Source organism: Neovison vison, chromosome X (assembly GCF_020171115.1).
Source record: "Neovison vison isolate M4711 chromosome X, ASM_NN_V1, whole genome shotgun sequence".
Taxonomy (NCBI): Eukaryota; Metazoa; Chordata; class Mammalia; order Carnivora; family Mustelidae; genus Neogale; species Neogale vison.
This window is the reverse complement of record NC_058105.1, coordinates 29,309,212-29,452,774: the sequence shown is the minus strand read 5'-3', so window position 1 is coordinate 29,452,774 and position 143,563 is coordinate 29,309,212. Positions and strand designations below refer to the sequence as shown.

The 143,563-nt window shown below is 46.1% G+C and overlaps 3 protein-coding genes and 1 long non-coding RNA gene across 4 annotated transcripts in view; 3 read left to right on the top strand and 1 right to left on the bottom strand.

The window, feature by feature from the left end:
- The window catches only part of LOC122897201, a 15,091-nt gene extending 2,044 nt beyond the window's left edge, over window positions 1–13,047 (top strand). Inside the window, exon 3 of the long non-coding RNA XR_006382491.1 lies at window positions 5,596–13,047. This is a non-coding gene — a long non-coding RNA (uncharacterized LOC122897201). The remainder of the gene's footprint in view (window positions 1–5,595) is intronic.
- A 44,478-nt stretch (window positions 13,048–57,525) lies between these two features.
- On the top strand, window positions 57,526–65,359 carry ZBTB33 (zinc finger and BTB domain containing 33). The gene is made up of 2 exons (XM_044235002.1): window positions 57,526–57,683; window positions 60,371–65,359. Exon 2 carries the CDS (start codon window positions 60,373–60,375, stop codon window positions 62,389–62,391), a length of 2,019 nt encoding a protein of 672 aa, XP_044090937.1. The 5' UTR covers window positions 57,526–57,683; window positions 60,371–60,372; the 3' UTR covers window positions 62,392–65,359.
- Window positions 65,360–66,635: 1,276 nt separating this feature from the next.
- Window positions 66,636–117,515, bottom strand: TMEM255A (transmembrane protein 255A). The gene is made up of 10 exons (XM_044235497.1): window positions 117,287–117,515; window positions 110,524–110,666; window positions 100,294–100,356; window positions 98,190–98,279; window positions 93,093–93,161; window positions 91,872–91,943; window positions 91,387–91,475; window positions 83,066–83,228; window positions 76,700–76,843; window positions 66,636–69,051 (listed from the first exon to the last, which is right to left on the bottom strand). Exons 1-10 carry the CDS (start codon window positions 117,342–117,344, stop codon window positions 68,893–68,895), a joined length of 1,050 nt encoding a protein of 349 aa, XP_044091432.1. The 5' UTR covers window positions 117,345–117,515; the 3' UTR covers window positions 66,636–68,892.
- A 22,856-nt stretch (window positions 117,516–140,371) lies between these two features.
- Window positions 140,372–141,040, top strand: LOC122896882 (latexin-like). Its single transcript, XM_044234970.1, has one exon. It carries the CDS (start codon window positions 140,372–140,374, stop codon window positions 141,038–141,040), a length of 669 nt encoding a protein of 222 aa, XP_044090905.1.
- Window positions 141,041–143,563: the final 2,523 nt, after the last annotated feature.

Sequence of the window (143,563 nt, the reverse complement as noted above, 5' to 3'; positions counted from 1 at the left end):
ACAGCAAGACCCCCTGGAACCCCTGGCAAGGGTAAGTGACCTGGCTCCTGGCCCAAAACCTTGGCATGATCTTTCAGGCATATACAAGAGATTTGGTGGGTGTCCTGGAAAGATGCTGGTTTCTGCACATGCCACTTGGTGTGCAGCCCTGTGCAGTGCATTCGCTGAGGGAGCTGCAGGCACGGACCACTGGTCAGCCACGAGCCCAGGTGCCTCTGTTCGGGGGCTTTTTATCAAGGGCCTATGGCAGAGGCCTTCCTCGGCCCCTCTGTCAAGGCCTCCTCATGTGGGGCCGTGGAGCACTTCCAGATGCATTTCCTCCACTCAGTACTCAGGACTTTTCCAGTCCTAGCCTTTTCTCTTCCCCTCCTCCTGCATGTGGGTCCCTAAAATGGCGGGGGCCTCCTTTCAGGGCTTCCTCCACAGGGAGACCATTCCTCGAGGCTGCGCTAAGCCACTCAACCCTTGCTGGAGCCGTTCCGGGGGAGAAAATGGGACAGTGGGGTCACTCTGCACCTTCTCTGGTTGACCCCCAGGTTATACTCTCAAAGGAAGTGACTCAAGCCTTGACTGTTAGTTCTCTCTTGACTTCCTGTTTCAATCGACTGCTCTGAAACCCGGCGACTCCGCTCTCTCTGGCTCAACTCAGCTCTTGACTAAGAGGTGCAGTAAGCAGGGTGGTTGGTGTTGAGGAGCTTGAAGCCTGAAAACCTCATGGGGCACTTCACCAGGGGGTGCCGGCGGAGTCAGCTGCGGGAGGCGGAGGCTCTCACAGGCCACTTGGCCAAGGGGTGTCAGGAAGTGGCAGTGGGAGCCAGGGGGCGTTCGTGGAGGATGGCAGCAAAGTGTCTGTCCGTCCTTCCTTCCACCCTCCCTCCCTCCCTCCCCCTTTCTTTCTTTTAGATTTATTTATTAGAGAGCAGGAGCGGGAGGGGCAGAGGGACAGGGAGAGAGAATCTCCAGCAGATTCTGTGCTGAGCACGGAGCCCGACACGAGGTTCGATCTTAAACCCTGAGATCATGACCTGAGCCGAAATCGAGTCAGCCCCCCAGGTGCCCCGCAAATGGTTTATATACGCTTCTTGGTTCCAAGGTAGACCATTGGTCCTTCTCTTTAGCTCCCAACACCCTGGCTGAAATCATTGGGTGGGTCACATTCGAAATCCAACAGCGAGGGCCCGTAAGAAGCCGGGGAAGCAGTCCCCTCACTATTGTTTCTGGTTCTCTGAGGACGGGACAGGGAGTCGTCAGAGAGCATGGAAACTGAGTTGCACCTAATGACTGTTCTTAGATCTCAGCCCGTCCCTGGTGCCCATGGACAGCCTGCTGGACAGTGTGTTATTGAGACTCGTGCTTCTAATTTTTAAAAAAATGTAGAGCTCTTTGAGATCGCTATGTCCAGTGGTCTGAGGAGACCTTAGTAACTTGACTAGTTTGCGTCTGTGATGCAAGAGGGGATCTTGTTCAACTTCATGAGGGAAAGTGGCTCCGAGTGAGGTGCGTCACCGTGGACCCCCTCCTCCAGAGCCTTGACGGTAGCCACCTTGCTTGAGGAGGAGGAGGAAGGGAGAGAGTGGAGGGTGGGGTTACAGAGATCCTCTTCTCAGCTCTGGGCTCTGACAGATTTGGCCACACAGGATGAGGCAGTCAAGAAACCTGGGTGGAGCGCCCTTACAGAGCTACGCAGGCCCCCCCACCCGGCCTGGTGGTCTTTGGGGTCTACAGTGAGGGCGCGGGAGCTGTATTGGATGAGATTTTTTACCAGGTGAAGATTTTTAGGTTTGTTCATGCCGGTCCTGCTGGTTAATGAACCCAATTAAACGTCCACCCAGTTAAGCTTCAGAATGAAGTTAAGTCAGTCAGTCAGCAACACAATCTGGACTTCACTGGGAAATTTCTGGTTGCTGAGAAAGTGGCTACTGCAGAAATAGCAAATGGTGACCAGGAGCCCTCCAGTGGACTCTCTGGGCAAGAGCTTTTCCAGAGACGGCTCTGGGCCCAGTCACTCAGCAACAGGCCCTCAAAGGAGGAGATGGGTGTACTCCCCACTAAGGCACTCTGGGCCAGTACCAGCTCACGGGGGACTTGATACAGGGGCCTGCTAGGGTTTGCATGGCAATGGCCCTCTGCCTGTCCTGCTGAACTGGGAGATGCCTCCGAGAGCCCCCAATGTCTTAGTGTCCTAGCTCAGGACAGAATTAGTGGCCCACTGTTGGGCCCTGTTGGATACTGAACACATGCTCCATGGTTGTGAGGTAATCTTAAGACCATAAATCCCCATCGTGTCCTGGATCCCAGCAGATGTCTCAAATCACCTGGTGGAAGTGATTCAAGAGTCTTCCATACTAAAATATAAATGGTACCTGCAGGGATGTACAAAACTCGGGCCCAAGGAGGTCTCTTCACTCCAAGAAAAGATCTCAGGAGTGTCCCTCTGGCTCCCTGGCGTATTTCCCAAGGAGGCACTGTCTCCACCAGACCAGTGAGGTCCCCGAGGTAAAGGCTTCCTGGACTGCAAATGGGGCTGTTCACTTGCCTGCTTCTCCTGGTTAATAACAAGCAGGAACGGTGTGCGCTGCCATCCACACAGAGACAGACCTTTCCCTTCCTGAGTGTGGCAAGGGATGCTCGGTCTAATGGGCAGAGCTGCATGCAGGATGGTTGGCTGGCTGGCCTGGCCATGTCCATAAAAGGAGGCTCGCTGTATTTTCGCGACCGGTACACTGTGGCGAGTGGCCTCGACATTTTTGGGGGCCTCTGGCAAGACTCAGATTGGCATGTAGAGCAAGCCTCCCTGTGGGGACTAGCCCCTGGGATAGAAATGAGTTCTGCTCCTAATAAGCTTCTTGTTACCTGTGTGGGTGCTCACCAGAAAGGCCCCAATGCTGACAAGGGGGGTACATCACAAACAGGCAGACTGTGCTCGTCAACCACACAGGGAGACTGAAGTGTCCTTTTATTTTATTTTTATTTTTATTTTTGAAAGAGTTTATTTATGACAGAAAGAGACAGCAAGAGAGGGAACACAAGCATGGGGAGCTGGAGAGGGAGAAGCAGGATCCTTGCCAAGCAGAGAGCCTGATGTGGGGCTCGATCCCAGAGTTCTGAAATCATGACCAGAGCCAAAGGCAGAGGCTTAATGACTGAGCAACCCAGGTGCCCCTGAAGTGTCCCTTTACCCCAGAGCAAGCAGATCCGCTTCTAGGATCCACAGGAAGATGGCCATTGGGAATTCAGTGTAGGGAAGGAAAAATTCTTTCTCTACCCTTCAAGGTCTTCTACCTCGATTAAATTAAATTTACAAGAGACAGATTAATAAGAAAAAAAAAAACAAACACTGTCATTATGTGGACACAGAGGCCCAGTAATGAAATTGAGATCTCAGGAAATGACCAAAGTAGGCAATTTTTATACTTTTTAGACCAAGAGACGTTAAGCTTATGAAGAATTGACAGGATAAAGAAAACAGGTGTTTGGGGGCATGACTAGGGGATTCTAAGCAGAATTTAGGCTGAGGTAGTAGATTAGGGGGAAAAAATACCACAAGGTTTGTTTCTACGGTTTTCTCAGCTTTAAAGTCTCTGTCTCTGGTCGTAAAGATTTTTTTTCACTTCTTAGTACAAAGAGGGCATTTTTCACAGGGGAGATCAGTTTCCCTCTTTCTTGGGGGACAGGACAGTCTGAGTGTCCTTATATGAGCTACAACTTCTCTTTTAAAAAATCAGTATGCCAGCGTGGCACATTTTGGGGTGCCTGCCCTTGGCCCCACATCGGAAGCCATCCTAGATGGGTCCCACGTGCCTGGGCTGCGGCTGGTGTCTGAAGAAAACACGGGGCAAAGCTCCTTGGTGTGGGTCCTGCCAGTGATTGCTTGGATGGGACACAGAAGCACATGCAGCAAAGCGGAAGTAGGCAAGGGAGGTGACCTCAGCCCAACAGTCTTCCGCACCACGACGGGAACCCTCAACAGAATGAAAAGGAGAAAATATTGGCAGCCCATGTGTCTGCTAAGAGGCTCATCTCTAAAATACACAAGGCACTTCTGTCATTTAAGAGGGGAAAAGCAAGTAACGGGTTAAAGAATGGGCAAAGGACCTGGGTGGACGCTTTTCCAGAGAAGTCGTGTGCACAGCACCGCTCCTGAGCGGGAAAACGCAAATCAGAAGCACAATGAGATCTCCCCTTCCGGGGGGAGCCACATCGCCACCCCAAAATGTGTCTCTCTGGCACCAGGATTAATTTAGGCTGGTTCTTTTTAAGAAACAGAAGACTCAGGAAGTTTTTCTTTTTACCTCTTTTTGCCTTTTCCACACTGCCTGGGAGAATTTAGATAGAGGCCCTCTTCCCGGAGCCGAGCTACCATCCCAGACAGTGACAGTGTAACGTGACAGTCGCTGTGGTAGACAGGGAGGAACCAAGCCAAGCCTCTGTTAAAATGCCTCCCTGCGTCTTGTTGTTTCTTTGTGGCCCAGCAAATATCTGTTTACCAGATATTTATTCTTTTTCATCTTCCTGTGAATGGCTTTCCTTCCCTTTGAAGCCTCAGACCCCTCCCCGCTTCTCCTCAGTTCAGGAGGATGTACCTAACTTCATTTTTGCCTGTCTTTGGAATGTCTTAGGTCTATGGGGATTCTCTGCAGGTATATAGTTAAATTTGTTTCTCTCCTATTATTCTGCCTTGTGTCATTTTGATCATTCAGCCAACCCGCCAAAAGTACCAAGAGGGGTAGGGAGAAACTGTCCCTTCTCTGACAACCTTGCACTTGTTGAGATGGCTACTGTCAAAAAGACAGGAGATAACAGGCGCTGGCCAGGAGATGGGGACGAGGGAAGCCTCGTGCACTGTTGGTGGGAATGTAAATTGGTGCAGCCACAATAGAAAAACAGCATGGAGGTTCCTCAGAACCTTAAAAATTGGATCACTCTATGATCTGACAATCCCACTTCTGGGTATGTTCATGGCAGCATTATTCAAATTATTCACAGTAGCCAAAACTTGGGAACAACCTGAGGGTCTGTAGATGGATGAAGAGATAAAGATATATATATAAAGTGTGGGAGAGATATATAATGTGAGATATATATATATATATATATATATATAAAATCTCTGCTGTCATTTGTGACAACATGGATAAAACCAGAGGGCATTTTGTTAAGTGAAACAAGCCAGACAGAGAAAGTAAATACTGTATGATCTCATGCATATGAGATGCATATGTGGAATCTAAAAAAAAAATTAAATTAAACTCATAGAAACAGAGAGTTGGACGGTGGTTGCTAAGGGCTGGGCCTAGGAGAAATCAGATGTTTGTCAAAAGATGAAAAAATTCTAGGGAGCTAATGTTTGGTGTGGTGACCGCGGTTGTTAATGCTGTATTGTGTACTTGACATTTGTTAACCGAGTCTATCTTTTTCTCTTTTTGTCAAGCTTTAGGTATTTATTGATGATTTCGTGCATTTAGGGGGAAGTCTTTCCTGGATAAGTGGAAAATTGTGCAGGTGGCTTCTGGAAGCCCTGCATTTTAGGCAGGTTTATAGTGAAACATTTCATTTAGAAGTCTGGACCTTCTTCTTCTTTTTTTTTTTCTTTAGAAGTCTGGAATTTCTGTTTGCTGTCATCTGTGTTTACTGAGTAGACCTTGTGTTGATTCTGGGACCCAGTGTGTCCGAGGGTTGTGGACTGAACGAATACCAGGCGCCAGCCATACAGTGCTGCTCCCGTACCTCTGACCCCACGACAAAGGAAGAGAGGCCCTGAGCTTGGCAGCTTCTTGGAACGTCTCAGAAGATCTGGAGTCTAGAAGGAGAGAACAGGTTTGCAAGGAAGAGATTCTGTTACGAGAATAGATCTTCAGACTTTTTTCTACACACAGGAAAGGTAACTGTGTGAGGTGAGGAGTGTATTACAATTACCTTAATTGTGATCATCATTTCACAATGTGTATGTATATCAAATTGTATTGCGCACTTTAATTCTATACAATTTTAACAATTAAAAAGAAAGCTGGGAAAAAATACAAATAAAATGTCAAGCAGATCCCTTGATGGGTGGTTCTGTTGAGTTCAGCTTTGTCCTTGCTGACTGTCTGCCTACTGGGTCTGTCAGTTACTAATAGAAGGAGTGTGGAAATCCCTCTTGTTAATATTTCTCTGCATTTTTGTCAGTTTTTGCCTCTTGTATTGTGACGCTTTGTTGTAAAGTGCATATATTTCAAAGATTATTGTGTCTTCTCAGAGAATCGACCCCCCCTTATTATGTAACACCCTCTTTATTCCTTGGAAGTTTCCTTGTTCAAATGCCTTTTTTGTCTGAAATTAGTTCCGCTACTCCAGCTTTCTTTTGATTAGCGCCCCTGGTACCCCTCTCCCCGCTCTTTTACTCTCAATATTTGTGTGTTTTTATATTTAAGTTGGGTTTCTTATAGACACCATAGAGTCCGGTCTAGTTTTTCACCTGCCCTTACAGTGTCTTCTTTTAACTGGCGTCTTTAGAGTGCGCCCGTTTAAAGTGATTATTGATAGTTGGATTTATATCTACCATGTTTGTCAAAATTCTGTATTTGTTGCACTTGTTCTTTGTTTTTTTCTTAATCTTTCTGTTTCTGCCTTCTCTTCTAATTGAGCATTTTTTATTATTCCATTTTCTCTTCTCTCTCAGCGTATCAGTCATATTTCTTTTTAACTTTTTAGTGGTTTCCCTAGACCTAGACTGCGCAACATAAATTTACAACTAATCTAGGTCCGCCTTCAGACAACACTGCACCACTGTCTGGGCAGTGTGGGTGTAACAGAGAACCCCCAGCTCCCCACGCCTATCCCTTCATAACACTGCTACCGTCTCTTGCACTGACCTCCGCTATGATCACCCGTATGTTGTGGCTGTTATTCCTTTGAACAGTCGTCCTTTAGAGTAAATAAGAAAAACAAAATATTGTATTTTAGTCTTCACTTATGCCTTCTCTGATACCTTTCCTTTATTCATGTAGACTCAAATTTCTGACTAGTACCATGCTTCTTCTCTCTGAAGACCATCTTTATCATTGACTGGTGACAAAAATTCTCTCAGTGCTGTAAGTCTGAGTGTTTCACATTGAATTATGTCCCCCTCCAGAAGTCATATGTCAAAGCCCGAGCTCCCAACATGACTGTATTTGGAGACGGGGCCTTTAGAAATGTCATTGATGTCACATGTGGTCATAAGGGTGGGGCCTTATGCAATTTGGCTGGTGTCCTTGTAGGAAGAGGGAGAGACCCAAGGATGCGCGCACACGCGCAGGGAGGTCAGGCCGTGCGAGGAGATGGCTGTCTCCAAGCCGAGCAGGAGGCCTCTCGAAAGGCAACACTAAAGCACCTTGATCTTTGACTTTCAGTCTCCAAAACTGTAGAAAATCATTTTTGTGTCATTGTTTAAATCACCCAGTTTATGGTATTTTGTTATGGCAACCCTAGCAAACTGCTATACCAAGAAAGTCATTATTTTCCCTTACTTCGGAAGAATGATTTTTCTGAATATATAGACTCCCTTGGTTGGTGGATTTTTCTTTCACCACTTTAAATATTTCATTCTACTCTCTTCTTGCTTGCATGATTTTTGAAGCAAGTCTGATGTAATTCCTGCCTTTGTTCCTCTCTAGATAAGGTGTTTTTATCCTTTGACTTTTTAAAAGATTTTTTTGGTCTTTGGCTTTATGCAATTTGAATATGATATGCCTAGGTGTGTGTGTGTGTGTGTGTGTGTGTGTGTGTAGATATATATTTGTATGTAGGTATGTATGTATATTGGCATTTATCCTGCTCAGTGTTCTCTGAGGTTTCTAGATTTGTGGTGTGGTTTCTGCCATTAATTTTAGAAAAATCCCAGTCATTATTATGTCAAATAGTTCTGTTTCTTTCTCTTTTCTTCTACTTTGGATAGTCTCATGATACGTATGCTATACCTTTTGTAATTGCCCCACAGCTATTAGATATTCTGTTCCAATTTTTATTATTTTTTATCTCTTTACAGTTCAGTTTGGGAAGCTTCTATTGACATATCTTCAAGTGCTCTGATTCTATCTCCAGCCCTTTCCAATCATCTGATGATCTATCAGATGATGTATACTTGATTTCTGTTTCTAGTCTTTCCTTTATATTCTCTCTTAGAGTTTCTATCTTCATTTCCATTACCTGTCTGCTCTTGCATATTGTCTACTTCTCCCACTAAAGCCCTCATCATATTAATCATACATATTTTTAATTTCCCTGTCTGATGATTTCAAAATCTCTGCCATGTCTGAATCTGGTTCTGACACCTGCTTTGTCTCTTCAGGTTTTTTCTTCTTTCCTTTTATCATGCCATGTAGTTTGTTGTTGTTGTTGAAAGCCAGTCGTGAATTATCAGGTATTAGGAAGTAAACAGGCCTTTGGTATGATGTTTATTTTTACGTGGCTAAGAGATAGGCTATATTTACTGTTTCCTGTCTCTGTAGCATCAGAGGATTCAGTTTCCACTAGTGTCTTTGTTTTTGTCCCCCAGCATCTTTCGTTTCCCTAGAAAACAGTTCTACTGTAGAATTTGAGCCTTACAGTTCTTTACAGCTGTAATCCACTATTATAAGTCAAGAGCCTGTTGATGTTTGGTCAGGTCTAGACTGAGGACACTCATTCTAGAATCCTGGGATTAGGTCTCAGTCTTTTACTGTACCTGCTGCCCTGGGCTGGGACCTTCTCAGGTGTTTCTCTGCTCCCCTCCCCCCACCTTATGTGAAGAGGGAAGGCTCAACAGCCTTGAGTTGCTCACTTCCCTTACCCCCAGTCCCATAAGGTTTCTCCCTCGCTGGGTAAACCTTTGTTGTGGAGAATGCTCTTGGCTTCTTTCAAGATAGTTCTTTCTTGCCTCTCCCTGGCCCAACAGGAAGCGGTTTTCCTCTGCTCCTTACCGAGAGGAGCTGCGGAGGATTCTCGAGGTAGACACCATCATTGTGGAGGAGGTGGCTACCTTAGATGGGTCCCCCAGGAGTTTTCATCTCTCAAGCTAGTCTGAAGCTGCCGTTCAAGGCCAGCGCCTCCTGCCTCGGGGGTGCAGCATTATAGTCCGTGCAGACTGTCATCTCTGTCATCGATGGCTCCTCTAGGATTAGGGTGCAGTTGGTCCCATGACCTCCATTCTCTGATGTCCCCACCAAGACTCATTGATTTTTAATCTGTTCATATTTTTCTTGTTGTGAGGATGGGAGTCAAGACTTGCAAGCCCTTTAAGTGTTGGTGTAGAATCTTTCCTTTCGATTTTAGACAGTGTTTCTGTTAGCTCTTTGGACATATTAAAATAGCTGATGAAAGTCCTTATGTAGTAATTCCAGTGCCTGTGCTTCCTTGGGACAGTTCTAGTTCTATTGCCTGCTGTCCCCTCCATACGTTGGACATTTTGAGTATTGTAATGTGGCAACACTGGAAATGAGATTCCCTTCCTACAGGGCTTCCTTGTTGCCACCCGTTACAGTTCGTGTTTATTTAGGACTTCTCTGAATTAATTCCGCAAAGACTCTCTTCGTTTTTGTATATAGCCACTGAAGCCTTGGTTCAGTTAGCTCAGTGTCGGCTAATGGCGGACGGAGATTTCCTTGAGTGCCTGGAACAAATAAATCTTGCCATCATTTCTGAGAGGCTCAGAATATATTTCTAGGAACATGTGCAGTTACGACAATACAGACACTGGAAGATAAGGTTATGCTTTTCACCTTTAAAGACTATCACAGTTTGATTCTGGAAGTCAGATGGGGGGCACTGGCGGGCACTGTGTACTCACTCTAGCCATCGGTAGCATCTCTTAGGGTTTCTGTACTTCACACTCTTGATGAAGCTAGAGGCATGTTGTTGCTCCGCACTCTAATTGACCAAGCTGGAAAGGGAAGCTTCCTGCCCCATCCTCAGTTTGCCTGCAGCCCAGGTCCATGGCGCACCTACCACATGAGATCCACTCGATCTTTCTGCTGGGTATGAATTTCCTTCTGGGGCTGAAGAGAATGTTCTGGAAGTAGATAGTGAGGTTTGATGCAAGAATTTGTAAATATACTAGAGACCTCTGAATCGTACATTTTAATAGGGTGAACATGATGGTATGTGCATTGTCTCTCAGTAACAATGTTATTTTACAAAGGAAGAAATAATACTGTGGAGAGCATAAATCCCTCCATGTACTCAAAAAATACCAATGGACCGGCCACCATTTGACATTTCTAGGGACTAGGGACCAACAATTGAACACAAATTCTTTCCCTTGTAGGCCATATATTCTGGTATTAGACGAAAAGCAGTGAGGTAGCTTTTCGCAATATCTCTGTATAATATCTTAAGAAGATAAGCATGCTCGAGAGTATCAAATAATTTGTTTTACGGCTTCCTAACTGCCCTTCATGTATGATCTAGTCTGTTGTTTCTGCTCATTAGGGTCCCAAAAGGCAACAAGTAAACTTTTCTCAAAACAAACGTGATAGCGAAGCTTTAAGCAGAATTGCCAAAACATTGAAGGAACCAAGATGTCCTTCACCAGGTGAACGGCTGAATAAGCTGTGCTACATGCAGACAGTGAAATATTATTTAGCATGAAAAAGAAGTGAGCTATCAACCCATGAAAAGACACGGAAGAACATTAAATGCATTACTAAGTATTTGAAAAGGCTCCATCCTGTAGAATTCCAACCATAGGACATTCTAGAAAAGACAGAATTAGGGAGACATAAAAAGTTCAGTGGTTGCCAAGAGTTGGGGTCATTGGCATGGTGAGAAGGCGGAGCACAGGAGTTCCGGGGCCGTGCGACCCTGTTACCGTCCTGGTGGACACGTAGCGGTACTCTTTGTTCACAACCACAGACTATAAACATCAAGAGTCCTCTGGTTTCTTCTCCAGACCCCATGGAGTCTCTCTCCTCCTCACTCCTGATATTCAACCACATGGCGTCTTCTACAAAATATGAAACTCTCCTAACTCAGGATCTTTGCCCAGAACCTTTCATCTGGCTTACTCGTATTTATCCTTCAAGTTCGGCTTTCATGTTCATCCATCTCTTGGAGTAGCCTTTTTTGACCTCACAGCCTCTATCTGAATCCATTGTATTCTCTCCTTGTACCATGTCCCCTTATTGGATGCACTGACCACCATCTGTGTATTTATTCGTTTACTGTCTGGGCCCCCAGCTGGGTGGCCCGTTTCATGAGCGTAAGGAAGGCGTCTGCCTTTGTGCACTGAGGTATTCCCAGCACATAGCCCAGGGCCCAGCTGGAGTAGGTGCTCAGTGCACCTGCTGACTGTGAACAAATGAATGGACTCGGTGAGGTTGGTGTTACTAGCTTAGAGTACTTTAGCCATTCACCCGCTGCCACGCAGCTAGCAAGTGGACAGAAATGGAGGAGGCCTCAGAAGTATAGTTCCTAGGTTACTATACCATCTGGGAAAGTATTTGCTAAGAAAAGAGGGATGGGGCATGGAAAGGGCAGTGGAAAGATTCCAGAACAGTGACTCTCAGGGAGATGGTCCCAGGTATGGCGGATGAGATGAGAATGTGCAAGCTGCATATTCAGTATTTTACTTTTGTCGAGAAATATCTTCTGTTTTCATAAAACAGACTGCTGAGACTATCCTTTCCCCTGGCTCGGAAGGAGAATAGGAAATACAGCGCTCTTCCTCTAAAAGGGCAGATTTTTTTGGTTTTCCAGAAGGAAGCAGGTTTCAAAGTTGATAGGGAAACCCCCGCCCTAGGGCTTTCTAGCATTTCCTGAAGCAGAGCAGAGGTCTGCGGGGCATGGGACCCCTCGCAGAGGGGAAGGTGGGTCTTGGCGACACCCCTCAGGCTTCATGTTCCCGCCCCACCCCAGACTGCCTGCCCTCCACACCCTGCCTTCTGCCCATTGCTCAGAGGCCACATGCCCCTCCACCCGCAGCCCTCCCTTTCACCCGCGTCACCTCCATGGGCTTAGCATCTGCCCTCCGCCTGGACTAGGCTGCTTGTCATTCTCTCTGCTGGGCAGTGAGAGCCCGTGTTTCTCGCTGAGATTAGTTTCAGTGGCCCTATGGCCGTCTGTGAAAGGAAGGCTGGGTAGTCCATGAATCAAATCCACAGGCGGACAGTTGATCTGAAGGGAGAAACCAACGTGGTATGGCATAAGGACGGCGGTGGGGACTGTGTTTGGATGGATGGCTTTCGTTTCTTTCTCGGCTTGGATCGTGAGGTGTGTTGTTTTGGCATGTTGTGGTTTTTTGTCTGTCCACTTGTTAATATATAGGTTAAAAATAGTCTTTCTGGGAGAGGACCCTTATTTTTCTAGAGTGATTTCACACATTTTTGGTGAGATGCAGTAGCATTCCCTTTTCAAAGGACTGATGGGAAGGGAAGAGTGAGAACAACTTCATATGCCAAAGAAACCAGATAAGGTGTGAAGAGACTGTTCATCGGCGGCGTTTAAATCCCCACCTACCGGTTTTGTTTTTAAGAACTTCGCTAGGAAGGAAATTGACTAAGTCAGTTAGAGCTGGGAGGAACTTTTGAAAAGAACCCAGCTTCTCATTATTGTATATATGGAACAAGAGGCCCAGAGAGGGTATGTAACTTGTCCAAAGTCACAGAGCACTTCAGAGTGGCTGGGGCTGATTTCTAGTCTGGAGCTCAAGTGGGAAGCAGTATCTCTTAGTGAAAGGAAAGTCGTGTGATTTTTAAAGAGTTTCTTCTATTTTTTGTTATACGGTTATTGTAAGAGAAGTTGGAAGAACTTAGTGTTTTAATTTCTCTGGAGTCCTAACCACTTCAAAATGATCATTGTTAGTATTTTTGCTGTGTAATAGTCCAGATCTTTCAATGTATATGTATCCTGGCATAAATGCTGTATTTATTAAAATTGGATCACACTGTGCATACTTCTCTGTAATGTAATTCGTAACAGATGCTTAACTTATTGTATTGAGTGAATGTACCTTCGTTAATTTAATCAGTGCCCTATGATAGACATATAAGCTTTTTCAGATGTTAAGCTCTTATAAAAGATGCTGCATTAAAGATTCTTGTTTGTACATTTGTTGCTGAAGTCGTGTCTCTTTACTGATTGGTGTGTATTTTTTTTTAAAAGGTTTTATTTATTTATTTGACAGAGAGGGATCACAAGTAGGCAGAGAGGCAGGCAGAGAGAGAGGAGGAAGCAGGCTCCCTGCTGAGCAGAGAGCCCGACGCGGGCCTCGATCCCAGGACCCTGAGATCATGACCTGAGCCGAAGGCAGCGGCTTAACCCACCGAGCCACCCAGGCGCCCTGATTGGTGTGTATTTTTTTAGGAATGTGGTGCTGTGGTGTGGGGTGGCTGTGAACTCCGGCTCTGGAATTTACTGTGTGTCTTTACACACATCACAACGCTTCTGGGCTCCAGTTTCTTCATCTTTAAGTGGGAGTAGTTATACTACGGCTCGGCTGGAGGTGCTGGGAGGATTAAATGAGATAATACATGTAAAATCATTGGTTAGTGCCTAGCACATAGCAAGTCCGGAATCTGTAATAGCTGGTGTTAGTGCCACAAGAAGATTAGTTCGTCAACACAACGCCCTTCGTTTTCTTTCTTCCTTTTCTTGAGTAAAGATTTATTTATTTTATTATTTATTTACTCTACAGAGAGCACAAGCAGGGAGAGTGGAAGAAGGAAAAGCAGGCTCCCTGCTGAGCACCAAGCTGGTTGCGGGATTCGATCGCAGGATCCCGAGATCATAACCTGAGCCAAACACAGTCCCTCAACCAACTGAGCCTCCCAGGCGCCGCCCCCGCCCTCGTTTTCTGTTATTCTGTAAAAGAGAGTAATCAGTTTCTTCTTATAAGGAGCTTTTTAGGTATAAAACTCCAGTAGCTAAATTAATATTTCCTATTTCTAACTCAGTTTCTCCAGAGGATAAATAATAAATTTCAATGAATTGTGGGCAGTTGAGCTACTCACCATGTTCTGATTACAGAGTTTAATGCTAGTCAAAATGGAAAAGCAGAGCTTTTCATCGAAAGTTTTTCATTTAAGATTTTATTTAAAACAACAACAAGAAGACTATTTATTTGACAGAGAGAGAGCAGGAGAGAACACAAGCAGGGGGAGCAGCAGAGGGGAAGGGACAAGTGGACTCCCCATGGAGCAGGGAACCCAAAGCGGGGCTCCATCCGAGGACTCCAAGATCATGACATGAGCTGAAGGCAGATGCTTAACCTACTGAGCCACCCAGGCATCCCTCAGCGAAGGCTCTTGAGTAAAACTCAGCCGTTTTGTGATAAATAGAGCCGCCTTCGACTCTTGGTCCTTTGCAAAGTCTTCAAAGCCCCGTGTATCCCATAAAAGCAGTGGGATTTCTAGGCTATCACCTGCAAGTGTCCCGGTGCCTCAAAGAAACGGGCAGGTTTAGGGAGGCGAAAGTGAAGCAGCAACAGCTACTAGGTTCTGGAGTTTGGTGTCAGGCCAGGGCTGGTGTCCCCTGCGCACAGCAGCGGGGACTCTCTGGCGCACCCTGTTGGTGTTGGGCTGCCAGTAGCCCCAGACTGCTGGAGCTTCCACAGTATCTCTTCCAAGGCGCGCAGCTCCTTCTCCAGGCTGGAGTCAGGAAGGGGCGGATAGAGGTTCCACAGTGTCTTCCCAGGTTTTAGTCTGTCCTCATGGGTTCAAGGGAATCCTTGCGGGTTCCCTTGTACAAACTGAACCCCCCCCCCGCCCTTGACTCCTTAACTCCAGGACCAGCTGCTGTTGGCTGCGTGCTCGCCATGGGCCTTTAGGACGTTAACCTTCACAACCTGTGGCTAGGGGCAGGTACCGTTCTACAGATGTGGCCACTGAGGCACACGGGAAGGTCAGCCAACTTGCCCAGGGTCCCACCGGGAGTAGAGTGGGGCTGAGCACTCTGCCTCCGTAACTTGTGGCTTCTTTCTCTGGTCCCATGGCAGGGTGGCTGGCTCAGGCATCGTGACGGTCCCCGCACTGCCTGGCACATGGCCCCTGTCACCCAGAGCCGGCAGAGGCTTATGGACTGAAGGTCCCAGGTACAAAAAGGTATGGGAGGGACCTTATTTTCACAAGAAAACAGCCTGTCCTTGCGGCAGACTGCCAGAGGATAGCAATCTCTCTCTCTGCTCTCATGGACCCTCATAAATAAATAATTAGAAAGTGGCCATAATCGTAAATATAAAGCCGTGTGGCACGGTCATCTGCAAAGCTTTGTTGGAAATATTCAATCTGAGAGTGTTACTGCCCGTGATGTAAGCAACTACTCCTCTCAAGGACAAACCTCCAAAGAGCCCATCGAGGATGGGCGCGCAGACCTCACACTATGCCCTCTCCGCCACACCAGCACCAGAGTGTCATGAAGAATGAGAAACTGTGGGGCCCCTGCATGGCTCAGTGGGTTAAGCCACTGCCTTCGGCTCAGGTCATGATCTCAGGGTCCTGGGATCGAGCCCTGCATTGGGCTCTCGGCTCAGCGGGGAGCCTGCTTCGCTTCCTCTTTCTCTGCCTGCCTCTGTGCCTACTTGTGATCTCTGTCTGTCAAATAAATAAATAGAATCTTAAAAAAAAAAGAATGAGAAACTGAAGGGGTACCTGGGTGGCTCAGTTAGTTGAGCGTCTGACTCTTGGTTTCCGCTCAGGTCAGGGTCTAGGGGTCATGGTCTCGGGGTCGTGAGATGGAGCCCCCCTGCCCATAGGCTCTGCACTCAGCAGAGAATCTCAGCGCTATCCCGTGAGATTCTCTGTCTCCCTCTCCCTCTGCCTCTTAAAAAGAGAGAGAGAGAGAGAGCAACTTGGAAGAATTTATAAATGGAATTGATTAATGGCCAGAAATGATTAATTGATACGTCCCAGGATAAAGGTACCCACGTAGCTGTTTAATCGAATTCCCTTGAGCCCTCAAAGGCAGGTTTGCTGACACAGCAGGCTCAGCCTCCGTCTACCTGCCCTTATTTTTCTCTTCCCGCTCGCTAGTGCAAGAAGGGCACCATCTGCAAGTCGGACCAGCAGAATCCCCCGCATTCATCGAGGCAGGGGAGGGCTTGTCTGTGACTGAGCCAGTGTCCCTGCACACTAGAAGAACAGCAACCGCACACATTTAAACACAATTTTTACTGAAAATCTTAACAGATTCATCAAAGAGCTTTAAAGCAGGGAAGGCTTAGAACAAAGGAGAGCTATTGCTTTTAAACATTAACTAGGAACTCATGCATAGGATATGTACAGTTATGCAGAAAGTACGTGTAGAAGAAAGATCGGCTGTAATTATCCCTGGTCCCTAGAGCCTCCTAAGAGTCCTGAGAGCTTTGTCTCCAATACCATCACTTGCGAGGGGCTGAGGCAAAGCTGAGGCTGACGTTTCAGCAAATGCCTCCAGACTCATGCCTGCAGGTTCAAAGTATATTTTCTAAAAATTAACTCCACCAGGTTGAGCCATGCCACCCCGGCTAAATTTCTTTTTAAAAGGGGACGACGATAACAGTGGTTGTGCAGGGGAAAATAGGGGCAGTGACATTCGGGTTGTCACTCGCTGGCGCCGGGGGTTGGAAGCCGTTCTCTATATTCAGGATATTAACACATCCCAGGGTACCGTAAACACCTCTCCGAGAACCATAAAGTCCTCAAACTGGCCTGGCTCTCATTTGACACTTTTCAGTGGGGAACGAGTGGAGAGGAATATGGAAACTCTCCCTGGTCCATGACACAGGCCTGGCGAAGGGCAAACTTGGCACGGAGCGGAGCCCGGCAAACACTGCGTGTCCCACGGCTGTGTCCGAAGTCACAGGAAGGGCCCCTTGGACTGTGAGCGTTCTTGAACGCACTAAGTACTGGGCAGGGGGTTACACTTGCACCTTGACGCCAGTTTATTCGTAAAAGCGTGGAGAACTTGGGACTTTCTCAAGGGGCATGTGGGGTTTCTTGTAGGGTGCATCTGAGCACCCAGAGGACTCCGCTTTCAGCGCGTTATGGCAAAAACCCAGAGCAAGCAAGCAGCCCCCGAGCTAATCGTCTCTTCTGAATCCCTAGCCCGTCCGTGGGCTCTGGGGGCGAACGGAATCCAACCGGAGAGTCGCATCCGTTAGTTACTGACTTGTCAGAGGGGAGAGGCGTGTTCTGAGCCCACGCGGCGAGGGGGATACCGTCGCTTTGGTGCCGGGCTGCCAGGGCTTTCTCCAGTCCTGCCTCTGGGTCTCTCGCCCTGGAGGGTCTTGCGGCGATGCCCTGTACCGACCCGCGTGCAGCAAGGGCAGGCGGTGAGACATTCTCCTAACCCGTCTCCCAGGGCTCGGGGGAGTGGTGGGAAGTTTCATTCCCTACCCGGTCCCCGCCCCGTCCCCGCCCCCAGCTGACTGGCACCACCCACCAAAGCCCCTTCCCCAAAGCAGTGCGGGAAGGGAGCGGGGAGGAGTCGTCTAAGCGGTGAGTTAGAAGCCCCGCGCGCGCCCCCTAGCGGCATCTCTCCTCCGGCAAACGCTGGGACTACTTCGTGGCCACGCCTCGGCCGCGTGCTCACCCCGGCAAGTCCCGCCCACCACACCTGCTCTACTGGCTCTCACCCGGCGGACTCCAGCGAGACCAGGGAGTGACGCGCGGTCAGAGCCCGAGCTTAGACTGGTGCTTTGGCTAACGTCAGGGGAGCGTCCTTCCCCTGGAGACGCGGGATGCGGGATGCCGCCGCTGCTCGCAGGTCGCAGCCCTTCCCCGCGCTCTGCCCTCTTCCTTGCCCCCTCCCAGGATCTCACTGTAGGTAGCAGAAGAGGAGGAAATATGGTCCGAAGTGGGCCGGGTGAAGGCGGGGTGTGGAGGGCGAAGAGGCGGTGGTGGCGGCGACCCGGAGCTGGAGTTGTCCTTCCGTTCCCGAGGGGCAGCAGCCTGGGGACAGGCGGCAGCGCCTGTGCCGCACCCCGTTCACCCCCTGGCAGCTACGGACGGAAAGCATTTTACGCCGCTCCAAACACTCCCACGTGTACCCCGCCATGCAGCAGCTTCTGGAGGTGCTAGTTCTCCAGGGCTTCGGTCCTCTCTGGATCTCTTCCGGAGTCCCTCCCCCCCCACCCCTTCTTCAGAGCCAAAAGCCACCTAGCAGGCCCAGGGCCACCAGGCGCCCTCTCCCCCAACACCGCAAGACTCCGGGGTGGGGGCAGACCCACGGGGCATCAAGGTAAATATTTTCATGCGCTGTTTAAATCCAAGTAGGGAACCGTTGGCCAGAAGCCTGTTTTGTAAATTACCTTTTATCGGAGCATGGTGAAGCAAGTACAGGATCAGGTCCTACCTCAATTTACATTTTTATAATTTTAAAATCATGAGTTATTTTTTGCAATAACTTTGATGTTTATGTTAAGTACCGCACTAAACCATGTATCCTGGTTACAGATTTCTTTAGCCCCACATTATATTTTGCGTGGGAGGCAAAAACCATCCCCCTAAAGCAAGCCTCAAACTGAATATTACAGAAAAGTGTCCTGAGAGGAGTGGCATGAAGGGGATAGAAATTTTGAAACAAGCATGAAATAACCTACGTGTATTTAATGCCATCCACGTCTCTAAAAAGGGGGCATTGGTGGTTTTCTCCTCTCAGAAAGGAGCTTGGGATCAGCATGGATGTAAGTGAAGCCACAGTGCAAGCCAGTCAACCTCAGAACCGGGTGGGGGGCCATTCTAAAACGTGCTTTAGGACTTTTGTCATGGACATTCTCGCACTGGGTTTTATGGCTTTTTCCATGATTGGAAAATAAGTTTTCAATTCGGAGGCTTTAAGGGATAGAAAATGGGATAAATTCCAGATTATGGAAATTGCCCATTGCCAGTGGCAACGTGGGTTCATAGAGGGGAAAAAAAGTACAGAACCATTTTTCCTACACCCATACTGTATGTAAAAAAATTTTTTTTTCTATGAAGCGCGACACCTAACATAGAAATCCTTTGGGGTAGATGGCAGCCCTCTGTAAAGGAGTATTTCTGTCTCCTGTGCAGTCATATTGAGACCTAGTCTGACCTAGAAGTATTTACATAAATGCACTAAGGAGCTGAGTTATGAGAGTTCAACTGTACTCAATTATTTAAAATATTTAAAACTAGGCAGAACCTCTGAGCTACAATGAGGGATTTTGTAAGTATGCGGACACTGGTGCCAGGGAGTCATTTGTCCACAGAATACAGGACAGGAGTGCCTAATGTCGGCCTCATCATGTTGAGACTGATGGAGGAAGAGGGCTTCAAGTCCAAGTCCTCCTGTTGTTGCTTTTAAGCATCTGGTAAAGCAGTGTAGGGAGTGGCATCCCTAAATTTTGTCTAAACCACAAAGCAAAAGACCAAAACAATGAATAAACTTCCACTGACCTAAAAAGGGTGAAAATAGGGACGCCTGGGTGCCTCAGTCATTAGGCATCTGTCTTCTGCTCAGGTCATGATCCCAGAGTCCTGGAATCCGCCCTGCATCAGTTCCCTGCTGGGCAGGGAGCCTGCTTTTCTCTGTCCCACTTCTCTTATTATGTTCCCTCTCTCATTCCCCCTGCTTGTGTTCCCTCTCTCGCTGTGTCTCTCTCTGTCAAATAAATAAAATCTTAATAAAATAAAGGGTGAACATGGGAGTTCTAATATAGAGGTTGCAGATACCACACAAATTCAATGTTATAAGACTACTTAAGGCCTACGTGAGTATTCTCTTGACGATTTTCTGATGTCTTGGGACTTTTTTCCCCTTTGGCAGTACAGTTACAAACAGGTGGGTTTTACGGAATTTGTGTGGTGGATAGATGCAAGGTAGATTTGTACCTGGGTTAATATGAAGTACTTTTTTATTTTCTCAAGCAGTGTTGACTTATTTGTAGGTCATGGGATCAAAAGGCGATTACTTGAGATGATAAAAAAGTTGTATGTAAGTATTAGCAGGGGAAAATCAGGATGACAATTATTTATTAGCTTTGCTGCAGAGCGTGTGTGAACGCACCACAGGAAACAGGCTGCAGAACTAGTGGTGTGGTCGTAGAGCCGAAAAGCAGCTCGAGAGAGCAGCCCACCCAGGGCTGGCCCCCTACGGCCCCAGCTGGGCTCACCAGTCACGTGTGGCCAGGACTTGGGAGGCCCAGGCCTCTCTGCTTTCTCGAACAGGCAAAGCAAACTCAGAGGAAAAGGAAAAGCTGGTGACTTGCTTTTGCTGGGTTTACGTAATGGTCTGTTCATGAAGTTCTGAAAGAAGAGCCACAAGAAACAAAAAGGAAAGAAAATGTGCTCATCTACTTTCAAACTCTGCAGCATGAATGCCAAGAAACTCTATATGCTTTTCCCTCTCTCTTGCAAATATAATTGACCCTTTTTATGAAGCAGTATTGGGAACAGGGACCTAATACTGGCCCAGATAACAGCCCACTGTGGGCTCTGGGTGTTGATGGAGGTTCGACCACTGGTACATTTGAATCTCCCACAGATGAGCTCTGTGAAACCAGCCTTCTTTAAGGTTATGTATTCATGCAAAGGAAGGATCCTAGACCCTGAATCTGAGAGCAAAAGTGAGGAGTCAGGTAGGGAGAGGAGGCCCACAGTGTCACAGTTTATAGTTTGAAAACTTCCAGAAGGATTAAACACAATGTAAATTCCATTAATTAGGATGCCAGATGCTGGGTGGACAAGGAAGTCAACTGACATGGTTGTTTTTTTTTATTGATTTTATTGAGGCATAACCAACATATAATATCAGTTTCAGGTGTACAACATCATGATCCATATATACTGCAAAATGATTGTAGGTCTAGTTAACATCAGTCATCAGTTACAATTTTTTTTCTTGTGCTGAGAGCTTTAAGATCTACTCTCTTAGCAACTTTCAGATATGCAGTACAGTATTAACTAGTCATCATGCTGTACTTTATATCCCCATGATTTATTTTATAACCAAAACTTTGTACCTTTTGACCCTCTTCACCCGTATCTCCCACTTCCCCCCACCTCTAGCAAATGCCAATCCGTTTGTTATCTAAAGCTTGGTTTCTTTTTTTTTTTTTTAAGATTTACTTATTTGACAGAGAGAAATCACAAGTAGGCAGAGAGGCAGGCAGAGGGAGAGAGAGGAGGAAGCAGGCTCCCTGCTGAGCAGAGAGCCTGATGTGGGACTCGATCCCAGGACCCTGAGATCATGACCCGAGCCGAAGGCAGCGGCTTAACCCACTGAGCCACCCAGGCACCCCTAAAGCTTGGTTTCTTGTTTTGTGGGGTTTTTTTGCAGATTTATCTGAGAGAGACAGCAAACAAGCATCAATGGGAGAGGGGCAGGAGAGGGAGACAGAATCCTCAAGCAGACTCCCCACTGAGTGCAGAGCCTGATGCAGGGCTTGATCCCAGGAACCGGAGCCAAAATCAAGAGTCGCCCATAAGTGACTGAGCCACCCAAGCACCTCTCGGTTTTTTTAGATTCCACACGTAAGGTCATACCATATTTGTTCTCTGACTTAACTGAGCACAACGCTCTGGAGGTCCATCCAGGATGGGCAGGGCTACGTAGGGAGAAACAGGAAGGGGGCTACATAACTAGGTTCACAGAACTCCCAGACGTGGAGAAATGCTGAGGCATACAAAACCATGAGTATTGTTGTTGGGAGTGAGTTAAGATGGCAGAGGAGTAGGGGACCCTAAGTTCATCTGGTCCCTGGAATTCAGCTAGGTAATTACCAAATCATTTTGAACACCTGCAAAAACCAACTGGAGATCTGAGAAAAGAAATGCAATTCTACAACTAGACAAGCAAACGCTTTTTGGAAGGCAGGAGGTACTGAGCCGTGAACCTGGGGCAATATATCAGGGATAGGCAGAGGGGACGGAGCCTACTTAAGGAGACTACTGCGAACTATCACAAGCAGTGGAGCACAAAACCAGAGCGTGTAGAAGTCTGCTATGGTGGGGGACGTCCCTGGCTTAAAGATGCACGGGTGGCAAAGCAGGGTAGAATCCCAGGTGGGACAGTGTGGTCTCAGGATCCCCGGGATCACAAGAACAGGGGTACATGAGTGCAGCAGAGTTCCCAGGCATCAGAGCGGGGAGCTGGCTGCAAACCTTGGTTCTAGGCACTGGCTTTCTGCCTGGCGTCACCATAAACTGAGAACGGCCGCACAGTCGAGTGACCCGTCTCTGGGCAGGGGCCCAGCAGAAAGCAGAAGGGCGGCAACACCCCTCCCGACCCTGAGAGGAACGGTGCAGGTCTGCGCCACACGAGTCTGTCAAGTTTGGAGACTTGAGACTGGGTCACGTGCCTCAGATAAAAATGCTCGGTCACAGGCTGGGTGACCAGAGTGCGGTGGGAAACCGGGGAGACAAGAGGGATCGACTGCTTTTCTCTGAGAGCGCACTGAGGAATGGGGGGTGCGGACTCTCAGCTCCAGGGCTAGAGAGCGGGACGCTGCCATAGTCACCCCCCACCCGTGCCTGCTGAAAGCCTGCAGGAAGCCAAACAGCAGCACACAGTGCAATCCGGAGCCACTTACACTGAGCGGGGCCCCTGGCGAGGAGGACGCAGTTCCACCCAGGCAAGGACACCCGAGCATCAGCGCAACAGGCCCCTCCCCCAGAACACCAGCAGGAACTTCTGGCTAACACCGGGTTTACTGATCCTAGAGACTGCAGAACTTCAGCTCTCAGGGAAAGCAGTATATAGCATTCGTGGTTTTTTCTTATTATTCTTCAGTCTTTCTTTTTTTTCTTTTAAGCTATTATTTTTTCAATTCTTTATTATTTTTTAATTTATATATATGTATTATAATGTGTGTGTGTGTGTGTGTGTGTGTATTTTGGGGGGGGGAATTCCTCTCATTGTATTTTATTTTTGTACATTTATTAGTTTTTCTTTTTTTCCTATTTTGGGATCTAGTTTCCTTTAACAAATAGATCAAAATACACCCAGGACCTAGTTTATTGTTTTGCTCTCTTCTACTTCTTGTTTGCTTTTTCTTATTTTGTTTTGTTTGTGTTTTCTTCTGGTTTGTTTTTTCTGGTGGTGTTATTCTTTTTGTCTTTTCTCTCTTCCTTCTGTTCTTTTCTGGACATAATGACAAGTCAGAGAAACTCACCCTAAAGAACAGGAGGAAATACTCACTGCCAGGGATTTAATGAATATAAATACAAGTAAGACATCAGAACTAGAATTCAAAACAACAATTATAAATGTACTAGCGGGGCTTGAAAACAGCACAGAAGACACTAGAGAATCCCATATGGTATAAATAAAACAACTAAAATCTAATCAGGTTGAAATTTAAAAAGCCCTTACTGAGATGCAGTCAAAAAGGGAGGCTCTGGGGCACCTTGGTGGTTCAGTGGGTTGAGCCTCTGCCTTTGGCTCAGGTCATGATCTCAGGATCCTGGGATGGAGCCCCACATCGGGATCTCTGCTCAGCGGGGAGCCTGCTTCCCTCTCTCTCTGCCTGCCTCTCTGCCTACTTGTGATCTCTCTCTGTGTGTCAAATAAATAAATAAAATCTTAAAAAAAAAAGGACAGGGGGTAGGCTCTAACACCAAGGAAATATGGGGCAAAAGAGAGAGTGATACAGAAGACAAAATGATGGCAAATAAAGTAGGTGAGAAAAAAATGAGAAAAGTAACTACTGGATCATGAAGGGAGACTTCAAGAAGTCAGCGATAGCATAAAAGCAAAATAATATCTGGATAATAGGGGTCCCAGAAAATGAAGACTGGGGCAGAAGGTTTATTTGAACAAATTATAGTTGAGAACTTCCCTAATCTGGGGAAGGAAACAGGCATTCAAGTCCAGGAGGCACATAGAAACCCCCTCAAAATCAATAAAAATAGGTCAACACCCCAACATATAACAGTGCAAATTTCAGAGATAGAAAGTCCTGAAAGCAACTAGAGACAAGAGGTCCATAACTGACAAGGGTAAAAGCATTAGACAGGCAGCAAACCTGTACACAGAGACCTGGCAGGCCAGAAAGGACTGGCAGGATATATTCAGGGTGCTGAGTGGAAAAAATGTGCAGCCAAGAAGACTTTGTCCAGCAAGCCTGTTATTCAAAATAGAGTTTCCAGGACACACAATAACTAAAGGAATTCATGAACACTAAATCAGCCCTGTAAGAAATATTAAAGGGGATCCTTTGAGTGAAGAGAGAGCCCAAAAGTAACAAAGACCAGAAAGGAACAGAGACAATCTACAGAAACAGCCACTTCGCAGTAATACAATGGAACTAAATTCATATCTTTCAATAATTACTCTGAATGTAAATCAGCTAAATGCTCCAATCAAAAGATAAAGGGTATCAGATTGGATTAAAAAAAAAACAAGACCCAGGGGTACCTGGGTGGCTCAGTTGTTTAAACATCTGCCTTTGGCTCAGGTCATGATCTCTGGGTCCTGGGATCGAGCCCTGCATTGGGCTCCCTGCTCAGCGGGAAGCCTGCTTCTCCCTCTTGCTTTGTCCCTTCCCCCTCACCCTGCTCTCTCTCTCAAATAAATAAATAAAATCTTAAAAAAAATAAGACCCATCAGTCCACAAGAGACTCATTTTAAACCCAAAGACACCTCCAGATTAAAAGTGTGGGGTGAAGAACCATTTACCATGCTAATGGACATCAAAAGAAAGCTGGGGTGGCAATTCTATCAAACAAACCAGATTTTAAATCAAAGACTGTTAAAAAGAGATGCAGGAGGACACTATATCATAATAAAAGGGTCTATCCAATAAGAAGATCTAATTTCTGCCCCTCACTTGAGAGTAGCCAAATATATAAACTAATCAATAACAAAATTAAAGAAACACATTGATAATAATACAATAATAGTAAGGGACTTTCACACTCCACTGATCTAAACAGAAGATCCTTGCTAAACAGCAAGGAAACAACAGTTTTAAATGACACAGGACCAGATGGACTTTACAGATATATCAGTACATTCCATCCTAAAACAAGAGAATACTCATTCGTCTTGAGTGCACATGGAACATTCTCCAAAATGGATCACATTCTGGGTCACAAATCAGGTCTCAACCAGTACAAAAAGACTGAGATTATACCATGCATATTTTCAGGCCACTAGGTGGCTTTAAGTTCAAGGTGCTTTAAACCTTGAACTCAATCACAAGAGGAAATTTGGAAGGAACACAAATACATGGAGGCTAAAGAGCCTTCTACTAAAGAATGAATGGGTCAACTAGGAAATTAAAGAAGAATTGAAAAAATACATGGAAACAAATGAAGATGAAAACACAATAGTTCAGAACCTCTGGGAAGCAGCACAAGAGGTATTAGGAGGGGAAGTATATAGCAATGCAGGCCTTTCTCAAGAAGCAAGAAAAGACTCAAATGTGTAAGCTAAAGGCGTAAGCTAAACTTACCTCTAAATGAGCTGAAAAAGAACAGCAAATAAAGCCTAAATCCAGCAGAAGAGAAATAATAAAGATTAGATCAGAAACCAATGATATAGAAATGAAAAAAAATAGATCAACAAAACTAGAAGCTGGTTGTTTGAATTAGCATGATAAATCCCTAGCCAGACTTATCAAAAAGAAAAGAGAAAGGACCCAAATAAATAAAATCATGAATGAGGGGCACCTGGGTGGCTCAGTCCGTTAAACATCTGCCTTCGGCTCAGATCATGATCCCAGGGTCCTGGATCTTGTGGGACTTGATCCCCACATCTGGCTCTCTGCTCAGTGGGGAGGCTGCTTCTTCCTCTACCTCTGCCTGCTGCTCTGACTACTTGTGCTCTCTCTCTCTCTCTGGCAAATAAATAAAATAAAATAAAATCTTTAAAAAAATAAAATCATGAATGAGAGAGAAGAGATGACAATCAACACCTAAGAAAAACAAATATAAGACAATATGATGAGCAATTGTATGCCAACAAATTAGGCAATCTGGAAGAAACGGATGCATTCCTAGAAACACATAAACTACCAAAACTGAAACAGAAAACCCGAACACACCCATAACCAGCCAAGGAATTGAAATCTGTAATCAAAAATCTCCTAACAAAGAGTCCAGAGCTGGATGACCTCCCAGTGGAATTCTACCAAACATTTAAAGAAAATTAATACTGGGGTGCCGGGGTAGCTCAGTCAGTTAAGCATCTGCCTTCAGCTCAGGTTATGATTCCAGGGGCCTGGAACTGAGTCCTGTATTGGGCTCCCTGCTCAGTGGGAAGTCTGCTTCTGCTTCTCCCTCTCACCCTCCACCCCTGTGCTCAAGTGCTCACTCTCTCTCATTCTCTTTCTCTCAAATAAATAAAGTCCTAAAAAAAGAACTAATACCTATTCTTCTGAAACTGTTTCAAAAAATAGAAATGAGGGGCAACTGAGTGGCTCAGTTGGTTAAACGTCTGTCTTCAGCTCAGGTCATGATCCCAGGGTCCTGGGATCAAGCCCCACATTGGGCTCTCTGCTCAGCGGGACATATGTTTCTCCCTCTCCCTGCCACTCCCCCTGCTTGTGCCCTTTCTCTCACTCTCAAATAAATAAAATTTTTAAAAAAAGGAAATGGAAGGAAAACTTCCAAACTCGTTCTATGAGGGCAATATAACCTTGATCCCAAAACCAGAGACCCCACCAAAAAGGAGAATTACAGACCAATATCCCTGATGAACATGGATGCAAAAATTCTCACCAAGATACGAACTAATTGAATACAGCAGTACATTAAAAGGATTAGTCACCATGACCAAGTGGGCTGCAAGGGTGGTTCAACATCTACAAACCATTCAGTGTGACACACTATATTAATAAAATAAAGGACAAGAACCATATGATCCTCTCAATAGAAGCAGAAAAAGCACTTGACAAAGTACAGTGTCCTTTCTTGATCAAAACTCTTCACAGTGTAGGGATAGAGGGTATATACTCAATATCATCACAGCTATCTATGAAAAACCCAGAGCAAATACCATTCTCTATAGAGAAAACTGAGAGCTTTTCTCCTAAGGTCAGGAACATGACAGGGATGTCCATTCTCACCACTGTTGTTCAACATAGTACTGAAAATCCTAGCCTCAGCAAACATACCAAAAAAAAAAAGGAAAAGAAAAAAGAAATAAGAGGCATCCAAAGTTGGCAAAGAAGTCAAACTTACACTTATTGCAGATGTCACGATACTATGTTGCAACCCCAAAAGACTCACCCCCAAATTGCTAGAACTGATATAGGAATTCAGCAAATTTGCAGGATATAAAATCAATGCACATAAAATAATATGCACATCAATGCACATAAAATCAATGCTGCATTTCTCTACACTAACAATGTAGCAGAGGAAAGAGAAATCAAAGAATCGATCCCATTTACAACTGCACCCAAAACCATAAGATGCCTAGGAATAAACCTAACCAAAGAGGTAAAAAATCCGTACTCTAGAAACTATAGAACACTTGTGAAAGAAGTTGAGGAAGACACAAAGAAGTGGAAAAACATTCCATGCTCATGGATTGGAAGAACAAACATCATTAAAATGTCTCTACTACCCAAAGCAATGTACACATTCAATGCAATCCCTATCAAAATACCATCAGCATTTTTCAGAGCTGGAACAAGCAATCCTTAAATCTGTATGGAACCAGAAAGACCCTGAATAGCCAGAGGAACGTTCAGAAAGAAAACCAAAGCCGGAGGCATCACAATTCCGGAGTTCAAGCTCTATTACAAATCTGTAATCATCAAGATCTCACGGTACTGGCACAAAGCAGACACACAGATCAATGGAACAGAACAGAGAACCCAGGAATGGACCCTGAACTCTTTGGTCAACTGATCTTTGACAAAGCAGGGAAGAATGTCCGATGGAAAAAAGACAGCCTCTTCAACAAATGGTGCTGGGAAAATTGGACAGCCACATGCAGAAGAATGAAAGTGGACCATTTCCTTATACCACACACAAAAATAGACTCAAAATGGATGAAAGACCTAAATGTGAGACAGGAATCCACAAAACCCCTGAGGAGAACACAGGCAGTAACCTCTTCGATCTCAGCCACAGCACTTCTTGCTTGACATTGTCTCCAAAGGCAAGAGAAACAAAAGCAAAAATGACTACTGGGACTTCCATCAAGATAAAAAGATTCTGGGGGTGCTTGGGTGGCTCAGTGCGTTAAAGCCTCTGCCTTCGGCTCAGGTCATGATCCCAGGGTCCTGGCATCAGGCCCAGCATTGGGCTCTCTGCTCAGCGGGGAGCCTGCTTTGTCCTCTCTCTCTGCCTGCTTCTCTGCCTACTTGTGATATACATCTGTCAAATAAATAAATAATCTTTAAAAAAAAGATTCTGCACAGCAAAGGAAACAGTCAACAAAACTAAAAGGCAACCTACAGGATGGGAGAAGATATTTACTAATGCCTTATCAGATAAAGGGCTAGTACCCAAAATCTATAAAGAACATATCAAACTCAACACCCAAAGAATAAAGAATCCCATCAAGAAATGGGCAGGGATGCCTGGGTGGCTCCGTGGTTAAAGCCTCTGCCTTCGGCTCAGGTCATGATCCTGGGTTCCTGGGATAGAGCCCCGAGTCGGGCTCTCTGCTCGGCGGGGAGCCTGCTTCCCCCTCTCTCTCTGCCTGCCACTCTGCCTACTTGTGATCTCTGTCAAATAAACAAATAAAATCCTTAAAAAAAAAGAAATGGGCAGAAGACATCCAAATGACCAACAGACACATGGAAAAATGCTCAACACCATTTGGCACCAGGGAAATACAAATCAAACCCACAACGAGCTACCACCTCACACCAGTAAGAATGGCTAAAATTAACAAGCCAGGAAACGACAGATGTTGGAGAGGATGTGGAGAGAGGGGAACCCTCCTACACTGTTGGTGGGAATGCAAGCTGGTGCAGCCACTCTGGAAAACAGCATGGAGGCTCCTCACAAAGTTAAAAATAGAGCTACCTTACAATTCAGCAATCGCACTACTGGGTATTTTCCCCAAAGATACAAATGCAGTGATCTGAAGGGGCACCTGCACCCCAATGTCTATAGCAGCAATGTCCGTAATAGCCACAATATGAAAAGAGCCCAGATGTCCACTGACAAATGAATGGAGAAAGAAAATGTGGCATACACATATAATAGAGTATGACTTCAAACATCAAGAAGAATGAATCTTGCCATTTCAAGTGACATGGATGAAACTAGAGGATATTATGCTAATTAAAATAAGTCAATCAGAAAAAGACAAATACCATATGATTTCACTCTTATGTGTAATTTAAGGAACAAAACAGATGAACATTGGGGAAGGGAAGGAAAAATAAAAATAAGTATAGGAGTAAAACAGAGAGGGAGACAAATCACAAGAGACTCTTAACTATAGAATAAACTGAGGGTTGCTGGCAGGGGAGATGGAGTGGAATGGGGTAACTGGGTGAGGGGCATTAAGGAGGACACTTGATGTAATGAACACTGGGTGTTGTATGTAAGTGATGAATCACTAAACCTACCTCTGAAACTAGCAATACACTGTATGTTAATTAAATTGAATTTAAATTTTAAAAAGATAGGGAAACATCTTTTCCTAATATAGGAAGCCTAAGATAGGAAAACATCTCATCCTTAATGAGATGTTCAAAAGGGAACATCTCATTCTCCCACTCCCCCTGCTTGTGTTCCTTCTCTCTCTCTCTCTCTGTCAAATGAATAAATAAAACCTTTAAAAAAAAGAACATTAAAAGTGGGAGAATAAAAGCAAAGCAATAGGCCTAGACCAGAGCTTGGCACATAGTTCACGCTCACTAAGGGTGAGCTGAATGGAGGGAGTGCAGTATTAACTTTCCTAAGATATTTCAGCAACAATGAAAAAGCTTCTCCTCTATTGTGGTTTAAAATCTCAATAGCATATAAATTGGTATGCTGTGTTTTTCTATTAAGACGTTAACTATTCAATATACCAAACAAATCCCTCTTTTCTAACTGAAGGTTTGGTTTAAGAATAGGAGGGCCAAGTGTTGGAGACATCAGAAAGTCTTAATTCTCAGAAATACGACTCCCATCGCCGTGGGTCATGCTGTCATCATAATCTCAGATGGACCCTATAATGCCATTTGTGTCCTGGAACCCAAATGGAGATGGGTTATTCTGGTGTCCCTGTGGCCCAGAACACCCAGGGCTAATCTACTGGGTGAGATAATGGTATTGTAGTTAAGTAGTTAAATGTCTTTTTTTTTTTAAAAGACCTGCATATAGAGATACTTAGCATCAAAGTATATTTATAATTTACTTTGGCTACCTTAGCAAAAAACTCATATTTGAAACAACTATGTCAAAATGCTAACAAATGTCTAATCTGAGTGGTAAGTATATGGTATTACTTACACTATCCTCTTTGCTTTTCCGAGTATTTTCATAATGAAAAGAAAAATACCTTATGTGTTTGGGGTCAGGGACACTCAGTCTAATAGAGGAGACAGAGGTAAAGAAATAATCGGGGGCGCCTGGGTGGCTCAGTGGGTTGAGCCTCTGCCTTCAGCTCGGGTCATGATCTCAGGGTTCTGGGATCGAGTCCCGCATCGGGCTCTCTGCTCGGCAGGGGGCCTGCTTCCTCCTCTCTCTCTCTCTCTGCCTGCCTCTCTACCTATTTGTGATCTCTGTCTGTCAAATAAATAAAATTAAAAAAAAAAAGAAAGAAATAATCGGAATCTAGAGTGATACAGGGAAGCATGGGGGTGCTCTGGGCGTACAGAGAAGTCTCATAATCAGGCCAGCTTGCTTGGGAAGGGTGCTTCAGGAATGGTGACTCTTTTTTTTTTAAGATTTTATTTATTTATTTGACAGAGAGAAATCACAAGTAGGTGGAGAGGCAGGCAGAGAGAGAGAGAGAGGGAAGCAGGCCCCCCGCCGAGCAGAGAGCCCGATGAGGGACCCGATCCCAGGACCCTGAGATCATGACCCGAGCCGAAGGCAGCGGCTCAACCCACTGAGCCACCCAGGTGCCCCAGGAATGGTGACTCAAGCTAGTTCTTTTACAATCAATCTTACTGGGGCACCTAGGTGACTCAGTTGGTCGGTTAAGTGTCTGCCTTCAGCTCAGGTCATGATCCTGGGGTCCTGGGATTGAGCCCTACATCGGGTTCCCTGCTTAGTTGGGAGCCTGCTTCTCCCTCTGCCTCTGCCTGCTGCTCCCCCTGCTCATGCTCACTCACTCTCTCTGTCAAATAACTAAAATCTTAAAAAAAAAAAAATCATTTCTTTTGGGGCACCTGGGTGGCTCAGTTTGCTAAGTGTCAGCCTTTGGCTCAGGTTCTGATCCCAGGGTTCTGGAACTGAGCTCCATGTTGGGCCCCCTGCTCAGCGAGGAGCCTGCTTCTCCCTCTGCCTGCTGCTCTCCCTGTCTGCATGCTCTCTCGGTCAAATAAATAAAATCTTCTTAAAAAGTAAAAATAAAACAAAATCAGTTTTGTTACGAAAGTACTGCATGCCCACTGTCAAGGCGAGTAAGCCAAGCCGTATGCAGGGAGAGACTGGCCCTGCAGGCAGATGGACTCTGTATCAAGTCACAGAAGCAAGAGAAGGAACATGGGAGACTGAGGAGACAGTCGTTCTCAGGCTAAGAGATGCTGCAAGAGGGAGGCGCATGTGCGATCAGAGAGGGATCAGTCAGGGTCCGAACTTCACCCTGAAGACGACAGAGAGCTGCCGAAGGACTTTTAAGTAGGGGACAGATGTGCTCACATCTGGGCTCTCAGAAAGTTCATCAGGGGCACCTGGGTGGCCCCGTCGGCTAAGCGGCTGCCTCTTCATTTCAGCTCAGGTCACGATGTCATGGGCTGCGGGATCCAGGCCTGTGTCAGGCTCCATGGTCAGTGGGGGGGTCAGCTCCAGATTCTCTCTGTCTGCCCCTCCCTCCCACCTGCACACCTGCACACTCTCTCTAAAATAAATAAATCTTTATTAAAAAAAAAGGTAGTTTACTCTTCCAGCAGTGAGGAAGAAAAGCAACAACAGGAGCCAGCAAACCCCAGTGACATGAGGGGAAAAGACACCTTTATGCAATGTCCCCAGAGGTGGGGGGGGGTCAATCATCCTGTCAATCATCAGCCAGGAAAAGGCACAAAAGGTGGCTTTCTGTGAGGCACCATGCCACTGGGGGGGGGCGTCCTTCATAAATTAGTTGCCAGCCGGCAGGCGGTCCTCTGCGGTGTGCCTTTTGGAAAATGGCACAGAGGTGCCCGCTGAGTGTGACGACGACACAAGAGAGCTGCTCCCTAGGCCTGAAGCAGCCCCATGGGGCTGGCTCTGCTGCTGCACGTCTCCCGGCCCGCCCCCGCCTCGGTTCGGTTTGCCGCCACGACGTGCCCTGTACAGCTGGACAACACCCATCTGGGGTCACAGCGCTCGGGTCTGGATCTCAGCTGTGTGAGCCTGAGCGCGGTGTCGCAACCTGCGCTCGCCCCGTTTCCCCATCTCTAAGACGTAGTCTGCAGCCACGTGTGGACTGAACAGCACCGAGAACACCCAGCGCTTAGCGGGGCTCCTGGCACCGAGACGGCCAGTGCTCAACACCTCTCGGCTGCTGCCCTTAACCTTCCTCTGAAATCAGTTCTACGAAGTAAAACGCGTTTTGAAGCCAGGCTTGCAGAGCGATGCTGGCCTTCTTACCGCTGGAGTCTGAGTCAGAGTCAGAGTCACTGTCGCTGTCATCAGAGTACTTCTTGCGTTTTCTTTTAGAGGATTTCTTCTTTCTCTTTTTCTTGGACCTCTCTTTTGAATGATTAGACTTCTTCTTCTTCTTCTTTTCTTCTACATGAAGTACAAATACAAAATTAACTTCTAGGCAAGTATTACGATTATCAATTTTACTGTATCTGAAATACTGAAAAAGAACAGATGACAGGGGAGGGGGGTCGGGAGAAGGGGGGTGGGGTTATGGACATTGGGGGAGGGTATGTGCTTTGGTGAGTGCTGTGAAGTGTGTAAACCTGGTGATCCACAGACCTGTACCCCTGGGGATAAAAATACATGTTTATAAAAAATTAAAAAATTAAAAAAAAAAAAAGAACAGATGACAGGCAACTTGATTTGCAAAAGCAAAGTCTACTGTTGGACTATTTATAAACAGTTTTTTCAACTTCTCAATGCAGCAGCTCTGTCATAGTTAAAAAAGTACCTTCTGAAGTAGACGCTGAACTGGTGCCTCTCTTCGGCTCGTCGGCCTCCACTGGGGTGTGTTCATCAGAGCTGAATTTGAGGAAGACGGTTGTAGAATCAGAAAACTGATAAACCATGAATCATGGAGTATAAAAATACAGAATCAAAAAATTTCAGTAATGACCCCGGTTGTCCAAGAACATTAAAAGCAGACACTGGAATAACTTTGTAAAGGTACAGTTCAAGAGTGTACCACCTCAGGGACGCCTGGGTGGCGCAGTTGGTTGGACGACTGCCTTCGGCTCAGGGCGTGATCCTGGAGTCCCGGGATCGAGTCCCACATCAGGCTCCCAGCTCCATGGGGAGTCTGCTTCGCTCTCTGACCTTCTCCTCGCTCATGCTCTCTCTCACTGTCTCTCTCAAATAAATAAATAAATAAATAAAATCTTAAAAAAAAAAAGCGTGTACCACCTTCAAAATAACGTAACAATCATTTACATCTGCGTGCTTTAGCATGTACAAAACACTATTCAAACTGAAAGCAACATGTAAGATTTATATTTTCTTTTAAGACTTGGTTTATTGGGGCGCCTGGGTGGCTCAGTGGGTTAAGCCTCTACTTTCAGCTCAGGTCATAATCTCAGGGTCCTGGGATCAAGTCCCGTGTCAGGCTCTCTGCTCAGCAGGGAGCCTGTCCCCCCCCCAACCCCGGGCCTGCCTCTCTGCCTACTTTTGATCTCTGTCTGTCAAATAAATAAATAAATCTTTTAAAAAAAAGACTTAGTTTATTATTTGAGACACAGAGAGAAGGGGGGAAGGGGCAGAGAGAGAGAGAGAATCCCAAGCAGATTCTCTGCCTAATGCAGAGCACAATGCAGGGCTCGATCCTAAACCCCGAGATCATGACCTGAGTCAAAATCAAAAGTTGGACACTTAACCAACTGAGCTACCCAGGTGCCCTGTAAGATTGATATTTTCAATGCTGCCTACCTACAAGACACTCACTTCAGACCTAATGGCATGCACACTGAAAGTGAAGTGATAGAAAAACATTTACTGTGGAAATGGAGGTGGAAAGAAAGCTGAGGTAACAATACTTATATCAGACAAAATAGACCTTATTTTAAAAAATTTTAAAATTTTGAGTAATCTATATGCCCAACATAGGGCTTGGACTCATCACCCCAAGATCAAGAGTTGCACATCCTACCAACTGAGCCAGCAGGGGCCCCAGACAAAACAGACTTTAAAACAACAACTAACAGGGGTGCCTATTTTCCATTTTTTTGGTTTTAAAAAATATTTTTATTGTTACATTCCAAAGAGGACGTAAGAACAAAAAGCCAGTTATCCAATAACTGCTATACCTTTCAGAAGGAGGCACCCAGAAAGGAACTCCAGTCTTAGTTCAAAGCTGTACACAACAGAACTCAAACCCTGCCTCTCTACCTACTGGAAATGTTGACAAATATGTGTATGTCACCAATCCAGAGACACCTGGGGTTAAAAGAAAATTCCTTTATTACAAGCGTCCAAGTTCTTAGGATTCATCCTTAAAGATACTGGAAGAAGATGAGAAAGACCACACACACCAGACCATGTTTAGTCATTAGAGTAAACTAGCGAATTGCTAGTTTGTTCAGGATGCATTGCATCAGACACCACAGTACACAAGGAAAATCTGCCTTTTATGAATAAATGAATTCAATAAGAACTCACACAACAGGAATCCGGTGCATTTACACAGTAATAATGAAGTGGCAGAATGAGAAATTAAGAAAATAATTCCATTTATAACTGCACTAAAAATAATAAAATACATAGGAATAAACTTTTTTTTAATTTGTATTTATTTATACGACAGACAGATCACAAGTAGGCAGAGAGGCAGGCAGAGAGAGGAAGGGAAGCAGGCTCCACGCTGAGCAGAGAGCCCGATGTGGGGCTCAATCCCAGAACCCTGGGATCATGACCTGAGCCGAAGGCAGAGGCTTTAACCCACTGAGCCACCCAGGTGCCCCTCCTAGGAATAAACTTAAGTAAGGAGGTGAAAGACCTGAACTCTGAAAACTATAAAACATTGATGAAGAAACTGAATATGATACAAACAAATGGAAAGGCAGCCCATGCTCATGGATTGGAAGAACAAATACTGTTAAAAAGAGCATTCAACCTAAAGCAATCTATAGATTTAACGCAACCCCTAGCAAAATACCAACAGCATTTCTCACAGAACTGGAACAGATAATCCTAAAATGTGTAGGGAACCACAAAAGAATTCCAACCAGCCAAAGCAATCTTGAAAAAGAACAAAGCTGGAGGTATCACAGTCCCAGATTTCAAGATCTACTACAAAGCTATAGTAACCAAAATAGTATGGTAGTGGCATAAAAGCAGACACATGGATCAGGAGAACAGAGTAGATAATCCAGACATAAACCCACACTTTTATGGTCAATTAATCTATGACAAAGTAGGCAAGAATATACAATGGAGAAATGACAATCATCTCAACAAATGTTGTTGGGAAAACTGATTGGCTACATGCAAAACAATGAAACTAGACCACTCTCTGACATCATCCACAAAAATAAACTCAAAATAGATAAAGGACTTAAATGTGAGACCCGACACCATAAAAATCCTAGAAGATAACACAGGCAGTAACCTCTCTGACACTGGCAAATGATCTGATAATGGGTTAATATTCCAAAATATATAAAGAACTCACAGAACTTGGGGTGCCCGGTTGGCTAAGTCAGTAGAGCATGTGACCTTTCATCTAGGGGTTCTAAGTTCAAGTCCCACACTGGGTATAGAGAATACTTAAAAATAAAATCTTAAAAAAAAGAACTCAAGCAACTCAACATCAAAAAAATGAATATCCATTTAAAAAATGGGCAGAGGACCTGAACAGATATTTTTCCAAAGAAGACATCCAGATGGTTAACAGACACATGAAAAAATGTCCACATCACTCATCATCGGGAAGTGCAAATTAAAACCACAATGAGGTATCACTTTATACCTGCCAGATGGCTAGGATAAAAACACAAGAAATAACAACTTCAGGTGAAGATGTGGAGAAAAAAGAACCCTCATGCTCTGTTGGTGGGAATGCAAACTGGTACAGCCACTATGGAAAAGAGTATGGAGGTTCATAAAAAAATTAAAAATAGAGGAGCGCCTGGGTGGCTGAGTCAGTTTAGTGTCTGACTCCTGGTCTCAGCTCAGGTCTTGATCTCAGGGTCATGAGTGCACTGAGTGGAGCCTACTTAAAAGAAAAAAATTTAAAATAGAATTACCAAATGATCCAGTAATTCCACCATTTTTATCCAGAGAAAACAAAAACACTAACTAGAAAACATATGTGCACCCTTGTGTTCATTGCAGCATTATTTCCAATAGCCAAGCTATGGAAACAGCCCAAGTGTCCAATGACAAATGGATAAAGATGTCGTGCACGTAAGTGTGTGTGTGTGTATACACGCACATACATATACGTACACATACACTATGGAGTATTACTCAAACATAAAAGAGAATGAAATCTTGCCATTTGCAACATGGACAGACCTAGAGGGTATAATGCTAAGTGAAATAAGTCAGAGAGAAACAAATACCATATGATTCCACTCATATGTGCAGTTTAAGATATTAAACAGAGTGAACAAAGAAAAAAAGAGGCAGACAAAAAACCAGACTCTTAAATACAGAGAGCAGGGGCTCCTGGCTGGCTCAGTTAGTGCAGCATGCAACTCTTGACCTTGGGGCTTTAAGTCTGGGCCCCACACTGGATGTTGAGATTACTTAAAAATAAAATCTTAAAAAAGAAATACAGAAAACAAACTGTAATTGCCATAGAGAAGGTGGGTAGGGGAGTGGATGAAATAGATAAAGGGGATTAAGAGTGCACTCACCAGGGCGCCTGGGTGGCTCAGTCTGTTACGCATCTGCCTTCAGCTCAGGTCAGGATCCTGGGGTCCTAGGATCCAGTCCCGCATCGGGCTCCCTCTTTGGCACGAAGCCTGCTTCTCCCACTTCCACTCCCCCTGCTTGTGTTCCCTGTCTCACTGTGTCTCTCTCTGTCAAATAAATAAATAAATAAATAAAATCTTTTAAAAATAAAAAAAAAGAGTACACCCACTGAGATGAGTGATAAGTAAAATTGCTGAGTCATTATATGGTACACCTAAAACTAACATAACACAATACGTTAATTATACTTGAACAACAACAACAACAAAAAATCCATGGAGGAATCGTAAATGCATATTGCTAAGTGAAAGAAGCCAATCTGAAAAGTCTACATACTATATGGTTCCAACTATACGGCATTCTACTAAAGGCAAAACTCTGAAGACAGTAAAAAGGTCAGTGGTTGGAGGGTAGAGAGAGATGAACAGGCAGAGCAGAAAACTTTTTAAGGTAGTCAGACTCTTGTGTATGATAGTATAATGGTGAGTGCATGTCATTATACAGCTGTTCCAAACCCACAGAATGTATAATATCAAGAACGATTCCTAATGCAGACTATGGACTTTGGGTGATTATGATGTGTTGGTGTAGGTTTCAGCGACTGTAACGGAAGTCCCACTCTGGTGAAGGATGCTGACAGTTAAGGGGGCTGTCCATGTTTGAGGCAGGGAGTATGTGGGATTTCGCTGTATTCTGTGCTCAGTTTTGCTGTGCACCTACACTGCTCAAGAAAAAAAAAAGTGATTTATCTTTTCAGAATGAAACCACAGGGCAAATACAGGAAACTATAAGGAAAGATGGAAAAAACTAGAGATGGGAAGACTGAAGGAAGACCTCATGATTGCAAGGACATAGGGTAGAGCAGCAACCATTCTCTCCCCAGAGCAAGAAGATAACACACTATAGGAAAAAGAGATTTCATTCTGTTGTAGAGAATTCTGAAAATGAGTATTATTAAAATTCTACAATAGTTAAAAAGGAAATTTCCATATCATATAATCTTTTCCTCTGGAGATCATATCCAGAATAATTTAGATATTGCCTAGAACATTATTTTTAGGGTTTCTTCCTCAAATTCTATGATTTCAGGGTTTTTTTTTAGATTTTATTTATTTATTTGACAGAAAGAGATCACAAGTAGGCAGAGAGGGAGGAGGAAGCAGGCTCCCTGCTGAGCAGAGAGCCCGACGTGGGACTCGATCCCAGGATCCCGAGATCATGACCTGAGCCGAAGGCAGTGGCTTAACCCACTGAGCCACCCAGGCGCCCCCCGATTTCAGGTTCTTAAAATCATTTCTTTTAAGAAAGAGTTTTCTGGTTTGTTATTTTTATTTTTTAAAAGATTTTATTTATTATTTGACAGAGAGCTAGAAAGCACAAGTAGGCAGAGTGGCAGGCAGAGGGAGAGGGAGAAGCAGGCTCCCCTGAGCAAGAAGCCCGATGTGGGGCTCAATGCCAGGACCCTGGGATCACGGCCTGAGCCGAAGGCAGATGCTTAACAACTTAGCCACCCAGGAGCCCCCAGTTTGTTTTTAGATTTTATTTTTAAGTATGCTCTATGCCCAACATGGGGCTTGAATTTACAATCCTGAGATCAAGAGTTGCATGCTCCACCAGCTGAGCTGGTCAGGTGCCCCGTAAGAACAAGTTTCTGGGGCGCCTGGGTGGCTCAGTGGGTTAAGCCTTTGCCTTCAGCTCAGATCATGGTCTCAGGGTCCTGGGATGGAGGCCTACATCGGGCTCTCTGCTCAGAAGGGAGCCTGCTTCCCTGTCTCTCTCTGCCTGCCTCTCTGCCTACTTGTGATTTCTCTCTCTGTCAAATAAATAAATAAATACATACATCTTTAAAAAAAAAAGAAAGAAAAAAGTTTTTGATAATCCTTTATCACCCTGTCACAAATTACAAATTCTGTCAAAGCACATTGTTTCAACTCAACCTAAAGTAGACCAAATAGATGAGAGGTGGGGGGTCTGGCTGGCTCAGTCAGTAGAGCACACAACCTTTGATCTCAGGGTGGTGAGTTCGAAGCCCATGTTAGACATAAAGATCATTGAGGGGGGATAAAAATAGAGGAGAGGGAAAAAATGCTTATGAATAGCACCAAGGAAGAAAGAAATAAGGAAAAAGCAGCAGCATTAAGCCTTCAGAGACGACTGATGTTAGGAAAATTAACTAAACCAAGCCATACTGGTATATTCATTTTAAGAAATCCCTTTGTAATGCTAAAATCTGACAAGCAATCTGCTACTGAGTTAGCTGAGAAATTCAAAATAATAGAAATGTATCATTAACACTGAACCCTTCTATGAAGAAGAAATTAGCACCCCATGAATTATAATTTAAAGAAAACATTTAGCTAAAATCCACTGGCAACATGTTTTAATTCTTACATATGTTCCACGGTTTTTTTTTAATGATTTTTTTCTATTTTGTAAAGTAAAAGAATATCATAACAAAATATCACATACTGGGTGGCCTTTATTTTCTCACCATTCTGGAGGTTAGTAGATGAAGATCAAGGTGCCATCAGAACTGAATTCTGGTAGACCTCTTCTCTTGGCCTGTAGATTGGCAACTTTTCCCTGTGTCCTTACATGGCCTTTCCTCTGTGCACACACAAGAAGGTGGGGGGTAGATATCTGGTATCACTTCCTGTTCTAAGGATATCAGTCCTACTGAATTCAGGCTCCAGCCTTATCACCTCGTTTAACCTGAATTACCTCCTTTAATTCTTTTTTTAAAAGACTTTATTTATTTATTTGATAGAGACAGAGCGATCACAAGTAGTCAGAGAAGCAGGGAGAGAGAGAGAGGAGGAAGCAGACTCCCTGCTGAGCAGAGAGCCCGATGTGGGGCTCCAACCCAGCACCCTGAGATCATGACCTGAGCTGAAGGCAGAGGCTTTAACCCACTGAGCCACCCAGGTGCCCCTAATTCTTTTTTTAAAGATTCATTTTTAAGATGTTATTTATTCATATGAGAGAGAGAAAAAGAGAGCAAGTGTGCGCACATGTAAAAAAGGGAGAAGCAGACTCCCAGCTGAGCTGGGAGGCTGATGCTGGCCTCAATCCCAGGACCCCAGGATCAAGACCTGAGCGGAAGAAGATGCTTAAGCAACTGAGCCACCCAGGTGCCCCTAAAGGATTTACTGCTAAATATAGTCACTTTGAAAATTAGGGCTTCAATTTTGAATCTGGGGGGGGGCACAATTCAGTCTACAACAAGGATTCTCTGGAAATAGTCTTCATACTTCAGGAGCTCCCAAATCTTCAATCCTCTCTCACTTTAATCTCCTAGAAGATACTGGCATGCAAATTGTTAACTCAGTGGCTAGATTGTAAGGTGCTTGCATATATGTCTCTAATCTGATAGGTCCCATTAAGTTCTATTTTCCCTTTACATTTTAAACTTTAAATTAATAAAAACTTGGCATAAATGTAAACTCAACACTTAGAATCTGATGTTCCGATAGTGCAATATAGGTACAGACTGCAGTCAGCCCAAGCAACCAGGCTAGAAATGCAACCTGGGAAGCTGTCAGGTGCATTTCTTCTGCCTCACACATTACATAGCTCCTAGTTGCTTATTTTGTCTTCTGCAATATGTGACACAAACACTTTTACACCTGGAAATAACTTCATTTGTTTATACATCGTTATGAGAGGAAGAAGTAGTCTATTTCAATTTGGTTAACACTTTAGTTTTCAGAAACCCAAGAATCAGTAAAGACAATTAAAAAAAAATGAAGCACTAGAAGGAGACAACAATAAAGGGAGTTCTGAAAAGAAAAGTTCTAGGTCACGAAAGTTATATTCATTGAGATTCAAGGTTGTTCCCACTCTATGCTTTCCCTTTAGTTCCTTTTTGGAAAAGTATATTGTCTATAGCTCTTTGGAGGACACCAAAATAATTTTCTTTTTGTAATTCCTTCTGTTTCAATTTTTGTTGTTATGCATAAACTGATAAGAAAAAAAGGGGGGCATAATTCTCCAAAATTTAGCTGCTTATGTCTCTATTTGGTTTTTCAAAAAATCCTTACAAATAAATGTATTTTGTTTCATTGTTTGAATAAATTTATCTTTCTTTCTTTCTTTCTTCAGGAGAAAAGGTATTAGAACTATGCAGAGTGGGACTCAGAGGGTCTCCGACTTTGAGGAGCAATCTAAAAATAAGCATACAAATAACAGTTCTTGGAATACATGAGGAGTGTAGGGGCCAGTGATGCCTGCCAGTCTGTAAAGGCACGCAGCTCTTGTGGCAGCTCTTGTTGCGTAAGGCTTAAAATTAAGGCCCACTACTATGTACTGCTTTGACATCTCGGAAAACCAGGAGTAAGGCCTCCACTGGCCTAACTGCAAATTTCTCTCCCCACTCTGCCTCAGTATGTGAGGTCCCCTAGCCAAACAACCCTCTTCATCATAGGGAACAGGCACAGTTCCAGATTATCCCTGAGTGGTGGGTCTTAGTACTCTGCCAGCAGATGGATCTCATCTGCCCAGTGTCAGGTGTCCTGTGTTCGGCCTCCCCATAACCTAGGAGGGAAAGCCCTCCCTGACCAACAAGGTGAATAGGAGACCATTAAAATAGTCCCTGTTGCTACCTGGTTTCATCTGCACTAGTAAGATAAGTCATGCCCAAATGCAAATCTCATCCAAGCTGTTCTTGCATCTTTTAGAATTCTAAAATAAGAAGCTATTTGGTTGGGGTGCCTAGGAGGCTCAGTTGGTTAAGTGGCTGATTTCAGCTCGGGTCATGATCTTGGGGTCCTGGGATTGAGCCCTGTGTCGAGCTCCCAGCTCAGCAGAGAGTCTACTTCTCCCTCTCCTTCTGTGCCACCCCCGGACCATGCTCTCTCTCAAATAAATAAATAACATCTTTTAAAAAAAGAAAGAAAAATCACAGCTTCATAGGTGCAACTTTATATATATATATATATATATATACACACACACATATATAAAGATATACACACACATATATATAAAGATATACACATATTTTTATATATATCTATATATAAAGTTGCACCTATGAAGTTGTGATTTTTCTTTTGTGTGTGTGTGTGTGTATATATATATATATATATATGAATAAAAGAAGCTATTTGGTGTGGCACACACATTTGAGAGTACCCTTATGAAACACAGAACTGGAAGAGGTATGTCTTCAGTATACTCAGGACTCTTTTTACTCTCTCTGCTCCGGGCCATGAAACTCTAGTAGCTAACAGGAATGTATATTCTGTTCCAGGTACTAACTCATTGCAACAACTCTAAAAATATCAGCACTATTTTTATCCCCTTTCTATAGATGAATAAATGAAGCTAGAGAGGTGAAGTAATTTGTCTGATGTTTTGACTCTGAATTCAAATAACATTTGTTAAGTAGAGCACAGGGTGCTGGATGGTGAGCCCAAGTTCAACAACAGACCACAAGAGAAATTAAAATAGAGCAGTTAATTACTCACAAGACATGGAGGAAATACAGGGAATGCCTCCAGAGGCCACACAAGGAGGTCAAAGCAGAGTGCAGATGGAGACAGGACCTGGGGTAAGCGCTTTCATTAGGGTCTGCAGGTGTGGTGCTTCCGAGTTCCCAGTTTAGGGTGAGATCAGTCAATCTAAAGCAAAAGAGAAGTGCAGTTTTGGTAAGCCCCACAGGGACCTTATCTTAGGGACCATACAGGCACTGGGTGGCAGGGGAGACGGTTAATCACAAGAGCTACTGGGGAAATCCTATCAGGAACTTAACATTTGCTTGTGACTCTGCGGGCTGCTATCTAGGGCACGTGCTTGCATGGGTCCGGAGTGGCTAGGGCTAAGTTTAAGGTCTCTGCAGGCCACTTGGCCAAACAAAATGGATGCCCAGGCAGCAGCACCATGGAGTAGCTTGGAGAAACTCTCCACACTCAAGGCCACACAGGGATTAAGTGGCAAAATACGGCTTCAAACTCGGGCAGTCTGAATCCAGGGACTATCCTCCTATGCCTTATTACCTCCACTGCTGGAAAAAAAAGAATCAAGACATCGCCCAGCTGTTGTAATTTCAACCTACCTCTCAATGCCTGTAAAGTTTTTTAAATTTTTAATTTTTTTAAAAGATTTTATTTATTAATTTGACAGAGAGAAATCACAAGTAGATGGAGAGGCAGGCAGAGAGAGAGAGAGATAGGGAAGCAGGCTCCCTGCTGAGCAGAGAGCCCAATGCGGGACTCGATCCCATGACCCTGAGATCATGACCTGAGCTGAAGGCAGAGACTTAACCCACTGAGCCACCCAGGCACCCCTAAATTTTTTAATACATTCAAGGAAGGCCCTTAGTATGGTACCTGACACACTCAATGAACATTCACATAGCCATAATGTTCTCTTTTCCTTCTTCTTAAATTACTTTTCCACTCCAATACTCACTTACATTAGAGGAAAACTGAATTTCACCCTCCCTTCATTTCTCAAGATCAAGATTGAGACCCCTTTTAACAAGACCTTTCTAGGTAGACTCATCTCCATTAGAGCACATCACTTTTTCTACATTCACCCAATCACTCTAAAGGAATGTTCTTTTAGAGAACATTCTTGGAGGACGGTTCTTCTAACTTTACAATTTAAACCCGTTTCCAGGCGCCTGGCTCGCTCAGTGGGTGAAGCATGCAGCCCTTGATCATGGGGTTGTCAGCTGGAGCATAGAAAGTACTTAAAAAAAAAAAAACCAATCACCATAATCTCAACCCTTCCCGAGTACCTACAAAGAATTTCCGTTTACATATCCTGTTATCATCTCAAACCGATCTGCTCAATCAACCCACCGTGGTTGAGCTCTTCACTAAGTGCTAGACGCCGTGTATTCTGTAATGAATAAAATCCTCATTTCCACGAACTCAGTCCAGTAGAGAATAATGCTCATGAATGAGACATAACGTGAATAAATGCTACACATAAATCTGCGACCCCTGCTCACCGCCGCTACGATGCCGGGGACCGGAGTGGGGGTGGAAGGAGGTGATGGGACACCAGGGGCACTGGAGGGGGGCGCCCAAGGATGAGCGAGCATTAAAGGTTGGAAAGAGGCAAATAAGCGACTGCGGTGCGCAGACTGAAGAAAAAGATGAAAATGGGCGCAAGGAAGGGAGAAGGGGGAGAAGTGCTAGCGGGATGGACGATGAAGGCAGGCAGGTTCCTCGCGGCGAAGGTGCGTCCGTCTCACTCACCTCCTCCCTCTCCTCGTCCCCGAGGTCAGGCCGCGCGGATGGTCGCTCCCGGAGGGGCGCGGGGAGCGGACCAGGAGGCAGAAGCGAAGTTGGCGGCAGGGGACGGGGGGGCGTGTGTGCAGACCGCCTCTCTGGAGAGCGAGAAGGCGAACGGGATCTGCAGGGCTGGTGTGGGGGATCCTCGGTCGGGGCCACTCCCCTGACGGCGCTGGCCATTCCGGGGCCCGCGCAGCCAGCAAGAGTGCGAGCGAGAGCCGCGGCCCCACGGCGCACGGGCGGATTTGCCCGGCTCTGCGCTCTTTCACGAACAACCGCGACGCCTCCCCTCGGATCCCGACGTCTCTGTCTCCGGACCGCAGAGCGAGACACTGGAACCATCGTTGCCACTAAAGTAGGGAACACGCTCAGGAGCCTGGGAAAATCTCTGTTGCCTTGGCTCCCAGAAGCCACCTGCGCAACCGCCCGAAGCTGAGAAAAACGTGGAAAGCGTTCCGGGTACGTCGGCAAAACCCTTCCCCGGGGCTACGTGGCGTCCAGCCCATGTGAAATGGGTGGTGTATCCGTGTAAATAAGCCGCCGCTGCTGCCATGGGCTCGGAGCGACCGTCCTTCCAGTTCCGCAGGAGACTCTGCGGGTCTCGTTCGGATCAGAGAGCTTGTGTTAGCCCTACACTTGAAATACCCCAGGGGAAGGATGACTGGCCACAAGGTACATTTCACAGAATGGCCATATCAACAACACAGTCAGTTCCGTTGTGTTTCAGGTGCTTTCTGTGAGTCTCTGTGTGTAACATATTCTATAATATTGGGCACTTAGTGTGTCTCATGGATATGTGTATATATGTATGTATGCATAATATATGCAGATATACGTGTATACATGTACATATATGATATATAGGAATGGCTGAAGTCGAATCACATCTTTTTTTCTGAGTCTACCCTGAATTAAAAATCTAAATGGGGAATGGGAGGAAAAAGCTCAAGTAGTCAAGGTACTTCTACTCAGCTGACAGCGTATTTATTATAGTGTTGTCATATTTAGCAGAAAGAAAAAATACAGTAGACCAACTTACATTTGAATTTCTGATAAACAATGAACAATGTTTTAGTATAAGTTGTAAGGTTTCACAGGCGAGATACACACGACACCAGGCGAGATAGGTGCAAGGCAAGGTTTATCAAAGGTGCCCTCGGGGAGGTTCCGCACTCAGGAGAAAGAGTGGGAGAAGTCACACAGGGGAAGGGGTTGAGTGAGCTTTTATTAGGCCAGGGTAGGGCAGGGGCACATAAACATATTTGGTAAGGTTAATGGTTGGGGTTTAGAGAGTCCCAAAGTGGCTGGTTTCTGTTTCTCGCATAGGTTTTGGTTTACTCAGGGTGATGTGTCCTTGACAGATGTCCTTCTGGCGGGAAAATCCTGGGTAGGGGAAGATGGCGGCCTGGAGGCCATTTTATTGTTCCTCCTGCATTCCCAGGGCCGCCGACCCAACATTCTGACCTTTTTGGTGTAATAGGGGCAGTGACTCAGATCCTGCTGGCAGGGGGGTGTTGCCATAGGATTCCTCGGATGTGGGCAGGCGGGAGTAGGGATGCAGGATGACAGTGACCCTGGAAACCTCACGTATGCGAGCCTGAATGAAGCCAAGAACACAGGGGATGATTAGTAATAAGAGGCAAAGGAGAATAAGAGGACTTAGGATTGGGAGGAGCCAGGTCGTCAAGGGGAAGAGCCACCATTAAGAGAGGGTTGCTCCGGGGCAGGCTGGCTATGGAGGGAGTCACGGACTTTTGCCAAGGTGTCAATATTGGTTTCAACTATACTGGATTCATTGATATAGTAACAGCACTCTTCATTGAGGAACATGCAGGTTACTCCATTGTTCGTGGTGAGAAGGTCCAGGGCTCCTCGATTCTGTAGAGCTACCTGGGCCACTGAGGTAATCTGCCACTGTAGGGATGCCAAGGACTCGGCTGAGGCCTCGACAGCTGTCCAGAGCTGTTCAGATAAATCTTGGGTAGCGTCTATGGAGTGGGCTAGGGCCCCAGTGCCCAGTCTGGTGGCCACTAAGGAAGATGCTAAGGAGACCCCGATGACCAGGAGAAGTAATTCAGCCCTTTTCTATTGGGGGAGGGGGATAGTGAGGATGGCCATTTCCACTAGGGCTGGCACCCTCCAGGCTGGCAATCTGTGGTGACCAGCTGACTAGACCGTGTAGTATTCCCATGGGTTCAAGTTTCCACTAGGAAGAAGCACCACCTGAAACCAGGGTCACCAAAGGGGCGGCTATGAGGGGGTAGAAGGAGGAGTGTGAGGAGAAGTGGTGCAGGAAATCTGCAGCCGTGTAAGCCGTAGGGTCTGGGAAGTCCAGCCATCCTGTGGTGGAGCTCACTTTAGGCTGGAAATGTGTACCCATGGGTGGTGTCCCGGACGTTTTGCCATGGTGGGGGTTGTAAGAATAACAGTATGGGGGCCAGTCCACCTGGGCTGTACAGATTTTGGGTGAAATTCTGGTAGAAGAACCTGGTCCCCTGGGGTTTAGGGACTGGGGGAAGTCTCCACCCAGGCTGTTGGAGGCGGTGATGGTCGCATCACCATGGGGCCCTAAAAGGGCTCCTAGGAGAGTCAGATGGGGAAGATAGGATAGGAGGGGTGGAGGAGAAGCAGAGAAGTTGTGATTGAGCAGGAAGGGCCTGCCATTCAAGAGTTCAAAGGGGCTGAGTCCTGACGGTCCGCGAGGAGAGGCCCTGAGTCGGGTGAGTGGTAGTGGGAGAAGGGTTGGCTTAGAGAGGCAAGTTTCGAGTGTGAATTTGGTGAGTTGCTCCTTGAGGAGGACATTGGACCTCTCAACCTTACCTGAGGACTGGGGATGATAGGGGATATGGAGTTTCCAGGTAATGCTGAGGCTCGCAGAGACTTGTTGCGTGTTGCTGGAAATGAAGGCTGGTCCGTTGTCCAATTGTAGGGTTCCAGGGAGCCCAAATATTGGGATAATGTGTTTGATGAGAATTGTGGTGACCACGTCGGCTGTTTCCCTAGCGGTGGGGAATGCCTTGACCCAGCCTGTGAAGGTGTCCAGGGAGCTGATGGGTGGGTCCCAGTCTGCGGAGGCCTCCCTGGGCATTGACCACAGAACAGGTTTTGGGGGCCTGGTGTACATCCTTAATGGTCTTCTGGAGGAGGGGGTGGTGAAAGAGAGGTTGGAGAAATTGGTATAAGGCCTTTGGACCGATGTGAAGGGACTGGTGGATGTCAGTAATGAGGGCGTGGATTAGGCCAATCAGGAGGGCTATTTTGTCCTGGACATAATACCATCCCTTGTCACCTAACCTGCCACCTAATGTCTCAAGGGCCCGAATCTCCTCATCAGTGTACGAGGGACTGTAGGAGTGTTGAGAAATAGGAGGGGGCCTGGTGAGGAGTTTAAGGCCATTTATCAGGCAGTAGGGTCGGCCTTGCTGCTCCCTAAAGAGATGGGGTCCTTGGAGGTCTGATGGCCATGGCAGTGGACGCTAGCCACCTCAGTAGGGTGATTGAGGGCCTCAAGAAGTTTGGGAATGAAAGGCCTGTTGATTATGGGGGTTGCCTTGGTTGTGAGGAATCCCCTTTCTCGCCAAAGGACAGAGTGGGTGTGGATAATAAGGACGGTATATTTGGAGTTAGTATAGATGGTGACCCATTGGCCCTTAGATAAGTGAAGGGCCCTGGTGAGAGCCACAAGTTCTGCCTTTTGAGAGGTAGTCCCAATGGGAAGAGGGGCTGCCTCTATGACAGCATCTAGAGTGACCACTGCATAGGCAGCGTGTTGCTGTCCATCCGGCGCTATAAGGGAGCTCCCATCCACTAACAGTGTGATCAGGGTCAGGCAGTGGCCGATCTGAAAGTCCTGGATGGGAGTGAATAAGTTCTTCCAGGAGTTGAGAGCAGGAGTGGGAAGGAGTGAGGGTAGACGAGGGTGTCAGCAAGAGAGTGGTGGGATTTATGTGAGGGGAGACAGAGTGTGACCTGGGGTTTTTCTATGAACAACAGGTGGTAGAGTTGAAGACGGGAAGGAGTGAGTTGTGTCAAGGACTTGTGGCTGTCTAAGTCTCCCAGTCGATGGGGAGAGAAGACCGTGAGGGGCTGTCCTAAGGTAAGTTTGAGGGCCTCCTTTGTAAGAGAAGCGGCTGCCACTAGGGCCCTGAGGCAGGGCTGCCATCCCTGGGCAGTGACATCTAGTTGTTTGGAGAGATAGGCCACTGCCCCGTAGGTGGGACCAGCTGGTTGGGCCAGGAGGCTGGTGGCCAGCCCAGACCATTTGTCTGTGAAAAGATGAAAAGGCTTTGAAGGGTTGGGCAAGGCCAGACTCGGTCCCGAAATGAGGTGGTTCCTGAGCTGGTAAAACAGGTGTCTGACAGAGCCTGGGTCAGTTAGAGGTCCCTGTGGTGTGTCTTTGGTGGCCCGGTATAAGGGCCGGGCCAGAATAGCAAAATTGGGAATCCAATGTCTAAAAAAGCCCACCAGTCCTAGGAATGACAGTACGTCTTCCACGTTCTGAGGGGTTGTAGGTCTTGTAGGAGGCGGATACGATCTCCTGTGAGGGATCTGGAAGTGGGAGTTAGTAATATTCCCAAGTAGGTGACTGAGGGAGTACAGAGTTGGGCCTTGGAAGGTGTCACTCAGTATCCCTTGGTGCCCAGGATATTGAGCAGAGTGGCAGTATCCTCCTGAGAGGAAAGGAGGGAGGGGCTGCAGAGGAGGAGATCATCTGCATATTGGAGGAGAGTGCTGGCCGTGAAGGTCCACTGTTGGAGGGGAAGGTGCACTGTTGGAGGTCTGTGGCCAGGGCCTGACCAAAGATATGGGGCCTATCTCAGAAGCCCTGGGGCAGGACCATCCAGGTTAATTGTCCAGAGATATGTGTTTCAGGGTGCTCCCAGGTGAAAGCGAAGAGAAAATAGGAGTCTGGATAGAGGGGTATAGTAAAGAATGTGTCTTTGAGATCCAGGACCGAGAAGTGGGTAGTGCGTGGGGGGACATTGGAAAGGAGGGTGTAGGGATTGGGAACCACTGGATGGAGTGGGACTACTGCCTCATTGATGAGTTTTAGGTCCTGTACCAGGCGATAGGCTCCTGAGGGTTTTTTTTAATGGGAAGGATGGGGGTGTTGCATGGAGAGTTAATGGGGATAAGGAGACCCTGCTGCTGGAGGCGGTCAATAATAGGCTTAAGTCCTCGCTGGTGAGTCATCAAGACAGGGAACTGTGGGCGGGATGGAAATGTAGACTCTTCCTTGAGTCCTGTCTTAACTGGGGTGTGGTGGGTTGCTACTACAGGTCTGGAAATATCCCATACCTGCAGGTCTACAGAGGGGAGGCAGTCTGGGATAGAGGGTGAGTCAGAGGTGAGTAGGCGAAGGATGAGGTGAGAAGTCAAGGGAGAGGGAGAGAGACATATGGTGGCCTGAAGCTTGTGGAGGATGTCCCTGCCTAGTAGGGGAACAGGACAGGAAGGGATGATGAGGAAGGAGTGTGAGAAGGGGAATCCATCCAGGCTGCATGCGAGGGGGAGGGTGGCCTTTGGAGTGGAGGAAGTACCGTCAATTCCCATGACTGCAACTGGGGAAGAACGAGTAGGACCGGAGTAGGAAGGCAGGATGGAATAGGTAGCCGCCATGTCCAACAGAAAGGAAATGGACTTACCCGCTACCTGGAGTGTGACCCTGGGCTTGGTGTGGGTGAGAGGGATTTCCAAGTCTGTGCCTCGTCAATCATCCTCCAATCGAGTAGTTGGAAGGCGGGACTTACCGTCTCAGGGTCACCCCCGCGTGGAGGCACCGGGGATCCTCCGAGGCTGGGGCAGTCCGATTTCCAGTGGCCCATCATGCGGCATTGAGGGCACAGCCTAGTAGGCGCTTTGGGATTGGGGCAGTGACGGGCCCAGTGTCCCTCGGCTCCGCATTTGAAGCAGGCCCCTGGAGGGGCACAGTTAGGTGCTCCCTTCTGTTGACCCCCAGAACCTGCTGGCCTCAGGGCTGCTACCAGGGCTTGGGTCTGCAGTTGGACCTTCTGTTGGAGCCTGGCTTGGCGCTTAAGTTCTGCTGCCTCCTCTCAGGAGTTAAAGACTTTAAATGCCATTTTCACCAGATCAGAAATGGGAGTTTGAGGGCCCTCCTCTGCTTTCTTTAATTTTTTCCGAATGTTGGTGGCTGACTGCGAAATAAAGTGGGTAGCTAAAACAATCGCCCCCGCCAGGGAGGCCAGGTCTAGGCGAGTGTATTGAGTCAGCGCCTAAGTAAGTCTGTTTAGAAATATGACTGGGTTTTCATTTGGTTCCTGAATGATTTCCCTAATTTTATCATAATTGATGGCCTTGTTGGAGGCTGCCCACATGCAGTGAGGCACTGGACCATGCGGTCGTGGCACCAGCAGCCATCTTGGCCATTCTGATAGTCCCATCCGGGTTCTACAGCTGGAACCGTCTGAGTGCCAATGGGCATGGTGGCATCAGGGAGATGGGCCTGATCAGCATGTTCTCGGGCAGCAGCCTGAATGTGCTCCCTCTCCTCTGTGGTGAGGGTGGTGTTTGGACCACATGTAGGTCATGCCAGGTGAGGTCATAGGCCTGGGCCAGATATTGGAATCCCTTTATGTAGTTATTGGGGTTGGCCTCAAAGGAGATGAAAGGGGAGAGTCGGTGGGGGCAATACCAGGATGGGAAGGGGTAAGTTTTTTCCAGGAGTTGGGGTAGGAGTGGGGAGGGGTAGGAGTAGACGAGGGCACTGGTTCAGAAAGCCTGAACATAAGGGACCTCTGCCCATCTGCCTTGGTGTCTGCCGAGGTTATTTAGGTCCATGAGAATCTGATAATCAAGCGTGCCTTCCGGAGGCCATTGGGACTAATTGTCTAATCGGTATTGTGGCCAAGCAACAGTACAGTAATGTATGAGACGTCGTTTTCGCAGGTCCTGGTCCAGTTCCAGGGTCTTAAGTTTAGCCAGTAGACACCCTAGGGGTGTTTTGGAATTGAATTTGGATTGGGAGGTCCCCATGATTCATTGCCGGGCAATCCGAGGGCTGGAGGAAGGCGTCCCCTCGTCCAACACTGGGTTGCGGAAAGACTGTGTCGACTGCTTTGGAGGTTAGGACATCTCCCAACTCCCAGAGTCGCGGGGGTCACCTGGTGACCGGCGGGGTCAGCCCTGATGCAGCCTCGATTTGGACAGGGCTTTCCGGAGAGACTCGGAATCAGGGGAAACTCACCACAGTCTCAGAAGTGGTGCTCGGAGAGGCAGGTCCACGTCCAGATAGTGACAGGAGAGAGCCTCCTCACAAGTGGGGGCTCAATCTCCTCCTGGGTTTCGGCACCAAATGTAAGGTTTCACAGGCAAGATACACACGACACCAGGCGAGATAGGCGCAAGGCAAGGTTTATTAAAGGCGCCCTTGGGCGAGGTTCCGCGACTCAGGAAAGGAGAGTCAGGGAAGTCGCGTGGGGGAAGGGGTTGAGTGAGCTTTTATTAGGCCAGGGCAGGGCAGGGGCTCATGACCATATTTGGTAAGGTTAGAGGTTGGGGGTTGGAAAGTCCCAAAGTGGCTAGTTTCTGATTCTCACATAGGGTTTGGTTTACTCAGGGTGATGTGTCCTTGACAGATGTTCTCCTGGCAGGAAAGTCCTGGGTAGGGGAAGATGGCGGCCTGGAGGCCATTTTATTGTTCCTCCTGCATTCTCAGGGCCGCCAACCCAATATAAGTATGTCACGTACAATAATAATGTAGTATTAAATGACTATTTTTGGTTGAAGATGAGAAGAACACTGTTGTACCTCCTCCGCGTCCTCTAAATTTTATTCCTTATAGCTTTTTACTTGCTGTTTGAGAATGGGGAAGGGGAGGCAGCCCTGATATCTGGAAGCTAGCAGGGCATTCAGGCCATGTTCTTCTGTTGGACATAACATTAACCTAAGACAAAGTCACTAGGAGACTGAACTAAGGCAAAACAAGACCAATTTGTAATTTTTTCTAATCATAGACTTTTTTAAAAAAGGTCACTGTGTCACTCAGAAAACACCAGACATCCCCTCTCTTGGCCAAAATGGGTTACTGCTACTTTATCAATTACAGCTTTATTCCTGCTCTCTTCTGCCCTCCCTAGAAATAAGATTTATTGAGATGCCCAATCATACAGTGCTGCTTTCTGACAGCATTTGATCTAGAAGGAGCTCCCCTTTCCTTAGATCATCCCCTAAATTGCCCAAATACTACAATAGGTTCTTTCTAATGTCTTCTTACTGAAACAACCCCACAGTTCCCTATGGTGAGCCTTCTCCCTCCCTGCAAAGAATACTAAACCCAACTTGTCAACTATGGGCATGTTCCTGGTGATCTTTGGTTGAGGGGAATTGACATGTTCCACTGCCTAGAATGTCCTTTCCCAGATATATGCATAGCTCTTTCCCTTATTCTGTTCTTTGCTCATACATTATCTTTTCAGAGAGGTCTTCCATGACCACACTGTTTACAGTGGCACCTGGTAGTTCTCTATCCCTTAACACTTTTTATTTTCTTCACAACATTCATCATTATCTGATATTATACATTTAGATAATATATGCATATATGTTTATCATATGTCTCTCCCATTAGAATCTAAGTTTTACGAAGACTGAGACTTTATCTTTTTGACTGTGTCCACACTGCCTACAACATTGCCTGGCACAGAGCAGGTATTAAATGATAAGTATTTAATGAACATATGAACAAATGGGTTTTTATTGTGTCAGGGTTTATGATGGTTTCATTCTGTCACATAGTCATTGTTTGGTCTTAGTCCTCCATTTAAATAGATTGGCTCACTGCAAAATGTCAGTTCTTAATTTTTTATTTTGACTCATTTCTTATTTGAGTTTATTTCACATTGCCAAGTAATTTTTCACAAAGAACTCATGGGTAGTATTTTCCCTCAACTTTTTTCATATTTGAAATAAGCTACCTGGTTGTTGTTGCTGTTGTTCTGTAGATTTTATTATTGTTAGCAATTGTCCACTCCCTCTTTCCCATTTGGAGTGTTATCTGTCCCTATCTAATTGAGTTTGGAAGGCTTTAAGAAGAAAAAGAGAAGCAGCCATATCAAGTCACTTAAAGAGCAAATTGTTAGGATTAAGTAGAAAAGGGGATAGAGATGAACAAGCAAATGTATATCCAGCTCTCATTACGTACCAGATGCTCGTTCATTCAACATTAAGTAGCCATATTTATCTACCATTGAGTGGATCAAGTCAGGCTTCACAAGTAAGTTAGTGAGGAATTGCATCTTTCTGGAAGACCAGGCAGCTGCCAACCAACAGGAGACAAACTGTGGATATGAAATGAATGGTTATTCCAGACTCAGGGTTCCAGGCACAGATATGGAAGCAGTCAACAGCATGCCATGGTTTGGAACCTGAAACTCAAAACAATTCTGTGGGAAGGTATTATTTCTATTATGCATGAACCGAATGAATGCCATTTTTTAAATCTTTTATCATCACCCATTGAATATATATTAAGCACCCACAAGATTCTTTGCATATTAATACAGGAGAGGACAGTTGCTGCCCTCAAAAAATTCATAATCAAGCTGAAACAAGGCAAGCAAACGCTGACAATGTAGTTATAAAACCTAACTGATTCCATTATCAGCCAATCAAAAACCTTCCCAAGAATGTGAAATGCTTGATACCTTTAAAATCTACTGGGTTATTTGAAGTAGGCTTAAGCCTACAGATAAAAAGAAAGTGAAAGATGAAATGACTGGTCAAGAAACAGAAAATTAATGAAGCTCTCCAGTGATCTTGTCCAAGAGGCAATCGTGAAGGTCACTCAAATTTCTTGGTGTCCTTTGCTTTCCTACCATAAAATTCCTTTCCTGATCATTGAATCCCCTTTGGGTATAGGTAGCTTTTAAATTTTAATTTAGTTTTTGCTGGGCTGGGGGGGTGAGGGACATGACTAGAAGGGAAGAGAAGGTTTCCTGCCTTTAAACATCAGGTTTTCATTATACCTTAGTTGGGGCTCCACATTTTAAAAATTTTTTCAAAAGATTTTGTTTATTTATTTGACAGAGAGAGAGAGAGAGATCACAAGTAGGCAGAGAGGCAGGCAGAGAGAGAGAGAGAGGAGGAAGCAGGCTCCCTTCTGAGCAGAGAGCCCGATGTGGGCCTCGATTCCAGGACCCTGAGACCATGACCTGAGCTGAAGGCAGAGGCTTACCCCACTGAGGCACCCAAGCGCCCAGGGCTCCACATTTTTTTTAAAGCTTTTATTTATTTATTGGACAGAGAGAAATCACAAGTAGACGGAGAGGCAGACAGAGAGAGAGAGAGAGAGGGAAGCAGGCTCCCTGCTGAGCAGAGTCCGATGTGGGACTCGATCCCAGGACCCTGAGATCATGACCTGAGCCGAAGGCAGCGGCTTAACCCACTGAGCCACCCAGGCACCCCAGGGCTCCACATTTTTAAAGCCCTTTCAGGGAAGGGGAAAAGGCAAGGCAATTCTCTTGGCCACCTTGGTGCTGGTAATGCTGGTGTAAAAGAAATGACATCATGTCTTCCAGTTTACTGAGAGGTAACCAACAAACATTTTATATCAAGAGTGCACCACTGTGACCTGTATTTCAAAGATACATCTCATTTTAGTTTTAGTCAACTAAGCTACTGAAAGGCAAAGAGTTTCTAAATTTTCAAGAAGTACTTTGTCCTGGTTCCTAAAAACGTCTTTTTTTTTTTTGCTCCTAAATTTTGGGTGAGGATGACTCTGGAAAATGGTCATTAATGGTCATTAATCTCCTAACTAGTTTTGTTAAATCTGCTAATTCATTTTGTTAAGTGCTCAGTTCCAGGAAAATACTAACCACCTGCTTTAGTTTCCTTTACAACAGTGGACTCCTATTTCCTGTGAAATGTCTTTATATTAAACAATGAAACTCATAATTTTAAGTCCTAATTTTTAAAAAGCCCAATAATGCAGTAATTCACACACTGTTTTCTCACAATACAAAATCTTGAAGAGCCTAAGGAATTTCATGTGGATTTCTTATTTCCGCATGAAAATACAACTGTATTACACCACTTTGGTATTTTTCTATGTGGCTTTACTTTATTGACAATGTAGAATAGATTAGGGATGGATCAATGGTGACATTCTTGTCTGATTTCATGTTGAAGAAGATTAGATACAGTAATATTTGTTTTCATTCTGGAATATCCTGATGGACATTTTCAGCAAGGTTTTTGTACGAAGGAGGCACAGGGATTCCGACTGAAAGATAAACGGGCAAATTCAAGTATTGGGAAATAGAGGACATATCCTATACGTATTTTTTTAAAAAGAGAATGAAGGTAGTGAAAGGCCTTAACTGTTGAAGACAAAATCTAATATTCTGGCACCTTAGTTGGATATGATCAATAATCAGCCTAAAGGGAGAGATTTTGCTCTCCAAACACCCATTCTGTTGCTCAGTTCATCACGGTACTCAGTCAGAAGTGTATTACCAGAGGGTTTTCAAAAATTACCAGGACTCGGGGCACCTGCGTGGCGCAGTGGGTTAAAGTCTCTGCCTTCCACTCAGGTCATGATCTGACCATGGTCAGATGGTCCTGGGATCCAGCCCCCCATTGGGCTCTCTGCTCAGCAGGGAGCCTGCTTCCTCCCTCTCTCTGCCTGCCTCTCTGCCTACTTGTGATCTCTCTCTCTGCCAAATAAAGAAATAAAATTTTAAAAATTACCAGGACTCATTCATTTATTCATTCATTAAACAATTATTGAACACCGATTATGTGTCAGACACCAAAACCACCTGAGAAGGAAATGCTATGTAAATAAAAATAATAAATTAACAATGAAGTATTAATTTAGGGGTGCCTGGGTGGTTCAATGGCTGGGCCTGGCCCTTCGGCTGGGCTCAGGTAGAGATCCTTCCATCCTGGGATCCAGTCCCTGCTCAGCAGGGGGGTTCTGTTTTTCCCTCTCTCTGCCCCTCCCCCCCACTCGAGCGCGCGCGCTCTCTAATAAATGTGTAAAATCTTAAAAAAAAAAAAAAAAAAACAGGGACGCCTGGGTGGCTCAGTTGGTTGGACGACTGCCTTCGGCTAGGGTCGTGATCCCGGAGTCCTGGGATCGAGTCCTGCATCGGGCTCCCAGCTCCATGCGGAGTCTGCTTCTCCCTCGGACCTTCTCCTTGCTCATGCTCTCTCTCACTGTCTCTCTCTCAAATAAATAAATAAAATCTTTAAAAAACAAACAAACAACAACAACAACAACAAAAAACAGGGGCGCCTGGGTGGCTCAGTGGGTTAAAGCCTCTGCCTTCGGCCCAGGTCTTGAGATCGAGCCCCGCACCGGGCTCTCTGCTTGGCAGGGAGCCTGCTTCCTCTTCTCTCTCTGCCTGCCTCTCTGCCTACTTGTGATCTCTCTGTGTCAAATAAATAAAATATTTTTTAAATGCTTTAGAAAAAAAAGAAACCAGTGCAAGTGTTGATTTATTCCTCTTTCAAGATACAGCTCAAATGGGAACATTTAGTTTGCTATTTCCTTCTCTGTGTTCTATAACCTTGCACAGGTACTTTTGTCGACGTTGGTGTAACCATCTACTGAGCTCTTTGGAAAGGAGACCTTGGCTTACTCATTTTTGTATTCCACGGCACCTAACGGGAGATTTGGAATAGCTCAAACAGGTGGTCAGTAAACGATAGTTGAAACGAAGGGATTAAGATAGTACTTCATCATTTAGTATTCAACTTAAAAGGCAGTCTGGTGTCCAAACCCTAGACTGAGTTCTTAAAAACAGTGGGATGCCGCTGTTAACTTGTCATCCTAGAACTTGAGTCATCCTGAGTCCATCGATTCGACTTGGTGATATTTATTCAGATTCTATTTCAAGGTGGTTTATCGTCTAAGAGACGGGCTAACGGAGCCGTTTCAAACTTGTAAAAGAAATGAAACTCGTACGGTCTCCAAAAGTTTTCATGCCCTAGAAGGTTGTGCCGACTTTAGGATCCCAGCCGCGGGACACCGACCGCATAACACCATCTTTCCCTTCCCTTTTTCCCACCCTTTCGCCCTCCGGAAAGGGCCGAACGTTCCCAGAGCTTCCCAGTCTCACTCCGCCCCCCGCGGAAGGAGCCGAAGGCAGCGCCGGGCGCCGAAACGCGGCCGCCTAGAGCTCGGGCCCTTCCGGAAAGAGCCGAACTGCGCTCGGAGGAGGAGGGCGCCTCCGGCTTCCGCGCTGCGCCCCCGCGCTGTGCCCTCTGTCGGTGGCGTGGGGCAGCTGTAGCAGCGGTGGCGGCAGCCGCGTCGACGTCGACCAAGACTGGAGCGACGTTTAAAGAAGGAGCCGAATCGCCGCGGAGTCCGGCTTCTGGGCGTTGGAGGGCTCCCACCCGTCCGCGCGGCCCGACGAGGAGAAGCGGCGGCGCCGGGAAGCAGGTGAGGACCCGGCCCGGGGCCGGGAGCGGCGAGGAGCGGCGAGGGAGCGCGCCCGCTGCCTCCGTCGCTGGGCCGCGCCTGCGTTTGCATTCTCCTCACTTGAACCAGGAAGCCGCGGAGTCGGAGGCTCCGCTGCTCCGGCCCTTTCTTTGTGTGGGCCCGGGAGCGAAGGAGGGGACGAGCCCGAGGGCCGCGGCGCGGTCCCCTCCGCCGTCAGGGACCGAGGGGCTGCCGGTGCCCTGGGTAGGCCCGGCGCATGGGGAGCCCACCGCGGGGACCCACTTGGCTTTTTCCTCGCCTTCCGCCTGCCTTTTTGTGCCTCCTTTTCTCCTCCTAGCCCCTACTTTGATTTAGAGCTTTTCTGCCCGGCCCATCCTCCCCTTCCGTCCCCTTCTCTGGGCACAACAATGCCGCCTGCTTGGCCTCATCCCCTCCCAACACCCCACCCTCCCGTTCGCCACCTTCTACTTTCCCCGGCTCGTCGGCGGACCCCCGCCCTGGCGGTGCGTTCCTACCTCCATCTGGATTTGCAGGAAGCTGCCTTTTCGTGTGAATTGGGGTGAAAAAAAAAAAAAGAAAAAAAAAAAACACCTCGGTTGCAGCCGGCTGGGTGCAAATGGGGAAGAGGGGGTGGAGTAAGGAAGATGGGGTTCAGCTGCCGCAGGGAGCCGCGTGTTGGTTGGCTTTACTTGCTCGCGGATGGCGTTTCTCTCTTTTCCACCTTCACCTGCCTTCCGTCAAGGGTTTGTCTCCCAGCGATGCGGAATGGCTTTTCCGGAGGCAGGTCGCAGATCTCGGGGTGGGTTTGAGCGATCTGTGCGGTTCCTGGGCCCACCCTGACGGGGAAAAGCGGGAGGAAATCTAAACAAAATGAAACCAATTCCCAGTGTCACCTGGACTCGTACGTTTGATGCATTGCCTCCTTCCAAGAGCGCATTTGCAAACGACAAAAATTGTATTCGGAAAACCTGTCTACCTACTTAAAAGCGACTTCTGTCGAAATCCCCGTCTTTCGGAAGCCCTGGTGGCTGGCTCGCTGTCCAAAGGTCACCCTTGCCGATGAGTGCCTTTAGGGTAACCTGGAATTCCTTGGTACTGTTAAACGAGCAATGCCTTATAACAAATGATCTTTCAAATCCTCATTTCTAGACTTTTTGCTTACTTTTTGTTTTTAAGCTGCAGTTTTGAGAATTTCGGAGATGCTTGAGATGCCCCGCCTTCCACGTGTATATAACTTAAGCACTGTGACGACAGTGCTACTATTTTGGTAACATTAAAGGGAAAGAATATTAGCAATAAAAGTGTTTCTCTACCTAAAGTACTTATCAGCCAATTGTGTGTGTGTGTGTGTGTATATTTTATAGAAGTTAAATACATAAAAATTAAATATATAATATATGTATGTATTTTAAGCTACTAGGCACCCTTGTTTTCTGCAAATGTATTCTGTGACGTGCAAAAAAAGAATGTTTTGGAGTGGTACACAGCATTGCTTTTTACTGACCCCCACCCCCTTTTCTAGAGTGAGTAACTGCTCTGCTCCATTAAGTTTATGTTTTCATTTTCACTAACACATCTGGTATAAGAAAAGTTTTCAGTGTGTGTAATTCTTTACATAATTCTTTACCAACAAATCGAAATGTTTCGTGTCTTCATGCAAATAAGCATTAAGAAATGGTGACCTTTCCTTTGTCTTATTTTTTTCACAGTACCATCTGTTGACTTCGCTTGGCACTCTAACATTTCACCTCTGGAGATTGTAAGAGTAGAGAGGTGGGGGGAAGGGGCAAGGAGATGATGAAAGGGGAGAGGGCAAAAAAGGTGTTTCATAGTTTATCTAGGTGAGGCACCCCGATTTAAATAAGAACAGAAAACTGACCAGCAGTCTGGAGGTAATAATGGTCAGTGTTTATAAACAGTTTGGTCATTGGGGGCGCCTGGGTGGCTCAGTGGGTTAAGCCGCTGCCTTCGGCTCAGGTCATGATCTCAGGGTCCTGGGATCGAGTTCCGCATCGGGCTCTCTGCTCAGCGGGGAGCCTGCTTCCTCCTCTCTCTCTCTCTGCCTGCCTCTCTGCCTACTTGTGATCTCTGTCTGTCAAATAAATAAATAAAATCTTTAAAAAAAACAGTTTGGTCATTGGCTGTAGGGAGTAACTTTTGAATGTGTTCTTAGGATCAGTTAAAATTTAGGAAGAGTATAGGATGGCTATTGCACACAGTAAGCTTTTCTGACACTTAAATCATTCGTTTACAGGTGAAATAACTTTTGTGTGTTCACGATGAAGACTTTTTCCCTAAATTTTTAAGATCGTTAAAAATGAACCCTTGAGTCTTCTTGGCGACAGAACCCAAAAGTGGAACTATGAAAATTAATTCTCATCTTAAAAAATTGCTTAGTGGTGACACATGAATCTGAGATTCAGAGGAAGAGATTAACGCTCAGATCTGTAGATCAATTAAAAACTCACTTGTCTCTTCTCAGGGGGAAGTCATGAGATATGACGCATGGTACAAAAGCCAGCCTGTATGAACAGTTTATATGCAAGCCAGAAATTTACGCCGAACTTCAGTTAAAATTTGAATACACCTTCGAATGGTGCTGTAGCTTACATTCTGAAATGATAAAGTACTTCTTGTTTTTCTTTTCTAATCTTCTCCTACCCCTTCCTCCTCCCTTTCTCTTATAGGCATGGAGAGTAGAAAACTGATTTCTGCTACAGACATTCAATATTCTGGCAGTCTGCTGAACTCCCTGAATGAGCAGCGTGGCCATGGACTCTTCTGTGACGTTACCGTTATCGTGGAGGACCGCAAATTCCGGGCCCACAGGAATATTCTTTCAGCTTCTAGTACTTACTTCCATCAGCTCTTCTCAGTTGCTGGGCAAGTTGTTGAACTGAGCTTTATAAGAGCAGAGATCTTTGCCGAAATTCTCAATTATATCTATAGTTCTAAAATTGTTCGTGTTAGATCGGATTTACTTGATGAGTTGATTAAATCAGGGCAGCTGTTAGGGGTTAAGTTTATAGCAGAACTTGGTGTCCCATTGTCACAGGTTAAAAGCATCTCAGGTACCTCTCAGGACGGTAATGCAGAAACCATACCTCCTGGTTCTGGTGACAAGAACCTTGAAATACAAAAGTCAAAAGATGAAGCCCAAGATAACGGGGCCACTATAATGCCTATTATAACCGAGTCTTTTTCCTTATCTGCTGAAGATTACGAGACAAAAAAGATCATTGTTACCGATTCAGATGATGATGACGATGATGTCATTTTCTGCTCTGAGATTCTGCCTGCAAAGGAGACTTTGCCGAGTACCAATGCAGTGGCTCAGGTCCAGCCTAACCCAGGTTCCGTTGCCATTTCAGATGTTGCACCTGGTGCTAGTAATAACTCTCCCCCTTTACCAAATCTCACACCTACTCAGAAACTTCCTACATCTGTGAATCAGGCAACTCTGAGCCAGACGCAAGGAAGTGAAAAATTGCTGGTATCTTCAGCCCCGACACATCTGACTCCCAACATTATTTTGCTAAATCAGACACCACTTACTACACCACCAAATGTCACTTCATCACTTCCAAATCATATGTCTCCTTCAATCAATTTGCTTGTGCAGAATCAGCAGACACCAAACAGTGCTGTTATAACAGGAAACAAGGCCAATGAAGAGGAGGAGGAGGAAATTATAGACGATGATGATGACACTATTAGCTCCAGTCCAGATTCGGCGGTCAGTAATACATCTTTGGTCCCCCAGGCTGAGATCCCCCAGAATGCCACTTTTGATGGATCGTTGGTACAGAAGATGCAGATTCCTACACTTCTGCAAGAGCCACTTTCCAATTCTTTAAAAATTTCAGATATAATTACTAGAAACACTAATGATACAGGTTTAGGATCAAAGCATCTAATGGAGGGTCAGAAGATCATTACCTTAGACACAGCTACCGAGATTGAAGGCTTGTCGACGGGTTGCAAGGTTTATGCAAATATCGGAGAAGATACTTATGACATAGTGATCCCCGTCAAAGATGACCCTGACGAAGGGGAGGCCAGACTTGAGAATGAGATACCAAAAACATCTAGCGGTGAGACGCCCAACAAACGTATGAAAGTAAAACATGATGATCACTATGAGCTAATAGTAGATGGGAGGGTCTATTATATCTGTATTGTGTGCAAAAGGTCCTATGTCTGTCTGACAAGCTTGCGGAGACATTTTAACATTCATTCCTGGGAGAAGAAGTACCCTTGCCGTTATTGTGAGAAGGTATTTCCTCTTGCAGAATATCGCACAAAACACGAAATTCATCACACAGGGGAGCGAAGGTACCAGTGTTTGGCCTGTGGCAAATCTTTCATCAACTATCAGTTTATGTCTTCGCACATAAAGTCAGTTCATAGTCAAGATCCTTCTGGAGACTCAAAGCTTTATCGTTTACATCCATGCAGGTCCCTGCAGATCAGACAATATGCATATCTTTCTGATAGGTCAGGCACTATGCCTGTAATGAAGGATGATGCTGTTGGCTATAAGGTCGATGCTGGGAAAGACCCTGCAGCAGGGACCGCATCTGCTCCGCAGAACAAGCCGATGACCTGGGAAGATATTTTTATTCAGCAGGAAAATGATTCAATTTTTAAACAGAATGTAACAGATGGCAGTACCGAGTTTGAATTTATAATACCAGAATCTTACTGAACTTTGAAAACTCCAAAAGTTGGGTTTGCATTCAGGGGCAGGGGTTTCAAAAGATCTGTAAAACAAATTGAGGTGAAAACGAGTTTATTTGATCTGCCACATCATCTGAAGGCAGTCTAGTTGGATTATTTGTTGATAATTTTTAGAAGCAAAATATTCTGAAAGTTTGAGTAGAGATTGAGATACCCCCGCCCGAGTATCTGTTTGTATAGTTTAGGTTTCAGCTTGTTTTAAAGAGGCAAGAAGAAAAAAAAAGCTTGGAGAGATAGTTTCCTGAATAGAATTTGAAGCAGTCTGAATGTTTTTTGAAAATAACTGGAGTTCTTAGCATACCCTAGTTTATCTTACAACGTTCCCCTTCCGTGTTAGCACTTTACTGCTGAATTCTCAATTCTCTTCATATTGAGACTATAAATGCGTGTTGTGTTTTGGATGTGGCATAAAAAGTAAACAAGAACTTCTAAAGTTGTTCTGGAAAATTGCAGAATAAGTCTGCTTGGTTGTGTATTCTGCTAGTCCAAATGGATAGCAACCTCCTGCCTCCCTCCTGCCATGAAAATGGCCGCACAGACAAGTGTCTCATCTGAAGAAAGAGTTTTAGCTAATTAGAATTGAGTTTTGCTTTTATTGCCATTGTCTGGAAAAAACTTTGGTGGCTGGACTACTGTATATATACCTTCGCAGTTGTGGCCTCTGTGGGCAGAGATGTTAATGGAAAACACATCTCTGTATTGCAGACAGGAGGAGAAGAAAAGTTCTGTTGCGTTTGTTTTGAATTCTGTGTTCTTACGTGATAGAGAGTGGAAGTGAATGGAGAGTTCCCTTTTTGTTCATCTGGTTAAAAATGGTCCCCTTCCGAAATTGCAAAGTTTGAATCCGAAAGCCACCAAATAAATATTTCATTATGTATAAATCTTTATAAATGATAGATTCCATAAATGAGACTCCTACATATTTTAGGCAGGAGGCTACCGGTATATATTTTTAAATGTTCATATTACTTAGAATTTCTAACAGAAAGTTTTCATTCAAAATAGTTGAATTCATGATCTAGGATTTTCCTTTCACAAGACCTTTTAGGTTTTTACCCCTTCTAAAGTAAGTTCCATTCCATCTGCAAAGTGCTGCAATATTATAGCAATCAGAAACTATATATGTAATGTTATATAGGCTTGTTGATTCCCGTTTATCTTGCGAACAATACGTGTACCTTTCTTCCTTTTCAGGTGACACATATTTAAAACACTTAGAGAATAAAGTCAAAACTCACTGAAGTGATAGTACTAAAAGGAAGCAGGTTGGAACAAATATATAGCCTAGCCTTTATAACAGGATTAATGTGTTGAACTTCTGTAAATTACTTTTTGCAAAGGAAAGAAATTAATAGATACTGAAAAAGATTGTTGTGAATAGTCGTTAGTCCTTTGTAACCTTGCTTAAATATTTCTTAACTCAACATAGATATTTTCTTTCTCTTTAACTATGTATTTTTAAAAATAGTCTATTTCTTGACTTTGAACTTAAAGCTTTAATCATAATTCTTCACGTATACATCATTCTTCTGACGGTAAGCTAGATTCAAAGATAATGGTTTCAGTGTTTCAGTTGGTAGCGGAGGGTATCAGGCCTCAGTATTCGCAATAACACGAGAAAGAAAAATGCTATAATCTGCTTACCGAGGGCTAGAATGATGTGCATCTGTCTGTTTTCTGTTCTGAGTCTTAACATTCAAGCCATTTTGCGAACTAATCCTGGGAAAAGTTTAAGTTACCTTAGAACTTAAGACTCGGATCTCTGGAATCACAGTATCTGTTTCGGTTCTGTGCAGATCCTGACAACGTTACTCTGACTATAAGGTGCACTCAGAAATATTTCCGGTGGAAATCTCTGTGAGTTTCATTAATGCTCTTTCACCAGTTAGACATAATTACTTCTGTGAGTGTGAATGATACTGACAGCCAGCAGAGCTTCCAGACCTTTCAAATTTACCTGCTAGGAAAATTAGTTGATCATAATAAAACTTAAAGAGTTTCTAACAAGGCTATTGGGACAAACCAGGTATTGAGTCTGTAAGGGAAAACTGTCCATTCTGAAGAATACGAACAGAATTATGCCCTGCTGCTGTGCTCTGTGTCAGTTTTGAGTATAAAATTTAAACTCTGTGCCTAATGAAGGTGTCTTCTAGAGTTTTCTGGGGAGAAGGAAAACTGGAAAGTTAACTTGTATTTTTGCCAGAAGACTCTTCCTTGCATGTATGTCAAGGTCTTCAGTTTTTTCAGAAGTTTCTATATCTAAAGTTCAGAATTTGTGTGAACTACTCCCTTGGGGCTGAAACCATTCACTCCCCGTGTTTATTGGGTTGGAGATCTGTAGCAAGATTCTGTTTAAAACTCACCATGGTGTTTTCCTATTTTGTACTTCGCTTTCTGGCTACTAAATTCCTTCTTTTTTCTTTCAAGTTGGCTGCAAATTTGCTCCTACACTAAAATACCTGTAAACCTTCTGGATAGGAACCGTTTGAAAATACCAATGTGCTGAAAGAGATGACAAAATGAAAATGCCCAAACTAAGCAAAGATTTTAAAATGCCATAGCAATCCCGCAAGATTTACTTTAAAATAGATTTTAAATGACCATTATCACCTCGGTACTGATCCCCCAGATGCAACTACTATGAGGAATTGATGTTGTCTTTTTTTGTACCAAAAAGATAAATAGTTAAAAATGGTCAAGGTATTTCATATTGTCAAGGCATGCCTAATCTAAAGGATTAAATGTTAATTCTATAGCACTGGCTTCCTCACCTCTGTCAATCATACGAAACCGTGTTCATTTCCACCCAGTACTGTAATGTTCATACTTGTACAATCTTTCCTATCATATGACTTTAAGTTCTACTTTTCATTAACCATTTCCTGGTATTAGTTCGTAGAGCTTCTTATGGCAAAAATAAAATGTTATAATTCTGATTTTCGAGTGTATTTTTTACAAGATTATCTTTCAGAAATGATACAGACTTGGAGGACTTGGCTGGCTCAGTTGGTGGAGCATATGGGGGGTGGGGGTCATGAGTTCAGGCCCCACGTTGGCCATAGAGCTCACTTTAAAAAAAAGGAAAGAAATTGGGCGCCTGGGTGGCTCAGTGGGTTAAAGCCTCTGCCTTCGGCTCAGGTCATGATCTCAGGGTCCTGGGATCGAGTCCCGCATCGGGCTCTCTGCTCAGCGGGGAGCCTGTTTCCTCCTCTCTCTCTGCCTGCCTCTCTGCCTACTTGTGATCTCTGTCTGTCAAATAAATAAAAAAAAAACTTTAAAAAAAAAAGGAAAGAAATGACATAGACTCTACTCTTTTGTTTTTCAGTTCAGAGGGTATTTCTGATGGCAGCACAACAAAGCCCCCCACTAGGTTTGTTGGGGTGCTGACAGTACTGACTCCATCTTTGGCTCTATCTTCTTCATGTCTGCGCAGGGACCTCCCTCAGGGCTACACGTTCCAGGGCCCTTGGAGGTTAACGTATGCCCTGACCAGAACGTAGGAAGGCTTGTTTTGGTCTTTCCTAAAGTTGTCGAAACAGCTAGGAGAACTAACAATTCCTTCCCCTCCCCTCTGGCACACAGATGGCACCACTTTATTTATTTATTTTTATTTTAAAAGATTTTATTTGAGAGAGTGAGAGACAGTGAGAGAAGGAACACAAGCAGGGGGAGAGGGAGAGGGAGAAACGGGCTTCCCGCTGAGCAGGGAGCCCAATGCGGGGCTCGATCCCAGGACCCTGGGATCATGACCTGAATCGAAGGCAGACGCTTAACCAACTCAGCCACCCAGACGCCCCAGATGGCACCACTTTAGATAACTATACTTTGGCCTCACCACAGTGCTTTGTAAAATCTGTGGGTTGAGGTCCGGACTTTGGAGAACAGCTGTGCAGTGCCTGGACTGTGGCCCACTCCACAGTGACTGCCCCCCCCCACCCCCAACCACCCGCCTCAGTGAGTTACCCTGAATCAGACTGTCCGTGGTATGGAGTGGCTTGCTTCGCTGGCTTGCTTTGTTTGGTCTCAAAATGCCTTCTCAGTCTGGAGGATACTTCACTGTCCCTCTTCTACCTTGTAAAAGGTTTTACATGTTGGGTCATCGCATTCCCATTGTTCCTTGAACCATAATAGTCAAAAGTGAGTGGGCTGTTGTCAGTTGCTTGGAGTGTTTGTGATACTTTTGTGGGTTCCATGAAGACGCATGTAAGTGGATACGGAGGAGGATAGTTTTATTAATTTGAAACATCACAAAAGCAGTCTGGGTTTCCAACATGGCAGTGATACAGATTTTAAGCAACATCCAGTTTGTAGAGGTTCTGGATTAATATTTTAATGTTTCATGCCCAGTTCAATACTTTAAAGCAGAATTAGGAATAAAGCAGTAAATATTACAAAATGCAGTCAAGGTACATATCGGAAATACAAATTCCTTCATTACAGCAAATGTTCTGCAAAAGAGTAAAGCAGCAAATATTAATTTTTCTAAGGTAACATGCACTTTATATAATTCAATGTAATAAAAAAAGAAGCTGCTCAAATTAAGTGTTACAAAATCTATTGTTTCAAGTTATTTTGTAAAGTAAGAAAAATACATAGAAATGAGTCAGAGTCTCAACACTTTAAGAAATGTGATAAATGTAGGATATACTGTGTAATGGTGCCTTTTAAAAAATTAAATACTCATACACGTTCACTAAAGCAAAAGGTAGTGTAAATGGCAAGAAATTTCATTGAGTATTACAAGTTGGTATTTGTATAGTAAGTCAATTGGTCGTTAGTCCCTTTTTGAAATCCAATAGAATTTAATATGCTCAGAACTGTAGAAAATAATAGTAATTTTATATAACGCAAAAGGATTCTAGTTTTCCTGATTTGAACTCTGGATGAGACATCATTCATAATGCCGGAAGTTAAACCGAATGCTTTGCAAACATTTACTGTGAACAATGAGGGCACTTGTGCCTTGATAATTCTTGATGGCTGGGTGTCTACAAGGTAGATGGGAGCACCAGCATTTGCCTGCTACCTCTAATCCGTCAAGTTGGGAGGTAGCGAAATCGGCTGGAAAATTTTCCAGTATGCGTTCTGTGTTTGCAGAACTAATTAGGTACCCTCCTGTAGCCCCTGTATTTTTATATCATACCAGTGTAGGATTATCCATCTTCCTTTAAATCACTCAAGTCTCAGGTTTACATAAGATCGCAGTGAAAGTGTTCCTTCTGAAGTGAAGGCATGGGTGCCGAAGTGTTCAATTCGTCAGGTGGATGGTTTAAAGCTATGCATAATTAAAAGAACCATACAAACGCCTACCACAATGTGCCAGATGGATGTGAAATCTACGGTAACACCTAAGAATTTGTCAAGTTGGCTACTTTTGAGGTTTTGCAGACTTAAAGCGGCATTGTAACACTTTCATAATCTTGAACACTGTTGTGATTGGTCTCAACAGAAAAAAGGGCCAGTAAGAGCAGTGGCATTAAAATACAGATGATTCTCTCGGGGTGGGGTGCGGGATACGTGCGGTTTGCTGGGATTGAAGCACAATATTTGAAGATTAAATAGTCACAAAGATTAGTAACAATTCATCATCACCACCCAAGAACCTAGCCTAGCGTTTTAAACTCTGAATTTTAACCGTAAGATCTCCCATAGCCAATGTCTTCTGTAACACTGCACCACGCAGCAGAACCTCTGTCTCTTAAGTTACCGAATGTGTCACTGAGATCGCCTCAGAACACCTCACACGTTGGTCTTTGTATTTCAGCGCATCCTAAACAATCAGTCCTGTTCCCACTACTCGAGGGAATATTGCACTTTTCCCTTTGGGAGGTACTGATAACGAAAGCTGAGCTGAACGATCACAACAGCCATTTTTACAATACTCACAGAGAAGAAAGGAGTACAAGATACAGGCAGCGTTTTTTGACATCCAGACACAAGCAAACAAAATCTTAGCCAAAACTCTCTGCATTGGAACCACTGGGTAGCTCCAGCTGGGAAATTTTCCTTAGGGACTGACTTCAGTGGTAGGGAAAGATAGGGCCTAAAGATAAGCCGGGCGCTTAACCCAAGGTGCTAGGGTGGCGGTCTGTCGAGGGTTTGAGGACGACATTGCATTTACACAAAGTGGAACAGGTGGCAAGCCCCGCTGCTGCTGCCGCAGAGGACCAAGGCGGAGCCATAGGGAAACGCAGGTCCAGTTCCCAACGGGACAAGCTTCTTGCTGGGATGGCTCCCCAGTCTTGCTTAGAGTGCACGCTGCCCTTTTTGGAAGCGCTGGGTTCAGCCTAGCCACCCCTGCTTTGCACTGATAAATGAGTAAGCTTCATCCCTATCTTTCCCTAGCTTGGCAGGCCTTCATAAAACTTTATGCATAAGAATCACACTTTAAATTTTGTACCCTACACACTTCCACTAAAGCAGAAATACAAAAGCCACGATAATCTCAATAGCCAGCAGGCATTCCTCTTTAGGGGCTGTAAGGTGGTGGTTTTTCAAAAGGCGGGTAGTAGGGGGGAGAGTAGCGGGGCGGTGCGCTCGAGGACCACATGTAGCTGGGCGAAGGCGAGGCGGACTGGGGCTCATCAGAAAGTCCGGAGGGCGGGGAGGATGGGAAGACACCGGAATGCTGTGTAATAAAAACGAAATATCAGTTAAAGCAGCTGGGTCGCAATCCACCCCCCCCCAGACCATCGTTACTTAAAAAACGAATGTGGACCAGGTGTGCTTCTGTTTAGAACAACAGAGTTCATGTGGGGCATCAGCAGGGGGGTCCCGCTGTCGCAGTCACTCAGGCTGCATAGCGCCTGCGCGGAGAGCGTGGGGTCCTCCTTCCCAGCCCCTTGAGCCCTGCATCCAGTCACCTGGTCACTCCTACTTCTGTGTTGTCTCTTCAGTCCACCACTTTCCTGTCCATGTTTACAGCCCAAGCCTCCAGTGCCTCTCCCTCGAGCTATGGCAACAGCATCCCCGCTAGTCTTCGGAAAGCTACTCTGGGCCTTAAGAACTTCAGAGGTTAAGCCAGTAATGCCTGGGAAAGTCTTGGCCGCCAGAATAGGTCCCAGAGCCCATCTCACAGACCAAAACACCAAACAAAAACGAAGGTCAGAGAGGTTAATTGGGCTTTCTTGGATCTGGGCTTTTCCAAGTCTGACAATTTCTGTTTCATCTTAACTGCGGCCCACCCGCCCGAGCGTGGGGTAGGTGGGAGAGCAGAGAGGAGCCTGGGCGCGGAGATAAGAACACCAATGGTAAGAACAAGGAACAACCTGCCAGGCTGCAGTGACGTAGGATTCAGTATTACTTCGTGTTGTCTGACTTTGGTAGTCTTTGGGAAGAGAGAGGATAGAGATTTTTTTTTTTCTTTTTTAAAAAGAGTGACTTCACACATCGGGAGTCATTGCTACCTCTCTTTCCCTGGCTCATGTGTACCCTTGACCCTGATGACTTTCCTGCTCAAGGAGAGTTGGCCTGTTTTCATTTTGTTCATTGATATATCCCCCAGAGCTCAGAACAGTGCTTGGCAAGTAGTAAGTACTCAATAAATGTTGAATGAGTGACCCTAACCTCAGGAGTATATCAGATGAACTTGGTATGTTTTTTTTTAAAAAAGATTTTATTTGCTTATTTGAGAGAGAGAGAGAGAGAGAGAGAGAGAGAGAGAGAAGCAGACTCCCCGCTGAGCAGAGAGCCTGACGTGGGACTCGATCCCAGGACCCCAGGATCATGACCAGGGCTGAGGGCAGACAGTTAACCAACTGAGCCACCCACGTGCCCCAACCTGGCATGTTTTTTTTAAAGTAAAACACATTTTCAAAGAATACGGTCACATCTTGTGGGTACCTCTCCTTGCTCTGGCGGTGGAACATGGCTGAGGCCTGGAGACCGGAGGGGACTACCTGGACGGCAGGGGGCCGAGGCTGGTTTTAGGCTCTCAGGAAGGGTGAACATAATAAGCCAATGAACAGGGTTGGAGAACTGCAATTTTCTGGTGTGTCTTAGTTCTAGGAGGAACTGGTACATGAGAAGAAAAACAAAAAGGAGCGCCTGGGTGGCTCAGTCGCTTAAGCACTGACTCTAGGTTTCAGCTCAGGTTCTGATCTCGGGGAGCCCAGGGTTGGATTCCAGGTCCAGCAGGAAGTCTGCTTGATCTGTTCCTTCCGCTCCCCTCCCCCCCACTCTCTCTCTCTCTCATAACTAAATAATTTTTAAGATTATTTTAAGAAAAACAAAAAGACCCACTTAACACCACAATTTCTCAACAGTTTGAGTGCTGTTTGCCGGAGGTTATGCCTTTACTTTGGCTGGCCAGTCTGAGTCAATCATGTTATTTTTAAAGGTCTGGGGCTACGGAGAGTTGGCCTTGATAATGAGATTTCTGGAGCCTGAGACCACCTGGCTGAGTTTCCTAATCCCCAGTCCTCACCCCTGCACTCCTTAGAAAGGGCTGTCCAGGTATCTAGGGTCTTGCCCATGGCACTAAAATATCCATCCACATTGTGCTGGGACAACAAGGGATGCGGCTCCCGTCACTCCCTCCTCCTCCCCCACCCCATTCATTCTTCCAGCCCTGAGTGAAGGAATGGACAGGGTCAAAGGACCTGCAGAACCCTTAAAGACAAAACAACTTGAGTCAGTGAAATTAAGACAAGCCCGATTCCTTGCTAAAATCCCAATTTGTCTCTCCACTCTGGGAGGACTTCCTAGTTTTCCATCCTGCACTACAGGACTGCCTTCTTCCCTCCTTCGCTCCCTCCCTCCTCCCCTGTTGCTTTCAAGGGAGAGCACTGTCCTCTCATGTCGGGGACCGCCTCCGGCCGGGAAAGTCCCCGCCACTCTCAGCCCAGTGGGGACAAGAGTCTCCATGCCAGGGACTGGAGACGTGGCACTTGGCCCTCCTAAAGGCGCCACGGGAGGGTGAGAATGAGGAGGCCGGGTTTAGGTGCTCCCAGACAGGAGGCGCAAGCTTCCAACAGCGCAGCAAGAGGCAGTTCTGTCCCGGGAGGTGCTGCGAGAAGCTTCTGTGGGCAGCAGTCGCCGAGGGTGGCAGTTGCACACTTTGATAGTAAAAGGGGTGTGTGTGTGACACAATGGCCTTTGGTTCTCACTTCTTGCTTTCATGTTTGGGAAGGATTCAAGCGGCCTGGAGTGGTATGATTCTCACTTCCCTTTGAGGACGCTGGGAGTCTTAAGGATAAACTTGAAGGACTCCTGGCAGAGCTAGGGAGCTAACTGGCTGCAGTCCACACACCCTTGGGGCCCGGGGTTGGTGGGGACGGGGGCGGGGAGGGCAAGGCCCACAGGACCCACACGTAGTTTCCTAGCAACCAGCAGGCACCTTGGGAAGGATCTGGCTTTGTTACAGCCGGGGAGCTGGCCTGGTGCTTTTTGGTTCCTGCCTGGGAGTGGGAGTCGACTTTACTAATGGGACAGGCAGCTCAGCAGAACAGAGCTTTGAATCCTCGCACACCGCAAAGCATGAAAAGCATCTAAATAGCCTACTGCTGGGCCTTGGAGGCGGGGGCGAGAAGGGGGGTGAGCCACAGGCTGAGGGTGCTACCAGAGGATGACCCCCCAGCCCGCCCCCCCACCACCTGGCGGAACACACTTCGTAGTCGAGGGGGAAATAGAGAGAAACTGGGGCAGCCACAGCCTTCTAAGGCTTTCGGTAGCCCGTGCCATGCACCCCCTCCCCCAGGACTAAAGCGATCCTCCCATTAAATGAGTCCAATCTCTAGTGGGTCATTTTTGGTGGCGACGGTACCTTCACAGGCTCTGATAACGAGCATAAACAGAGGTGCCTGCATTTTGCGTAGGCTGAGAGTTTTGTTTACTAGGTGGACAGGAGAGGAGGCAGCTCACCGTGAGTGAAGGAGGGGGACCCACCTGGTGGGCCAGACTGGGAAGCACAGCTGGAACCCTTGAGTTGTTACATAAAGCTCCCTTGGGTTGAATTTCCCAGCGCAAGTAGAACCCGATGCCTTATACCCTGCGGAATTTGGGCTACTTGGCTAAAACCAATGTACAGGTAGGAGGGAAATGAGTGTCGTCGGGGCAACGGAAGTGAGTGGGGAGGTTAGTGAGGAGGCCAAGATAGCCTCAGTTTCGATCCTTCCTGCCTTGGGGGATGGGGCGCTCATGAAGCGAGGACACCGTGGAGTCCAATGTTGGCTAGAGTCCCGTTTCTCCCAGCTCAGCACTCACAGCCTCCCCAGGGCCATCTGGCCAGAGCGAAGCCCTCGTTGTGTCTGACCACAAGGAATATTTCCTAAGCTTCCTAACTGGACAGCTACCCAACGAGGGCACAACTTGGAGGGATTAAAATAAAATCCTATCCCTCTTTTTCCTTTCTCTTCTATCAGCCTTGGAGTAAAAAGGAGCAATAGCTTTCAAACACAAAGTTACATATATAGTCCTATTTAGAAATGACCCTAATGGGGAAGTCATTTAGAAGAAAGTCTAGAAAAGTCATCTGCGATGTGGGCCCTTTTTCAATCTGAGAAGATCATAAGGAAGCTCTGGCTTTTTTTGGTGGCGGGGGAGAGTGGGGTAGGTCTGTCCTTCTGGAAGTTTTATCGTCAGAGCTGGTGTGTGGTTTTGCTGATTGCTTTCTATTTATCTAGGAATGCAAGCAAGGTGTTCCCTCATCCTCTTGGCTTTCCTGGGTAAAGACTGGTATTTCCTCCTATGGAACTAGAAGGGAGGGGTGCCTGGGTGGCTCAGTGGGTTAAAGCCTCTGTCTTCAGCTCAGGTCATGATCCTAGTATCCTGGGATCGAGCCCAGGGTCCTGGGACTGAGCACCGCATTGGGCTCTCTGCTCAGCAAGGATCCTGCTCCCCTCCACCAGCCCCCTGCCCCGCCTGCCTCTCTGCCTACTTGTGATCTCTGTCTGTCAAATAAATAAATAAAATCTTAAAAAAAAAAGAAACTAGAAGGGAATGAAAGTTGGTGAACAAAAGAAAGCTCAATTCAAGCACACCGCTGAAGTTCCAGAAGGAAACATTTTACCTAAAAACACATCACTTGGGGCGCCTGAGTGGCTCAGTTGGTTGAGTGTCTGACTCTTGGTCATGATCTTGGGATCCTGGGACTGAGCCCCACATGGGCTCTGCTCTCAGTGCGGAATCTGCTGGAGATTCTCTCTCTTCCTCTCCCTCCCCTTCTGCTCTTCCCCCTGCCCAGGTTCTCTCTCTCTCTCTAAAATATATAAAGTCTTTAAAAGAAATTTAAAAACCCACATCACTCAAAACCCACACCGCCCGACTCTGAAGTCTCCAATGAGAAAACACAGAGACAGCTAAAATCTAGAAAAGGAACCAGAAGAGGTATGAGAAGTGTCCCAGCAGCTCCTGGAGTGGGGAGCAATTTAATAATTAAATTATTAGAGAGTTTACTCTCTAGAGACTCCTTCTGAGTCATGATTAGGAAGCCCGTAATTTAAATTGGTAAAAAAAAAAATGAGCGTCCTAAAATAACTGGGGGAAAAGATCTATGCTGGGGTCAGATTTATAGCTTCCCCCAAAGAATTCTTCAAGCCAATCTAGAGTCAGACAGACTCCAATGACAAGAGACGGGCAATGGCAAGACTCTTTCCCCCAAAGGATGATGTTTGTATTGGATATATAAATCAGATGACATACGTGAAGACCTCAGCACCACAGCTGGTGCGGAACAAGGGCTCAAGGAATGGGAGCTGTTATTAAAAAGAGGAGGCTTCCACAAATCCCTGCCGGTAGTGTACGTTTGGGTTAGGAACCCTGTTTCTGGGTTTCCACAGCACTCTGGGTAATTGTCTATTTATTTTTTGTCTCCACTGCTGTCCCCTGACCATTCCCCACTCAAGTCCCTGATTTCTTTTTTTTTTTTTTTTACAGTTTTATTTATTTATTTTTGTGAAAAAGGAAGGAGAGAGCAAGAGTACGAGCAGCGGGAGAGGCAAAAGCAGGGGGTGAGCTGAGCAGGGAGCCCGATGTGGGACTCGATCCCAGGACCCCGGGATCATGACCCAAGCCAAAGGCAGACATTTAACCAACTGAGCCACCCGGATGCCCCTCAAGTCCCTGATTTCTTAATGCAATCAATCTTTATATCTACAGCTCTTAGCACAGTGCCTGGCACAAGGGAGCAGAGTAAACAGGGACGGGATTAGACTATGGACTCTGAAAAACAATCTGAGGGGTTTGAAGTGGCAGGGGGGTGGGAGGTTGGGGTACCAGGTGGTGGGTATTATAGAGGGCACGGCTTGCATGGAGCACTGGGTGTGGTGAAAAAATAATGAATACTGTTTTTCTGAAAATAAATAAATTGGAAAAAAAAAAAAAAAACCAGGGACGGGACTGAAGCCAAGAGTCCAAGTCACCATTGGCGTTGTCAATCTTGTTTTCATCCCTGGGGTAGTGTCTGAATGAGGAACAACGGACAGAGAAATGTCTCCGTACCCTATAGACAGGCTTCCTATCTTAGAGTGTATAAGGACCATCACCAGGGGGATGATTGTTCCTACTTTGCAGTTCGTTAGAAAGTGAAAATTCCTAAAATCAATATAATCAACATAATTTGCTTTGATAAAAAATAAATAGAGACAGCTTCGGGGGCTGGACCTTTGTATCTGTGGCCCTTCCATCCCAGGATGACCTTTTCTTTCCTAAAGTAAGCTCTATGCCCAACGTGGGACTTGAACTTAGTTGTGTGCTCCACCAACTAAGCCAGCCAGGTACCCCCCGGGGATGACTTTTTATTACTTTTTACTCCTGTGTTAATTTCAGCATCCCTGCATCCTCTCTCTCTCTTTGAAAGATTTTCTTTATTTGAGAGAGAGAGCACACACAAGAGAGAGCATGAGGGGGATGTAGAGGGAAAAGGAGAAGCAGATCCCCTGCTGAGCTGGGAGTCCAACCCCAGGACCCTGGGATCACGACCTGAGCTGAAGGCAGATGCTTAACTGACTGAGCCACCCAGGGGTCCCATCCCTGCAGTCTCTTAAAGGACTCCTTTTGCCTCTGTCACTGCTGAAATTACCTATGACTTTTTTGAACAGATTTGTGTTTCCCAGTCTATACCTATTTGGGGAATGAGTTCCCTCTGTTGTCTACCTGTAAATACTGTAGGCTTTAGAACAAGTTCCAGCACTATTTGTTCCTAAGCTTTGATGGACACCTCCTTGTTCTGGTTCTGCATTTTATAAGAGTGAACAAGTCCATGGTCACATGTATTACTGTTGCAATATACCAGCCTAGACCTCCATGCACAGCATCGGAGCTGAACAAAAGGGCACTGTCTTCAACAAAACGGGGCTTTCCAGGTTCAATTATTTTGTGAATCTAAAGCTGAAATTAGGTTGCCCGAGGGCTTTGTGTTTGTAAACTGGCTGGCTAATTGGAAGTATCCCCAAACAGTCGTGCCTTTATGTCCCCTTGGAGCATCCAGGGGCCTTTAGGAGAAGCAAATTCATTATGGGCTCCTCTCCTTTCAAAGGTATTTCCTTTGGTTCTCAAATTTTCAATTAACCAGATTTCCGTGTAATCCCGCTCTTCTATGGTCAAGGGTTGATGATCACTGTAAATGTTGAAAAGACCATTTTGCTTGTTTCCTTGAAGTGCCTAGCCCAGTGCTCGGCACACAATGAAGGCCTTTTAATTAAGTGTCTTTCTTGGTTCTATTTTTCTGTGCTTCGTCGCAGCTCAAAAGGAAAAGGGAAAGTGCAAATTTGGTAACTCTATTTCGGATCTCTGAGATAATAAGGCAAAAAAGGGGAGGGGGGTTTGTTATTAAAAAAAAAAAACAAAAACAAACCCCTTTCTCTGTATAGTTCTAGTTAAGGAAGTCTGGAGGAAAACCAGGGAATTGTTCCTTATTACAGATGCTATTCAATCCATTGGCCAGAGTCTGTTGTGTTAAAGAGCAGGACTAGGCCTCTCTCAGTGGCAGAAGAATGGGAAAAGCCACAGTTGGACAGGGGTCCCTACTGATGTACTAATGAGTGACGTCCTCTCCTGGGTGCCGGTCAAGGCGCTCTGGGACACCTCGATCCTTGCTCCTTCTCTCCCTTTTCCTCCATCTCTCTGTTTCCTGTGTTTTTCCCACCCTCCCCATCTCTTCTATCTTGCCTTGCTGTTGTCTGTAAGCTGATCACTAGTCCCCACAGGCTGCTGATGGCCGTCGGGCTGAGGGCCTAGCTACTTTGTCCATGATAGGGAGGTTCCGTAATCAGGGAGAGAACAAGGCAGCACGTACAGCAGCAAGAGTCACGGAGAGTTCTTTTTCTCTCAAAGCATACCTGAAAGTCATAAGCAGAATATGGCGGCAGGTGGGGAGGGCTGTGGTAGTAGGTATTGTAGGACGCCACTTGAGGACGAGCATAGTAAGAAACTGTCGGATGGGCATTTTCAACGGAACAGTTCAGCGCCGGCAGAGTTGGGTTCTGTAGAAGAACACAGATGCGAAACAACATAAACGTTCATCACCGGGAGACAGTGTTAAATAATAATAAGAATAGAAAGCCACCCGCAAAACTAAGGAGGCAATAAAGAGATCAGTGGTGGCCAGGGGTTGTGTTGCAGGGGGCGGGGGGGCGGAGAGTGTGGAGGGCTTTTAGGGCAGTGAACCTACTCTATGATAGTATAATGATGGATATGTATCATTATACTTTTGTCCAAACCCGCAGAATTACAACATCAAGAGTGAGCCCTAAGGTAAACTATGGCCTTTGGAGGATAATGACTTGTCGATGTAGGTTCATCCTTGATAATAAATGTACCACTCTGCTGGGGATGTGGTTAATGGGCGAGGCTACGTGTGGGGTGGCAGCACCAAGGACATGGGAAATCTCTATACCTTCCTCTTAATTTTGCTGTGAACCTAAAAGAAGTCTTAAAAAAAAAACCGCAGTGAGGACACCTGGGTGGCTCAGTGGGTTAAGCATCTGTCTTCGGCTCAGGTCATGATCCCAGGGACCTGAAAGCAAGCCCGGTGTAGGGCCCCCTGCTCAGCGGGGAGTCTGCTTCTCTCTCTTCCTTACCCCCTACTCATGCTCTCTGTCTCTCTCAAATAAATAAATAAAATCTTGGGGAAAAAAATCCCACTATGTTACATAACATGATTCCTGACTTACATAAAAGCAAAGGCCCAAATAACTATGTATGTATGTACGTTTGTAAATGAAAAGAAATCAGCCTGGGAAGATTCACAACAGACTGTCAACTGTGGTTATCTCTGCAGAGGGGAGTAGTATGGGGAGGTAAATGGGGACCACTCACTTTCTTTTTTTTTTAAGATTTTATTTATTTATTTGACAGAGAGAGATCACAAGTAGGCAGAGGCAGGCAGAGAGAGGGGGAAGCAGGCTCCCCGCTGAGCAGAGAGCCCGACTCGGGGCTTGATCCCAAGACCCTGAGATCATGACCTGAGCTAAAGGCAGAGGCTTAACCCACTGAGCCACCTAGGTGCCCCATTTTTTTAAGTAAGCTCCACAATGGGCATGGTGGCTCACTTGGGGCTTGAAGTCATGACCCTGAGATCCAGACCTGAGCTGAGATAAGAGTTTGACCATTAACTGACTAAGCCATGTAGGTGGTCCTCTTTTTTTTTTTAATATGTATTACTGGCGTCATTTCCCCCCAAAATTATTATTTTGAAAAATTCAAACCTATAGAAAAGTTGAAATCAATTAAAAAAAAACCAAAAAGACAAAGAAAAGAATAAGACCCAAAATACACTGCTAAAGGAAGTGACCACTGACCATAAGTTCCCAAACACAGCGGTCCCAAGCAGGCCCTTATGAGTGCCACATAGGTCAAGGTGTAGGGTCCATGTTTTTCTGATTTTCCGTGTCGTTAATGCTGCTGCCATATGTGTGGGTAACCAAGAGCTGTCTGCAAAACCAATGGGTCTCGATTCTCGGTACATATCTACTGCACATTAGCGGAGAGCAGAAGCTTCCTCCGAAGTGATGAAAATGTGTGGGCAGGTTTGGCAATGACTACAGGCAGCCACGATGGGAGTGTTGGCAGAGGAAGCTTCCTTATAGCAAGTTTCAACACAGTTCTGCTGCTCTCTTCCTTGGAGTGGGTTACTGTTTACATCTCCCGGAGGTTTGAAGAGCTACAAACGTCAGGCATTACAATGCAGCTCCCAGACCAGAAGAGAAGTGTTTGTCAGCCCCTCCCACGTGTGGGAGAGGGCTGAGATTCTTGACCATTCCAAGGGCTGGCTCACTTTATAGAGAAAGAGTGCTCAGGAACACCCTTACCTCTCCACCAGAATGCTAAGAAGAAATTTCATCCCCAAAGAAGTCCCAGAAAGCATGTTGCCTTGGCCTTCTGTCAATTAAAAGCACACCCTCCAGCTCTTGCCAAATGAAACCAGTTCTTCTATGCAAATAAACTAAACCTAGCCAGAGAGAAACAATCATGCAATGTAAACTCTATCTATAAAAATTTCTGTGTGGGGGCGCCTGGGTGGCTCAGTGGGTTAAGCCACTGCCTTCGGCTCAGGTCATGATCTCAGGGTCCTGGGATCGAGTCCCGCATCGGGCTCTCTGCTCAGCAGGGAGCCTGCTTCCCTTCCTCTCTCTCTGCCTGCCTCTCTGCCTACTTGTGATCTCTCTCTGTCAAATAAATAAATAAAATCTTTAAAAAAAATTTCTGTGTGTTCAGCGAGGCCAGGGACGGCGGGGTGGCAAGAGGGAGGCGGGATCATCTTTGAAAGGAAGATGACTGTTACAGAGACAGCAGCGCAAGGGGAAGACTGAGTGAGCACAGGAAAGGCCCAAGAGAGAGGAGAGTCAAGGGTAGAGAGTGTAGACAGAATGGACAGGGCAAGAGAGGCCCGGGGAGCAAAGACAGGTACACGGTTGGGCAGGGAAGGAGCCCAAGAGATGGCTCCAAGTAAGTGTCTCGTGAGGCCTTACACTGCTAACGGTGATTTTACGACAAACCTGGTCTCTGTGTCCATTTGTGTATGCGTACAGCAGTGTGTGTATTTCTGTTAGAACTCGGGGGTCCTGGGGGCGGGCTGGGTGTCTCAGTGGGTGAAGCAGCTGCCTTCGGCTCAGGTCATGACCCTGGAGTCCCTGGCTCAAGCCCCACATCAGGCTCTCCACTCACCAGGCAGTCTGCTTCTCCCTCTGACCCTCCTCCGCCTCGTGCTGGCTCTCTCTCACTTTCTCTCTCTCAAATAAATAAATAAATAAAATCTAAAAGAAAAATCTCTGGGGCTCCGAGGTTATGAGACTCCCCATTACTGATCAGTCGCATTCTGAGCTTCAGGGAAACAAGAGGTTACAAGGCGGCCCAGGAAATGGTGAACGCGGTCTTGCTTGGACGAGACATTGTGGACTTTGCAAAGAGTGCCACTTTTATGCCTCCCACTCTCCTCCAAACCAGAGATACCGATGAGGAGAAAACGGCAAGATACAGTCACCTTTTAAAGACTCATCTCAACTTCTATCTTGGATCAAAAGACACTTCATCAAGTATTTCTCAAAGATCCTCTTCCCCAAGCCTCCTCTGGTAAGGGAATGAGGACATCCATCTGCGTCCCTCTCAGGAGGGCACATTCTGGAAGCGGCAGCTCCTAGCTGATCCTCCTGACAGCTGTCAGCTCCCAGCCCTTGGCTCCCGTCCTCAGTCCCTAGGAATGGCTTTCACTCGCCAGTCCCCAGTGGGCCTCCCTGCAGATCCCTGGGCCTGCTGCTCAGTGGGGAGGTCCAACCGTGTTTGGACCCAGGCCAAGGACTGTATTTGGACTGGTTGATGTTCCAGGACGGCCTACACCACGTCTCATTTTAGTAAAGCCATCAAACGAAGGGCTCCTTCTTGGCCCCCATCTTTCCCTCCCAATCCCTCTCCCATCTCAGGAATTGAATTCTTTGCCCCTGATCTTTGCTCTGGTCTTTCGTTTTCCCCACTGGTCCTTGACCGAGTTCCCAGGCCCGATATTTGTACTTCCCTGGCCCTCCTCCCCTTTCCCTCCTAAGGAAGCTCCGGACAGCTGGAAACAACTCGCTTTCAACTGTTCTAAATTAAAGCAGCTAAACAAAGGAGGTAATGTGTGTTAAAACACTTGTAGAACCGGAAAGGGATGTCCAAACGTTGGCCTGGGCAGCTGGGGTACAGTAGAAAAAGCAAAGACTCTGGCATCGGACAAAGCTGGGCTCCATTCCCAGCTCTGCTGTTTAGTTCTGGGTAAGTCACTTGACCTCTGTTGGCCTATTTCCTCATCTGTTAAATGGGGGCAGAAATACTTACCTCATCAGGTAGTAAGAGTGAGGAGGAGTGAAGAAAGTAATCGTGCAAAAACTCTTTGTATAGAGCAAAGGACCATCACTGCTACCTCTCAGGACAGACCCTCAACAAATCCCTTTTCCCCCTAAAGATCAAAAGTCACAGTGAAATGAAGATTCCAGAAATAAACCTGTACATTGATGGTCAACCGATTCCTTGCAGGAGCCCCATGGAGGCTGCTGAGTAGCCGCCACCCACTGCATTTGAGCCTCAGCTTGGCTGCCCAGGTCTGAAAGCACTAGGAACCTTCCAGAGAACCCTTAACACCCGTCATGCTGTCCTATCTCCCCAACTCGCCAACCCCAGTGCTTCTCCTCCAGCCAGACTGGCTCACATTCTACATGGCACCTCAGCTTTCACCCATCCCCTTGGGGAAAGTCTCCAAGAACATGGGGTATTCTTTGCTCAACCCAGAAACAGCTTTCCTGAAGGTCCTCTCACTCCAAAGCTCCCTCAGGCCCAGACCTACAAGACCTCCTTCCTCCGAGGGTCCCACCTATGCTGATGTGTCCCCCACCCCTTAATGCTTCGGCTTGCCCTGGCGTGGGGAGGGGTGTAGGAATGAGAAATGTGTGTATGAGGGGTGCCTGGGTGGTTCAATCAGTTGAGGGCCTATCTCTGGGTTTCAGCTCATGTTGTGATAGGGTCATGAGATCGAGCCCTGCATCGGGCTCTGTGCTGGGCGTGGAGTCTGCTTGAGATTCTCTGTCTCCCTCTCCCTCCTCCCCACCACAACCCCCACTCTCTCTCTCTCTCCCCCTAAAAAAATAAAAAGTGGGAAAAAAAGGGGAAATGCGTGTGTGAGAGAGGGAGAGAAAAAAAGACAGACAGACAGACAGACTGGATGTGAGCAGGGAAGGAATTCTCAAGACTTGGAGTCAGGAGCAGGAACATTCAACTTCCTGACAACCTGGTCCAGCTCTAGAGTGTTTTCTTTTCCCGTGTCTTACCCGCCTTTCACTTTCCATTGCTGAGCCTTTGACCGTCCAAGGTGACCGTCCAAGGTCAAATTACAAACTGCCTTTCAGGTTCCTATTCCTCAGGGAGCCCAAAATGGGACAGAAACAGCCCAGGGCTTAGGGGCTATCTGCCTCATTTCCGGGGTCAAAGGAAAACCTCTTTGAGGTACAAAATAATTCCTTAAACACAAGTGGGACCCCTCTAGAGCAATGGTGCTCCGTCCTGGCTACAGAACAGAACCACCTGGGGGAACTTTTTAAAAATATTGATGACAGGTCCTCAATTTAGACCCATTAAATTAGAAGCTCTGGAGGACGGGTCCAGGCATCTGGGCTCTTTTAAGCACCTCAGGGGATTCTATTCTAATAGGAAGCCAGGTTGACAACTGTAGCACTAAAGCTATTATCCCCATAATCAGAGGTCAAGGTTTGTTAAATGAGCAAAGAAATGCTTAAAAATGCTTTAAAAGCAAAGGAAGGAAGAAGCCCGTTATTATAGGGCACTTATTCCTGGGGGCTGAGTCCTCCCACACTTTTGTATGGTGTATGCATGTGCGTGCACGTGAACACACACGTGCACGCGAACACACACACGCACGCATAAATATGGCGAGAGGTTGAGAGGGAAGATGGGGAACTCAGGGAGGTTGAGGCGGAGGGCAAGACTGCGCAAGCAGCTTAGCCCAGGGCTGGCACACATGATCTTTCTGGAGAAACTCCAGGGTGAAATTCCTGGGGAGGGGGAGACTAGCATTACTCTTACCTGAGCTAAAAAAATAAAAAAATAAAAAACTCTTTTCTTCCATCTCTCCCCAGTCTGTTAAGGGAAAAACTACCCAGAAAGGTTTCCTGCTAACAGTGTGTATTTGTGTGTGGCGGGGCGGGGCAGCACGAAAGGCTGTGTTTACATAACCAGCGTGAACGGGAGAATTGAGGCCACCAGCTCCTCAACCCCACCCCCAGAACGTGCCTCAAGAACACGGGCAACTCTGTTTGCACACTAACGACACTGCCTGGCTCCTTCAACTTGAGTTGTTTGAAGGCGTCTATATTCTTTTTTTTTTTTATGATTTTTTAATAGATTATTTATTTATTTATTTGATAGAGAGAGATCACAAGTAGGCAGAGAGGCAGGCAGAGAGAGAGAAGGGGGAAGCAGGCTCCCTGCTGAACAGAGAGCCCGACGTGGGGCTCGATCCCAGGACCCTGAGATCATGACCTGAGCTGAAGGCAGAGGCTTAAACCACTGAGCCACCCAGGCGCCCCGGCGTCTATATTCTTAAAGCGACTGTCTCTGCTTCCTCCCTTCAAAACATGAGTTCCCCATCGCCTCCAGCCTCCTAGCTTCTACCTTGGCCCCCACCAGGGGCCTCTGGAATGGGAAGGCACTTCCTTCCTTACCATGTCCTTAAAGCCTCCAAGGACCGCAGCCGTGATGATGCCCAGGAACAGGCCGACGATGTTGAGGATGGTGGCAGACCAGAGCAGATGGTAGAGGTGAATGATGTCTTGGCAGCTGCTGACGTCAATGTACTCGTAGTACCCACCGGTGATCTCCACGCGGCTGGACGGGCAGAGGCACACACCAGTCAGTCTCAGGGGAGCAGGCTGTCTCTCTCTGTCTCTCTCTCTCTGTCTGTCTGTCTGTCTCTCTCTCTCCCTCCCACACACAACGCCCCCAGGGCTCTGGCTATCAAGCAGCTCAGCAAAAAGACAGGTGAGCAGGTGGGGAGCTCTGGTGAGGGACAGCACAGCCATGAATGTGCTGGGGGAGCGAGGTGCTATGATAAAATGTGACTGCTGTTTATCCAAAAGATAAATGAAAAACAAAACAAAACAAAACCTCCTACTGACCAGAGAAACCCCTGTCACCATCACTAACAGAACATGTATGCATATCTATCATCACAGATGTCGATCGGATCCATGATTTTGAAAAATAATACAATTATAATAGCAAAAAGGGCTACAGTGCTCAGGCTTAGATAGCATATGTGGGCACTTGGCCCATGCCAGGCCCAGTGCTAAGCATTTTACATATGTGAATTCATGAAATCTGTGCCGTTGAATATGGTAGCTACTGCTCATGGCACCATTTAATTAAATTAATTAAAATGAAATAAAACAAAAAATTCCATTTTCAGGCTCACCAGCCGCATTTCAAGTGCTCAAAAGCCGCACTCCTAAGAGCCACACTGGAGGCTGGCAGAGCAGATTACATTCCCATCATTGCAGAAAGTTCTATTAGCACGGCAAATCCTTACGCTAGTCTATGAGGTGGGTCCTATCACCATTCCCATTTTCCAGATGAAGAAACTGAATCACAGAGAGGTTAGGGGCTTGCCCAAGTCATAAGTAGAAAAGCTGGCATCTGAATTCAGTCTTCAAAGGTTTCCCCATTTCCTCTTTCAAAATAAAACAGCAACAAATACAAAAACATCGTCCCAGGGCGGCGCCTGGGTGGCTCAGTGGGTTAAGCCGCTGCCTTCGGCTCAGGTCATGATCTCAGGGTCCTGGGATCGAGCCCCGCATCGGGCTCTCTGCTCAGCAGGGAGCCTGCTTCCTCCTCTCTCTCTGCCTGCCTCTCTGCCTGCTTGTCATCTCTCTCTGTCAAATAAATAAATAAAATCTTTAAAAAACAAAACAAAACAAAACAAAAAACATCGTCCCAGGAAAAAACTGAAGACAACCTGCTGCCCAAAACCTGAATCTCACCTCCCTGGAGAGGGCTTCCCTGGGCACTCAGTCCGAGGACACCCCCAGGCCCTCCCCGCCCGGCCACCATCTCTCACGTGACTTGCTGTGAACTGAATTGTGTCCCCTTCCAACATTGGCAAGTCGAAGCCCTGGCTCCCACTATGATTGCAATCCGACACAGACAGGGTTTTAAGGAAGTAATTGAGGTTAAATGAGGTCAGGAGGGTGGAGCCCTAATCTGATAGGATTGATGGCTTTGTGGAAAGTGGAAGAGAGAGAAAGAGAGAGAGAGGAAGAGATCTCCATCTGTACCCACCGAGGAAAGGCCAGGTGAAGACACCATGGGGGATGGGGAAGGTGGGTGTCTGCAAGCCAGGAAGAGAGACTTCCCCAGGCCCCGCCATGTGGGCACCCTGATCTCAGACTTGCAACCTCCAGAACTCTGAGCAAATGAATGTCTCTTGTTGAAGCCACCCCGGCTATGGTATTTACCACGGCAGCCCAGCCCGAGCTGCCTGACAGGTTTACCCTCCTTGGATTGCTAGTCTCTAGCACTTACTCGTTCCTGTCTAGCTCTTGGACCTGAATGGAAGCTCTAGGGCAGGAACTCCCAGTTTGTTTTGCTCGGTTTGTTTTGTTCACTAACGTTCCTGACATGTAGCTGGAGCTACATAAACACTTGCTGAGCTGATTCACTGAAAGTTCCTGTCTTCTTGGATGTTGCAAACTAGCTTACAGCTTGGCCCAGGAATCGTTAACGAATCTCCAGTATTGTGCCTCTTAAAAAAATTGAAGGTTTACCTCCAAAGGGAGGGGTTGTTCATGCCAGAAAAGACTTTTCAGCATCACAGATGATTTTATTTTATCTTAGGATTCTTTACTATCAGTGTTTTCAGTGTTTTTTCTGAGGACTTGCCATCTGTGCGGTTACAGGACAGACTGCATCAGAACCATCTGCGTGTGTGTGTGTGTGTGCGCGCCCGTGCGCGCACACGCGCCTGCCTGTGTGTGTCTGTGTGTGCATATGTCTTGGAGAAAGAGATGCTTAAACATGCAGATTCCCAGGCCTGGCTCCAGTCCCACAGAATTGGGCAGAATGTCTTAGGGTGAGTCTCAGGGATCTGTGTTAATGAGCTCACTGATGTTTGAAACCCACTGTTTTATTTGTTTTTTTTTTTTTTAAAGGAAACTCTACCCCCTACGTGGGTTCCAACTCTCAACCCAGAGAACAAGAGCCACACACTTCCCTGGACAAGAGCCTGCCAGGTGCCCTGAAACCCACTGTTTTAAATAGTAAGCTTCTAGAGTAAGATTTTAAAGTTGTCTTCATTCATCAGAATTTGAACTGGATTTCAGTATGTTCAAGGGCAGAGCTGGAGTCCACCCATAAGCAGGAAGAGATACACAGAAATCTTATTGCCTGAAACTTAAAGACCTGTGACTCCTTGCGTACATCCATGAACACAGTAACCCCAAAGTAATTATTACTCGTGGCAGGTAGGATATTTTGTTTTTGAGAGTATCAAATAAGAATACATATATCTAGCTATCATCAGAGATGTTGATCAAATCTACAATTCTGAAGAATAATGCAATTATAATAGCAAAAAGTGCTATAGTCCTTACTATTACCACTAAGCAGTTTGCAAACTACTCTAAGAAGTTTGCAAACACTAACTCAGTCAATCTCTATAGTAACCCTATGTGGTAGGGGCTATTTTTTATCCCTGTTACATACAGATGAGAAGAATCAAGGCAGAGACAGAAATTAAGAGGTAGAGGCGAGATTTGAACTCGGACACTCTGGCCTTGAGTTTGTACTTAACCATGACATTTTGCTGCCTCTCAAAATCAAAACCAAGTGCCACTGACATAGAACACTGTGGAATTCTGTTACTCTATCATTATGAATTACAATCAAGCAAATCAGATTTATATTTCATGCTACGTATTTGCACGTATCTTTTCTTTTTCATTGAACCCAATACAAAACCACAAGCCATAACATTGGAAAGAAAACCTATTTCATCATCTTCTTGAAAAATTCTTGCTTCTGATATAAAATATGAACATATCCCATATTTATTGGGATTTTAAGGCATTACTCTCAAGAGTATCACTTATTAATAGATTTATGCAGTGAAAAGAAAGATAGCTTACTGCCAAAAAGAGGCACAGACAGGACTGCCGAAAGGCAGGCCGGTGGGTAAGAGTGAGTGTGGGGTTGTCGGGGCCCAGGAGAGGCTGAAGAGTCAGCTTCTGACTTCCCCCAGGTTATCTTTGTCTACTTCCTAACACACGAAGGGCAGGCTGGGAGTACACACAGACAGGCAGTACTGCACAGAAGGCTCTAGAGTTGGACCACGTTTGGATCCCAGCTCTTGTCGTTTATTGTCTGACCCTCAGCAACTTTCTTAACCTCTCTGAGCTTGGGGGATTTAATGAGAGAATGCACGAAAGCACCACTCCAGCACCTAATAAGAGCCCCCGGCAAAATATGTAGCTGTTTTTCTTCCCCCCGCTTCTAAGAGCCAGCCTCTGGCAATGAACCTTAGATTTTTGTTCTTAGAAGCATTGACACTTGAAAGGCGCAGACCACACCACCGTGATAGGTTAGTGGTTTGTTTAAAAATATTTAATAATTTTAGATACTATATGTTTGGTTCCAATTTGAGCAGGTTCAGCAGCTATTGAAGTATTTTTTAGTTAACCATGAAGCGAAAGAACATTAATGCTTTGATCTGGTTCAGGGTTTAGCAAATGGATGTCGTTTGTTTCTCTGTGAGATTCCAGATTCCATCTGGTTCAGTCTCTAGACTGTAAGGCCCTCTCACCAGACCCTACCACTGCCCGATTAAGCTTCTTTGAACATTTTGAAAACTAAATCATTCATTTAATCAAAATCTCCGTGGCTCTCCATTCATTACCTCCCTGATAAAGAGTTCCAATTCCTCAGGCTGCCATAATCCAACTCTAGAAGGGAGTCCACACTCCAGCTAGCCTGAGCCCCCAGGAGCCCCAGCCTGGCCATACTGGCTACTTACTCCAAACCTATGCTCAGATTTCTGTCCCTGCATGGAGGGTGCTGCCTTCTGTTCTCTGCCTGTCCTAACCCCTCCCACTACTTGAAGCTTCCGTACCATCTCTCTAGTGTCTTCTACAAGGACTCCAGTGCCCCATTCATTGGCTTTTTCCCTTGACTCCCACAGCCTCAGACAGCACGTTCCTCTCGGTCTGGCACTTTGCAAATGTCAGTAATTCAGTTAGTCATTGAATCCAATGTTTATTGAGGGCCCACTCAGTGCCAAGAGCTAGGCTGGGTGCAGAGGTTACAGTCAAGTTGGACATAACGTCTCCACCTAAATTGTAACCTCTCGAGGGTGACGGTCTTCTCTTACACTTCTGTTGTGTCTCCCTCACTGCCTAGCACAGTAGTAGAAACATTCTAAATCATCAATAAACACCTGGTGAATGAGTAATTGAGTTCAAAGACTGATTGCGGCATTGATCATGAGCTTGATTGCCCAATATAGGCTTTCACCCTCTTGCTCTCAACTTGCTGGGTGCGCGTGGAGAAACAGATAACCTCTCTGTGTTTCAGTCATCACTTAACAAAGGAGGAGGCAATAGACCTTGGATAAGGCAGCGGGACATCCTTCTGCCCTTCCATAGGGACCTGGAACCCTGGGAATCTGCATGCGGGACTAAGCTGCCCTCCCCACAACCCCCACTGGTAAACTGAGTTCCAAAAGGGTAAAATTATGCTTTCTCCATATCTATTCTTCTCGAACAGTCCCTGGCACATATTTTAGGAGCTCTGTAAAAGTTTGTTGAAGGGAGGAATGAATGAAAATAAGCTATCTCTTTCTGTTTTATTACCAGTGGAGACAGCTGACAGACTACCCCATATCCCTCCATTTCCTTTAGGTGACGCATTGGCAACCAGTGATATTGACCTGACCTCTCCAAAGCTGAGCGAAGGGCTTTGAGGAGCTGCGTCCTAGAGAAAGCCACCTTCCTGCACAAGGCTAAATGGAATAATCTATGTTTGGTATTAAAACCTCACTGCCTTGACGTCAGAGAAGGTCTGTGGGTTTGAGGGGACAGTAGAAACTCTGTTTCCATAGCACTATACAAATGACTGCCTGATGTTTTTGTTCCCACTTTTTTTTTTCTTTCTTGGCCTCCTTTCCAGGAAATGGACTGGAGGAGCTGGCAATTGATTAAAAATAGGTTTCGTGTGAGGAAAACAAATACACACTCGGCAAAATTAAAGTCCCCACATCTCTCAGGATGTTTGTTGTTAGCTATATTTAGGCCTGGAGTTCAGGTCTCTTTGGCACTGACTGGAAAAAGCCTATGGACAAGGAAAAACTTTCCCCTCTATTGTAGGATCGTTGCCTCTTCAAATCTCGTGGCCCTAGTTTATGACCCCACTGAGACTGTTTCCCGATGGAAAGTTCAGGAAGTCTTTTCCTAGTGGCTTTGCCTTTGGAAACAGCACTGCCGACAGGGCCTTGACTGATGCCTGGGTTGGTCTCCGGGCATCAGGTAGGTAAAAACCATTTCCAGGCTTGAAGATCTTTAGGGACAATATCCCTTGACCGCTCTTAGTTGCCTAGGCCAATATTTTATTTTACTAGTGAGGAAGGTGTTCTTCTTTTTGGTACTTTCCCCAAAATGTCACTCCTGTTTCATTAGGTCTTTACTCATGCCTGGTCCTGTGCTAGGGCCTGGGGATATAGATAAGATGAAGTCATGTTCCCTGCCTCTAGAGAGCCCAGAGTTTAGCACCGCTCCTCATAAAATTCCTTTAGAGAATTTAAAGACCATCCTGGCCTACGTTGCTCTAAGAAAGTAAGAAAGTCAGTTATTATCAAGCTCAGATTGACAGGAAGATATACAGGGGCTCCACCTTCGGAAAAAAATTTCACCTAAGGACTCAGTTAAATGTAATTTAAAGTAGGGTTTAGTTTGTGCAAACCTTTTCCAGCAACGCACCTAATTGCAAAGAGAAAGGTGTGTGCGCAAGGAATCACTTTGCAGCCCTCCCCGAGCTGGCCTCCCCTCTTTTCCATCTCAGGCCTGTGGTGCTGGCCAGCTCCCAAACCCTGCCCCGCCCCGTCCGCCCCCCCCAACCCCAGCCAGGAAGTGGGAAAAGAGGGGGAGCGGACCAGAGGAGGGGGGGAGAGCAGGGAGACGGTGAGAGAGAGGGAAGAAGGGGAGAGAAGGACAGCAGTAGGGAAAGGGAGGCAAGGGGAGGAAAAGGAAAGATAGCAAAATAACCCCAATTCCCGTGGGACCTATTTTACATTCCTTTGATCATTTTTGGAAGGATGAGCTCAGGAAGTACAATTATAGCCAACCTCTCCATCACCGCTGCGAAGGAGGGAAGTCCTTTACAAGTGTTAGTTATTATTACAACATGAATAATTGAACCTCCCAGATAATCCCCAAACCTCATCTGAGTCTTTAAGTTTCTCTTCCTCCACCCGCCAAACCTTTTAACGAAATGAGGCTGGTACAAGGGAAGGAGGAAAAGGGCTTGTGTGAGTCCCGCATGTCTCCTCCCTGCCTCTAGTCCGCCAGGTCTTGATTCTCAAACCAGAGTGACCCCCCCCCCCGCCAATACTGAGAGGAGGGAGTGGGAGTGAGGAGGGGGCTGCATCTATCTGATCCTTCTGGATCTAGCTCCAGCCAGGCCCCCTCTGCCAACTACCTTCCTCTCTTCCCTCTCCAGGCCCTCAGAGCCCCATATTCCACATTCTAGCATTTGGTGGCTTATGGGGTCTGGTGTTGAGTCCAATTGCTTACAGGGTCAAGTCCAAAGTCATTCCCATGGCCTGTGGGCTCTCTGTGGTCGCTTCCTACCCCCTGTCAAACAAGGGGTCACAACGTTGGGAATGCCCTCCCCACCTCTACCCCATTTTGGTTTGTTTCCTAACTCCCTACTCATCCTTTAAACTTCAGTGCCCACATCATCTCCTCCTTGACACTGTCCCCCAGCAACTCTGAGTTCAGTCATTTGGGTAACCAGGGTCCCCATTGTGCCTACTAATCCCACTCTACTTATCACACTCTGGCATATGTAATCAGTCGTCCACACATCCCCACTAGTCTGTGAGCTCCTCAGCGATAGACTCTGTATTCCTACGCCCTAAATGTGTTTTGAAAGAAAGAATAAGTGATGTTTTTGCAATTAGAGGGCAGAGGCCAGGGTGGTTGTGACAAGATTAGCACCGAGTCTGCTCCTGCCACAGGGCCTTTGCACTTGCTGTTCCTGCTGTTTGAAATACTCTTTCCTCAGGTATCTACTTGGGTTGCCCTCTGCCTTCGTTCACGTCTCTGCACAAATGTCCCCTTCTCAAAGAGACCTTCCCTGGCTACTCTGTCTCACATAGCACACAGGTTCCTCACCTTGTCACTATCTATCTACCACCCCTGGCTCATTTTTTTCTCAGACCCCTCATCAACCCTTGACATATATATTCACATACTATCGGCTATCTTCCCTAGTAAAATATCAGCTTCATCAGGGTAAGGACTTTTATTCTGTTTGCTACTGAATCAGCAGGGTCTAGAACAGGGCCAGCCCCAGAGAAGGGGCTCAGTAACTATTTGTTGACGGCTGTTGAACTTGGACTTAAGACAGAACTGGGTTTGAACCCCATCTCTACCATTTCGAGTTCTGTGTGACCTTGGGCCAGGTGTCTGCTTCCTCTGAGCCTCACTCCTCACTCCCCACATCTGTAAAATGGAGATGATCATCCTACGTGCATCAGAGATGAGGACTAAATGAGATCAAATATTCCAAAGCACCTTGCACGGCGCCTGGCACAGGGGAGGCAAGTAACGCTTATTAGCCGAAATCTGTTGATAGATCAACATCTTGCATTTCTCCGATCTGGACAGCGGCTTTCCCTTGCATTCTGTCCTCCCGTCCCCCTCCCCCCCGCCTCCCTGCTCCTTATAGTCCCCACTGGGGTCAGACTGTCATTCCCGGAGCCTGGCCGCTCAGTACGTACTTGCCACAGTTGTAGAGGTCGCAGCAGAAGCAGGTGTTGCCCCGGATACGAGGCGTGCAGAATCCTCGGCTGAGGTGAGGGCAGTTCACCTGAGGGCACACACAACAGTGAGGGGGCGGGCTGGCGGGGATGAGGACATGACCCTCCGGGACTGGAAATATGAGTTAGTGACTGATGGAGACGGCAAGGACGGTATGGACAGCTGTCAGATGAACACCCCCCGCTCGGGAGAGGGATGGGGCTGGGCCCTGGGCTGTCTGAACTTGTGCCTGAGACAAGCCACCGAGGAGCCGGGGTCGATTCCAACCCCGGCCACCGCCCTCAGTGCCCCATCCCTAAGGTCAGAGATGCAGAGGAAGGAAGGATGGATGGAAGGACAGATGGAAGAACAAATGACAGTAGGAAACAGGGCAGGTGGGGACGGGGGAGCCAGGGGATGGGGGCGGGGAGAAGGGGAGCGCATGCAGGCTGAAGTACAATAGTACCTCTCTAGCTGCCTGGGTAAGGTTCCTCATAACCCTCGCGGAAGGAGAATTTTTGGTTGAGGAACTTATGACCTTATATAGGAAAAATAGGATTAAGGGGAGCAGGGTTACAAGCAAACCTATGGAAATCATTATTAATATTTTCACAGTCACCAAGTTAACATAAGAAAGCGATCAGCACGAAATCGAGAGAACATCAATGACATTTTTACACACCTCGAGTTTGCAAACAATTTAAAAGATCAGTTTTTCCATTTACCATCTTTCAAGAACCTTTCCAGACTCCCTTCCCCATATGGATACAATGAAGTGCTTGTAAGCGGACACTTTTTTAAATATCTGGTCCTTCATGTAAATGCTCACTGCCTTTTTGATAAGCTGTCAGCACACGCGCCTTTCTACTCCTCCCTTCGAACCGGAGGATAGTTAGAAAAACCGGTGAATTTGCAATGGGGGGCAGGGCGGGGGAGGAGCAGGTGAAAGGCAGGGCCATAAGAGAAGTATTTGCCCTGGTGCCTTGGGAGGAGGGCACCATTCCTTGGGCTCCATTCAGACAGTACTTTATGCCGAATGGCAGTTTCATGTTTGAGGGCTCTCTGGGTTGGGGGGCAATTATTATGTGTTCTCTGAGGAGGCAGTGGGTTGGGTCACTTTCTGAAAATGACCCGGAGCTGAGCTTCCCCTCGCTGCCCACTGCCTCTGGTTCTGCGTGAGGCATGGAAGAAGGGAGAAGTTGCCATGCAAAGTGACCCAGACTTCTCAGTGGCCCTCATTTGGCTTCCTGACTTGTGTTGTGTGTGGGACTCGGACTCTGCCTCCCTAGTCCAGACGCTGGGCTTTGGTGGGGCTCCTGCTTTTCTTCCAGCTGGCCACCTAATCCAAGCGACAAAACCATCATCTGCAGAGCCGGGGGTGGGGCCTGCCTTGGGGCCTGAACTCAGCTGTCCCTCTTGGGATGGAAGCCACACACTGAGAAGCTGCCTGCTGGGGTCACGGGGGCAGCCTGTGGCCACAGAGCAAAGTAAATCTGATTAGGTCTCAGGAGGCTCCAACCTATGACCTTGGCCTCATTAGCACTTGTGCTCTGACCCACTGAGCAAATCAACTACAGACACCTAGTGGCAAGCCTTAGGCCTGTGAAAAGGAGTAAAAGAAAGGGGGGTTCCGGCAGAACAGAAGACCCTCCCAAAAGGTAAGGCACGCAGCCTCATTCGGGCTCACCTCCTCAGCCTCCTTCTGGGATGTCTTGGGGACATAGTGGCACCGGTTAGCGTAGAGTGGTTTCAGATCCTGGAAAGGGAAACAGCAAACCAAAGAGTCTGGGTTTTGGAAAACAAAGCAGCAAGTGCTCTGACTGGTAATAAAACATCTGAAAATGCGCACACGCGCGTGCACGCACACACGCACACACACACACACGAGCAGGCAGCGGGTCGGGTTAGTTTCTGAGAGCGGCTCATCTATGGAGCCCAAGAATCTGAGGATTAGAGACAAATGTTCTCGTAACTGCTTTCCACCGGGCCACTTGGTTAATGAGAAGTTAGGAAATTGACTGAGAAATCAGTTCCTTGAAATTTTCTCTCTGGTTTTCTTTTATTTCTAGTCTCCATCTTCCTGCCCAGAGTCCCCAGGGAACAAGATGCAGCACTCCTGCAACATGGTATTCCCAAAAGGAGGGAGCCCGGCTCCCAAGATGAGGTCTCATTATCACCTGAGCTCAGGAAGCAAGCCCCAGGGGGCTGAGCAGCTGCTGAGACTGCTGTAGATTCCAACTCAGCTGAACTATGAGCCATTTTCACTCAACTACACAGATTAGATGAAGACTGTGACCTCTGAAAATACCGCGAAAGCCCAGAAGACTGACATGGGGCTCAAGGACAGTTGACTCCTGGATTGGCCAGCTTCCTGGTGAGGGAGCTCTCGGGCATGGGGGTTGGGGTTGATCAGATAGACACGATACAGCTCTGCCTGGGAACTTGCAGGCAGGGGATGCTGTTCACTTTTGGGGTGATGCTAAACATCCCCCAAGGGGTAGGGGGCTTTGGCCACAAGCAGGCTAGGATGGGACAAGCAGTTTCTTCAAAGTGACCTGCAGAGTTTGGCCAAAGCACCCTCCCTCCTGTCCCCACTTTTCTCACCAATTTTAATAACCCTGGTGGTTGCTTTTCCCCACACATGATTTGCCATCTCCTGTTCCTGGTACCCCAGGGCCTCCAGCCTCCCAGCCTCCCAGCCTGCAGCCCCACCGAGGACCCAGGACTTTCCATCATCAGCTTCTACGTGAACCCTCCTGTCTGTCCAGCGTTGGCTTAGGCTGGAGTCAGGCTGGAAAGGAATGAAGATTCTCGTGCTCGTACACAGCAAGGTTTATTTTCCATGCTTGGGAAGTAGCAGAGACCCTTATTATCTTGGGAAAGGGGAGGCTTGATGTGCTGGTCACAGCCCTCCTGACCTTCCGGTTCTGCAGAAAGTGTTCAGCCACCAACTAAATGAAGACAGACACGTTCACACGTGATGCTTGCCCACGTGCCGCACCGGGACCCCCATCGGGAGGTAGGAAAAAGTCACTCAGCTCAGGCTCGGCAACCTTTTTAATCTGAAGGGCTACCAATCCCTGAGTGAAGAGACAGAAATGAAAATTGCTTCATGAGCAATAGTGAGTGGCTACTCTGTGCCAGGCCCCCTCAGGGCGGTTCCCACCCATCGTTTCGTTTGGCACTCAGACAAAGCCTGAGAGGGAGGTTACTGTGACACAAAAAGGTAAAGTAACCTTCCCAGCTGGCTAATGGCCGTGTTATCGGGAGGACAAGGGAAGGAAAATAGGAGACGAGAGAGAGAGAAGGAACAAGACACATTTAGAGGGGTGTGTAAGAAGGGTAGGTCTTGAGAGGAAATGCACACGCCCCCCCCAAGCCAAAGAACAGGGCAAGATGGCACTGAAGGACTCCAACAACTGAAAAGCTGGCTTAGGGGCGCCTTGGCCATCACAGTAGCTAGAGCATGCAACTCTTGAACTCGGGTTGTAAGTTCGAGCCCTATGTTGGATGTAGAGATTACTTTAAAATAAAATCTTTTAAAAAATACATTATTTATTTAAAAAAAGAAAAAGAAAAGGCTGGCTTTAGCCCACCCAAGCAGTGCTAGGGTCCAAAAGTGCCTTTCATTAAACTGGCCAATAGATATCGCCATCTGTCAATCAAAGCCTTCTTCCTCAAAACTCCCTGGGTGTCCGTGAGGACTGGCAGATATCAAAGGACAGATACAGCGTAAGCAGGAAGGTTCATCCAGCCTTACCCCAAATCTCTGAGTCCAAAGCCCCACTGCAGGCCACTAACTCTAGGAAGTACTGAGGGCCTGGAGTCAGAGACAAGTAGGCAGTCATTAGAGGAAACTTCCAGTAAAAATAACTGGAATTTTCCCCATTGCCTCGGACGGAGGCCAGTGATCAAAAAAACATGAGGAGGATCAAGGATATGCAAGTCAAAACCACAAGGAGGTACCACGTCCTTCCCACCAGGATGGCTAGAATTAAACAGTCAGATAGTAAGAGTTGGCAAGGATGAGCAGAAATTGGAACTCTCGTACATACGCTTCTGGCAGGAATGCAAAATGGTGCGGCTATTTTGGAAAACTGTCTGATAGGTCCTCAAAAGGGTAAACATAGTTACCCTATGACCCAGCAATTCCATTCCCAGGCATATACCCAAGGAAAATGAAAACATGAGACCACACAGTACGTGAATGCTTACGGCAGCACTATTGGTAAAAGCCACAAGTCAGAAACAACCTAAATGTCCACCAGTGAATGGACAAACCAAGTGTGGTATATCCATACAGTGGAATATTACCCGGCCATAAAAAGAAATGAATCACATGGCGCAGTGCGATGAGCCTCGAGAATATCACACTCCGTGAAAAGAAGTCAGGTCGCAAAAGACCATAATATATATTATTCCATTAATATGAAAGGCTAATTAATGTAGGGAAATCTATAGAGCCTAGTGGTTGCCTAGGGATGAGGGGAATGGGGCATAGGGAGGTGAGAGCCCAGACTATGGGGTGTTGAAAACCTAAAATTGATGTGGTGATGGTTTGCTTGTAACAGTGAAGATACTGAAACCTGTTGAATTGTACACTTTAAATGAGCAAATTATATGGGATGTGAACTATATCTCAATAAAGCTGTTTATTATTTTTTTTAAGATTTTATTTATTTGACAGGGAGATAGAGAGCACAAGCAGGAAGAGCAGTAGGCAGAGGGAGAAGGAGAAGCAGACTCCTCACTGAGTGGGGCTCCATCCCAGGACCCTGGGATCATGACTTGAGCTGAAGGCAGATGCCTAACTGCTTGAGCCACCCAGGAGACCCAATAAAGCTGTTTAAAAAAAAAATACACATCAGAAGTGGGAGGAGGAGGGAAAAGGAGGAAGCCATTTTAGCACATGATGCCATCAAAATCTACTGCAGGCTTCTTGGCCACTAGGCCTCTGTTACCATGGAGACTGCCTCGGAGTGAATACTCCTTGTCAAATGGGGATAATAATGTCTGCCCTACATATCTCACAGGATTGCTGTGGGTCTCAAATGAGATAATAGATGGGAAGGCACACTGAAAAGCTAAATGCGCTCCACAAAAACAAGGCATTATTGTTACGAAAATGGCTCCTGTTGAATGCAACATAGCACCCACGCTGGGATTGGCTGTAAGCTCACTACACAAATAGGTGTGTACTCAGAGGGTAAGATGCAGAAATGCTAAGACTTGTTATGTGAAGGTGGTAGGTTTGTGGATGTCACAAGTTCCCCACGTGTCATTTTTCTTCTTTCTAAGAAGAAAAAGACGAAGAAGATGGCTGCCCTCAGTTAAGATCAGAAGGATTGGGTCTGATATCAGGGCCTACATTTAAATTCTTGACCCCGAAAAGAAAACTGGGCCAAGAGCCTCTCTCTCCCACCCCTGACTCTGCCCCCTGCCCAGAAATGACCTCCTGAGTCACCAGTTCAGAAACTCTTTGTGGGACAGCACTGACCACATGAGTTCCTCTAATCCTGGCCAACAACGGCCATACGTTCATACGACCATACTCAGGTCACTGCCTCAGGACAACTGGCACTATTTGCCAATATCATTAATCCAGAGAAGCTTCGGGTAATATAGGTTTGATCTAAATTGGCTGTTTCGGAAAACAAAACATTTCCAACTAGCTCACGAGATGTTTTCACTTTCTGAACAGGAGTATCTGTGTCTGTCATGGGGACCCAGTAAGTTGCTGTGGCTTGCGTTTGATTTTGGTTTGTGAGTGATCAGGGCTATGCTATGACCACCCTGGGACATAGGCACTTTTGCTTTTGTGGGCCCCTCTCTCCATTAAAAGATAGTGAAAATTATATTTTCTTTATTTTAATTATATCTAATGACTGCTTTGGTATAAAGACAAATATATTTATATGTGAAAACTTCTCCTTGACCTAAAAACTCATCCCTTTTCTACTGATTTGAAAAGAAATGATAATATTTATATGAAACCCTGGAAGTACCATGGGTCATAAGCACTGTGCCCATTGTGCCTAATGGAGAAGTCAGCCCTGGCGGAATAGTCTGGAATAGTGTGGAATGGCAAGTACGAAAAGAGGGGCAAGGGCTCCTGTGGAGAGCCACATAGGAATGCCCTGTACCCCAGGCTTCCTCAGAGAAGAGCCCGAGTTTGGGTTTCAGGATTCAAATGGCCTTTCTCAAGGCACAGCTTTGAGGATTTGGCCCCTCAACTCCAGGACTGGGTTCTGAGTGGAAGCTTCTAGCCCTAGGGTTTTCTCTGGACCCCAGTCACATCACTAAACACCAACCCCTGTTATAGGGACAGCAACGTTCAGGAATCTGTGAAGAGGTGACTCTGTGCTCAGGGTCTGTTCCTGCTGCTACTGAAACCTCCAAGGCGCTCAGAACTCATACGCCTTCGCGCTTCTCCCTACCTCTTTGCCCCCAGCATCCCTTCCAAGCCATTCCCGGGCCCCAGTGCCCTTGCCTCTGCCTTTCCAAATCACACTTTCATGTCAAAGGCGATTCAGGGAAGCCTGTCCTGGCTATTGGAGTCCAAGAGAAATGGCTCTGGCACTTAGAGTTCATACCCCCAGCTTCGCCCTGGTTCTCTAGATGACTGGGGGTCATCCTCAGCTTGACGCTCAGCGACTTGAGACAGGGATCCCATTTTCCCCCTCCTCTGGACCCGGCACAGCCCTTAGCACACACACCCCGCACACGCTCAGTGAAGTCTTGCTCTATGACACGCTTCCTCTGACCCAGGGTTGAAAGTACTCACAATGTGTCTGGCAGCGAAGACCCCATCGACGATGGCACAACAAAAGGCCGCAATCACACCGAAGCTGATAAAGACGATAGAAGCCACCAGCTGCGGGGTGGGGGGGGGAACACAACACAGGTGTCTGTTAGCCTTCCACTCTTGCTGCTCCCGGATACTACAGGACCCCCAAGAGAAAGCTAGCCAAAGGCGAACTGTGGCCGGTAGCCCCACGGGGGTGCTTTTTTTCAATCTCTCGGGATGAGTGAGGGGAGGCTGGGGAGGCTGGGTTAGGGGCCGCTGAAGGCATTTTTTACATCTTTGGGGCAAGCTAAGAAATCCACTCTGTGAGTCTGTGAGCACCGGATCAAGAGGAGGCTTTGCTGATACCGAGCATACTGTCTGCAGAGGAACATTCTCTCCCTGTGGAGGAATTTGACTGTGTGTCCCTCCCTCCTCAGACTCAGAACGATGTTGCACCTTTGACGTCGCGTAGCCCAAAGCCCTGTTTTATTTACTGTGGGGTTGGAGGCTCAAAGAGCGGAAGTGGTGCGTCCGGGGTCCTCATCCAGTCTACAGAAGAGCCCGGTGCCCACCAACTCCCGTTCCTCTCGACCCCTCACTGTGGGCAGCGATGGAGATGGGGACAATTCTGAGTTCCCACACAACCCCACCTGCCCTTCTGCGTGGCTGAGGAAGGCACATTCAACTTATTAAGATTTAAATATCGAAGACATCTCCCAAGGATGGAAGTCTCTGGAACCGATCAACTCTGTGTAGTACTTAACGAAAATTTTTAAGAAAAAGGTCTGCTTGCACCAGACTGCCCTATACTCTGATGATGTTAGATAACAAATTTCCCTAATAATCTGTCTTCTGATAGAAGGGAGATAGCACAAGCTGATGTGGGGGAAGGTGCTTCCAGGGCTGGGGGTGGGGGGTGGGGATAGGTGTCCCCTAAACCCACCATCTGCCCAGGGTCGATCCTCAGAAGGACACAGAATCAGTCCTTTTCTTCCTCGAGGTGTTTGTTGGGGGAAAAGGGGAGAAGACCTTGGCATTAAACTGCTCTCCAGGGCAAAATCAAATCAAAGTCAAAGCTACCCTAAGGTTCTCCTTCTCAGCAGGCTGGGAGGAAATATTTCTCTCCTTCAGGATTGTTCAGAAGCCTCTGCCCATCAATCTCACTTCACAGCGCTACAGAGAATTGGTAAATAATGGATGAACGCTGTCGTGAAATTGGCATTATTAGCTATGCGATGATCAGCCCTGCAATTAAAACTCCCCCGTTATTTTGAATAATGTACGCCCAGAGAGCAAACAGGACTGGCGGGAGAGGCGGGGAGTCCAGGTGAAATGGAAGAAGCGCTCCCCTGAGGGAATTCCCCACATTGCTGGGGGAGAACAGATGGTTGGAGTTCTTGTCCCTGGAGCTATTACGTTATCTGATTAAACTTGCTGTTAAATAGACCCCATTATCAAAGTCTAGATGCCACAGAGGCTTGTGCTGGGGGAGCCTAATCAGTGCACCATCTGACCACTGTCCAGGCATCCTCATTTACAAGCGTCTAAAACTGTAATATGCTTGTAATTCGGTCAGTGCCAGGAAATCCAGCAGCTTGCCCTTGTGGGCCCCCATTAGGACATAGAACCTCCTGTTATCTGCTCATTCTTCCTTCGAACCTTACAACACACTTCACTTCGAGCTCTGGGTGATGGGAATACGTTCGGTTGGCTCGCTGTTTTGTCTTTGGCGGGCCCATTTGTTGTAACTGAAGTCTCCTAGAGGGTAATATCCTAAAAGGCAGGAATCCTCTGCAAAAACTTCCCACAAATTTATGCATCAGAGAGGGAGGAGGGAAGCAAAAGGCAAGATCCAGAATATTCTATCCCTTTCACCTAAGGAGACTAACCAGGGCACCAAGGGAGTGTCGGGCAAGACGGGAACAAGTCCCATACCACAGGGTCACTTTAGAGTAAGTTCCTTGGTGGCTGACGAGAAAAGGCAAAGGAGCATTTTCTTCTGTGGCCTGACCTGGGAAACCTTAAGAAGCATGTTAGTTACCCATATGAATATTGAGCTTTTCCAGATGAAGAGTACGATTCAATATCGATGAAAACTTACCATCTGCCGTTTGTTCTCAACAAGGTTTGATCCGATGATTCCAAGGAATGATCCAAAGCCGAGCTGCAAGGCAACATGGCAAACATATGGGAAGGTGATCAGCCTGCTCATGCAATGGATGGGATTCAGGACAACAAACAAGGTCTGATACGACACATGCAGCTGTTACACAGATACGTGTTCAATAAGAGTATTTCTCCCACCATTTGTCCATCTTTCCTTGTAGAAACGGATCAGACCTAAGAAGAAACTCATGTGCCCAAAAACTCAAAGCAAAGGTCAACCAGAGCTTTTCAGAGTCTGCCTATTTCAATGTCAATATTTATTACCTAGCGCGTGACTGTAAGACTCAGTAAGAGACATATAATGGTGAAAAGCACATGTTATAGTCTGATATATATATATATATATATATATATATATTTGGAAAGGAGATCATCTACTCTGATACATGGATTACAAAGTAAAGATTTGAAATAGCGATTTTTGATGCATCCGGCCCACTAATCAAACCCAGGAAGTGCTTTAGAAATCAGCAAGCACCTTAACCTAGACTTAAAAAAAAAAACCCTATTTTTTGAAAGCCTGTATTTGTGGCTGACCCACTGCAATTTATGTTAGCACTTATTCACCTCTTCTTCCATCTCTGCTTCATTTATGGACAGAAAGCATTCATTAGAGGGTGAACAGAAATGGCCGTGTAAAGCCCTAAAAAAACAATCTCCCTGTCTAAGTGGCTGGAATGATGGCTCACTGTAGCAGGTCCCGCTTTCCTCTCCCTTCTGCCATTAGTGGACTGAGTCAGCCAGGCTCAGCTGCACACAATCCCTAACCAATGGCTGTAGGTAGGGATAAAAATGGAATAAGTAAAAAGTGGTGAGCACGGACCAATAAATCTTAACACACGCTCGGTGATGTAGTTACAGGTCTCTCTAGCCTCCCTGATGGGCCAGGTTTCCATCTACAGCTTTACCGTGGCTCATAGGGGCATCTATTTCCATCTGAGGCCCCCCACGCCTTACAGCTGAACTTGGAAATCTAATGGACCGAGGGCAGGGCAGAAATGGGGTGGGGCAACGTGGGGGCACTGAGTGCTGGTCTCAGAAACCCAAGAATGAAAGGGAATGAACGGAAGGGATGAATACCAATTTCCAAGGACTCATTTGGCCACTCAGCCAGCAACACTTCTTGGGAAATAGACGCCGATGTGCACGAGGGTATATCCCACGCCCCCCAAGACTCTACTGAGAACATCCACACTCAACAGTTAAACTCCGCCCACCTCGCCGCAGGCTCTTATTTTAAATGTAATTTAAATGTCTTGTCGTAAAGTATACTGATTAAAACCTGGTTCTCGCACCAGCCTGGGTTCCTACCCCAGCTCTTCCACCTTTGTCTGTGGGATTTTGAACAGACGGATTGGCCTCCTTCAACCTCAGTTTCTTGATCTGGGAAATGGGGGCTCTAGCAGGGGCTACCTCATTGGACTTGTGCAAGCATGAACCAGGAAGATACATCCCAAGAACTTAGAACAGTGCTTGGCACACAGTAAGTACTCAGTACATATTGTTCCCGTGGTTTTTACTATTTTTGAAGACATTTACCTTTGGAGCAGCTCTAACCTAATTTGAGCTGGAAAATCCTATCATTGTTTGCTCAATTTCATAAGAAAGCTTCATGTTTGCTCTTTCCCCTGCCTGCAGTATATTCCGCAGTTTTTATTTTTCAGGAAGAATTCTGTGACTAGTCTGTGCTTGTGCCATTCTGGACCACTTGGGAAGATGGAGAGAAGGTCGGAGGCAGCTTCTCACATGGAACTGAATGGTTAAGTCTGAGTGGTTTATCAGTATCCGCAGCTGCTTTGTTTAATGTCTCCTGAACCCCAACAGCAGGCTTGGCCTTCAGACGGGAAGCAAAACGCTCAACATTCCAGGTGCTCTCAAATAACTCCCTGATGGTAGTGGCCAGAAGAGGTGGCTGAAGCCTCGTGGAATTGACTGGAAAGACAAGGCACCTGGGACTTGAAGTCTCAGGTCAGCCAGTGACTTTATCCAGCTCCCTCCCTTTCTCTCCATTCCATTCAAATCCACTCTGATTCATTTGGTTTTTTAATATTCACTAAATACTTGTGTCAGATAATAAGACATGACCTCTGCCCTCCAGCAGTTTGTAGTCCAGTGAAGGAGAGACGGACCGTGGGTTAAGGACCACAAGAAAGGGATAAAATAGTGCTATAGGAGAAGATAATCCTTCATTTTGTATTACATCCCTGGCCCCACTATCCATGAACTGTGTGACCTTGGACTAGTCCTACCCACTCTGCGCGTCAGTTTCCCCATCTATACAATGGGAATCACAACTAACTACCACACAGGGCTGCCAGGAAGATGAAAGGAGATAAAATATGTAGTGTGACTTCTACTGGGTATTTACCCCTCCAAGACAAAAATACTAATTCAAAAAGATCTATGCACCCCTACATTTATTGCAGCATGATTTAGAATAGCCAAGATATAGAAGCAACCTAGGCGTCCACTGATAGACAAATAAATAAGGAAGACGAGGTGTATATACATGCAAGGGACTATTGCTCAGCCATAGAAGGATGAGCTCTTGCCATTTGTGGCAACATGCAAGGACCTAGAGGGTACGATGCTAAGTGAAATAAGTCAGACTGAGAAAGACAAATACCATATCATTTCACTTATATGTGAAATCTGAAAAAACCTAAACAAATGAGTGAACAAGCAAACAAAAAGTAGCATCAGACCTATAAATACAGAGCACAAATGGATGGTTGCCAGAGGGGAAGGCGGTGAGCGAAGGGGAGTGGGAGATACAGGTTCCCAGTTATGGAAAAATAAGTCATGGGAATGAAAAGCACAGAGTGGGGAATATAGGCAATGGTATTGTCCTAGCATTGTATGGGGACAAATGGGAGCGACACTCGTAGTGAGCAGAACATAATGTACATAGAAGTCGAATCACTATGTTGTACACCTGAAATTAGTTTAACATTGTGTGTCAACTATACCCAAATTAAAAAAAAATTTTTTTAATTAAGTGTGTGTGTGGGGGTGGGTACCTGGCTGGTTCAGTCAGTTAAGCGTCTGCCTTTGGCTCAGGTCATGATCAGGGGGTCCTGGGATGGAGTCCCACATGGGGCTCCCTGCTCGGTGGGGAGTCTGCTTCTCCCTCTCCTTCCTGCTCCTGCTCTCTCTTGCTATCTCTGTCTCTCTCTCTTTATTTAAAAAACAAATGAAGTATGTGGTGTGAGTCGCATAAGGTAGGATGCTAAATAAATGGTAGTTCTAAGATTTCACAAAGGAGGAGGCATTTTAAATGGGGTCAAAGATAGGTAGAGTTCACCAGGCAGGGAACTATAACATCTTTTGAGTCATGGCTGGAAGAACTCACTCACCTAAATGGCAGGTTGATGAACTCACCAGTGTTGCTAAAACTACCGTACATTTGAAATGCATCGAATTTAAAGAAGCATGTGTCCTCCATTTTGGTCACAGTAATGCTATGGAAGTTTACCGGAGCTGATGCCATTCCCATTTGATAGACAGGAAAATGGCGGCCGAGAGAACTGTATGGACTTATCCCCGCTTACAGCAAGTTAATGACAGGGCCAGGACTAGTCCACAGGTCCCCTGACCAAGAGCTGGTGTTCTTTCAGCCACACTGTGCTGCATTTGTGGTGCGTTAGTAGAACAGAGCCCTTCGTCACTGCCCCTCCCTCTCCAGGAAAGAAGTTCCCTGCAAGGAGGGAATGAAAAGTCCTATTTGAGGAAGAGCCGAGGGGTTGAAAATTAAAAAGGACAAATCAACAGGACTTCCAGAAAGTGGGCAGTTGCTTCTAGTCAACTGTTTACTCTCCTGAGGCCTTGGAAAGGAAAGCTCTGTGGTCACCCCTTAAGAACTGCATGGAATCATGGGAAATGCAGACCTTTGGACCTCCATCTTGATTCCCCATTACCTGAATAAATAACCAATTTGCTTTGTTTTGGCTGCCCTCCACTCATTGAAGAAAAAGTTAAACCATTAGAAATCAAAGTCAGATTTAAGGGCTCTTTTTGGACTGGGCCCTGTAACTTAGGCTGATTCCCAGTCATTGCGGCAGACACCCAGCTCTGATGCTCAGAAGGATTAGTCATTTAATACATGTTAATTGGACATCTACTATGCAGCCCGGCAATGTGCTAGATCTGTGATTTGGAGGCCAGAAGTTGGGGGGGTGGGTTATGATACCATGATCAAAGAGACCCAACCTCAAGAAGCTGTAATTAAGTAAACTGGTCCAGAATTTCTTCCCATAATCCTGAAATCCACAAAGCTGTTAAAACCAAAAGGTTGTTTTTGTTTGTTTGTTTTTAAGATTTTATTTATTTATTTGATAGAGAGAGATCACAAGTAGATGGAGAGGCAGGCAGAGAGAGAGAGAGAGAGAGAGAGAGAGATGGAAGCAGGCTCCCTGCTGAGCAGAGAGCCTGATGCAGGACTCGATCCCAGGACCCTGAGATCATGACCTGAGCCGAAGGCAGCGGCTTAACCCACTGAGCCACCCAGGCGCCCCAGTTGTTTTGTTTTGTTTTGTTTTTTGGTAACTAACTTGGTGGCAAAACCTTGGACTGATGTGAGATTATTTTATAATCTTTATCTACTTAGTATAAAAATTCATAGTTTATTAGAGAAATATGAAGGAGCTGCTTATGGGGGTGTTCTTAAGACCTCACTGGGATGTTAGATAACATAATATATGCACTGTATTATCTTTCTAAAATTAAAAAAAAGTCTACATTTTCAAACACATTTGGCCCAAGGATTCAGATAAGGGATGATGGACCTGAATAAATAAAGCCAAAGAATATGGTGCAACAGATGCCATAAAGGGGGATGTAGGTATTTTCTGGAACCATGAGTAGGAGAACTCTATGGTAGGGAGTTCAAAGATGGTAAACACCACTGTGGACGCCTGGGGTTGAAAAAACGTCCCAGCCATGTCTTGAAGTTGGGATAGAACAGAACGTCTGGATCAATAGATAGAGAGAGCTGAGGGAGAACATTCCAGACCAGGGCAAGCAATGAAAACCACAGCAACAAGGCAGAAAAACCCAAGTTGTGTTCAGGGCCAGGAACTGACAATTTTGGCAAAAGAAGGGGAATGGGAGAGCAGGCCAAGGGCACCTTCAGTGAGCCCTGAATGACAATGGTAAGGAGGCAACAGGGAGCCAATGACAGAATTTGCCGGCATTAGACATCTGATTGAGCAAATCCAGATTCGAGTCTCATCTTTGAAATGGACTTCTAAGGTAGGAACTTTATTTTAGAATGATCTTATATTTTAGAAATTTTTTTTTAAAGATTTTATTTATTTATTTATTTATTTATTTGACGGAGAGAGATCACAAGTAGGCAGAGAGGCAGGCAGAGAGAGAGGAGGAAGCAGGCTCCCCGCTGAGCAGAGAGCCTGATGCGGGACTCGATCCCAGGACCCTGAGATCATGACCTGAGCCGAAGGCAGGTCATATTTTAGAAATATTTTTAACAAGAGGTAGACAAAATTTCTGCCCAGTCCACAACAAACCACAAAATCCCCCTATCCAGAGCTTTGTACGTTTCCTTAGCAGTCAATTCTTTTAATCTACACTTTGTTGGAATTAGCAAGGGTCCTCACATGTGAAGCTCAAGCCACACTTGCCGAAAGAAAGTTTCTGGGCTATTGCCTCAAATGATGCCTGTTGTCTCAGTCTCCTACTCTCCCATGGTAACTCTGATACAATTTTTCAATTCACACACACACCCACACCCACACACACACACACACCCCTTGGAAATGGGGCTGAAACTCTTATTTTTTATTTTATTTTTTCCTGAAAGGAACCCCAGGCTGGTATGGGCCTTAACAGAACGAACAACAGCTGGGGAGAGGGTACAAGAATGAAAGGATTTCCACGCTAATCAGGTGGCCAACCCCATCTTGTGGGTTGCTGGGGAAACACATTTCAAGGCCTCATTCTCCTGGATCTAAGGTTAAAGCGTTACAGAGAAGGAGCAGGCTCTCTCCCTCTGGCCCTTTTCAGCTTTATACAACAACAACCGAGCCCCCTGTTTTTTTAGGCCTCCGCTGCAGAAAGCTCACGGAAAACTCTTCAGGAATGGAATACGTCTTGAACATTCGAGGACAGTAAAAACCATAAGCCAGTTTGTCTTTATCGGTTTTCATTTTTTAAAAAAAATCGCAAAGTTCAGCTTGTACAGATCAGCACGTCTTTAACAGTTTTTTTTTTTCTTTAAAGATTTTATTTATTTATCAGAGAGAGAGAGGGAGAACAAGCGATCACAGGCAGACAGAATGGCTGGCAGAGGCAGAGGGAGAAGCAGGCTCCCCGCTGAGCAAGGAGCCCGATGTGGGACTCGATCCCAGGACGCTGGGATCATGACCTGAGCCGAAGGCAGCTGCTTAACCAACTGAGCCACCCAGGGGTCCCAGATCAGCACGTCTTTAAAGATGCATGTGTGTACGTGTGTCTTAGGATGATGGTACCACATTCTAGCTCAGAGAGAGTGGGTTAGGCTTGATTGTAACTCACCTCACTGTACAAAAGCATCTCGCTTGGCAAAATACATGTGCCCTAGAAAAGTTTCACCTGAGTTTAAGCTCTGCAAATATAATTACATTTTAAAATGCCCGAGATCTCAATATTTAAATGGATTGTATGTAAGGTAACTCTTCTTTTAATCTAATAACAGCTCCCTGATTTGTCTGTTTCAAAAATTTAAATTCTTGTGTACTGTTAACACATTTAACCAGCAAATTAATTGGAGAGAGCAGAAAGGAAGTTTAGGATGATAGTTAACCCCAAAACAGCAGAGTTCCAAGTAGCCTGATATTTGTCACATTTCTATACAAGATTCATTTATATTCCAAGTGACCAATCTTAAAATACTCTACTACGTTCATTCAGGTTTTATGGCTGAACATATTTTAGTTCCTAGGTTTTAGTTCTCCCTGTTGTTGCCTTGTTGCCGGGTTGACTCAAATTAGGTTCTCCTGTGGCTATTTATTAAAATGCAGATTCAATGTGTATTACTTTCTCAATCAAAAGTTAGCTCATCAAAAGGAAATTCAGGTTCCCCGCCCCTACCTGAACCTCCTGGATCAGATTCTCTGGGGGGCAGGGAGCTGAGGTCTGCATCTTCCCCAGCTTCTCCTGCTCATTCTTATGCACACAATGGTGGGGAAACCATTGGCTTAGAGTTTATATAGTACCTACCTCTCTGATAACCAAAAGATTCGATTAGTGAAAGCACTCCATTTCCGGATAAATCTGGATTTCTCAGGCCTGGGTGGTTACTGTATTTGTTACCACGGGATCTGACCTCAAATGCATTTTTCCGTTTTTCAATCTGCAATCTTCCCCATTCATTTTCGATAATTAAAACCCATTTTAAAAGAAACAATCTACAGGAACTCCGAGAGCACCTTTTTTAAAGGTTAAACCGTGGGGGCACACTGTCCTTTAGGGATGGTTCTCCTCTTAACATTTCTATGTTAGCTTTTAGTGAAACACACACACACACACACACACACACACACACCACTGCTTCAACTTCCAGGCTAGCTGAACATCAGGTACCCGAATAACAACAATCACAACAATCACTCGTCCTCCTTCCTTTGTTAATGTACTCTAACCTAGCCACCCATGGGCCCATATTCTACAAAGAAGGTTCACAGTCACCATTCTAGAATAGGAGTTCCTACTTTTAAACGACACAGAAAGCACCTTTTCCTCACCCATGAATCTTGGCCTGAGCATTTGCTCCTCCATCAGAAATATTCTACAAAGCGCAGCTACCTGAGGCACGCAAAGTCATACAGACCCTATATAAATTGCCTTTCCAAGCCACCAAAGTGCAATCTTACCTCCCCTTTCCTCCTCACCGCCCACCCCCCTGCTTGTGTTTAAAAATAAAACCCAATTCTGCTGACAACTGGCTTTCTTGCCTCACCACAGGAAGTGGACTGGGTGAGTTCTCATATCACATGTTTAACAGAGGGCACTGAATGGTGTCTGTGGGACACCTGCCGTTGGCCGGGGGGAGCCCTGCCGGCCCAAGGGCCAAGACTGGGGAAGGAACTTACTGGGCAGCCTTCAGCTCCTGGGAGGTGGGAGGCGCAGCCCGAGTCTGGCTAACCTGGGCTATTGAGGAGGCTGACTGTGGAACCCGTGGCCTAGGCAACCCGCGTCAGGCTTGGTCACTCACAGTGCGGGCTTGTCAAAGGCATCCATCTTTAATCCTTTCCTCTCCCTTGACTTCCCTCTCCAACCCCACCTCTCCAAAAAAATAAAAAGGAAAAGGAAAGAAAAAAGAAAAAAACCCAACAACACAAATACATCTGACCTCTTTGCTGTACTTAAAAAAAAAAATTGTTCTAAACTTCCTTCCCGCTCTCTACAATTAATTGCAAATTATAATTGGGAAGTCATACGATTGATAGTGAAATATGACCCAACCTCTAGAGTTAGGCTTTTGGGTTCAACAGGCAGTATGTGCCAATCTGAACGATGTTCATGTTTGTTTCTGTTTTTCTTTTCTTTTCCCCAGATTTATTGAGGTATAAAGGGCAAATGAAAGTGTCTATGTTTCAAGTACATAACACGACGATCTGGCATAAAATGAGGTTTTTGTATATTAAGAGTCCAGGGGTTTCCAGAGCGGATTGCTTGCACCCCGGAGATGGATGGATAAAGCAGTCCACAGATCTATGGAAGAAACTACCTGAACTCGCGTTTCCCATTTATTGTTTATCTAAAATGGTAAAAAAGAAATTAAGCCTTGCAAATTTTCAAGAAACGCTGTCACTGGCACCCCGTCCTTGTGAGATGCCAAGGTGGGCTACCTTGCCGGGAGGAAAGCAAGATCCTAGCAGCGACCAGTTGTTGTTGATGGCGGAGCATTTAATGTGTACTCGGATTGTGTGATCTAGTTTTAACTAAACCAGTCCCTACAAAATGGGCAAGTGCTTTGGAAAGGCTCCTGCTAAGAAAGCACAAATTAAAGATGACCCTAATAATATAAGCAGAAGTGAGCCACAAGAAAATGGCAAAGCTGACGCTTCTCTCAGGATGAGCTTTTTGTCAGCCACATTGTGGGATTGACGTTAAAAAACAAGGATGCCACCTTATACGGGGACAGATGGCAGCGACACTTGTGAGAGCAGCCGCATAATGTCTAGAAATGTTGAATCACTACGCTGTACGCCTGAAAGTATTGCAACATGGTGTGTCAACTCTACTCAAATTAACAAAAAAATCTTTAACCAATGCCAATGATAATCTAGTCATATCTGATATGTAGGCCCCAAACATTCAAAATCATCTAGTAGGGTATTTCAAATAAGGATTTATAGCCACTATCTTTCACGTTCATTCTTTGAAATTTTAGTGTTAGTATGAAGGTATTAAAAATTGTTTTTAATCTAATCTTTGGATTTCCATTTTTGTATGTTTTAGGAACATGCCTAAAACTTACAAATGAATAAATACATACATTTTAGAAGTAAATATTCCGCATATCTTTTCTGATAGCAGTGTAGGAGTACTCTGGAGATCAGTGCTGTCGGTCACAGAGCATCAAGCTGTCCTCAGATTTCAGGAAGATCCGGGGAGCCCCATTATATATAGGAGAGCAGATGCCCCAAGAGGAAAGGACCTTAGGCTAAGGTTAACACTGCTAGTTAGTAACCTCTCCTAGACCGGAAAACCAAGGTCCTAAAGAATGAGGTGCCTTGCTTGGGATCAACCACTATTCTGGACAGAGCCCCAATTCTTCTGATTCTCAGTCTAGTGCTCTTTTTTTTTTAAGATTTTATTTATTTATTTGAGAGGCAGAGATCACAAGTAGGCAGAGAGGCAGGCAGAGAGAGAGAGGTGGAAGCAGGCTCCCTGCCGAGCACGATGATGCGGGGCTCTATCCCAGGACCCTGGGATCATGACCTGAGCCGAAGGCAGAGGCTTTAACCCACTGAGACACCCAGGTGCCCCTCTAGTGCTCTTCTTAATGGGCCCAGAGTTGCCTCTCTAAACACATATAGGGAAACCTCAAGGAGGAAAAACTGAGCAAACTCTAGAAACTCAAGCAGAATTGAAAACCGTCAGAGTAGAACCTGAAAGATGAGCCAGAAAGCCACCAAGACCTACCTACGCCTTTTATACTTACAATAACTCCCGGGTAATAACCTCCGACGGTCACATTCTGGGTCCTGGTGGTGGCAGCAAGGCCCACCGTGAGAATTAACACGGACACAATGAGCAAGGTCACGGTGACGTAGATGGAGTTTCGTTTCCTTCGATTGAAGGCTCCTGAAAGCACACAGAGAAGCTGAAATTGCTCATTTCGGCCGGAGAAGGAATGGACTTAAAGGAAAAATCATTAGGAAGGTCTTCCTTTCCTACTTCAGCTGGTCACTGGGGTTATCTCTGGGGAGAGGCATTACTGGGAAGGGATGGCATTTCAGGTTTTTTGCCATGGTCAAGTGCCACGTTTATAATTTAAAAAAAAAACAACAACCATATTTCCATTTGGAAAATGAACAACAGAAGAAATCTTACCAGTTACATAGAAATGAAACAAAAACAAATTTGGGGGCTTTCAGCATTCTGTAAAAGATGTGTCACACCTACTTAGTAGAGTGTTTTTTTAGGCTAAATTATGAGGTGTATGATAAATGGGAAGTGTGCGTGTGGAGATATTAAATGAAAATATCTTAAAGCCAATATGCGACCAAGAAGGGTTTTTTCATAAGCTGGAGATAGGAAATTTCATTTTCAGTGTAAATATCACAACCAAGCCAGGTACTGGGATTTTTTTTTCATTTATTTCTGACATTTGCCACCTCATGTATAAACTTTAAAATGGTGTGTTGGCAAGATCTGTCACATAATAAATGTGTGTAATAAAGTAAGTGTTTGGAGGCCATTAGTCCACAAAGATATGTATCAGGGGAGGTAGATGGGGAAGATTATAACTTATACACATTTAGGCTTATGTGAGGGTGACATAAATATAAATGACAAGAAACCCGTTCCACTCAGTGCTTATCAGACACGATAGCGCAAACCAATATTTTTTTTGAAAACAGGCTTATTAAGTCAGATAGAAAAATGGTATCTAGGCTCACTTTTGAATTTAATTAAAAAAAAAAAAAGGAATCGAGCACCGCCCCACACTCTGCCTGCATTTCTGTGGCTTGGGGAAGGGACTCTCAGCGGGAAGTACCAGGCATGAGTTCCCACCTAGGAGTTCTGTAAACAGAAGCAAAGGGGGGCGGCGGGGGTGGGGTTTGGTGGTGGGAGTGTCTAGTTCTCTAGCGAGAAGGATGAAGCAGCGGGGAGCCTTATGATGGGGTCGCCCACCCAGGCAGCTTGAGTGGCATTTATGGGCCTAAAGAGGCCACTAGAATCTGCTCCCAGGACCTCGTCATTCTGAAAGGCCTCACTGCAGCCTCAAGGCAGCAGCCGCCTTTGAAGCCGCCCAGACTGCACCATTGGGAGGGAGGGGAGAGGGGAAGAAGGAAGGGGGAGGGAGGCGAGACAGCGAGCGAGACCCAGGCCAGGTGGGGGAGGGAAGGGCTGTGGCCCGGCCCGCACAGCCCACAGCCGCTCTGCCCTCCTGGTGTGGACGCAGAGTGCCAGGAGTGCCAACCCTGGGTTCGAGCCACCATCCATCTTGTCTTCCCCAGTGCGGGGCCCCGCCGAGGGCTCCAAGGGAGGTGGGAGGGGCCGGCGGTCTCCCCTGACGTCAGCCTGGAAAGTGAGGGACATGACTCATCAGGGTCATTTCTAATGCGATCCCGGTCTGAGACTATTTCACATTGAAATGTAGAAGTAGCCGGAGCCCTTATAGGCTCCCACAGACTATAAAGAGCCAGACCTCGACCTGGGAGCAGAGGTGGGGAGAGATGCAGATGAGGCTCCCCTCCAGTAGGGCCTGAGTCCGGCCTCCATAAAGGACCACTAGTGACACCTGTGACATCAGGGCCCTTGGTGAAAGATGGCTGTTTGGGATGCAAATGGCAAGCTGACTGGTCGAAACGCTGGGAGCAGGGCTGGGAGAGGCGGTCTGGAGGGGTGGGGCAGGGGAAGGGGGGCCCAGGATTTATTTCCTGTTCACCTGAAGCTTAGTTATCCTTTGTCCGCATCTGTGGGGGGGGGGGCTAAATGAATGTCTAAACCAGGGTCCCCGAGTCTGTTTGATGAGGGGTGCTTCTCGGTGAATCTGCGAGTTGGTTTCGCAGAGGGGCTCTAACCTAAACCTATCAACATCGCCTCCCCATTCCACCTGCCTTCTCCTCTGTCTCTCACCCCATCTTAGTGCTCCCCTGCCTCAAATGAACAAAAGGCAGTGAGGGAACATCTGGAGACAACAAGGGTATCTCTATGACACCAAAAGTGTCTCAACACCTCACACGGAAAACACACAACTTTAGAGACTAAACGGGGGGCGGGGGAGCGTGTGTACGGTCTTTCTAATATTTTTCAGTTTCACTCGCCTGCTCTTTCCCTGCCAAGTGGCTTTAAATCCTATTCACAGCTCTTGGGTCTCCTTTCCAAATATCACTCTAGCTCTTAAAAGCACAGGAGCCAGGTCAGAAAAGTGACTCAGCAAACCACATGGTGTCATTTGAAAATCTATTTTTTCCCCCCTGCTTTAGAACCTGAATTGAAAATCCAGTCAGTTGAGAAACTCGGGCAAAGATCCTACAGATTGACAGGGGCCTTGCCTCCGGATAGGATTTGCTTTGAAAATTCCTAATAAAACTCTCATCACTAGGTTGAACAGCTTTTCCCAGTCTCCTTCGCAGCCTCCCCCAAGTCACGCCCTCCCCCAAGTCACTAGAAGGAGTATAATTGTGTAAGATAAAATTATTTCTAGTGGCACCTGGGGAGCTGACCATCATAAGGAACCCTGGAGAGGGGGCCAAATGCTTTTAAAAAGTGAAGAATCACCTCTCCATTTACCTTTAGTGTCAATTCAACTTAAAAGTCACATCTACTTAGAACAAGACACACCTGTTCTCTGAACGTGTGGTTCAGGCTTCTAAAAGGTAGCTCATTGTGTCTGTTTAGGACATTTTCCTGGTGGTTGTTTCGTTTTAGAAGGGAGCCCTATTATTAGGGTACAATTTGGGGCCTGCCTTAGATGTTCCCGTGAACACAGGAACATCTGATTCTGATTTTGTCTAGTTAGTCAACCCACCAAAAACCTCCGGCCCATACCGTAAGGTGCTTAAACAAAGCTGGAGGTACTTGAAAACGGTGCCTATCGAAGTGTTTGATACCTAGCGAGCAGTCAATACTTGTTGAATAAACAAGAGGCAACATATCAGAATTGTTTCCCTTCTAATCAAAAAGACGGGGGGATTGTATGAATAAATATAAGCTGTGTTCGTAGAGATGATTTTTTAAAATAGGGCACACCTGACGGGGTCCCCAGAACTAAAAGGCTTCTGGTCACCTGGTACCACACACCCCCAGTGTCTCTCAACTGGCCTGCCTACTTGGCGCCCAGGACATTTCTGTTTAAAGGACAACAGCCACCCCTGCAACCAACAGCAGTGGGAGAGTCTGAAATCCAGTCACTGGCATCGCCTGCCCCCCTCCGCCCCCAGCAGCCTCCCTGCAGAGCTACTGCAGCCCTCCCTCTCTGCAGTGCCCCACCCCCACCCCAGATTCCCCGTGACGCTCTAGAAGCACCCAATTATTTGCTGTCTCCACCCTTCCAGATACAGCCTGGTCCCCCCCTTGGTCAGAGTCCCCACCCGCACTGCAGTCTTTGAGTGTGCGTCCCTCCCTTCCTCTAAAACCTGCTCAAAACTCACCTCCTCCAAAAGTTTTTCTTCCCAAGCCTACTGTATTATAATCGCTCCTTATTTCATGTTCCAGAGTCCCTATATACTTTGCTCAGTACACATGTTAACTGTAAGTGCTACGATCACCGTTGTAATTGTGGGTCTGGTACACAGCCCATATGATAAATCCAGCTCCAGGATGATGTAGCTCACAAGAACGAAGGTGTGGGCGGCCAGAAGGCGGGATGACTGTGTCTGCTTACTCATGTTTTACCTTGTGCATGTTCTTGATTACCCCCTTGATTATAGGGTGTAATGGCTATCAGAGTGCAGCCAGGACAAGGGCCCAGTAGCCTGTCCTGTACACTATGTTGTCGATGACTGGCAATTTGGGGGGCTCGTCTTTTGAACCAATTAGGCTTTGCTTACCTGAGTCAGCTTTGCCACACAAGGAGGGTCCAGGGAAGTCCCAGCCTCAAGCAGCCGGAAACAGGTGGCTGCCCACACAAGAGCCTCAAGACTCTGCCAATCTCCCAAACATTTCCTTAAGGGTGCTGATATCCCGCACCGCCCCCGCCCCTCCCCCCTCTTGCAGTTCTTTAACCAGAGGCGTCCAAGGCCGCTGGTGAATTGTTATTGGGAGGAAAGGAGGGCCCCGCTGTAGTAGAGGTGCCTCAGAGCCTGGGGGCGGTGTTGCAAAAAGGGAGGCGGGGGTTGCTGGGAGGGGGGTGTAGGGGCGCTGTTCAAATGACCATCTTCATATTGCCAAGTGCCCCCTCTGCTCCCAGCCTTGTACGAACTGCTCATCCCCAGGCAGCCAGCTATCATAGTGTGCAGGCACCTTGGTGCAGTGTGTGTCTGTGTGTTTTAAATGTTATTGTTTGGGCTGCGGTTGTGTCGTGCCTGTAGGGGGGAATCCCCTCAGAAATGCCATCCCCTGGGGGCTGAAACCCTAACCCCCACCTCCACTTCTCCTCCCCCGCCATGCAAGGGAAGGTGGCTTTGCCAGAGCTAAGTGGGAGTCGCTCCTAAACAGCCTAGACGCTGATTCAGGCCTGGGTTGTGCGGGCCCCGAGCCAGGGAACTCCGGGGAGACTCCCCTGTCCAAACTGTGGAAACCCAGGGTTACCACTCAGGAATTTGCTAGTGCCCTCGGTCTGCGGACTTTACAAAGCGGGAGGCGTGGAGCAGCCTCGCGCGTCTGGAAGGGCTCTATGATCCTCCTCCCGCAGTATCGAGTCTGGGCTGAGCGAAGCCCACTCAGCTTCTTGTTGCGTTGACTTTTCGAGAAAACTCAAGACTAGCCCAGGGCCCCTAGGAACCCAAGAAAGAACTCTCTTCGTCTTGCTCCCCAACCCACAGAGCCGTGTGTCAAGCAGCAACATTTAAAGCCCTGGACCCTTAACCCGCCCGCTCCCCTACAGGCAGGCGGCCCAGCGCGGGAGGCCCGCTTTGCAGGTGGTTGTGGCCCGCGGTGGCATTGCGCGCCGCGGGCGCTCGCACTCCCCCCTCCTCCCCGGCGCAACAGTCTGGCGTCGGGGAGCCAGGGGCTGCGCTGGCGCCACAGCTGGCCAAGGTGAGGAGTACATTGCGTGTTCCTGTGTGCGCGCGCGTGCGTGTGTGTTTGTGTAAGTGAGTGTGTGTGTGTGTGTGCCTGCGCGCTTGTGTTAGACAGCTGGAGGGCATCTGGTACCGCTAGGTTCTGGATTCGGACCCAATTCCTTGGCCTCATTTGGACCACGTTGCAAATAACTAGACCTTAAAAATAATAATAATTTTTAAAAAATTCTTATGCTGAATATGCAAAAGCGTTATATATACGGATCTTCCCACCACCGGGGAGATGACACTTTCTGGGGCCCCTCCGGTGAACGAATTCTGTTGAGATCCAGTCTTACGCAGGCAATAGGGAGCTCACATAGGGGGTTCAACCCTCCTCCCGCCCCCTCCTCTTGAGATGTTCCCGCAAATTCATCGGAGACCTAAGCAGATTGGATAGCAGGAATTCTGGACAGAGGAAATTTGCAGAATGTAAAGTATGTTGGCAAGAGATAATCCGATTTGGTTAGAGTGTGTCCGAGGCGAATTTTAAGATTAGGTGGGATCATGGTTTGACAATCCCCTCCCGCTCTCCCGGGCTCCAAATTAATTTCTCCGCCCAGTGAAATCATAGGGTTTGGGAAGGTGCCTAACAGCTGAGGGGGACTGGGTTTGTGTTTTGTTTCTAACTACCAAAAAGCAGCTTCGAGGGGCAGCCAAGTTGATGCCTAGAGGTAGCTGTCCCCAGATGTGATGAGGAAAAGTGTTGAACCAAATCAGGCTAGTGGGTCCCCCCTCCCCCTCCATTCCACCCCGAGAGAGAAAGCGCGACTTCAGAAGATGCGCGGGCTCGCTCTGGCTCTTTCTTTCTCGCGCTCTCACTCGTTCCCCCCCCCCTTTTTTCCACACTCACGCATTTTTATTCCATGCATTTGGAGCAGAATAGGAATCAAATTCAAGGAATGTTGATCCTGCTGCTGCAGATGGCAGGGCTGGGCTGTCTTGAGTGATTCCTTAGGAATTCCCCTCCCGCCAACCCCCCTCCTTTCTTCTCCCCCCCCCGCCCATCCCCCAGGGTTGCGCAAACCCCCCCTTCAGCGAGGTGCAAGTCCGCCCCCCCACCACTGCAGCTCTGAATTTCTGGGCACCTTCGACAGAATTGGGAGGGGGCAAGGACTCTGCTTCTCCTAATGTCGTTAGTCGTGAGCTCTTAGAAGTGACGGGGACTTTGCAAAGAGGGAGCGTCGGATGGAAAGCGAAGGCGCAGGTTGCAGGGAAGTGTTTTGATTCCCAGACAGCTGGAATTTACCACTGGCTGCAAGTCTGTCGGCACACGCACACAAACACGCACACACCCGCACTCCGGGGCAGGGATACTCCGACGCAAGCTTGGCGCTCGCATCTCCGCGCGTCGCCCCCGCCCCCCGCCGGGCCGCTCCCCTGGGGCTTTGGTAGGCAACCCAGACGCTGGGGTGCGCGGACCCCTACCTCGCCCCGCTTCCCGGCTCCCGGGGCGACCCGGCGCTCATAGTCCAGAAGGCAGTGCACTCACCCCTAGCTGCCGCCGCCCCTAGGAAGGGCGGCTGGACTTACCCATGGAATCGGGCAGGGACATGTCGCTGGACCGCTGCTGAGTCAGGGACTGATGCATGGTGAAAGCTGCCCTGTGGCCCCGGCCCCCGAAGCTGCTTCACGCGCCCCCGGCTCAGGGCGCCCCGCAGAGCATCCTACTCCGCGGCTGCCGCTCCCCGTCCCTCCGAGAGCTGAGAGAGACTGCCTCTGGTTGCGAGCTGCAGCCCAAGTGCAGCCTCCCCCTCCCTTCCCCTCTTCTCCCTCCCTCCTCTTCTGCCTCCCTCTGCTCCGGGAGGCAGCAGCATTGGCGGTCCGAGCAGCGGCGTGCGCTTGCGCAAGACCCCCCCTCCCTCCCCCCTCGGCCCCCCCATCCTAGTTATCCACCTCCCAGCCTCCCAAGCCAGACAGGGAGCCGTTTTAGCCCCTTGGGGCTCAGGGCTGCGCAGAGAAAGAGAGGGAGGCTACAGCCTGGGGCCAATCGGCCTTCTCTGTAGTTTGGAGAGAGGGTCTTGGGCAAACGTCCTGTTCTAGGATTTATAATTGGGGTAGGGGGCAGAGTCAGAGGTTCAGAGCTGATGAATACACACACACACACACACACACACACACACACACACACGAACGAGCGCACGCGCGGGGGAGGGGGGACACACACACACACACACACACACACACACACACATTTGTGCAGGTTTGGTCTTAGTGCTTCCAGAATGACATAATGGAGCTGGAGATGATCCAGAGAAGGGCCACTCTATAATCAAGGGGTTGGGGGAGGGGAGAGGGGGCTGCCATATGAAGATAGATTAAACAAACGCAGACTCTTTAGTCTAGAAAGATGAAGGCTGGGAAGGGATGTGACCAGAGTGTATAAAATTATGCAGAGATGGAGAGAGGGAACACAGCCTTATTCACCAGATCTGAGAATTCTAGAACCAACAACCCCCTAAGAGCTAGAAGGAGATTCAGCTAAAGCAAATACGACTTTGCATCAGCACCATTCCAGTCTGTGCTTTGGTCAAGATGCTTTTAGGTCAGGGGTCTCATTTTCTCATCGCAGCAGCCATGCAAGGCAGGAAGAGGAAGTATCCATAATCCCATTTTACAGATGATGAGACTCAATCGCAGAGAAGGCACGGAAATTTTCCTGTAACCACTCAGCCTGTAAGTGGCAGAGGTGGGATTTGAACCTAGATCTGTTGGACTCAGCTATGGCAGCTGAAAAGGAAGATTACTCTATATGGCATATTGAAAACTCAAGGTACTCTAGCCCCAAGAGGGACAACAGGATGAAAACGCCAGTAGCTTTGGAAAAAGTGAAACAGTCATGGCTGCCAGTATCCACTGTGGATTGCTAAGGGAAACTGAGGGTGAAGGGGGACTGTCCTTGATCTTGGAGGACAGCAAAGCCCCTCCTAACCGATCCTTCCAGGCCCTATTAAGATATTAAGCTGGAATCACTATGTTGTCTGCCCAGAGAGTGGCTTTGAGTCCTCAAAACAGCAGCAGAACAGAATGAGGCGGAAGGTGAAGAAGAGATGAACAGCAAACTGGCAGTTCCCTCTGGCAACTCAGCCCTGTGAGCTCCGCATCCCACGGAATTTACCTGTTTGAAGGCATCCATTCTGTTTCAGTGAGAGCTCCCACGTCCTCACTGCCAGGTCTCTTTCCAACCACCTCCCCTGATGACTGGGGCAACGCTCTCTCCGTGTCTTCCCAGAAAAAAAAGAAAGAAAGAAAGAAAGAAATCAAGTACAAAACTCTCCTGAGAGTCAGTGGAATGGAAGAGAACTCAGGTTCTTTCCAGCTCTCACTGATCTACTGGGAGACTTTGTTTCCTTATCCACAAAAGGAACCAAGAGCCCTTGCCCTTTCCCATCTTCCAAAGGAAGAAGATGCTTCCTAAAGGTTAAAAAGGAAGCCCTTTGTAAAACACTTGGGCCCCCGGGGGTCCTGCTGAATGTCTATCAGCAGCCTTACACTGTAGATGTGGTTTAGAAATCTGCGATATATGTCTTAGATAGAGACAGGATGCCCACTGGTGTACACATGTGTGTCTTAAGCATGCTTGGCTCGAGTGTTAATCTCCGTAAGCCCCACAAGGGCAGACAACAGTCCTGTACTTATATTTTTGCCGTGTTTGTCTTCAGTCCTGTTTACTTATCTCTCCCCACCCTCTTCACGTTAAGTATCTCATGTACCTAATGTGAAGATCTCCTGCAACCAGCACTGATTTCTCAGGAGTACTTCATAGCTAACTGGTTTTGTTTCTGTGGAAGTAGTCTTGAAAAAACGAGGGTTTAGGGGCGCCTGGGTGGCTCAGTCCTTAAGCATTCGCCTTTAGCTCAGATCATGGTCCCAGGGTCCTGGGGTCAAGTCCCACATCGGGCTCCCCGCTCAGCAGGAAGTCTGCTTCTCCCTCTCCCACTCCCCCTGCTTGTGTTCCCTCTCTGGCTGTGTATCTCTCTGTCAAGTAAATACATCTTAAAAACAAGAAAGAAAGAAAGAAAGAAAGAAACGAGGGTTTACACAGGCAGGGAAAGACAGATTTCCACATTCTTTGGAGATTTGGGCTCCCCTCTAGCAACCTGAGAGCTAGAGATCCCCAAAGAAGCCAAATAGAAACTTGCTACTGTGCTGGTGTCGGTGGACAGAGGCCTTTCCAACTTTAGCACCCTGCCCATTAAATGACACAGAGGGCCCATGTAATTTGACTTTTATAATCAAAGCCATAAACGAGTGAGGTACCCTTAAGGGGGGGAGGGGCTTGCTTTATGCAACATCTGTATTCCCAAATCCTGCATGAAAATTAAAAGGTATTTTTTAAAAAGTATGAGAGGAGCTGGCTATTTAGAAGAACTGCCTACTTACATTTCCTTCATCCTGTCTCTTGGGGTACCTTATGGGACTTGGAACACAGCAGGCTCTCAGTCAAGTTAAAAATGACTTTGAGACCAGGAGCAGTGACCGTAGCGGCAGCTACAACCGCAGCCGCTCAGTGAGTAGTGGCAGTCCTCTCTCCAGAGATGGTGTGCTGATTTGGACAGAGGATCTGGGATAAGGGGAGGGACTAGAATGGGAGCTTGGAAAAGAAAAGGAGGAAAAAAAAAAAAGCAACCCACATTTCAACCAAGCCTGGTACAAAGACCCCCTTTCCTCAAAAAAAAAAAAAAGGTTATTTTACTCTGAATGATCTGGACAATTAGAAAGCAAGAGGCAATTTTTTCCATGGGCTCCACCCTGATTTTTTTTTTCATAGTCAGAACGCATGTAGATTTTATACGGTAATAGGCTCATAGTAAAATTTACCAATAGGAGAGCCACCTAGATGAAGGAACAGGTCTTTCATGCCAGCAAGGCTACTATTAAAACTGCTTGGTTAGCTTCTGATAAAGAAGAAATTATTAAAATGGCTTAAAATAAATCCTTTTCATTGCAAGCGTAATCAAGTATATGATGTTGCCCTAGGTTGCAAACTGTTTTATAGCACGAGGAAATGCGCCTGCTTCTCTCCATCTTCTTCAAACAGATGATGAGAGCATTCCCCGGAAGCCTTTGGACCACTAGAAAAATGCCAGAGGGCGCTCTGTCTCTCACACATGCACCCTGGGTGTAGCCGAGGCGCTCCATCACTGCCTTATTTTGAAGATCAGTTTGACCAAATCACTGTAGAGCCTTCCTGATTCCAAATTGGAGAGATGTGGGCTGGAGGAGCCCTGTCCACATGGATACATACACGTCAGGGCGTTCATGCGTGTTTGGAATGGTGGCCACACAAATATTCCCAAAAGCACGCGCGCACATGCATGGAAACGCCCCAGCCATCGTCCGCCCCCTCTGGTTATCATCACCCACCTTTCCACTCGTAGGCTTGAGTCGAGTAAGAATAGAAGGGAGCTTCAGAATCCTTTAGAACCTCAAAGAGTCCAAACATCCCTAATTGAGGTTGGAGTTGTACTTTAGGTCAATGCCTGGTCCCCAGCGCCTGTGCCACAAACAGCGGAATCGTCACCGAGGAGAGCCTGCTTGAGGGTCTGATTTCCCCCTCGAGGCTCGACGGGTTCCACTTGTCAGCTGCTCATTTACAATTTATTATTTACTTATTTATTTGAGAGAGAGCATGCGAAGGCGGAGGGGCAGTGGGAGAAGTAGTCTCGATCCCAGGCCCCTGAGATCATGATCTAAGCCGAAGGCAGCTGCCCAACCCACTGAGCCACCCAGGCGCTGAATGTTTTTAAGGCTTTTCATCCATATTCCCAAACTGTCCTCCAAAGTATTTTGTAGCAAAGGGTCTTCCCACCCTCAGCATGTCCAGCACGTGTGTGGATCCCCACAGTCTCTTGGCTTTGGCTTTGCCTTGTGCAGGAGATGTTTGTGCACTTAAGACACACCTGGTTACAGCCAGCGATGGGAGGGGCGAGCCGGGAAGCTCGGTGGGAGCTCAGCCGCCGGGACACTGGGTGGGAACCGCAGATCGAGGAGGCAGAGGCTGAGAACAGTCCCAGTAGGGAGAAAACACAGTGTCACCCTCCGCAAGAACCTTAGAAACCTCCAACTGCTTAGTTGTTTTCCCTGTTGTGTTCATCACTGTGCTGTGTAGCACACACCCCAAAGTCTTCTTTTTCCGTAGCTTTCAAAATTTCTGTAATGGTCACTTAGTCATGCCTAGTCTGTAGTAGGGATTAAATACCTGCTGAATACAAGGCACTTTAAATCATTGTGGTTTTTTTTTTCTGCTTCCTGGATTAAAACATGACACTGTAAAAATTCTCCAACCTGCAGAGGCACATGAAGCAGCAAATTACCCTCTTCCCCTCAATTCTACTCTCCAGAGATAACAATTTAGGGGCTGAGATGCATTTCCCTGATTTTTTTTCTCCACGCATGCCTTTGTCGGTTTGTTTTGAGAATGAAATACTCCATTTTTAAAAGCAAACTTTTCAATAATAAAAGAAAATATTTTGTTGTTAAGCGTTAGAAGTTCCATTTAATAGTGCTCAAATACACGGCATTCATCTTCAGTCCATCAACCCCAACGGTGGTGATGCTTGCACAACAAAACTCTCTTCAATTTATGTTACAATAACTACTTAGCTCTTATGAGCGAGGAATGGAAATTACAACTCGTATCTGATCACTAATGTGTGATGAAGAGCATCAAGCGAAGTCTATGAAGATGAATATAAAGAAATGGTTGTGGGCGCCTGGGTGGCTCAGTGGGTTAAGTGCCTACCTTTGGCTCAGGTCATGATCCCAGAGTCCTGGGATCGAGTCCCGCCTCGGGCTCCCTGCTCAGCTGGAAGTCTGTTTCTCCCTCCCATTCCCCCGGCTTGTGTTCCTGCTCTCACTGTGTCTCTCTCTGTCAAATAAATAAATAAAATCTTTAAAAAAAGAAAGAAAGAAAGAAATGGTTGTGATTTCAAAGCACATTGCTTGGAAAATTAACAAAAATGCCCAAATACGAGAGGTATACATACTTCCAGTGTATTCCTGATAGGAAAGTTCAGAAAAACATCTCTTTCTTACTACCAAAGGGAGGGTTTCTTTTTAAGATCAAAGTCTGTTTTTTCACAGAATTTCACACTTCCCTAATTTGAAGGCATAAACCAGCAACACAGAACAATAACGCATGCATCAATGAATACTCTAGGGAAATCTTGATATTCGAAAAGGCTAAATAATGCTTTTGTGAATTTTCGAATAAATTTAACAGAGGTTAATAGTCACGGAATGTTAAGGTTAGAGCAAGACTGGTCAGTGGGTAAATATCATTACCATATTTTATACAGTAAACTATTTATCGAAGGAAAATCCATACAGAAAAATTCACCACACATATATTACTTTTTAATCAGGGGGAAAAGGGCAGGGGATGAGAGTGAGTGGCCTTAAGGCCACGGGACTGGGTTGGAGGATCAGTCGGTGGGTCTCACAGTTTGGATGTTCTGGTTTACCTGCTAGAAATGGCGGTTGCTGGGGACGGCGGAATAGCTTTCAGTTGAGCTGTAACTGCCCTGTTTCCTTCCTCTAATTAATTACAGAGCTGAGTACATCCTTTCCCTGTATCCCCATCAAAAAATATCCATTAAACATCTAATTAGATGTGGCATTGTCACAGGCAGGGTGGGGGAGGGGGCATCCAACTGCTTGGTTCAGGTTTGAACTGGAGAAGATTTTTGTGTTCAGTAGTTTCTGGGAATCAATAGATCTGCTCCCAATTCAAACTGCCCCACAGAGCCTTTAAAAATGTTTACACTCCGTGACCCATTAATTCCACTTCTGGGAATCTGCACTAAGGAAAGAGAAGTCTGAACTGAGATTTATGTGCAAGAATGTCCATGGCAATGTTCTTCATAATAATGGGAAAAATTGGAAAAAAAAACCTGAAATGCCCCAAGTTAGTCATATGATTAACCAGATAACACAGCCATATGGTGCATATGTTATATAGCTATTAATATTGTGTTTTCCAATATTAAGGGCATAGAAATATCCCCAGTAATGAGTGAAAAAGTGGGTTGTATATTTTGAACTTAATTTTGTTTAAAATTGCATATATCTGCAGAGAAAAAGTGACCAGAAGGAAAGTCATGAAGATATTTACTATAGTTAACTCTGGGGAGTGGAATTATAGATGACTACCTTCTTTTTTATACTCTTCTGTGTTTTCCAAATATGTTCAGTGAGCATGTATTATCAACATGAGCCCCCCCAACCCTGCAAATTCTAGTTTATGAACAAATTAAATAGACCTGTGAATGTTTCATAAATTGCATTCTGTCCTCCCTGCAGTATGGGCTTGGGGCTGCTCAGGACTCCCCTGATTTGGTTCCCTCTCTCTGTGTGTGTCTCTCTCTCTGTCTCTCACACAGACAGACAGACAGACACACAAACACACGGCTCTGCTTTCAGTCGTCCTTGCCCGAGTGCAAGTTTCAGACAATGTGCAAGTTTCAGACAATACCTGTCACCTCTTTCAAAGAAATTTGTATTTCTCTTTCATCGCATGACTATTAAGGCTTGTTGGTGCTGGCAGGGGCCAAGTACTTTTTCTGGTCCAGCTCTTTCTATGCCCCTGAAATTACGCCGGTAGGGGGCTATCTACTCTGCGGATTGCCTGAAAGGAAGAGCTTTTCTGAGAGACTGACCTGTCTGGGAAGATAAAAGGAACTCTACCTGGGTTGGGGTGGGTGGGTGGAATTTGAGGCAAAGGCAGAACAGAGAGAGGGAGAAAAGAAGCAGCTTTATTTATTAGCGAGGGCGCCGTTGGTAAGGTTGCATTTTAGCGTCCGACTGCTCAGAAAGAAACACAGCTTTGCAGTTCAGTTGGAACCGTCAGAAGTTCCCTTGAAGATGGAATGTCCCTCACTCCAGACCTGGCCCTTGGCTCTGCCCAGGAGCCCAGAGACCCATTGTAACGAGGAGGGGTTGTTCAAAAAAGCCTGCTTTCCTTGAGCAAACAGCCGACACCTCCATGCCGAACAGCCCAGAAGTGTATAAACTACAGGGGGAAAGTCCTTCCCTTCCCCATCTCACTTTTAAGAGGCAACCTCTGTCGAAAGTCTGGTGTGTATTTCCCCAGACTTTTCCATTTTTCCTATACATATACAGGTGTGCACATGCACACACACACACATTTACATGCGTAGGCATTGAACAAGAATATTCACTCTTATGCTGCAACTTACTTTAAAAAAAAAACAAAACAAAACCCAATTCTGTTTCATGGGCAGTTTTCCACATCAGTTTGTATAGATGTTCCTCATTTTTTTTCCCCCAGCAGCTGCCCAACATTCCACCGTGTGAACGTCTCAGACTTATTTAACCAACCCCCCGCGGTTGGACATTTAATTTAGTTCCAGTTTTTCATAGTTACAAGCAGTACTGCAGTAAATATCCCTGTACGTATACCATGGAATCAATTTAAAGGGAAATCTTCTTTCCATCAGCTGTGCATTACCTAACCATTTGCAATTAGTTTCCTGGGCTCTGGAGAACAGTTTTTAATGGCTATGCCAAATGTTCTGTAGCGTCCCGAATGGTCCAAGGCATCCTTGCCAATTAAGTTGCAGTCTGCTACCCTCTGCATTTTAAGCGACGTTCCGCGCTGAGGACCCTGCACAGTCTTACATTACTCATGGAGGGTTACTTGAATGCGCACAGGCTGAAGAGAGTGGGCGGACCTGGCACCATCACCCAGGGCAGCCCAGCCCAAGGACCAAAATATGTGACCTTCCCTCCGTTCACTTCCAGTCTCTCTCCACGACTTCTGGCAGGAAAGCTTAGCTAGAGAGCAAGGCACCTTATTTGCCTACCTACTAGCTTGAGGGAAAGAAATAGGGGAGCACAAATGCCAACCCCCGCATGGTAGGAGATCAGGCTGCTTGCTGCCCCCTCTTGCCACCCCCCTCCTACCTCCCCACTCCCCCTGCTCTCCACCCCCCCCCGCCCCCCGTCTGCCTCCTCTTACCCAGGTGCTGATGGTCTTCTGGCTATGTAAAAGGCATAGCCTTCTGGCTATGTAAAGGGCTTTTTCTTTGCCCCCCTATTTGGGGTTTGAATTCTCAGTTGCCAGGATTCATTTGTGTTAGCATGACAGTGCTGAAGGCTTGGCATCAGGAGACCATTTTCTAGCCCTTGGCCTTGGACCACTTTGATCTCTCAGAGCCTCCATTTTGACATCTGCAAAATGGGGCTAATACAAGTATCTTCTTCACAAGGTTGACGTGCGATGATATGAGAGAGCGTACAGCAAAGCACACTGAAAGCAAAGAACAGTGTTCCGTGATGGTATAAGGTGCCGTTATTATTTATGGATTCTTCCTCCAGCTAAGCCAGCTTTATTTTGTGTTTGTTTGAACAGGGGATTTCTGGAGAGTAGAGTGCTTTAACAGGGAGGAGTGCTTATTATAGCGAAAATGTCAGGCCATGGAGCAGGCCGGGGTGGGGGGGAGCTATTTTGAGACGGGGAAACCCTTCCAGACTTCAAATCCACATACGCATGGGGTTGCTGGCACCACCAGGACCGAAGACTGACCAGAGTCCCCAGGCAAAAATGTCAGAAAGGTCTCTGTTACCCTTTTCTGTCACCAGGGAAGAGGAAAGGGGGCGAGGACAGCATGGATTTCTGAGAGCTGGCCCGAGGACCAGTCCTCCCCAGGGAGATGTGTTCTAGCAACTGTTGGGTGTATTTTTAAAGGTCAGAGAGGCTTTGGCTCTATAGGATGGAGGGGCTGTGACACCTGATTAATGTCTGTGCAGTACTTTCCAGAATGAAATTTAATCAGCAGAATGATTGCAGCAAGCAGCTGCCTGCAGGAAAATGATCCTGTTCTAATGGTGGCTTGTTTGATATGTTGGCATTGTAGTGGGGCACGTACATTATTAGTCCAGCCCAGGGGGCCCCAACTAGGACACTGGATCAACTAGTAAGGAAATGCAGCAAGCACTGGCAGCCCCCCTCTGGCTCTTGAGTGGGTCATCACTGTCAGATTGTCAGTTCCTGCCCGCTCCGAGGACCTTGGCTGTCAGCCTCCCTCTCACCCCCGGGGTCTTTCTTGTCTGCTCCTTTAACCCCCTCCTATCATTATTACCCATTCCCCGGGTCCCTCAGATCCGTCATTTGTCATGCTACCCCTCCCCAGCTTCAAGGCCTTCCCTGACAGCCTCCTCCAACACGCTCGCACATACACACAGGCGTCCCTCCCCCACTCTGCCCCCCCCCAAGAGGTGTTCTCAAGGCTTCAGTGGAATGAAAAATGGCCTCTTCTCATAAAATGGCCAGAGTCCCCTGGTCTAATTAACCCTTCTTGGCCTACTTTTCCATCAGAAGCACAGAGGCTATTATACTGACTCGCAGAAATTCTGTCATCAGTATTACATTCTCTAACAGGTAGAAAATGCAGCAGGGACCCGGGTGACTGCTATGTCCCACCGTTCAAATGACACAGTATGCTTTACATCCAAACTGACTTTGTTGCACTGTCCTCAACAGTATCTGTGGTGTGAGATGTTGCCCCAGGAGTAGAAAGAGGTTGAATGACCTAGGCACAAATTCTTGCTGATCTTTGGTTCCTAGTTTGGAAAAATGGCCATATAACCCCTCCAGAGCGTACTCTCATATCACCACGGGGATCCGACCCGGGATGAGGGCAGTGATTGGAATTATTAAGGACCCAGTTTATATTGGGAAGGGTAGCCTTTTGGAAGCAAGAAGATTAAAATGGGTAGCATCTCCCAAACCCTCTCTAAGCTCAAAGAAAGCGTTGAGCAGTATCTTCTCCATGTGTAGCTGAGAGTACTTCATGACTCCTAGCCTTGAGGGAGGAGCGAGACATGGAAAAGGACGAGGGAGAAGCAACAGGAAAAATACAGCCTCCACCAGCACCACCTTCCTGCTACCATGCATGGGGGAGAACGCTTCCCTCGCTGGAGGTGGGTGCAGCTGCTATCTTGCCTTCTATTGTCTTGGCGGTGGGGAAGGATTTCCCGGGTGGGACAATGCACAGGTTGGGGAGTGGGAATTCCCACTGTGCCAGTGATTAAAGGAGAGAGGGACAGAGAAATAGTTATTTTGAAGAAGAAAGGGGGAGGCCAAAGAATAAAACAAGGATTTCAAAAGAAAGAGAAAGAGAGAGAAAGTAAGACTCACTTCTAGGCTTTGCTGGAGGCAGCACCCTGGGACCCTATATGTGAAAGGAATCTGGAATCCAGGAAAAACAAAAAACTGATGAGTGTTCCCAGCCACATTAAGTTGTGTATGCTTTGGGGGAGGTCTAGAGGTGGAGCTGGACCAGAGTGGGCAGAGATAGTATCCAAAGACGCTTTCACTAACACACAATAAACCATCGTTGCATACTTGCTATGTGCCAGATGCTAGAAATAGATAAGATTCAGATCCTGCCCTCAAGGAGTAAACAATTAAGTAGGGGAGAGAGATTTGTAAATTAAAAAAAAAAGATAATTTCAGCACAGAAAACTAAATGCAGTGGTAAAGGTGTATGCTGGATACCGAGAAAGGACTGAGAAGGGTTTTCTAACCCAGGCAAAAGAGATAGGAGAAGTGGTGCCTGATTTAAATATTGACTTAAGACTGACTCATTCATCCATTTTCTAGGATGTAAGTCCCATGAGCTCAGGGACTTGTTTTGTTCACTGTTGTAAGTCTAATGCCTAGATCTGTACCCAGAATGTGGTAGGAGCTCAATATTCACGGAACAAATGAATACATGCCTACTACGTGCCAAGTGCTTGGGAGACTTGGGGGAAGGGTGATGGAAAGGGAAGAACCAAGAAAGATTTCTAGGTTTCTGGCTTGCGCAAAAGGATTGTGTTAAGTCTTCTTTAAACTTCTGGTAGCATTCACCAGTGATGCTTTCTGGTCCTAGGCTTTGTTTTGTTAGGAATTTTGACCACCGGTTTGCTGTCTTCACTTGCACAGGTCTACTCGGACTTTCGATTTCTCTGAAAGTCAGCTTTGGTAACTTGCATCTTTCTATAAATTTCTCCATTTCATCTCATTATCTAATTTGTTAGCATACAACTGTTTATAGTATTTCTTTTAAAAAAAATTTCTAGGGCTGCCTGGGTGGCTCAGTCTTTAAGCGGCTGCCTTCAGTTCAGGTCGTGATCCCAGGGTTCTGGGATCGAGCCCCAAATCGGGCTCCTTGCTTGGCAGGAAGCCTGCTTCTCCCTCTCCCACTCCTCCTGCTTGTGTTCCCTCTCTCACTTCCTCTGTTTCTGTCAAATAAATAAAATCTTTAAAAACATTTCTATATGGGGTTATGGACACTGGGGAGGGTATGTGCTTTGGTGAGTGCTGTGAAATGTGTAAACCTGGCGATTCACAGACCTGTACCCCTGGGGATAAAAATATATGTTTATAAAAAATAAAAAAATTTTTAAAAATGTCTATATGTTTGGAGGTAATGTCCCCAACTGTTATTATTGAATTGTTTATTTCTCCCTGCAATTCTTTTTTTTAAAGATTTTATTTATTTATTTGACAGAGATCAGAAGTAGGCAGAGAGGCAGGCAGGGGTGGCGGGGGAAGCAGGCTCTCTGCTGAGCAGAGAGCCCAATGCGGGGCTGGATCCCAGGACCCTGAGATCATGACCTGAGCTGAAGGCCAAGGCTTAACCCTCTGAGCCACCCAGGCGCTCCTCTTCCTGCAATTCTGATGGTGTTTACTTCACATATATGGAGGTGGCCTGTTTTTAGGTGTGTATATATTTATAATTGTTGAATCTCCTTGAATTATTGACCTTATTACTATTATTATAAAATCTCCTTCCTCGCCTCTACTAACAATTTTTGTCTTAAAGTCTATTTTGCCTGATATTAGGATCTCCATTCCAATTCTCTTTTGGATACTGTTTTCATGATACATCTTTTCCAGCCTTTTAGTCTGAACTTAATTGTGTCTGTGAATCCAAAGCACGTCTCCTGTAGACAGCAAATAATTAGATCATGCTTTTTTATCCCTTCTTCCAATCTCTGCCCTTTGATAGTAGTGTTTAATCTATTTGGATTTAATGTAATTATCAAAAAGGTGAAATTCACATCTGCTCTTTTGCTATTTGTTTTTTCTATTTCATGTCTTTTGTGCTCATCAGTCCCTCCATTACTGCCTAATTTTGTGTTAAATGGATTATTTTCTGGTCTACCATTTTGATTACCTTATTGGTTTTCTTTTTTTTTTAAACTATATTTTCAGTTATTTTCTTAGTGGCCTCCCCGGGTACTGAAATGAACACATTGACCTATAAAAATTGAGTCAAAATTCAAGAACTTTGCTCCAAGAGAGCTCCATTGCCTCCTGCTTCCTTTGTACACTAGATGCCCATCAATACAGGTTAATCATGATTGTTTTGTGCAGTTGTCTTTTAAATCAGAAAGGGGAAAAAGGAATGTGATACATAGTCTAAATTTAATATTGCATGTTGCTTTGACATCTGGGAAACTTCGGAATGCCTCCAATGGCCTAATGGCAAATTCCTGTCCCCACTCTGCTCCCACAGCTAAGGACCTCTGGCCAAACAACCCTCCTTATCACAGAGACCAGGCAGGGTGCCTACTTATCCCAGAGTAGTGGGCTTTCATTCCCTGCCAGCCCTTAGAATGATTTCAACAAGCCAATCACATTCTCCCATAGGAATCAGTGAACACCCCATCCTCTTGATACTACCAAGCCTGCTTCCTTCCCACAATGCTTGGTTGTTCATTCTGATCCCATGTGCAAACCTCGTATGGCTCTATGTGACATACAGTGCCCTCCTCGCTCAGACTAGAAATGTCTGTGACTAATAAACAGGGTCAATCTCATGTGGCCAGTGTTGGGTGTTGTGTGTTCAGTCATCCCCATAATTCTAGGGAAGAATCCCTCCCTCATCAATGAGGTGAAGAAGAGGTGATCAAAACAATTGGCATCCTGAAGAGGATAGACCAACCATGACCATAGACACCTGGTTAGTTTTAATTAAGGGGTCATGGCTAATTAACTGCTTCCATGATATGGCAAATGCTGTCTGGGACAGAGCTGCCAATTGCTGATGAACTTGCGCTTCGGCTTGTGGGGCACTCTATGCTCTTTGCCAGGTATTGGTGCCTCTTCTCACTCCAAATGCTCCAATTCTCATGACAAGCATTGCTGCTAATTGACTTTACCCTAGTATGACATACCATTGGGTTTGGTCTGGGGTTGGCAGCTGGTACCTGAGACTTCTGACTGTGAAGGCAGCACACGCAGTATCCTAATCACTTGGCACTTGAGTCCCAACTACCAAGGATGAGGCTATAGCACTCTGGTGACTGTGTGTAGCCTGGTTATTGTCACTGGCTGCTTGGGCAGCCATGTCAAACTTGTCTGTGATTGTGCATTGCCAGGATGGGCCTGGGGACACCTCTTCGTAAAATTTCTGGAAAGGAAGGAGGCCACCATCCTGGGAGAATGAAGCATGGCACCTCAGTTGCCTAACCATCATTGTTGTTCAGACGAGTATCTTTGTTTCTCTCATGAGGTGCTACTTCCCTTGCTGTTGTCATGTATGATCTCCTGACCCCCCAGAGATATTGAGGTGCACATCCAGTGGTAACCCATGGCCCGGGTACTGATTTTTAAAAAGGGAAGGAGTGGGGCGCCTGGGTGGCTCAGTGGGTTAAAGCCTCTGCTTTCAGCTTGGGTCATGGTCCCAGGGTTCTGGGACGGAGCTCCGCATTGGGCTCTCTGCTCAGAGGGAGCCTGCTTCACCCTTCCTCTCTCTCTGCCTACTTGTGATCTCTGTCTGTTAAAAAAAAATCTTTAAAAAAATTTAAAAAAAATAAAAAGGGAAGGAGTATGTTGGTACTTAATTGCTTTCCCAATGCATAAGCCCCCAGAGTGCCTGGACTTTGCCTAACACTGCTGCTCACCAGTACGCCAGAGGGCTAATCTTGTGATCATGGGACTTGCTGGATCCCATGCAGGTCACAGACAAAATGATTTTACTCTATGTGTACCTCAACCCAGGGAAGATTCACTGGCATTCTCTGGAGGAAGAGAGAGCTCCCTATGGGACAGGTCTCAGGGTCCCTGAACATTTCCCCAAACCACCAAGAAGGTCCACATCACAGATGAGTGGGCAGAAACAAACTAAAAGTTGAGGCTTTACTTGGATAGAAATATAAAATTTTTAAAAAGATTTTATTTATTTAACAGAGAGGGAGAGAGCACACAATAAGGAGGAGGAGCAGAGGGAGAGGGAGAAGCAGGCTCCCTGTGGAGCAGGGACCCCCCAAGGCGGAGCTCAATCCCAGGACCTCAGGATCATGACCTGAGTCAAAGGTAGATGCTTAACCAACTTAGCCACCCAGGTATCCCAAAATCTAAATTCCTACTAGGGACTTTTTACAGAGAGAAAAATGGGAGAACAAAGGGAAGCCCTTGTGGGGAAAAGAGTAGGATCATGGTGGAATTGTGTACCCAAAGCTCTTCTGCTACACCATTCTGTTGCTTATGGCTCAATGGCAACCAAGAGCTCACTCCTTAGGGATACAAGAAAAAAAACTAAATTGAAACAAAGGTACACATTTGACACTATTGGAAGTCCAAAATTTACTAAAAGAATTATATAGCAAAAAGACAAAAGGGCACTGATTGGTTTTGCGCCCCTATAATATAGGCTCTGAATTAATGTCAGCATTTGCTGAAAGGCACCAATTGGCAAGCCTACATGGACTTGATCAATACTGAGACTCAAATTACAGTTATACCTGGGGACCCATTAAATTTAAACAAGGTACTCTCTATAATCTTCAGGGAGTTACTGAATATAAAAGAAAGGACAAATAGGTATGACTCACCTTAACGATTAGAATTATTATTTTATCTAAATTCCCATGGTCATAGCACCTATTACCCTAAAATATCATCTAGTGGGCACAGACATTCTGACCAATTGAGTAAAGTGGAAATTATATAAAGTCTCTGGCCCTTATCAGTTGGCTTGGCTAAGTGAGATGCCATGGATTCCCCAGTTTAAAAAGTTAAGATGGCCCATTGCAACTTAAAACAGGGCCCTGAAGGATTAAAAGTTATTATAGAAGACCTAATTAGTGAAGGGGTGATTATCCCCACTGCTTCTTCATTTAACATCTCAGTTTGGCCTGTTCTTAAACCTGGAAAGAATAAATGGAATGAATTCATCAGTGCTCTGGCCCTATCCATCAAGACCCCCGTAGCCAATACTGATTATTGGAATGACTGCATCCACTAGGAAGTATTTTGCTAGTTAGATTTGAATAATATATTCTGTTCAGTGTCTATTTCAACAGGCTCTCAACTGCTGTTTGCCTTCACCTCTGAAAGGACACGCTTTACCAGGCTACCCATGGGGTACTTCAGCAGCCTTGCCATTACACACGGTCTTTGCTAGCAAGATCCTAACTGCAACCACCTTTCTCTAGAAACACAGACACGATGTTACCCTGATGACATTCTCCTCCAGGGAGATTCATTTGACACATTTGCTAACAACATACAAATACTCATAAAGGACCTCACAAAAAGGGGACAGACCGTTGCCACACATAGTGCAAGGCCCCGCCATCTCTGTTGCATTCCCGAAAATTCTTTAGTAAACTGAGGGTTTTTCCATCTCTGACACCTAAGAAAATACCTGTTGACCCTTTAGCACCCGCAATGTTAATACAAGTCCAATATCTTCTAGGATTTGGAGGGGGTGTTCTGGAGATACCATATTCTTCATTCACAAATTTTACTTTATTTCATTCATGCTATTGCTTGCAAACTGGAGTCACCTTGTTGGTTCCAACAAAAAGCTCCAGAATCTGTCCAAATTGAAATCAACGAGCACTCCTATTAGTGTCCTCAGACACTCCTTCATGCCTCCTTTCATGCCTTCTGGAATCTCTAGACAACCTGTGATGACAGTAAGTGGTCCATAGGCTTCTAACATAAGAAATTGCCCTTCATAGCCCTGCACTATACTATTAGGGCAGCAATTTGCTGGCCACATACAGAGATCTCCTGAAAGTCAAGGCTCTCACAGTCCCTTAGCCTGTAACCTTCTACACCCAGCTGCCCATTATGCTTTGTGTCATGGAAGCAGCACTCCACAAGCAGATCACAGCTACTGAGACTTCCTTGCTACTAGGTGGAGCCAAACCTGGACCCTCTGGTAGATCCCACGTACAGGAGGCTGGCCTTCTCTATCCTCAGTCACTTGCTAGAGGCCATGATGCTAGAGGAGGTCAGACTTCCCCCAGACCCTTGGCTACCTAGGGACTCTTTTAGGATCAACTGAGTGACCAGGAATGAGAGTCCAGACACTTTATGGATGGTATTGCACCATCATACTTGATGCAGTTCAGTAGAATGTTGATCGTTTTCATTCCATAACGGAGAGTCCCTGAAAAGGATGGCAACACCAAGAGTCAGTACAACTGGCCATACTTCAGGTAGTCATTTTAACATTGGATGCTTGGCCAGCAAATAGTACCATTTGCACATTTTTAAAAAGATTTTATTTATTTATTTGACAGAGAGCGAGAACACAAACAGGAGGTGGGGGCAGAAGGAGAGGGAGGAACAAACTCCTCACTGAGCAGGGAGCCCAATGCGGGGCTCGATCCCAGCGCCCTGCAGGGGCTGAATCCCAGGACCCTGGGATCATGACCCAAGCCAAAGGCAAAAGCTTAACCAACTGAGCCACTCAGGTACCCCTCATTTGCACATTTTAAAAAACCCTTGGGCCATTGCCTGAGAGTTGCCCCTTTTGGAGGCACCTGGATAGCTCAGTGGGTTGAAGCTTCTGTCTTCAGCTCAGGTCATGATTTCAGGGTCCTGGGATCAAGCCCCACATCGGGCTTTCTGCTCAGCAGGGAGCCTGCTTCCCCCTCTCTCTTTGCCTGCCTCTCTGTCTACTTGTGATCTCTGTCTGTCAAATAAATAAATAAAAATCTTTTAAATAAATAAATAAGACTCCTTTAAAAAAAAAAAAGAGAGTTGCCCCCTTTGGAGTAAAGAACTCTGGAAATCTCTTCCCTCACAGATATCCAAAATATAAATGAAGCTCACGTGTCTCTACATATGCTAAGGCCACACACAATGCAAGGCTTTACCAGGATGTTCCTTACCACCTTTGGAGTTATATTACTGTTAGTGACAAGGGCACTCATTTCATTTCTCAGAACATACAATGCTGGCTCTTAAAGAAGGCATTCAGTGCAATTTCCCCTATAGGGCGCAGGAAGTTGATTTAATTGAAAGGCATTATGGGCTCCTCAGATAACTTTTATTTAAGTTACAGAGTGGCAAATGGACCCCCCCCCACTGGGTGTCACTATATCCATATACATTGACTAGTCTAAATTCATGGCTTCTGGGGACATGCACTCCCTGTACCAATGCCACACAGGTCCCTCAAATGCCTTTTTGGGACATAAAGGGGAACCCCTCTAAAGTTCATGTTTTTTGACCATCATTTCATCACATGGCCCTCTTCCTCCTGGTCAAGTACTTAGTTCACTTCCTAGGGAGGCCCTTCTACTCCCTAAAAACTTCAGTCATAACCAAGATTGAAATTGATAAGACATTCATGGGGTCAGGTGTGATGTCAGTCCTAAAATTAATATTCTGTGCTGCCCTGACAGCTGGTAAAATCAGGAGAGCCTCAAATAGACTAACCACAAATTCACCTCTCCACTCTGCTCCCATGGATAAGGTCCCCTAGCCAAAAAAAACAAAACAGAACAAAACAAAAAACTTTCTTACCATCATGGGGAAGCTGGCACAGTTCTTGTTTATCCCTGAATACCTGGACTCAGTTCCCTGCCGGCCCATGGAATTATTCAAACAAGCCAATCACATCCTTTGTGGGAAACAAGGGTCACCTCACCCTCTTGATACTAGAAAGTCTGCCTCCCACCGACTTGTTTGTTCACTCTGTTCTCAAGTGCAAACCCTTTATGTCCGTCCATGGCAAGTGGTGTCCTCTTCCCCTGGACTGTGAGTATATGTGACTTAGAAACTACTGTTAGTCTCATCTACATACAGTCTGGTGTCATGTGTTTGGCCATCCTCATAATTCCACATTGGGGAATTCATTCTTCACTGATGGGGTGAAGAAGAGGTGATTAAAACAAGGCATTATAAAGAAAAAACCCCACTTGTATTGTCTTTATATTTACCTATATAATGAAGTTTATCAGTTTTTTAAAATGTGGATTCAAGTTACTATCTACTGTTCTTTCACTCAAGCCTGAGAACCTCCGTTTAGTATTGCTTGTAGGTCAGGGCTACCAGCAATCCAGCAATAAATTCCGTTAGTTTTCATCTGGGAATGTCTTGGTTTCTCCCTTATTTTTCAAGAAAGCTTTTGCTGGATATAGAATTCTTAGTTGACAGTCTTTTTCTTTCAGCACTTAAAAAAAAGATTATTTATTTATTTGACAGACAGAGATCACAAGTAGGCAGAGAGGCAGGCAGATAGAGAGAGGGAAGCAGGCTCCCTGATGAACAGAGAGCCCAGTGCAGGGCTCGATCCCAGGACTCTGGGACCATGACCCAAGCCAAAGGCAGAGGCTTTAACCCACTGAGCCACCCAGGCACCCCTCTTTCACCACTTTTAATGAGTCATCTTACTATGCCCAGCTGGCCCAGTCAGTAGAGCATGCAACTCTGGATCTTGAGGTCATGAGTTCAAGCCCCACATTGGGCATGGATCCTACTTAAAAAATACATATATTTGTCTAGTAATTCCAACGTCTGGGCTTTCTCAGGGACAGTTTCTGTTGACTACCTTATTTCCCCTGTGTATGAGTCAATCTTTCTTTTTTCTTCGCATGTCTCTCTGCAGGGCAGAAACCCCAAATGGAATACAAAAAGAAACAAATGAATATGACATATTTCAAACAGATAACATAAATGCTTTAGGGTTTGGGGTGGAGAAAAAACTAACCCAAGAAACATTTGAACACATTATTTTGACTATATACCCTCAAACAAAATAATTGTAACCAAATAGTTAGTATGTATGGCTTTTTTCAGTTGTATAGGTTAAAAATTCTTAAGCTACAATATGGAAGGGAAGAAAGCTAGAATGAACTCTGTGGTGTTGGATTTCAATCCGAGCTATCAGTATGAACTCATGGTTTGTAATAAGTTTCACTTGCATATTTTCTGGCTCTGTCAAATGGTAAGACCAAGTACTGATAATGCTCTAATGACTTTGGGCACATCTAATGCCCAGAATCTGAGATCTACTCTTCCTTAGTAAAAAGAACCAGGGCTACATGGAGAAATGGCTGATTCCAAGGCTGGGACAACAGAAATATCTTGTGGTGCCAGAAAATAAGGAGCTACTCAAAGAATGAAGTTAGCTTGAAATGACTTCTGATATGGGATAATTTGATGAACAGAATAATGATAGTAGTGAAATGTAACCCACAGAATATGCACAAAAATTTTTTTATTGTAGGAACAAGTCTTTTTTAAGTAAGAACAATCTTGTAGGCATTATTTTAATGTAGTCTTTAATGTGTTTGTTACAAATGAGAATTAAAGGACTAGAATTTACTTTCCAAACTAAGGCAAGGGTAAATTTCTGAAGCTAAAGGAAGGTAAACCAGTATGTAAAGCTTACTTCTGTCATGTACATTACGAACCTACTGAGTGACTTCCCATTGAGGCTCAAAATTAGTCCAAGGGAGTGTCAAGGAGAAGATAAAGCCATATCTTGTTTGCTTCTTTCAAATTCATCAGACAATACTGTGGCCCAGGAAGCATACAGTACTGCTCTAGACACTGTGACAACAGCCTTTTCTAGAATGCTAAGCTACCTCTAATGTCTGCAGACTGCTCCAACCAGATGTAAACTACCCATGAGATATAAACTCTTAGTCGTGTATTCGAAATGCGTACATTCAAAAGTACTATTTTTAAATAAATTGGAAAGTAGGGAAACCTTTAAAAAAAGATACATTCTGCTATCGCACTATTATAAACACTGTAAGTGTGTGTAGGGTATATATATAGAGAGAGAGAGAGCACAGATAGTAAGATTTAGGTAAGACAGTAAAAAAGAAAAAAAAAAAAGAAAGGAAATGTAGATTTTACCAAAGGAACTACAATAACCGCCCCAAGCTACAACTATAAACAGATTCGCTACCATGCTAATTTGCCTAGGTTCTGGGGGGAAAAAAAAACTAAAACAAAGAATAAAAACAAACAAAAAACCCCGATAAGAACAAAAACAAAAAAACAATCAAAACAAAACAGAAACAAACAAAAACAAACTCACAATAAAACCCACCATGGAATATAACAAACGTTGATGAGTCTAACTGATACAAACAGAAAGGGGAAGCCTTTCTTACAGTAGCATTCCAACTAATAAATGTAGAAGGAATGATGGAACTAGAAAATCACCATTTGGTGACCGCCGTAATAATACTTGTTTCAGGCAAGAATCACCAGTGGATGCTAAGACAAGAGGGTGAGAATATAACCAGAGAAAGGATATCTACATAGTACTGAAGCATCTTTCCATAAGATATGTATTAATTACCAAGAGTAAAATGTAACTTTACAGTGCAGAAGTCTGTTAGGGACCACCTTAACCAAATGGTTGCGGTTAATAAACATTGTGAGCAAAAGCACAGGGGCACCTGGGTGGCTCAGTGGGTTAAGCCACTGCCTTCGGCTCGGGTCATGATCTCAGGGTCCTGGGATCAAGCCCCGCATCGGGCTCTCTGCTTGGCGGGGAGCCTGCTTCCCTTCCTCTCTCTCTGCCTGCCTCTCTGCCTACTTGTGATCTCTGTCTGTCAAATAAATAAATAAAATCTTAAAAAAAAAAGCACAAAGCACTACCATGTATCTCTAATTTGATGTTCTATAAAAGACACAGAATCACTCTCTGCTACTCCTGGCAAAAATGCACAACTTCAATCTAATAATGAGAGATCAGCAGAAGAATCCAAATTGAGGGATATTCTATAAGATAACTGGCCTGTACTCTCTAAAAAGTCAAGGTCCAGACAAATAATGAGGAACTAAGCAAGATTAAAAGGAGTCTAAAAAGACAATTAAATGCAGTGTGATTCTAGATTATATCCTGGACCAGATGTTTTTCCTTTTGCCCTAAAAAAGACCAGGGTGACAATTGGTGAAATTTAAATTTAAGATTAGTACATTTGATGAAAATATATCAGTGCTAATTTTTTTTATTTTGATCATTGTTGTAATTTTATTTTGAGCCCCATGTTGGGCTCCCTGCTCAGTCGGGAGTCTGCTTCTCCCTCTATTTGTGCTCTCTCTCTTTCTCTCTCAAATAAATAAAACCTTTTTTAAAATCCTAGGAATAAACTCAATAAAATGTGTGTAGGACCTCTATATGGAAAACTATAATGCTTTACTGAGAGACACTGAAGATCTACATAGAAGAGATATAAGAAGACTCATATTGTAAAGATGTCAGTTCCCCCAAATACAGATTCAATGAAATTACAGTCACCACCCCTCATGATTTGTGTGTGTGTGTGTGTGTGTGTGTGTGAGAGAGAGAGAGAGAGAGAGAGAGAACACAGAGAAAGGAGAGAGATACTTAAAAGCTAAATTTTAAATGTATCTAAAAACACAAAAGGTATTGTTGATGCTTTTAAAGAAGCAGAAGCAGAAGTAAGAGGACTTACTTTACCAAATATCAGCCATATTATAAAGTTGTAGTAAACAGGATGGTATAATACTGGCACAGACAGACAAAAGAGAGCCCTAAAACAATCCACATATATGGAGACTTGTTATTTGACAATGATGCTACTGCAGAGAAATGGAGAGACGATGGTTTGTCATTTCAAGACCCCTGATAAACAGATGCTGAAGTGGAGTTAGAAATGTGGGACGTTTATTGGGAGTGGGGTGAGTATCACCTGTGAAAGACCAAAGAGAAGGAAGCAGGATTGTGCAGCAAAGAGCCTCAAACTGTGATACATAACTGATCAATTTTTGGCCAGTCCAATGGTGAGCTCTGAAGCAAAGATGACCAGTTAGAGGGGTCCCCACATTGGGCAGAATTGCCAGGATAGAGCACTCCCTCCAAGTTCAAAGGCAAGTTCTTTCCCATTCTCTTTCTCCATGGCTGCCATAGTACATCCCCCGTGCTGAGTGGATCAATTTCTCCATACATTTTTGGGAACAAGTTTTTGTAGTTTTCCCATGGGGTTATCTTCCTGAGTGAAACTTAGAAGAGGGAAGTTAGTGGAAAAAACCCATAGCAGTCGGTCCCAGAACTACAGCTGGAATCCATTGTCTCCTCTCTCATGATCCATCCTCAGCAACTCTCACCCTTCACTATCGCCTCTCCTAGTCCCGGTGACTTACTTGGTGAAGTGAGTAAAGACCTCATTACTGAGAAACCCGAGCCCCAGTAACCACACACACCTCAGTTTGGGGCTGCTGCCCTTGCCTATTTGCAATTAAAATGGAGCAAGGAGACACCCGGCCGACCTCAGCATGCGACTCTTCGCAGCTCCCCGGCAGAAGGCTGAACCAGCGGTGCGCTGGGAGCATCTGGTCCCTGCAACCTGAGCAGCCGTAGGCTCCCACCAAGAATGGAAATCCCCCCGACCCATTTCCCAGCCTCCAGGGCAGCCTCGGTGGCGGAGAACTGCATCAACTACCAGCAGGGGACCCCCCACAAGGTGTTTCTGGTGCAGACTATCAAACAAGCCAGCATGGAGGATATTCCGGGAGAAGGACACAAGTATTGCCTTAAATTTTCTGTGGAAGAAATTATCCAAAAACAAGTTACACTGAACTGTACAGCAGAGGTACTTGACCCTCTAATGGGACAAGATACTGCACCAGAAGTCAACTTCACATTTGAAGGAGAAATTGGAAAGAACCCAGATAAAGAAGATAACACATTTTATCAAAGACTCAAGTCCACGAAGGAACCACTTGAAGCACAAAATATTCCAGACAGTTTTGGAAATGTAGCTCCAGAAATGAAGCCAGTTCGACACTTAGCCTGGGTGGCTTGTGGTTATATAATATGGCAGAATTCTACCGAAAACACATGGTATAAAATGGTAAAAATTCAAACTGTCAAGCAAGTGCAAAGAAATGATGATTTCATGGAGTTAGACTACACCGTTCTACTTCATAACATTGCATTTCAGGAGATTATTCCTTGGCAAATGCAAGTTCTCTGGCATCCGCAGTATGGTACTAAAGTCAAACATAACAGCCGTCTGCCAAAGGAAGCACAACTAGAATAACTAGAATAACAACTAGTGTTAGGGAAGACCCTAACACTGACGTGTCAATGTACTTACTGATGATGTGTGTATGCCTTCACTGATACCTAGTTTATGGGGTCAAGCAAATCCCAAAATGTCACTTTGTATAAATGTCTTCATGACAGTATAGAACTACACAGATTCCATAATAGAGACTCACATGATGTAAAAGTGTCCCAACACTAATAGTGGTATGTATATCCCATAATAAAAAGCTTCAATTCTGGCCTAAAAAAAATGGAGCAAGGAAAAAGGAGTACCAAGGGTTGTCCAAACGGATTACATAAGCCCCATTCCTATTTTATTCTGTCCCCATTGTAACCGCAGGCCACTGGGACTTGCCAGAAACTCTACAATGCACGTCTTCTCACCCCTTACTCTTCCCACTCCATAGGGTCTGCTGGATCACGTGAGTTAAGCAGCTGGGCTGCTTCTACCACCCAGAGTTCCTGCGAAGAAGGACTTACTGCGACTTACTGCAAAGTGGTAGATTTCAACATCCCTGGGTATATGGAGTGGATCAGTATTCCCAGGTATGGAATGACTTGCTCTAAAATCCAAATGGTCCTTCCTGGTGTTGTGCTTTTTTTTCTTTGTGGTAGAGATTAAAAGATACCACAATTTCTCTATTGCTTTGGTAGGGATTTTCCTGCATGCCCCTGACCACTGGATTCTTTAAAACATCATTTAATCTTTATGGGATTTATCTCCTACAATCTGGAGCACATGTGTCTTACCAAAGCCTCCAGAGTGCTAGTCATCTCTTGCTCATCCCACTCAATCAGCACAATGAGATCATCGATGTAATGGATCAATATGATGTTCTGCAGATGTCCAGAGAGGCTAGATCTCTTTGAACTATGTTTTGACAGAAGGCAGGAGAAATAGCACATCCCTGGACAAAACTATAACTGAAGACTGTTATACATTTGGCAGGAATGTGAGCTCTGCCTGATTCTCTCTCTTGATTGAGATAGTAAAGAACACATTTGCCAAATCATGGGCATCTATCATGTACCTGAAGCCAAATTAATTTGCTCTAGCAAAGGTACCATGATTACCACAGAAACTGTGATTGGCTTCTACTTTCTTGAGCTTGCAGCCATCTCTAGTTATCTTCCAAGGCCTATTCAGTTTCTGCAGGGTCTGTATTGGTGTATCGAATGGAGAACACTGTCCCTTCATCACTGAGATCCTTAAGGGTGGCCCGATCTATGCCATACCCTGTCCCGGGGCAGGGGGCTGAGTATTGATTTTGATTTACTATGCCAACTATGGGCTGCATTTTCAGAACTTTTGACTTGGCCTTTCTACTGCTGGAGTTCTTATGACACATGACAAAACCCTAAGCGGAGGTTACTCCAGTTGCTAAGCAGGTCATTGCCACTGAAGACTCAGTGAGCAGGGAAATGACCACCTGGTGGGTCTACAGGCCCAGCAGACCTCTAAATGTTCCCCCCTTCCCCAGCATACAACCACCCACATAAATAGCCATAGGGCCCTTTGGGGAAGAACTGGGGCTAGTGTATGGTATGTAATTGTCCTGGTGACTTAGGGTCCTTCCTTCTGGGGACCATCAGTCAATGAGTTGCAAAACCTGACACCGATCCAGAGACTCAGCAAAGTTTCAGAGTTTGCCCGGATGCCTGCATATATACACACACACCCTTGTTGGCTGTCCATCTCTATGGCCCCGAGACCATACTGTGTTAATCTCCTTGACTCCCTGAGTCAAGGAAGGAGGGGGGCACTTGTGCAGCTTCTAAGGGTGCAGAGGCAGAGGGCCTGGGGCTGGGGAATAGATAACTTCTTAGAGGGTAACATCTGTGAAAGATAAAGAAGGAGAATGGAGAACCTCAGACTGAGAGTTTGGGCATCCAGGAGAGCACATTAGGGACACTGCTCAGGGAGCTGGTGGGCTGGGGCCGGAGTATACCTGCCAGACTCTGTCAGTGGCTGGGGCCCACCCAGGAAGGGCTTGGCTTGTGTTTAAAGAATACTCCAGCAGGGACGCCTGGGTGGCTCAGTTGGTTAAGCAGCTGCCTTCGGATCAGGTCATGATCCCAGCGTCCTCGGATCGAGTCCCACATCGGGCTCCTTGCTCGGCAGGGAGCCTGCTTCTCTCTCTGCCTCTGCCTGCCGCTCTGTCTGCCTGTGCTCTCTCTCTCTCTCTCTGACAAATAAAAAAAAAAAGAAGCTCCAGCAGACCTCTGAGGTACAGCAGCTTGAGGCCGACTGCTCACTTCTCTCTTGGCAGCTGGATGGCAAGTTCCTCTTCAAAGAAGAGCCAAGCAGAGCAGATGGTTCTTTTAAAAAATGGTGCTGGGATGATTGGGTACCCACATGGAAAAATGGAAAGAGATCGGGCCCTTACTTCAACGAATGCGCCCAAATGAGTTACAAGTAGATTATACGTCTAAATTTAGAGGGCCAAATTATGTTTTTAAAATGTACATGATTGGGGCTCCTGGGTGGCTCAGTAGTTAAGCGTCTGCCTTTGGC

Coding starts and splice junctions, on each gene's coding strand:
- ZBTB33 (XM_044235002.1), top strand. CDS start 60,373: ATGGAGAGTAGAAAACTGATTTCTGCTACAGACATTCAATATTCTGGC.
- TMEM255A (XM_044235497.1), bottom strand. CDS start 117,344: ATGCATCAGTCCCTGACTCAGCAGCGGTCCAGCGACATGTCCCTGCCC. Junction 100,357..110,523: donor GTTATTACCCGGGAGTTATT/GTAAGTATAAAA, acceptor GTTGCCTTGCAG/CTCGGCTTTGGATCATTCCT. Junction 98,280..100,293: donor TTGAGAACAAACGGCAGATG/GTAAGTTTTCAT, acceptor CCCACCCCGCAG/CTGGTGGCTTCTATCGTCTT.
- LOC122896882 (XM_044234970.1), top strand. CDS start 140,372: ATGGAAATCCCCCCGACCCATTTCCCAGCCTCCAGGGCAGCCTCGGTG.